At 44.8% G+C, this 116,790-nt stretch overlaps 1 protein-coding gene across 3 annotated transcripts; it reads left to right on the forward strand.

The window, feature by feature from the left end:
- Positions 1-6,322: 6,322 nt before the first annotated feature.
- On the forward strand, positions 6,323-68,121 carry Kcmf1 (potassium channel modulatory factor 1). 3 transcript variants are annotated; one of them, XM_021664044.2, is made up of 7 exons: positions 6,323-6,494; positions 45,342-45,509; positions 49,489-49,628; positions 58,989-59,090; positions 60,840-61,014; positions 61,878-62,160; positions 67,500-68,121. In XM_021664044.2, exons 1-7 carry the CDS (start codon positions 6,479-6,481, stop codon positions 67,759-67,761), a joined length of 1,146 nt encoding a protein of 381 aa, XP_021519719.1. In that variant the 5' UTR covers positions 6,323-6,478; the 3' UTR covers positions 67,762-68,121. The 3 variants fall into 3 exon arrangements, with proteins under 3 accessions (XP_021519719.1, XP_021519721.1, XP_021519720.1); XM_021664046.2 differs by lacking the exon at positions 6,323-6,494 and adding an exon at positions 7,003-7,139; XM_021664045.2 differs by lacking the exon at positions 6,323-6,494 and adding an exon at positions 7,266-7,415.
- Positions 68,122-116,790: the final 48,669 nt, after the last annotated feature.

Here is a 116,790-nt window from a genome sequence, read left to right on the forward strand (position 1 = left end):
CGTGCTCCACTGTCTCTACTCTCTCCCACAATGGTCCCCTAGCCTTGGGGAGGATGTGGTACAGAGGTCCTGCTCCACTGACACATTTTCTTCACTTCCTTGTTCGTTTGCTTTTGAGTCTCAGGTCCTTGAACTACAAAGCTGAGGATGACCTCGAAATCCTGATCCTCCCACCTCCACTTATGGTTCACACTACACCTGCTGCAGAAGATCAAACCCAGGAATGCATGTTAGGCAAGCATTTTATTACCTGAGCTACAATCTCAGTTCTGTTCTCAGATTAAGACTCATTTTGTCGTTGTTGGTTTTTTTCCAAGACAGGGTTTCTCTGTGTAGCCCTGGCTGTCCTAGACTATGTACACCAAGATGGACTCGAACTCGGGGATCTACCTGCCTCTGCCTTCTGAGTGCTAGGATCAAAGGCGTGCGCCATTACAGCTATGGCTAGACTTATCTTTAAGATTTAATTATATGTCTGTGTGTCTGTGTGTGCCTAAGTTTTGGGGTGCCCACAGAGGCCCTGGAACTGGAGTCACAGTGCTTGGGTACTGGGAACTATGCTGAGGTCTTCTGAAAGCACAGTGCTTAGCAGCAAGCACTGAGCCATTTCTCCAGTCCCTTGTAATTTCTTTTTATACTCATGTGTTTGAGTGTGGTTTTGTGCACATGCAGACAGGAGCCCATGAAAGCCAGAAGCATCAGATTCCCCCAAAGCTGGAGTTATGGTTGTGAGCCGTCCATGTAGGTGACAGGAATTAAACTTTGATCCTTTGCAGTCTTCCCTCCAGAGCCATCTCTTCAGGCCCTCTGAGATTGTTTTATGTAGGGGTTAGAATGATGGATCAGGGGGTAAATCACTTGCCATGCAAGTTTGAGGATCAGAGTTCCAAACATATTGGTGAGCTCTGGTTTGAGTGAGAGACCTTGTTCCAATGAATAAGGCAGAAGTGTCAAGTAAAGAAGATCCCTGACATTAACCCTTGGCCTCCACACACGTGTATGTGTGGAACCACACCATAAAACATGTATGCATACATATATGTACCACATACATACATGAAAAATGGAAAAAAAATATTACAAGCCTTCTTCACTGTTTACTCACTGACACACAAAGGCACCCTTTTCACAGTGCTAAGAAATACAAAAACAAACTTCCAAATGGACCTGTCTTGCCACCTCTGACTCACTGCATCCCAGAATGGAGATGCCTCTTTCCCTGTTTGCTCTACCTCTGATTATGATCCCATTTCATCTGGGCTCCAAATGATTAATCCACTCACTCAACACTATCATACCCTGGTGAGGGAAGGAGGTGCTCTTTGCCCCCTCCCCAGGAGTCTACCAAAAAGATGAAAAACATCACACACACACACACACACACACAGCTTGAACGAGCTGAGCAGACAGGAAATGCTTACTAAAGTAAAAGGAATATGGCCTCAAACTGGGGCTTGAATTACTTCATCTCCCAATAAACAGAAGGGAGAGCAGGTACAGTGGCCCAGCAGCAGGAATCAACATGGGACAAGGAGGCAAAGGGTCATGGCAGAGAGTCAGGATGCTGGAAAGCACACCCAGTCTTACAGTTAGCTACAGCCCATCCTGTAGGTCACAGGAACTTACTGTTTTTGTTTTTGTTTTTGTTTTTAAGTTTCAATTTATGTGTGTATGTGTATGCCACAGGTGTTTAGGAATTTCTGGAGTCAGGAGAGGGTGACAGATCTCCTGTTGTAGGCATTTGTGAAGGGCCAGACATGGGGCTGTGACTTAATCTTGGGTACTCCAGGCAAACAAGCACTTTTCAACAGTGAGTCATCTCCCTAGTCTCCAGTGCTGCTGCTGCTGCTTCTTCTTTTAGATTTATTTATTGTATTGTTTTCATGCACACCAGAAAATGGAATCAGATTTCATTAAAAATGGTTGTGAGCTATCATGTAGGTGCTAGGAACTGAACTCAGGTCCTCTGGAAGAGCAGCCCCTGCTCTTAACTGTTGAGCTATCTCTTAGGCCCTAACTTCTTTTTGAGACAGCTTGGCTGACTTTGTCCTGACTCCTGAGCTAGGTCAGGCATGCATCTCTAAATCCAGCTCTTGCTTTTCCTCTTTTGTTTTCCAAGACAGGGTTTCTCTGTGTAGCCTTAGCTGTCCTGGAACTCACTGTGTAGAGCAGGCTGGCTTTGAACTCAGAGATCCACCTGCCTCCCAAGTGCTAGGGTTAAAGGTGTATGCCACCACCAACTAGCTTTTTTTTTTTTTTTTCTTTTTCAAGTACTTTTCAGACAACTCCTTATGAGATGGATGGCCAGGAACTTGCTAAATAGATCTTTTCTTCTTTAATAAAACCCACACAGTGTAGTTTTATTTATGTATATGCAACCACACGTGCTTGCATATGTAGAAGATGGCATGGGATCCTTTGAAACTAAAGGTATAGGTTTGAAGGCCATCTGCTGTCGGTGCTCCTAACTGGTGAGTTATATTTCTAGTCACACTTTTGTTTGAGGCAAGATCTCATACATGGCCCTAGATGTCGTGGAACACATGTCAGGCTGGACTCAACCCCACAAAAATCATGTTGATTCTGCCTCTTGAGTGTTGGGATTACAGGCTTGAGCTGCTGTACCCACTCTATTGATTTTCTTGCTTAAGGACGGTTTTATTGCGGCATATAGTTCTGACTTCTGAGAAGCATACCCAGCAATGAAAAGATTACAATTACAATACAGAATATTTCCCTGATCTCCAAAGTTCTCAGCACACAATCTAGCTCCCCCAGCTTTGACCACATGTGATTGCTCATGTCATTCTTGTCCATCTGATTTAATTTCATACTTTTAAGAGGACTTTTTTTTTTTTTTTTTTTGAGACAGGTTCTCCCTATGTGGCTCTGGATGTTCTGGAACCCACAATGTACACCAGGCTGGCCTCAAACGGCAAGATCTGCCTGCCTCTGCATTCCAAGTACTGGGACAAAAGGTGTGTGCCACTATGCCTAGCTCAGTTCCCGCAATCTTAATATCTTAAAGTTCAGAAAAGCACAAAAGAAAAAAGCTCACAATGGGAAGTTATTATCTGCTGGACTACAGACTTTATTTGAATCTCATTAGGATGCATCTGACTGCTTGTCTTAAAGAACACAACTGGGCTATTCATGAAGCAGGTTAGCCTGGTAAAGACACTTGTCACTTACAAATGGACATGGGGAAACCAAGGACGCATAGGGAGAGGACAGTGCTTTGTCCTGACTCCTGAGCTAGGTCAGGCATGCATCTCTAAATCCAGCTCTTGCTTTTCCTCTTTTGTTTTCCAAGACAGGGTTTCTCTGTGTAGCCTTAGCTGTCCTGGAACTCACTGTGTAGAGCAGGCTGGCTTTGAACTCAGAGATCAACCTGCCTCTGCCTCCCAAGTGCTAGGGTTAAAGGTGTATGCCACCACCAACTAGCTTTTTTTTTTTTTTCTTTTTCAAGTACTTTTCAGACAACACTTCTAGGAGAAAAGTCAGCACTTGAGGTGGGAACAGAAAGATCTGGAGAGCAAGGCCAAACTGGGGTACCAGCATTTTTTTTTTTTTTAAAAAAAGCAACTTGTAAGTGGTTGAGCATGGTGATCTGTGCCCATAATCCTGGAATTTAGGAGGCTGAGGCAGGAGAATACTAAATTCAATGCCAGTTCCAGGGGAAAAAAATTCATTTGTTGAGCGATTTGGCATAAGGATTTAACATGGCATTTTCTGCATGGCAGCAAGGTGCATAAATGATGTGTTTTTGTTTTGTTTTGTTTTTTTGAGGCAGGGTCAGGCCTTGAATCTTGTGTGTCAGCATCTGACTGTAGAGGCTGAAGGAAAATAGTTCTCTCCTCCACCACATGGGTCTCAGGGAGACTTGCCGTGGAACTCAACAGCACACACCTTCACACAGAGCTACCTAACCAGCCCAAGCCCTGAATCCCTCCTGATCCCCTTGCTCCCACTTTCCAAGTGCTCAACGTACAGGCATTTACCACCACCCCTTCCTTGAGAGGGCTGAGCTTAGGTTTGTTTTGAACTTAAAAGAGCAACCACTAACTGATGGGCGTTCATAAAACCTCATAACTATAGCTAACGATCCAGCCTAATCTTACTGGAATAAGAAAAGGCTTTTGATGCTCCTTTTCTTACTTTTGTCCAACTGACAATAATGATATCACTGTCAAAGAACTGATGGTCAGACAAGCTGTATGCTTGCTCCCATGAACAAGATCAGCTAAGCCTTCAACACAATTAAACTTGTCTTTCACGGTTCCTTTCCTTAGCAATATCCATGTACACAGTACTGAATTTCATTTGAACTTTTATATACTTGGAGCATACCCCGCCTCCCAGCTCCAGTGCCCTTCCTCTTCCTAAATAGTCTCCTTTCCATTTTCATCCAGTTTTTCATACTTACTGATATTCCTTTCTGGAGGGGTTGCTTTTGTTGGCTACTCTAACTGTTCCAGCATTTCTACAGGACTGCCTAAAAACTTTGATACAAATTTATATAAAACCATTATTTGCTCAAGAAACCTGTGTGTGTGTTAACTGACAGCCTGACTTCCAAAGCTCAGGTAATTTAGGGAACTGGACTGATACCCAGGATCCCTTGCCAACAATTTTTAAAAAATGTTTAGCGAGGGTCCTTAGAGAGATCCACTGAACAGGGTGTCAGTGTTAGCCAGACTAACCACAAACCCTGCTCTACCTTTGTAACCCCTATTTTTGGTTCTGCTTCGGTGTAGGAATTCCATACATGAAACTGGAATATTTCTGGTTATCTAGGCCTCATTTAAACCTAAGTTAGGTGAGGGTGTGGTGGAAGATGCCTTTAATTCCAGCACTTTGGGAGGTGGTGAAAGCAGGAAGATCGGGAGCGCAAGGTCATTCTCAGCCACATTAGCAATTTATGGACAGGTTCTGCTACCTGAGGTCCTGCCTCAAACAAAACCCCCAGATTAAAAAACATAAGCCCCGGTTTATTTCTCACTAATTATAGCCATATTCGGTTCCTTGGACAGATAGAAGTGACCCATTTCCTCGAGTTAAACCTTTTAATTTTTTAAAATACAGACATATCTTAAATCCTATTCAATAAAGAACAGGGTCCTTTCTTTGCTAGATATTCTGCGTCCAGAACTTTGGCATTGTACCCCTTCGTCTGCATGTATTGGTATGCCCTTTTATAAAGCTGCAGAAGCCAAGGCAATCGACGCTTCATCCAGGTCCCACAGGCAGCGGAGGGTGGGCAGATCAGACAAATAGGCAAAGAAAGCACTACTCCTAACCCCTGGAAACTTAGCTGGGAGCTTTGTCCAATTTCGAGTGGACAAAGACAGAAATCAACTACCAAAAGCGAACAAGGGCAGAGGCTCAGGAAGGAAGTCACTTGTCCAAGGTTACACCGAGCGTATCAGAACCAGAACCCCAGGGCTGAACACGTCTTAACTCCAGGGCGCGATCTGTTCTACCTACGCCACGCCAGCACTGACACGTGGTCAGGGACAGCCTGAAGTGTTTGTGGAATTAGTAATGCCTGAAGAGAAAGTTGACTGTGAGAAGCCTGGGTGAGGTTGGCGGAAAGGACACACGGACACACACACACACACACACACACACACACACACAGAAAGCAGTCCACGAGCAGGAAGCCAACCAGCCCCACACTCAACCACATTTCCCCGGCAGCGCAGCCGGGCCGGCTCGCTAGGCCTCGGCCCCGGCCTCGCCGTGGGCCTGGGGCCCCCGAGCCCCTGAGTCCCGGCGGCCTCTTCCTCCTGGGCCCCCGGCTTTCAGAGAAGCACACGCACACGCGTCCCCCGGAGGTCCGCGGTGGCCCGGCGGCCGCGCGCCCGGGCGCTGGGGAGCCAGCTCGGGGGCGTTTCGCGTCCTCGTCCTTCCCACGCTCAGCGCGGCGGGCCGCGGCCGGGCTCGGGGGCTGCGGGACCGCGCCCGGGCCGCAGCCGAGCCGGTCGCCCGCCCGCCCGCCGGCCAGCCGGCCGCGGGGCCTCAGGGCGGCAGGAGGCGGGGCGGGCGTGCGGGCGGGCGGGCGGAAGGAGGCGGAAGAGGAGGAGGAGGCTGCGGCCCGAGCCGGGAGACGGGCGGGGGGCGGGCCGGGGGAGGGGACGAGCGGGATTTGCGGACGCCGCGCCGCTGCCGGGAGCCGGCGGGGGCCCGAGAGTGACCGAGTCACGGCGGGCGCTGGCGGAGCCGCGGCCGCGTCGGACCCGCCTCCTGGAGGAGCTCAGCCCCGGCCAGGCCCGGCCCCATTCCCGCCCCGCGCCGCCTCCCCGCCGCCGCCGCCACCGCCGCGGGAGCGCTCCCCTGCCCACCCCGCCCCCGCGGCCGAGCCCGGGAGTCGAGTGGGAGTCGGCCGGCCGGGCGCGGGCAGCGCCGGGAGCCCGTGGTGGGGGCGCACTGCAGCCGGGAGCCCGGGAGGGGCCGCGCCGCCAGCGTCTGAACTAGGATGTCCCGACATGAAGGTGAGAGCCGGGCCCCCGCCCCCACCGCCTGGGCCTCGGCCTACCCCGCCCGGGGTCCGGGCGCCGCCGAGGGCAGCGGGGCGCCGGCGGGGACGCGGGCCGGGCCCGAGTCGCGGGGCCGGGGCCCCGAGGCGACCGCGGCCCGATGAGCGAGCGAGCGACCGCGGGAGCGGCGGCCGCAACCGTGGCTTGCGGCCGCGGCCCTGAGCTGGGCCTGGAGCCGGAGCCGGAGGCGGGGCGGCCGGGCGGCCGGAGGCTTTGCACTGTCATGGGGCGGGAGAGGGGGAGGGGAGGCGGCGGGGCCCGTTACCGGCGGGAGCCCGGCCCTCGGGACACATACCGGACGCCGAGACCCGGCCGGCCGGCCCGGGGGAACCGCGGGGCCCCGGCGCGGCCTAGCTGCGGCGGCTCCCGGAAGAGCCCGGCGCGGTGGCCGAGCCGGGTCGCGGGCGTGCGGCAGGGTCTTGGGGTCCGGGCCCAGCGAGCGCGTCCGGTCTTCGGGAGACCGCGGGCGAGCGGCGGGCCCTCCTGAGGGCCGCGGCCGTGCGGGCGGGCGGGAAGGCGCCGCGGCCCGGGCTCGGGCAGCCCTCGCACACTGGAGCTCGCCCGGCCTCGCGGTAGGCCTCGGCGCGTCCCTGGGCTCGGGTAAGCCAAGTTCCCGGGGCGGATCCAGCCCGGCCGCGCCGAGCAAACTCCCCGCTCTGTCGGCCCGCCGGGGCGGAACTCCCTCCCGGCCGGCCCGGGCCCTCACCCGCGTGCGCTGCCCACCGAAGCCAGCTCACGGTCGGGGGGCGTTTGGACTTCCGTGGTGCCCTGTGGAAACTCGCTAAGGTTCTGTGGCTAAGAATCAGACCACTCAGGTCCCGGCTCCACGGCACAAAGGCACAAGTGTTTTAAGGCCGGTGGAAGGGCGATGAACTGGTGAGAGATAAGTTAACTTGAATTTACTACCATATGGTTTAGGAAGGGGGAGGGGGCAATGCTCTCTTTGTTTCACTACAGCAGGTTTTACACTAAAAAGTAGTCACCCGACTTAGTGAAAAGTTTATTTCAGTAGGGTTAGTGAAAAATTGTAGAAGTGACCTGAAAGTATTGTGTCCCTCAGATTTTCAAGTCCTGTGTAGGTGTTTTGGGAGTGGAGAAAGTTTGGGGTGGCCTTTTCTCAGCTTCTCAGAGGGAAGGGTATTCTTAGGGAAATACAGACCTTGGATTTGCTAGGTTGAAAAAACTCAGATCGATTAACATATAATTAGGTCAAGTTTCAGAATTTGCATTTGTAAAGACAAGAGTGAGATTGACTCAGAACATTTTGTGTTCAGAAAGTCTTTATTAGAAGAACTAATCGGAAAGAGACCTATTCTTCCTGGAGCATTTTTGATTATTAACTTTTTTCATGTGTTGGACATTTTGAAATATCTGGGTAGTTAATTTAGCCTCAATCAGAGGAACAGAGACCTATTTGGGAACTCTACCTGTTAACCCATTATGTATGCTTAATGGGAACGTGTTCATATCACTGTAATTTGAAAAATGTAATTTTAATTACGCTTATGATCTGATTGCATTTGGAGGTGTTATGGTTAATTTTAGATCCAGTCAGTAGGTGTTTTGACCACCTTCAAGACAACGTGAAAGTGAGCATGGGGTGCAGCTGCTAGCTCAGGAACCAGATTAAAGTAACAGAGCGATAGTCCAAGGAGGTGGTGTCTTCATCTGTGCCCCTCGCTTAAGGAAGCATCCAGATCCAGACTGAACATTCTTAATAAGCAGTAGCTTGGAAGACGAGTCCTTTACCCCCAAATGCTGTGTCAAGAGTAATTAAAATGACTCAGGTAGATATAATACCCTTCAATAAAACACTCGTGTAATCTAAGGCCATCTTTTCCCTCTTTGGTCCTGGAAAGGGTGCTTTTACAAAACTTGTGTTGCCCTTCAGTTACTTGGCATTTTGAAACCTGCAACACCTTTCTTGGCAACTTAATGCCAGATTTTTCCTGTATGGCTGCATTGAAGGTGTTGTACAATGTTTGACAAGTGATTTTTATATTTATATGATATATTGATTAAATTATTATTTTCTTTATTTTGAGACAGGGTCTTACTAAGTAGCCCTGGCTGGCCCAAAACTGAGAGTTCTGCCTGCCTCTGCCTCCCCAGAACTGTGATTTAAGGTGTGTGCTAACGGAGGGTTATAGTTTAAGGGTCTAGTTTTTGGCCTAAGGAAGGAATAATAGTTTTACTGTCTCGTCTGATTGTGAGATCCGTCTGTGTTTTGTAGTATATTATTTCAGGTAGTAATTATTTCCATCAGGAGGGATTTGACATACCAGCAAATATAGAGTACAGTTTTTACTTACCTTTCTATTTGAACCAGCTAATCCTGTTTATTTTAGCTTTTTGTTGTTGTTATTTGAGACAGGATCATGGTACCCATTCTTGCTTGGTCTGAACTCACTGTGCACACTAGGCTTTTACACTTGTAGCCATCCTCTTGTATCCATTCTTCCTGTATCTGCCTCCCTTCTATGCCACCCCACCTAGCCCAGCAGTTTTTTTACGGTCTAGGTTTTGAGCTCTTAATCATCTGTCCTGCATATTCTCTGCAGTTGTTTTCCTTGGGAGTGTGACCCGGAACTGGATGTAGTACTCTAGTACAGGGCAGAGCTGTGCTGCCTGCAGCCTTCTTCTCTGGGCCTTGATTTTCCAGTCTTCTCTGCACAAGTAACTTGTTACTTTGTCTTCTCCCAAACCTAGCCAGTTGCTCTGTAGTAGAGAGATGATGTAACTTTGGACCACACAGCCCCAAGATGAAGGAACACCTGTCAAGATTGAGCACTGGACTGCTCTGAGAAAAGTGGATGCAGCCAAGGACACAGAGAATGCGTCCTCTAGACCAGGGGTGGCATACTTTCTCCAAAGTAAGGGCTAGGTAGACCACATTTAGCCATCTGTAAGATCTGTTATTCTCCGTGAGTTGGAGGCAGTTTGATCTACAAAGTGAGTCCAGGACAGCCATGGCTACACAGAGAAACCCTGTCTGGACTTGGGGGTGGGGAAAACCTGTCACTAACACAGTTGTCACTTGAAAGCCAGCTAATCAAATGGTTGTGACTGTGTTCCAATTAAAACCTTATTTATGGACACTGACATTTGAATTTCATATAATTTTCGTGTGTCGTGAAATATGATTCCTTGAAACCCTGCTGCTGCCACCACCATTTAAAAAGGTAGCAGCCATTCTTAGCTAGTGGAGCCCCATCAAGCAGCGGTGGCAGACCAAGCACTGTAGTTTGCCTGCCTCTGGTATAGCTTTAGAGTTGGGAGGGGCAAGTGGTGGCTGGACTTGGTAGGAGACCGGGAAGGGCCCATACCCTTCGTATGCCTGCATTTCTTCTGGGTCGTGAGCCAGTGCAGGGACCAAACCAACTCCATCCTACCTCATGAATAGTACCACATAGACTGGGAAAAGGGCTGGGGAGTAGGCTTCTGCCTTTTCAGTGTTCCACAACGGTGAAGCTCCTGTTTGCTATATGACTTGCCTGGGGAGAATTCAAAGGCCTCTTTTCGCCTCATTTTGAAATGTGCTTGTCATGTTAGCAAACATTTCCCAGGTACTAGCACCCAGTCACTTTATGTTCTTTAAATCAGCAATATCTTGTGCTTCTTTCCCACAAGCCCAGTCATTTTCTGTTTTCTGTGTTTCTTTTTAAGGCCTTCTCGTCTGGCACTATAGCTCAGTTGTGGAGCATACCACTGTTGCTCTGCTGCAGGTTGTTTTGAGATAGGGTCTTAGATATTTCAGCTGGCCTTGAAGTTACTGTGACCAAGAGTGACCTGGAGCTCTTGATTTCTTCCATTCCCAGCTTACAGGCATGTACCATCATGCCTGATTTATGCAGTGTTGGGACTTGAACCCAGGGCTTCATACATACTGGTTAGCATTTTATCAGCTAAGCCGAGTCCCTGCCTTGCTGTTCATGGCTAACCTGCATTATAGGCTCTGGGTTTATTCTGCAGCACCAAAAGAAAATAAAAGGAGTCAGGTGTGGTATCTAGCTGTTAGGCACTCTTAGGGTAAGGCTGGAGGATCCCTTAGGCCTAGGAATTTATTGCCAGCCTGGTAGTAATACTCTGTCAAAAGAAACAACAACAAAACTTTCAGCTTCATGCCTGTATTTCCAACATCCTGTCAGGAGGTTGAGAAAAAAATCCTGTACCACTCACAAAAAAAAAAAATCTTACTTTCATTTTTTTGTTAAACAATATATTTGAAATGTATGTGATTGAGAATTTAAAAGTTAGGGAAGAGCTTTATAAATAAGAACCTGTCAGGTTACTCAGTTCATAAGCTCAGTTATTGATATTCCAGTTGATTACCTGAGTTAACACAGATCTCTTTAAGTCCTTAGCCTCTCGTTACTATGTAAAAGGCACTGCTAGGTACCCAGGAATGTGGGGAAAACAGGACAGCCTTTTGCTTTGAGTGTGGTAGGGAAGGTGTGTTTGTGGACAGTTTCTGGAGGGAGTACAGCTTGAGGTGGGCCCAAAGAAAGAGATAACAAGCTAGTAGATGCCAAAGTGCTTGCCAACTTTATTCATACAGCTTTGGTCCAACTTTAATTTACTTAGCGCACATGAGTGAATGAGGGTGAGTGTGAGTCAGGGCTAAGGTTGGAATTCCGTCCTGATACTGTTATAGGTTTCTGGGGTCAAACTCTGCTCACCAGGCAAATGCCTTTATTTGCTGAGACATCTCACCCTATTTTGCAGAGTTTCAGAGAGGGAATCTTATTTTGATTCTAGTGAGTGTTTTTTTCTTTATCTTCTTTTTCTGGGGGGACCAGGGTTGCTTACAGCCTAGGCCTTGAGCTTCTGTTTTTCTACCTCATGTTTTGGGATTACAGGTGTGTGCGTCACTGTATGTGCCCACTTTCAAGTACTTCTAAATAAAGTTTGTTCTCTGCTACTCGTTAGAAAGATATTGCATGGGTTTCTTTGTTCAGGAGGCAGAGTGGCGTGCGCTGCAGTGTATCTGTAGTGGGCCCAGGGCGACTTTCAGAAGTAGATTCTCTCCTTTCGCCTTCACAGGAGTCCTGGGCATCGAACATAGATTGACAAGTTTGGTGCAAACATTTTACTTAGCCGAGACATCTGACAGCCCTGCTACTCTAAGTTTCCTGAGACAGGGTCTCAGAGTCTGCACTGGCCTTAAGCTCACTACGTAACTGAGGAAGACTCTGACCTCTTACCCTGCTTCTTCCTAAGGCTGGAATTAGAGATCCACACCACCACGCTGTGTTTATGCAGTGGTGGGGATCAAACGTGGACCTCTTCTGTGCTAAGCCAACAGTCTACCAACAGAGCTGCAGCCCCAGCCCTTTTCTGCACTGCCCTTGGTAAGAGAGAAAGTTGTTCAAGGTTTCAAGTAGAAGTACATTCCTTATGTCTACTAATTTATTTAGTTGTTGTGCAGTGTTGAGGCTAGAACCCAGAGTCTCCCTGCATGCTAGGTAAAGGACTGACCTCCAAACTGAAAGCTCAGCCGATGTAAAGTTTTGACGCAGTTGTCCTCACTTTGCGAACTTCCTCTGTCCCAGGCAGGCTTTGAACATGTAGTCCTCTTGCTTCAGCTTCCGTTGTAGCTGGAATTACAGGTCTGTGCCACAGGCTGTCTTTACCTGGCTTTTATTCCACCAGCTTTTGAAGATTTTCACTTGCAGTGGATAGATAGGGCAGATGACAAAATTGTTTCTCAGAAACATTTTTATTTTTTTATTATTTATACAGTATTCTGCCTGCATATTTGCCAGGAGGTCAGAAGAGGGAACCAGAGCTCATTTGTGAGCCACCGTGTGGTTGCTGGGAATTGAACTCAGGACCTTTGGAAGAACAGCCAGTGCTGCTCTTAACCTCTGAGCCATCTCTCCAGTGCCTCTCAGAAACATTTAATACTGTTTATTTACGAAATAGGAAGCACAGGACTTTATTGGCCATCAATCTAGTTAGTATCAATTTATATCTTTTTTAAAGCACTGGGGATTGAACCCAGGATTGATAAACACATGCTGTAAGTGATGTGCCATGGAGCCACATCCCTGGCCCTCAACTTTTTTTTTTCTGAGACAGGGCCTCATGTAGCCCTAACTTTCCTAAAACTTGATATCTGAGGATGACCTTGAACTCTTGATCTTTCTGTCCCTGCCTCCCAAGTGTAGGCCCTAGTTTTTTAAACTCTATTGTATTTGGGTTTTCCTTAAAGCCTCTACCTCCCTTTTCTACCCCAATCCCTTACAACACTAGGTAGAAGAGAAAGGTTAGTAGGGAGAGGAGACAGAGACTTTTTTTTTACTTCTTGCGCTGGGTAGGGTCATTGGGTTCTTTTTGAGGCAATACCAATCTCAGTCAGGATATCCAGCAGTCCACGTAACCAGCAAACACAGCAAGTGGTCCTCCACCTGTCTCCTCCAAGCTACCATGCCCTCTCTCTCTGGGCTCTCGTATCTCTCGTATCTCTCGTATCTCTCTCAGAGTCCTTAGACTTCAACTAACTGCAGCTGGCAAACCCATGCCCGTGCACGAGGCAATTATCAGCTGTGTTCAAACTAAAGGACGAACCAAAATCCCATACTTAGAATTAAAATAAAAACACGTTTACATTACACAATTGAGTTTTTAAAGAAACCAGAACTTCTGTTACACCCAAGTGCTTGGTGTACATATTTGTGCCACTATACTTAGCAATTTTTTTATTGACAGAAATTCTGTATTAACTTTTACCATGTACAACATACTCAGATGTGTGTTGTAGAGCGTCAGTTACAACTTTTAAATTAATTTATTTTTATTTATTACTATTTATTCACTTTGTATCTCAGCTATAGCCCCCTCGCTCTTCTCCTTATGCCCCTCCCCTAGTCCACTGAAAGAAGAGGTCCTCCTCTCCTTCCCTCTGACCCTAGCCTACCAGGTTTCATCAGGACTGGCTGCATTGTTTTCCTTTGTAGCCTGGTAAGACTGCCCGCCACCCCAAGGGTAGGTGATCAAAGAGCCAGCCATTGAGTTCATGTCAGAGACAGCCCCTGCTCCCCTTACTAGGAAACCCACTTGGAGACTTAGCTGCCATGGGCTACATCTGTGCAGGGGTCTCCATGAATGGTCCTTGGTTGGAGTATTAAGTCTTATAAAAGACCCCTGGGCCCAGATTTTTTGGTTCTGTTTTTCTCCTTCTGGCTCTCCTGTCCTCTCTAGGTCTTTCTATCTCCCCCTTCTTTAATAAGATTCCATGCACTCTGCCCAAAGTTTAGCTATGAGTCTCAGCATCCTGCTTCAATACATGGCTGGCTAAAGTCTTTCAGAGGCCCTCCGTGGTAGGCTCCTGTCATGTTCAAATACAGCTTTTTGAAAGCTGTGCCCATTTGTATATTTTTCTCTTTATGAAAATATTCTATAGCACTAAACACACATTGAAGACACAAAGAGTGAATTGAAAAAAAATTCCAGAATTTGGGGACTGCAAAGCCAGGCTTGATAATTAACATGCAATTTTACTTCCCACTAAAAAGATCTGTGCCATAATGTCTTGACTCTGTTCAAAGATCAAGACAGTAGAAACATGCAGTTTTAATAAGTCATAGATTACATTTATTTTGACTTTCTCTTCCCTTTTTTGCTGTGTTTATGTGACTGGAACTCATTTCGTAGCCAAAGTTACCCTTGAACTTGTGGCCCTCCTACCTTTCTTCTGAGGATTGGAATTATGTAAACATAAACCTCATGCTCAGTTAATTTGACTTTCTGTATTTTAATTTCTAAATTTGTCAGATAAAGTTCAGTTTGGAATATTCCTTTTCCGTGGATTCCTATTTTGTGTTCAAGTTCAAATTGTACTAAAATGAAACTTTGTTTTTAACTTGGGACTTTAAATAGAAATAAATTTCTTTTAATCTTGGAATTTTACATTACTCAGCATCAGGGTGTATGTGCACTCAGAAGGCTGAGGCAGACAGATCAGGCAATTCACGGCCAGCCTGGGCTACATGAGACTTTGTCTCTAAAACAAACAAACAAACAAACAAATAAACCAAAAAGCAGAAGAACCATAACCAAGTGATTACCAATAATTTTGTTTAAAGAAGGGAAGCTTTGAAGGAGGAGGGGGCTGCAGTGGGGATACAAAGTACATAAATTGTAATAAATAATAAATAAATATAAAAAAGAAAGGAAGCTTTGTTTTAGTACAAATTTAGGAACTTTTCTTATGAAACAAATTCATTCATTTGGCTTGCAACATTATAGAAAGAAGCCTATGTATGCATTTATGACTCATGACTTGATTTTCAGAGTATCTACCATATAATATCTGTTGTGTGCACACAGCTACTTTTTATTTTTAAAGTTTATATATGTGGTTCTTTTCCTGTGCATGAATGTGTTTTGTATACTTAAGCCAGAAGAGTGCAGTGGATCCTCTTGAACTGGAATTATAGGTGGTTGTGCTGTCATGTGGGTGCTTGAAATCAAACCCAGATCTTCTGGAAGAGCAACCAGTTGCCCTTAACCACTGAGCCGTCCCTCTACCTTCTTTTGTTCTTGTTGTTTCTAAACAGAGTCTCATGTAGCTCAGACTGGCCTCAAACAAGCTATGTTGCGAAGGCTATCCTTGAACTCCTAGCTCTTCTACCCCCATTGCCTAAGTGCTAGGATCTCAGGTGTGTGCTACCATGCATGTCTCCAAGGTTATTTTTTAGTGAAGGTTATTGAATTATACTTAAAATGTCATTGCATTATAAGAAATGCTAGCCTGATGGTGCACGCCTATAACCAGCACTCAGGGAGGCAGAGGCAGGCAGATCTCTGAGTTTGAGGCCAGCGTGGTCTACAAAGCAAGCCCAGGACAGGCAAGGCCACACAGAGAAACCCTGTTTCAAACCCCCCCCCCAAAATAAAAATAAAAATAAAAAAAGATTCTCAGTCAAGTTCAATGGCTCATGACTTCCAACACATGGAAGACTGGATGGATGCAGGAGGACTACCATGAATGTGAAGCCTGCCCAAGCCATCATTCTGGGTGACAAACCAAGATGTTGTCTCAAACCAAACCAAAAAATAACAAACATAAAGTGAGTTTCTACATGAAAATCCTTCAGCTTTATAGAAAAGGGGTATAGTTCATGCCATTAGTGCTCAGTGTAGAACATAGAGAAACATAAAACACACACACACACACACGCTCACACACCTCAACAGACGGTAATGGGCAGACGTAATTAGGCCTGATGTCTAGAAATCAGTCACTGTTCTGTCCCTCCTATCCCAAAGTGACATACCTGACCCACTCTGACTTCAGGTTTTCCCCTCCCATTGGTAGTGGTAAATTACAAAAATCCATCTATACTTTTTTTCCCACACTCCTGTAACCACCAGCAAAGTTTGTTTAGGATTATTGGTTGGCACTGTCTCCACAGACGATTAGCTGAGACAGTTCTGCATTACTGGTGGACCCACAAAGCTCTCTCTACTTGGTTAAACTCAGAACAATTCTCCAGCAGTAACCACCAGTCAGAAGCAGTAGGAGAGCCATAGCCAGGTATCACACAGGATGCCCAACACAGCATTTCATCTCTTGCTGAGTGCACTGGATACCGAGTTGCTGCCTCCTGGTGCCTGCTTCTCAGGCACTGTACCAGGCCTGAGCATGAACTCTGAGATGTGTCTGCCTCTGCCTCCCAGAGTGCTGGGATTAAAGCCTGTACTACTTTAAAAATGGTGAGTTTAGGCTGGGAGGTGGTTCAGTTGATAAAGTACTTTCTGCATAAGATCTGAGTTGGGTTCCCCAGTACCCACTGAAAGCTTGTAATTTACCTTTTGGTTATGATTTGACTTCTTTACTGTTCCTTAAAGATTGATATAATGCCATCTCTGCCTGTGAAGCTAAAGGACCCATAGGTAGCCGCTCTGCCTTATATTCAACACACAGTGTTTACCTTTTGGCCTTCCTATCAGCTGTTTGTCAGGAATAGTATTACCTTTGAACTTCACCGCTTACCACTCCATTATCTGATTCTTGAGAGCACTGTGAGTGATAGATTTGTTAGTGTTTTATCTAAAATAACCCAACACTAGAAGTCCTCTTTTAATTTGGGATGCTGATTAACTAACAGGAAAGGGGCATTGTGGGAAATAGGAGCTGCGTCTTTCTTAGAAAAGAAGTGAATAATCTACATGGAACAGCTACAATCTCTACAGTCTAGGTAGTTCTGGAGCCATGGCCTGGCATGACACTGCTTCTGGTTTCAGGTTAACTGTACTGACTGCACTGAGTATTTCAGTTTGCTGGTTCATTTCGTTTTTCATTCTGTGAGGGACTGCCTACCCTGGTTCCATTCAAAGGTACCCAGTGCTTGCTACAACTTGTAGATACCTTGCTAGAAGTTGGTATTTTTCAGTATTCTGAAACACATGTTTGGAAATTAAATGCTTTCCTGTTGGGCTCTCTTCCAGTGTGCTGAAATTAATCTTGAAGTTTATATTTTATGACAAGGTAGTTAAACCATGTAAGTATTTTAATACTTTGTCAACATTTGCATGAGGCTTCTTCCCTTAGGTTGATCTTCATTTACATTTCATAGTCTTATTCCACCCAGCAGTTCATTTCTTTCCTTTACAGTATTAAATGGTAGTGCTATTCTGAAGTCTCAGTACACATCTACATATGTAAAAGTATGTTAAAATAGATTATTCCTCATAGGTTTGTAATTATTTGATGCTTAGTGAGAAAAGAGCTCAAGGGATTAACTGTTTAATTTTGTGTTCAAAGCACTTAGTTTTTGCATTACAGGCTTTGCACAGTCCTGTTGCTTATGTAACTAACAACTGCTGGGCTGAGTGGCTAGACCCCTACTTCTGTCATTCCTGGTCCGCCAGTATCCTCTGCCTGATTGACCAGGTTTGGCAGTGTAAGCTTTCTGAGGAGCTAAGGCCATTGAGGGGAAGCAGATGCAGGTGTGCTTCCCCTCAATCTACAGGAGTTGTTGTAGACTGTTCTTGCTCTGGTTTGCTAGGAAGCAGACAGTCTGTATTCAGGTACCTGCTTATCAACTGATTCTGATAGTTATTGGTATTACGTTTGTGTGGCCATAGTTAGGAATAGACATAGTGGCACAGGCAGATTAATTTTCCCCTCCTGGGAAAAATAATGATAAGAAATTCAAGTACGAGGGACTGGGATGTAGCTCAGTTGCTAGCTTAAGCTAGCCTCAAACTTGGCAGCAATTCTCCCACCTCAGTTTCCTAGGTGTTGGGATTTTATTTGTTTTTATTTTTCAAGACAGGGTTTCCCTTTGTAGCCCTGGCTGACCTGGAACTCTGTAGACCAGCTATCCCAGAACTCAGAAGTCTGCTTGCCTCTGCCCCTGTAAGTGCTAAGATTAAAGCTGTGCACCACCATTGCACAGCTAGTGCACAGCTAGATCCTAGTATAGTTGTGCAACACATGTGTGACCCAAATTCTCTTCGAGCTACTTTACAATGAGGTGCGATTACTTTTAATAACTTAATAACGTAAGAATATTTTAACATTCTGCAACTAACAGAATTATGCAGTATTTTGTGTTAAGGCCTGATTTCAGGGGCTGGTGAGTTAAGACAGTCCCCATGGATGTTACCAGGCAGGTGTGTCGTGCACACATATACATGCAGGCAAAACACGCATACACATAAATAAAAATAAGTCTTTAGTGACCAGGTGACCAGGCGTGCTGATGCACTCAGCAGAGGCAGGTGGATCTCTGTGAGTTCAAGGCCAGCCTGAACTCTACAAAGTGAGTCCAGTAGAGTCAAGGCTACACAGAGAAACCCTGTCTCAGGAGAAGAAAAAAAAAATCTTTAAACAAAAGACCCCAGTTTCATATCTTCCAGGCTGGTCTCAACTTTAGTGGGTAGCCAAAGATGATCTTGAGCTCCCAATCCTCCTGCCCCTACATCCAAAGTAGATGAGAGCACGCTTCACCACGCTGGGCTTGAAAAATTGTTAATGAGTTTGGTTTAATTTAATCAGTTTGGTTTGGTTTGTTGGTACTGCTGGAAATTGAACTCAGAGCTTTTTGCAAACTGGGCAGATATTCTCTACCACTGAATTGCTTCTCCTGCCCTTAAGGAGATATTTTTATATTTGTGAAGTTTTAAATCTGTTGGACATCTTATGTAGCATACTTTATTGCTACCTTTCCATCAGTAATACCTGATCTCAGCTGAGTTTCATCTTTGGATTTGTGGATTCATCTTTTCATCATATCCATAAGTGTACTTTTGTAAAACATGCCTTCCCTTTATTGGGCCATTTAGTAGCATTCTGGAATTTTTCTTTTGATTACAAATGTTTTTAACCTACATTAGCAAAATATAATCACAGTGGCTATAGAAATCTAAATTTTTTGAGGCAGAGTTTTACTGTGGCCCCCTGCTGGCCTTGTCCTCTGGTTCCTCCTACCTCTGAGCTTCAGGGCAATTAGTAGGAGTTACCCCTAGCTAATACACACACATTTTAATCCATTTGATCACCGAAGGTGGTGTGCTTGATGTTAACGTGTTGATGGTGGTGTTTTGAGGCTTCTGCTGTGAGGAATTTACAGCCTCTGAAATCATGGCTACTCCATGGCAAGTTCTAAAGCAATGAATTCAGATGAGTTGTTTGTGATGGAGGCAGAGTGTTTAGCCCTTAGATAAAGGTGACCACTCTAGGCCTGGTAATTTAATAGGGTGCTTTTATTTCATTTTGTTGTTACTATTTGTTTTTTTTTAGACAGCCTCTCTTATGTAGTCCTGGCTGCCCTATGGAACGCTATGGAAACCAGGTTAGCCCCAAACTCACAGTGATAGATGCCCATCTCTGGCCCCCATGTGCTGGCTGCAGACCTGTTACATTGTGAAGAGGTTTTTTCCTGTTTGGTTTGGTTTTTTTAAAGACTTGCTTGCTATCAATTATAAATCTTAAAATCCAGTGAGGATAGAGCTGAGTGGGATAGCTGAGGAAAGAGATGAGTGCGTGCTGTGAAGCTCAGAGAGCAGGTCTCCCTTTCACTGTGTAGATACTGGCGACTGCACTTAGCCTTCAGGCTTGGTGGCAAGTGCCACCTCACTGGTCCACATCTGGTAGAAACTCAAGACTTGATGTTTTCTGCCTTTTGTGTTACTGAAAAAGCAATTCTGCCAAGCGGTTGGCACTCCCCAGGTTCTTCCTTTTCAGTTCTGCCCCATCGCATCACTGCAGCAGCCTGCGTTTGTTACATTTGTTTCCAGTAGTCTAAGATACTACAAGTATAGTTAGGTGCTTTCTGTGGTTGCTTCTTTCCTTTGCTGTGCCACCCTTTAGTTGGGTACGCTTCTTGTCTGTTTGTTTTAAGTTGTGCACCACCACGTCGGACACAGCAAATGAGTGCCCTATCTGCATGTTCATCTCCATGCTAGAAGAGGGTATCGATCATATTATGGGTAGTTGTGAGCCACCATGTGGTTGGTGGGAATTGAACTCAGGACCTCTAGAAGAACAGGCATTGCTCTTAACCATTGAGCCATCTCTCCAGCTCATATGTGTGTGTGTGTGTGTGTGTGTGTGTTTGTTTTGAGACAGAGTTTCTCTCTAGCCCTGGCTGTGCTAGAACCTGCTCTGTAAATCAGGCTGGCCTTGAACTCAAAGATCTGCCTGTTTCTGCCTCCTTAGTGATGGAATTAACGGTGTCTACCACCATCACCTGGCTAATTGGCTACCCTTACCTAGTGGTTCTCCAGGTGTGGTTCAAGTACTGCTAGTATAAATATCACTAAGTAAGTGTGTCATCTAAAATTATACCCTCAAGAATCATACAGTTAAGGCAGGGTAGTGGTGCATGCCTTTAATCCCAGCATTTGGGAAGCAGAGGTAGCCTGAACTACATAATTCAAGGCCAGCTTGGTCTACATAGTTCCTGGACAACCAGTGTTACATGGAGTGACCCTGTCTTCCCCCTCCCTCTTCACCACATAATCATGCCCATTAAGTTTTTGTTGTTTTGTTTTGTTTTGTTTTTTAAAAACACCCTCAGTGTTCAATAAATTTACAGTTTTCTGTGGGTTGGAGTCATAACTATCCTGGGTCAGTTGCTGCACTGACACTTAAGGTGGGCTTTTGGTTGTAGAACTTGCTGAGAAGGTTAGTTCTTCAGATCTGCCTAGATCTGTCTGCTGGAGAATTTATAGGGTGGGCCCAGCAGTCTGCTGTTTTTGTAAATAAAGTTTTATTGGGAAACAGCCACATCTAGTCATTTATGTGCCATCTAAGCTATATTTGTACTGTAATAGCAGAGTCGAGTAGTTCTGACAAAACCACTGGAAATATTTACTGTCTGGTTCTTTACAGAAAAAAATTGTAGGTTTCTGCAGTAAACCATAAAAGAATAAATATGCAGTAGAGCACTTGAAGGTGGCAGGTGTTAGGAAGACCCAGAAAGCAGGTTAAGAGACAAAAGCTCCTTGTAAATAAGGTTATCAGAGAGGGCCTGCTCGAAGATGGGGCTTTTAAAAAGAAATCTGAATTATTGAAAATGTGTAAAGGAAAGGGGGTATTTAAACGAAAATAATATTTAAAGGAGAAGGGAATACAGCAAGTGTATAGGTCTGGATATTTGGAATGCTGTTGGAGAGACCCAGTGACAGTGATTGGGATAGGAAAAGGGAGGAAATGAGGTTGGCACAGTTGGCCATGTGCACACCCTTACGTCCTGTCCTGCCTTAATTGGGAGTGCTTTATAAACATATTTCTGCAGCTCTGCAGCTGGAGGGGTCTTTGGGTGAATGGATGACAGGGCCTGGGATTTGTCCAGTGATATCCTCCATGTAAGTATCTCGGAGAACTTTCTTTGCAAAGTGTTCTCTACAGGTAACACTTTAAGTTTGGTTTTACTCATTTCCCAGTGTGTCTTAAACTTAGTTTTTTTTCTTCCAGCAGGTGGAAAGGTTAATGGAAAACAAATCTCCCTTAGTTGAATGTACAACCTTCGAGCCTAGAATTGGGTTGTCTTCATTAGCTTTCAAAAGGAAAACAAACACAATCTAAAGCATATGTTTATATTATGAGCCAGGAGTCACAGAATCACATGCACCTGTCTATATTGAGCAAGAGTTATGCAGAGCACCACTTACCTACACTTTAACAAATACGTGGTTCTTTTTTTCTTGTTTCATTAAAAGGAAATATGCTATTGTGACCCTCTAGATTAATTTCACATTTAACTTAGGGGATGCCTTGCTAGTTGGATGCCTCTTCTGCCCAATCCCAAACTTTGAGTTGTAGGTTGAAGCTCTGGCAGTGGGTACTACCCTACAGAGAAAGCTTTTCCCTCTTAAACTGTCTGTACTGTACAAGATGGGACATTGGAAGCAGAAAGGCCACAGTTGTAAAATAGAATGGCTGTAATGTGACTTGGATAATGAAAAGTGTCAAATGACTACAAGTTCCACAGCTTTGGCAGGTAGACTGAGGTGTTCATCAGAGAAAGTGTTTTTCAAAGGGTGTCATTTCAATTCAAGACAGATTCTGTGGTGGCTGATTGTTTTTGTTCTTATTTTATTTTGGTATTTAGTAACAGGGCTTCTCTTTGTAACCCTGCCTGTCCTGGAACTCAGGCTGGCCTCAAACTCTGAGATCGACTTGCCACTGCCTCCCTAGTGCACCACCATTGCCCACCTTGAAATTCTGTGTTTTTATAGGAAGAGTTGGGTAGAGGTAACCAAGTAGATTTGTAGGAGGTGAAATACAGAACTACAAAAATAGGAGTTATGTTGAAGTCAATAAGACCAGCTTCTCAAACTGAATGCATCTGTGTGTCAGTAGAAGTGCAGTGTATTAGAGACATTGATTGACTTGTCTGAGGTTCCAAAGGGGAAGTGGAACAAGTACTCACTTGTTCTGACTTCCAGTCCGGGGCTTGATTTCTCTCATTTCTCTTCTGTAATGAAGGATAGTAGAGCCAGCCTCTCTGAGGATAGTTGTAGGCTGAAATGTGTAAGGTTTTGTAAGTTAGAGAACACTGCAGGAGTGAAAGATGGTGTTTTTTGTTTGTTTGTTTGTTTGTTTGTTTTAAATCATGGAAGACCAGGATAGAAATAGAAGTTGGAACATGGTAGGTAAAAGTGCAGGATTTCATTTGCCACATAAGTATAGTCTTGTCATTTAAAAGGTGTGTGTGTGTGTGTGTGTTTTAAGATTGATTCATTTTACTTTTGAGCGCTCTGTCTGCATGTATACCTGCATGCCAGAAGAGGGCAGCAGATTCTGAGTTGGTGGGAACTGAACTCAGGACCTCCGGAAGAAGGGACAGTGCTCTTAATCACTGAGCCATCTCTCCAGCTCCCAGTCTTGTCATTTTCAATACAGATTATGAGATACAGGAGGGATTATGCCTCAGAAGTTTTAAGTAAGCCAGACATGGTGACACAGATCTATAATCCCAGCACTTAGGGAAGTTGAGGCAGGAGCATTGAGAGTTCCAAGATGTCCTGGGCTATTTGAAACCCTGTCTTAAAAAAAAAAATGAAACAGGAAGGGCACAATGAAAAGTGGCAAGTTTTAGAAAGATTTGTGTGGTAGCATGAAAGGAATAGGTTGGTTCTTTGACACGGAGACTGGTTAAAGGCTTTTTACTAAAATGGGCTTGAAATAAAGGACCTGATTTATCAGTGGCAGTAGGAACAGAAAGGAATAAAGATGACAGGATGGAGTCTCGTTGTAAGAAAGCAAGGAAGAGGCAGGTATTGGGAAACTGGCAGGCTCCTCCAGCCAGTTGGGAGCATGAGGACGAGGGGGAAACATGTTCAGCTTTTGACATTTTGAATTAGAGGTGGTGGTAGTCCATCTGATAGAAATCAGAGGTTGGGAAATACACTGCTCAGAGGAGAGAAATCGGGGCTGGAGATAAGCATTCTGTAGTCCTTCTACACAGAAGCCTGGGGATTGTCACTTTCTCAGTAAGAAAGCATAGGGAACAGGGAAGCGATTTCATATTTAGCAGCAAGGGACAGGAGTCAAAGTAGGTGTTACAGAGCTCAGAGCATCAAGGGAAGTTGACTTGTGTGGTAGCACTAGTGCAAGTATTGACCGACTTGCCAATTACAGTCTTCTTGGCGATGGAATTGGGAGGCAGGAGGGGGAGAAATAACATTTACCAAGTATCTGTTAGATTCCGAGAACCTCCCGTGTACTGACTCATTTGGTCAGACATATGCTTTACCTATTCTTTATTACAATTTTATTTGTGGGTGTGTGTCTGTGCATGGTGGCACAGCTCATGTATGGAGTGCACACGTGAACTCATGCAAAACTAAATCAGTAAAGCCAGGATACCTCAACAAAGTCTGTATTAGACATTAGAAAGCTGAAGGCTTATTTGTGCTAGGTCACCCAAGTAAGAAATGCAAAATCAGAAACTATTGGCTGTTTATTTTTTTTTAAACACAGCAAACTTCTGTGTTTGGCCAGCTAGCATATTTGGCTTTGTGGGCCATAGAGGCTGACTTAGGCCTTGCCCCCTCTGTTGCTGTGTAATGAAAACAGCCACTGATGTTATAGAAACAGACGGTCGTGGCTGTGTGAGCCAGTAAAACGTAAGGGCACTGAAATTTTAATTTCATGCGATTTTTAAGCACATTAACTTGCATTTATTTAATTTAGCCTGTCCTGTGGGTTGAAGCCAGGGGTTGGAAATGCTAGGCAAGCCTGCTGTCACACCCTTAGTCATAAATATTATTTTTTAAAAGCTTCCCAGCCATTTAAAATCTAGACAGCATTGTTGGCTTATGGTTGTGAGCTTGACACAGCTTAACACTTGTGAGCGGCCATTTGGGTGCTGGGAATTTAACCTTGGTCCTCTGGAAGAACAGCCAGTGTTCTTAACCTCTGAGCCATCTCTCCAGCCCTTCCCCCCCCCTTTTTTAATGTCTTTGAGTTGTTAGGTCTCAAATTCCAACAAACTGAGAGATGCCTATTAACATATCAAAGCTCACACTGGTTGCCAGATTTTCCTAGCATCCTTCAGTCCCTATCAGGTTACAGGGTTCTCCTGGCTGGGATACCCTGTCCCTACCCTATTCTTCTCCAGCCCAGGAGGCCAGGCTGAGTTGCCCAGCTGTTCTTCCCTGTATAACCCAGCCATTTTGGCTACACTGACCTTTTTTGTCCTCTTGGCTACTGCTTAAGGTTCCTCTTCTTCTCTTCCTTTCTGTCTCTCTCACAAGGCTTGGCCAGCAGAGGTCATGTTTGCTCTGGACTCTAGATGCCTCTGGCTTTGCTCTCTGGCTTTGCCCTACAGTAAACCTTCACCATACCGTAGGAGCGGTCATGTCCCTTTTCTTTTTTTTACTCAGGAGTGTTTGGCAGGATTATATTTGTGTGTGCCACATACATTTCTAGTGCCCATGGAGCTCAGAAGAGGGTTTCAGAATCCCTGGAATTGGAGTCATGCTTAGTTCTGAGCTACCATGTGGTAGAACCAAGCCTGGGTCCTCTGAGAGTAGTAAGTGCTCTTAATTAGTGTACCAACTCTCTAGCACTCAACCCCTTTTTCTGAGACAGAGTCTTGTTTGGTAGCCTAGACTAGCCTCAAACTTGATCCTCCTGCCTCTCAAATGCAGGGATTATGGCATGAACTAGCATGCCTGACTGTGTTCTCTCTGGGAGTGTGCTAGGCTGTGCACAGCTCTGGTCTTTTAAAATAAGACAGGCAATACTGGGTAGCAGGAATCATGAGCTCATGCTCAACACAGAGGAGAAGAGAAATGAGGCCCCTAAGTTTCATGAATTAGTTTCTGAAGGCACCCGCTCAATAAAGAAGGCACCTCATGGTAGCTGTCAGATTAACAGGTCATGGAGCCGGGGAAGGCAAATAGATAGGTTTGGTGATTGTTTAGGCATAAGGGTTATGGAAGGAATTGAGACGGTGTTTCTAGGTTGATGCTTTAAGGTGCACAAAAGCATGGTTTGAAGGTGGGAGAAAAGGAGTGACAGGCTGTAACAGCTCTAGAGCGGTAGAGCTGCTTGCTCGCTCCGGGTGGCAGAGCCTGTGGAATGAGAAGACATAAGATGGATCATTAAGCTCTGGGGAATGCTCAAAACTGAAGGGGGAGGACAGCAAAAAGAAGACTGGGAGAGGGTCCTGGGTGTCTGTGGTGCATGCCTGTAATCTTAGCACTCTGGGGGGCAGAGGCAGGCAGATCTTTGTGAGTCCAGCCTGCTCTACAAAGTGAGTCAAGGACAGCCATGGCTACACTGAGAAACCCTGTCTCAAAAAACCGAGGGCAGTTGCGGGGGGGGGGGGTGTAAAGAGACCTGGAGAGAGCATGGTCCTGGGTAAGAAAGGTAGTTTTTGTTAACTTAAGCTCTTTGTGAAAAGGGAACTTGAGTGGAGGAAGTGTCCCATCCAACTGATTGATGAGGGAGGGGTTGTGCCACCCCTGGGCCGACAATTTTGGATGATGGAAGATTGGTCTGTTACTGTTGTCATTCTTTGGTTTATTGTGGCCCAAGTTTTCTAGGCCATTTCTTAGGTGGTAAGGGTCCTCTGCAGAAGGTTATGCAGAGCCTGGAGATCTAGTTATGGGAATTCATTTATTGTAGTCCTTTACTAAAATCAGAAGAAAAGTAGAGTGATGGCCATTTTGGTTCTAAAAGAAAACAATTGCTCCTGCAGCCTCCATCTGTTCCCCTCTCTGCCACCCCTCCTCTGGCTATAGTCCAGAAGAGCTGAAACACAAGTGAGTGACCAAGTAAGGCCTAGAATTCAGATCTCATGACTCAACTCCAGGCCACATTCTCCTTCCGTGCTCTGGTATGAGAGACCAGATAGGTTAGCAGTTCATAGATGCACAGAAGTCAGATTGCTACAGTGGTAGAGTGTTCTTAAGTGACACTTGAATGACTGCCTGGCTTTACATCCTAGTTTGGCCACTGTGTATCACTTAGTGAAAGGGTCTAATTCTCAGCCTTTGGGGCATGGTTGTGTGTGGTGGTCACTGTAGATAAAATATTTAGAGTAGTACCTGGCACATAGCAAGCACTTACTGTGTTAGCTCATGAGTGTCATTTTCATCCTGCATACAGAAAATAACTTTGTGAATAATTGTTTTACATTTCTGGTGGGGTTTTTTCTTAAGTTTTTTTTTTTTTTTTTGTTTATGTACATTGGTATTTTCTGTTTTGTTTTGCTGCATGTATGTCTGTGTAGTGTTGGATCCCCTGGAATTGGACTTACAGGCAGGCATCAGCTCCCATGTGGGTGCTGGGAATTGAACCAGGGTCCTCTGGAAGAGCAGTCAGTGCTCTTAACCTCTGAGCCATCCTCTCCAGCCCTAAAATTTCTGTTTGTAAGTTGACAAAATGTATGCATTTCCATGTATAATACACTTTAAAATGTATATATATATATATATATATATATATATATGTAGTGGCTCATAGAGCTAATTAATATATATAGTACTACCTTACATATTTTTTGTGATAACTTTGCTTGTTTTATATTTTATTTATTAGTAGTATCTTTCTGTACCAGAGGACAACTTTTGGGAATGGCTTCTCTCCTTCCACTGTAGGATCTGGCGGTCAAACTTAGGTCACCAGGCTTGCACAGCAAGTGCTTTCACCCTGAGCCATATCTCCAGTCCTTTCAGATAGTCTGTCTAAGTGCCAACAAGAAGACACAGTCTTGGGCATCCCTGTGGGTTAACATACCTTCTGATGTATGAATTCAGGATTGTTGTGGGTTGAAAAGTGTTTTCAGGGTGACTTGCCTGTAGAATCGAAGCAGATAGACTTTTCAGGCCAGTGAGTATGTATGTAGACCAAGGCTGGAAAATGCAGAACAACAACTTTGCCAAGGAAGAACAAGTGGTAAGATACCTCCATGGCTACACCAGTCCAGCTTACCAAATGGATAGCTTTTTTGATTGGGTTTATACATGGGTTTATCAAACCATCCTTGTAGACCTTGTCTTTCCTTCATTGTGTGTGATTTGAAGACTTCCCTCGTGGACATGATAGGTGGGTTTGGATATTGGCATCGAAGAAATCTTTACTGATTGAGTAGTTTCACAGTGTTGATTCTATAGTTGGTCAACCTGGAGTTAAGAGGGGGCTACTTTTGTCACTTCTCTCTGCTGTGGGTTTTGTTGCTGTTAGTGTTTTTGTTTTTGAGAAGGATTTACTGTGTAGCTGTGGCTAGCCTGGAACTCAATATGGGCACTCAGAGACTCTACCTCTTGATTTCCTACATTTTAAAAAGAGTTATTTATGATTTATTATATATACAGTGTTCTGCCTGTACGCCAGAAGAGGGCACAAGATCTTATTACAGATGGTTGTGAGCCACCAAGTGGTTGCTGGGAATTGAAGTCAGGACCTTTGGAAGAGCAGCCACTGCTCTTAACCCCTGAGCCATCTCTTCAGCCCTGAATTTTTTTCTTAATTGACAGAGATTAACACTTAATGTTATTCTTTGCTGTATTACACATCTTCAGCACATGAGCATTTTATCCTGTTTTGGTGGTGAGGGCTTTGCAGTTCTAGGATAGAATAGACTCTGATAGATATTGTGGGTCAAACTCCTGGCCTGTGGTTTACACTTGACCATACACACCCAGATATTTTGCTAGGACAAGCCTGTGTATATAGTAGTGGATTTGTGCATGGCGTAGGTGTCATTTCTCAGTTACCTTAAAATTGGAGACAGGATTTCTCTGTGTAGCCCTAGCTGTCCTGGAACTCTAGACCAGGCTGACTTCAAACTCAGAGATCTGCCTTGTTCTGCCTCCTCAGTGCTGGGATTAAAGATGTGGACCACCACGCTGGACCTAAGTTTGTGTTATAATTATTCTAAGTTATTAGTAGCAGCAGCAGCAGCAGCAGCAGTGGTAGTAGTATTGGTCTGTTATGCTGTTGTGTGTGTTCTCTGTACACTGTAATGCCTGCAGTGCCTACAATGACCACAAAAAGGCATTGGGTCCCCTGTGACTGGACTTGAACATGGTTATAAGTCACCTTGGTGGGTGCTGGGAATCAAACATATTCTCTGCTGTTAACTGTAGTGTCACCTCTACAGCCCTGTCTTTTAAAGCTTGAGGACAATTCTTTTTCAATTTAAGACAAAACAGTACAGGTTAGGTGAAAATCCTTGCAGCTGCCAAGAGAAGAGATGGAGAAGTCATGCCTTTTTAAAGTAGCTGTGGGATACAATAGCTTATCCTACACTGTATACACTAGCTTAATAGCTTGTTAAGAAAGCAAAAGCATTCTCAGGAGTGGAAGTAGGTTATTGATTATGTTGGACTTGAGCTCGCCCTGTGTAGTTGAGATAGTCTTGAAGTCCTGATTTCCTGCTTCAGCCTTCCTTTAGTTTTTGGTAACTCAGATATTGATTCAATTATAAAAAAATTATCTTTTAAACTAAATGCCTTCTTGTTTGCTTATTTGCTTAAAAATACATTTCTATTTTAGAATAAATTTCAATTTGTATATACTTCTCACTTAGTTTCACTTAAATGTCAACATTTTAACTTTACCTTGGCACAGTTGCCAAGATGGAGATATGAGGCTGTGGGACTCAATGGTAGAGTACCTGCTTAGAGGCCCTGGGGCTAGTCCCCAGGACAAAAACAGAAGACAAAGCCCTACAAACCACAGCTAAAGAAACCAACATTGTTGCTGACAAACTCCTGGCCACCAAGATCCAGGGTGTTAATGTTGCCTTCAGTGCTTCTTGGTTTTGAACTTGACAGCTATGAAGAACTGAGTGTGGTGTTTTGTCTAGCTGGGTGCAGCTCGCAAAGCCCCTTAATACCCCTCCTAGCTCTTCAGCTAAACTGCCGGTCAAGACAGTTTCCAGGTGCACTCCTGGAATCCCAGCACTGTAGGAGGCAGAGGCAGGCAGATCTCTTTGAGTTCTATTCCAGCCTGGTCTAGAAGAACCAAGGCTACACAGAGAAACCTTGTCTCGAAAAAGCCAGACAGAACAGGTAGAGCTACCGAGGCTCTTTGCATGTGGTGTGGTGAAATTAAAATGTTTCTCTACTCTGTAGTTTGTATGCCTGTTAATGTAGCTTGAGTTTGCTTGCAGGGGGCTTTCTTAGCAATTGTCTGTTCTCTAAGTCACTGTAGTGAGAATTCTGGAATTTTGGTTTCTTTAAAAAAAAAACAGAAATATTATAGAAATCTGTTTTTGTTTTAATCTCAGGTGTGGGATTTGGGGTGTGATTTGCCTCATGCTCTAGCAGAGGTGTGGTTTTGCCTGCTACGGATAGTTTCTGTGATTGTGTGACATTTGGAATTCTGGGAATTTTTCTGAGGGTATTTAAATAAATGCTAGCGCCCTGATGGTGAGGTGGGTGGTTGTTGGTCACTTAGGGAGATTGGTTGCTGTTTGTTAGTTGTGGGGCCAAGGGTGTTGAAGGGTTGGAAAAAGAAAAACCCACAAAGTATTAAAGACAAGCTACAACTCATTATGTTATCAAGCATGACCTCATGTTTCTGCCTGTACTTCTCAAGTGCTGGGATTATAGTCATCAAACATGCTCCTTCCTTTCCTAAAAATATTTTTAATTACTATGTAAAATAATGTTTTTTTTTTTTTTATTAGTATGCCTCCTTGCAGACATAGGCCTCACACATGCTTGGTATACTCTTGCTCATCCACAGACCTGACTGATTCTTTCATGCACATGTTTATATGGTTCATTGTATATGCAGGCTTCCCCAACTGATTAATAATACTAAAGTTTTTTAAAAAGATTATCTGTTGACCATATATACTCCCCTTTTCTCTTTTAGTGCTAAGGACTGTACAAAAGGCTTCATTCTAAAGGCCAGTATTCTGCTGCTGAGTCATACTTGTAGCTCTGTAGACTTTCCTAAATGATAACAGAATAACAACTATGTATCTCCATTAGAGTGAATTCTAGGTAGATGTTCTAGGTTACCTAAGGCATACAGGAGGATAAGCATAGGTTATATGCAAATGCTGCATTTTCTTTATGAGACTTGCACATTTGAGGATTTGTTTGTAGCAGGATTCCTGTGTTGTCCTGGAATCAGTTCCCTATTGAACTTGATGGATGATTATATTTTCTGTAGTTTCCTAAGTCACTGGGAGAGGCACATTTAAAAGAGGTCAGTGGCGGTAACTTGTGCGAGTTGGCAAGGGTGTGTGCATCGGGGGAACGAACGGTTTGCTGGGTGAGGGTAGCACAAGGCAGGTTGAGATGCACAGGGCCTTCAGGGTACGCTCCGCTTTTCCCTTCGTGCCTGGACTGTCTGTTGAGATTCTCACGAGCTTTACTTGAATTTGATCTTTTTATGAATTAAAACAAATCCCAGAGAACTGTAAGAATATTTCTCTTATTATCAAGGAGATATTTGAATGACATACCTTCTCTTCAGTAATGCCTGCTTCCCGACTGTCCTTTGCTTTCATTGATGGTTTCAGTTTGCCTGTATTGTTTGGTTGGTTGTTCTTTTGTTCTGTTTTGTTTGAGACAGGGTTTCTCTGTGTAGCCTTGGCTGTCCTGGACTTGCTTTGCAGCCCAGGCTGGCCTGGAACTCACAGAGACCCACCTGCCTCTGCCTCCCCAAAGTGCTGGGATTACAGGTATATGCCACTGCCCCTGGCTGCCTTTATTGTTTGGAAAGGCCTTGTCTACAAAGATGTAATAAAAATACTCTCATATTTGGACATTTTCATCTTATATTTAAAAAAAAAAAAAACTTCATTGTGAAAAATATGACTAGCCAGCCTTGTGAATGTAACATTTATGTTTATATGTGAGAGCTGTATCTTGCATTGGCAGGAATGTATAGAGGGTATGTGCTTTAAAAAGAAGAATATGCTGAGCCACTTTGAGTTCATGGACAGCCTCATCTGCATAGTGAATTCCAAGTTAGATTTTTGTCTCCAAAAATAATAATAAAAATAAAAGGGGAGGAGAATAAAGCAAATGCTTGATCAAACTATTTCCATTAATAGATAGAGCCTCATGAGCATTTCTGTAGCCATGAACTGCATCTCTGCTGCTCCCTGTACCTCTTTGCAGCTAAGCCACCTCTGTTTGGTAGGGAATATGGGACAGCTAACCTCACCTAACCTCCAAAGAGACAAAGGACAACTGGGAGAAGGAAGCGCAGCAGTGTGCCCTCAGCCCCCTGGGAGTTCCTTACTCTTTGAAGCCCTTGACGAGGACCTTGGAAATGTAGGGCCCACCACGGAGGAAGAAGGGGTTGGTTGGACTGGAATTTGGCTGGACTTGGTTGGATTTGTATGCCATAGTCAGGAGGTGGCCATTCACTGTGGCCCACTTCCAGCTCCAGGTCAAAGCAGGACACTTCCTTGGAGCAGACAGTCCTCTCTCTCCTAGAGGGCAGCATGGGTACTTCAGTTGACAGAGGAGACCATACGAGTCCAGATAAGAAACTAAACCTGTGCCACATTCTCTGGGCTCCATTCTGTATTCAGGCTAAAGAGAAAATAGACATTATATGTATACATATATACTGTAGATAGTCACTTTTAGGGTTCTTTATTTTGACCTAATTGTAATCTTAGGTAGCTATTAAAAAAAAAAAAAAACACAACAGAGCACAAGGATCTCCTAATAACTGAACAGTAGTGCAGTATTAAAACTGATGCATCTGGGTGTGGTGGCTCAGACCTTTAATCCCCAGGGGCAGAGTTTGAGGTCAGCTTGGTCTACAGAGTGAGTTCCAGGACAGCCAGGGCTACACAGAGACATTATCCCAAAAAACAAAAAGTAGTGATGCTACATTGATGCACTGAAAATGCAGAACATTCATGGCTGTGAGGCCCTTATGTTGCTCTTTTATAAGCACACCCACTTGTCCTCCTCTCAACCATTGCCCTGGTCACTTCTCTTTATTTGTGATTATCTTGAATTATCTTGTATGTATGTGATTATCTTGTAACATATCTTGTTGACATGATCATTAAATTAACAAATACAGACAACTCCTCCTGCCCCCCCCAGAGGAAATATGTACATTAGTTTCCTAGAAACCTTTGGTTAGAACCTGTTCATCAAGGAATGCTCTGTAACTTTGTTTTATGTCAATTCCTGTTGACATATAAGTAATTAAAATTACACATTATGAATATATAGCTCATGATGAATAGGCTGTTGTGAGATTCACCAACATGAGCCAGCATGCTCAAGCTACATGTGTTAGGAACAACTGGGAAACACTTCATCTTTGCTCATGAGAGCCACTTTAGCAGAGTCACCAATACAGAGTGCAAATGATTTTTTTAAAAGGAAATCATGCCATTTAATCCAGACTGAAAAGTGCCCAGGTTTGCATATGATGTGAAACAAGGTAGAACATCACCTTGTTTGAATTAAGCCAGAGGCCTGAGCTGGGTGCTCTCTCGTCGCAATCTTTTAAGCTGCTCCAGGCGTCTGCGTCATTGACTGTGAAAGCATTGCCAGTGATTCATGTATGTGTGCATGTGCATACACATAAAGAAAGCCAGCCTGATCGAGGATGCTCACTGTGCTGAGCTGAAGTAGTTAATAGAACGGGGTAGAGAGGAGACATGTCTGTTACTGCATCTAGACAGTTTGTTCACCTTGTGAAAACAAAGCTGCATTTCTGATTTGTGTCAAGTAAACAGTATAATAGTACCATGGCCTTGGGATCTGGGTGCTGACCAAAATCACCAGACTTCGGTTATTTGTTGTCTTCTTGCTTGTTTCCTGGTGCTGGGGACTGAGGGTAGGGCCTCACATGTTCTAGGCAAAGTGCTCTTCTGCACAGCTCCATCCTCCAGCCCTCTGAGTTAAACTGCACCTGCTCCTGTGTGGAACTGCCACTTCTTTTGTAGCTATCACCTGCTGCTTCATTGTCTTCCTGTGATTTTCATTGCTGCTCCTTTGGATGGGATCTAATAGTTTCTACCGCCTGCACCATTACTCATTTTTTTCTGTTACTCTTTGGGGTTCTGTAGTTCTGAAGAAAGCCATGCAGGAAGTCATAACTCTCAGGTGTACATGTCTACTACCCTCACAGCTAAACCATGACTTTCCTAAGTGGAGAGCTTCAGTTCATCAGGAGAGAGAGAGAGTCTGTCTGTCTGTCTTGGTATGTACTTGTGACAGTCTGGCCTCAAACTTGTGATCTTTCTCTCTCAGCCTCAGCAGGCATGTGTCCTCATTTCCAGCTAGAATTCATCTCTATGTGCAGCCTTTACTCAGTTCCCTACCTCTCTCCTGGAAGCTGGTAGAATGTCCTTTTTTATCTGTGGGGTTGAATGTTTTGTGGGTGCTTTTTTTTTTTCTTTCTCTCCCTCTCTCTTTCCTCTCCCTTCCCAACCCCTTCTCTCTCATTTATTTTTTACTCCTGGGTGTGGGTGCTGGTGGAGGCCAGAAGAGGATGTCAGATTCCCTGGAGCTGGTGGAGTTAAAGGAGATTGTGAGCTGAATGAAATGGGAGCTAGAAACTGTAAGGGTCCTCTAGAAAAGCAGCCAGTACTCTTTTACCACTGAGCCGTCTCTCCAACTCCAGGGGACACATTCCAGCTGACAGTCAGGTTCTCTCTTCTGGAAAAGTTTCTTGAATTACTCCATTGGTTATTCCCTCTGATTCCACTGTTTTCTCCTTTGGTTTTTATTTGTACAGTATTTTGCCTGTATGTGCCTGCACCCCAGAAGGGGGCACCAGAGCTCATCATAGATGGTTATGAGCCACCGTGTAGTTGCTGGGAATTGAACTGAGGACCTTTAGAAGAATAGCTAGTGCTCTTAACCTCTGATCCCTCCTTTGGGATCCCTCCTTTGGTGTTTTATTTTCTGTCTCTCTTCTCTTCCTCCCTTTCTGTCTCCGTATTTCTCCCCATGTCCTCTCCCTGTGATTAGTCCCCCTGTTTGACTATAGTCGCACACCTTATTCCTTTGTTAGTGATGCTTTGGGTTCCCTTGGTTGGAAAGTCTCTGTTTTATGTTCATTAGTGGATAAGCTGTTCTACTTTTAACGTAGGATATAATTTTGGAGAGCTGTAACCCAGGAAGCTTGCCCCCTTTCATTGCTTGCCTGGTTGGGGCACACCTCACACTTCAGTGCAGGTGTTTGTTAGGTGTCAGTTTGAAATTGAGTTGTCTCTAATGTTTCCTGTTGTCAGGACTACTAGTCAGCTTTTTTCATTCCCCTAATCCCACTGTCTAGTTTCAAATTTTGTGGCATTTTGTTCTCCTTCTCCTTGTGAAATTCTGTTTTTCCTAATTCTATTCCAAAATTTTAAGAATTTAAAAAAGGAACAAGATAAGTTCTTGAGACCATTCTAGACCTTATTGTGATTCATATTCTCAGATACTGTTGTCCAGGACTTCAGGGTCTGGGGCAGAAGTCATGATCCCACAAGTCCTTTAGTGTATCTCGTGCCACTGAGGGACTGAATTTAACTTCTAGGCATTACATTAAGTAACTGACACTGGGCCTAATGAATTAAGAATTGGAATGTCAGTTACATCTACTGGAAGGAAGATTTTGTTTTGTTTTGTTTTCATATTTCTCCTAGTAGACACTTTTGTCAGTGTGAACTCCCATCCAGAGTTGTTACCGCTCTTGGGACTTGCTTATGTAGACCAACTAGGCTGACCCTGGATCCTATCCCTGCCTCCTGAGACCAGGACTACAGGCTGTCACCACCATACCTGACTCTGGTTTGTTTTGTTTTACATGCTTCGTTCATTTTGTGGTTTTTTTCAGACAGGGTTTTGTCTCTGTGTAGCCCTGGCTGTCCTGGAACTCACAGAGATCTGCTTGCCTCTGCCTCCTGAGTTTTGGGATTAAATGCATGCACCACCGCCCAGCAGCTCCCTTCCTTCTTTGTGGGTCGTTCACTGTATGTACCTCTAGGTACCTTGGGGTTCATGTACGTGGTACTCCCCAATCCCTGGGATGATCATATCTTCAGGCAAGCCCTATTGTTTAAAAAGGCTGAGAGCTTTAGGGCTTGCCTGGTGTCCTCGTTGCTAGCTCTCAATAGGCTCACCTAGCTACCAGTGGGTTCACATTGCTGTTATTATGTAGGACAGTGCTTCTCAACCTTCCTAATGCTGTGACCCTTTACAGTTCCTCATGTGTTTGACTATAAAGTTATTTTGTTTCTACTTATAACTGTAATTTTGATACATCATGAATTGTATTGTAAATATCTGTGTTATCCAGTGGTCTTGAGAGACTCCAGTGAAAGGGTCATTCAACCCCGAAGCAGTAGAGACTCACAGGTTGAGAGTTTTGTGTCACTGTGAGAAAGGAGGATGTTAGCCTTACTCTAGGGTAATGACTTCGGAGCCCTCTGCTACTGAACGGAACTCACCTTCCCTTTCTCTTTCAACCCGCTCTGGGCCTCCCATTGACAGAGTATAGAGGAAAAACCAGCAGCCGGGGGAGTCTGCATGACCAAGCTGGCAGATCCCAGCCTGGGGTTTCTTCACTTTGGTCTCCTGGACATTCTGAGGCCCCACCCCCACCCCATTTGTGTGTGTGTGTATGGGGGAGTAGTAACAGTATCTGCTGGTGGCTTTACACCCATTCATTGTTGGAACTGTGAATACCCTCATTGTGTCAGATGGTACTAGTGATCCAGAAGAGTAAGCTTGGAGCTCAGAAACAGTCCTAACAGGAACCCCCCTGCTTTACTTCAAAGGTCCTGAGGAAAGAGGAGAGAGCCCTGATGTACCTGTGTCCACCCTACAGTGTGGAGAGATTACCACCTCCCACCCCTGGGCTGCAGTTACAGATGTGTGCCATCATCCACTTGGCTTCTGTTTAATTGGCGTAGAAAAGGAAGATGGGTGAAGCAGTTTTGTCATGCTCTGTGTATCAGTCACTTCTAGTTCTGTCTGGAGCTTTGCTCCTGCCATCGGTTCCTTGAGTTTGAGCTCAGTGAAGAAACTAGAGCAAACAGTAGGATGCTGAGGGTGGAAAGGATTGAGAGGACTTGTGTGATGAGGTGCATAGTGACTTACAATAACTGTTCTTTGTAGAGAACGTGGAAGAAAGAACCTTGGCAGTCCTATTTCAGCTTTTGCAGAGCAAGTATTGGGGGACTGCGGTGTGCAGAATCACGAAAGAGTGAGGCTGTGTCGAGTAAAATGTCTCCTAACACAGACCCAGGGAAAAATAGTCTTCTAAGGAACTTGACCAGGAATTGGTCACAAATGCATGTGCAGACTTTTTTTTTTTTTAAGCTCAAATAGCATTAAAAACACTATGATAACTATTTTCTGTGGCCTGCTTATACTTATACATCTTGTATTAAGTATATCAATGACTTCTGCTTTTCTTTCCCCAATGCTTTTATTTTTTAAACAAGCACACAGTTTACAAGTTTTGATCCATAGGCCAAAGCACTCAAATGAAGGGGATCGAGGATCCAGATTGTATTTCACCTTTAGTTGTTTGATTTGGTATTTTTCACTGTTGAATGCCTGTGGACAGCCTAATGCTGTTTGTATGAGCCAGAAGGTATTTTAAATAGCACGCACGCATGCACACACACAATACAGAAACAAACCTTCTCAGCTGGTGTGGAGGCGCACTTCAGTCACAGCACTCCCAAGGCAGAGGCAGAAGAATCTCTGAGTCTGAGGCCAGCCTGGGCTACGTGGTGAGACCCTTTCTTGAAAAAACCAACCAAGCAAACAAACAAAAGCGTGGTCCATGTTCCTCCAGGCTGTGTCTCCCCAGTGTTGATGAGAGTTTCGCTGCATGGACAGTACAGTACCTCCCGTAAAACAGCTAGTAGTTTGTACCCTGTTTTGTTTTGAGGTATGGGAGATTGGACGGATCTAGGGCCTTCTGCATGCTTTGCAGTACTCTGCCACTCAGCCACACCCCCAGATTGCACCCTCTCCTGAGCTCATTGGCTGTTCTCTCTGAGGTTATCCCTCTTGCTACTAGTGTTGGATTCATTTTTTTTAAGGTTTTATTTATTATGTATACAGTGTTCTGCCTGCATGTATACCTGCATGCCAAAAGAGGGCACTGGATCTCATTATAGGTGGTTGTGAGCCATCATGTGGTTGCTGGGCCTCTGGAAGAGCAGTGAGTGCTCTTAACCTCTGAGCCATCTTTCCAACCCTGATGTTAGATTCTTGCTGATACCAAAGTGTATGCCACCACACCCAGGCTTTTATATGCTTATATGTGTCCTTTACACTTTGTTTTTGTTGTTGGGTTTTGTGTGTGTGGATTTGTGTTTTAAGTGCAGTGCATTGGGTGTAGTGTTTCAGAATTCAGCTACATGCTAATGTCATGTGCTACAGGTTTTTGGTTCTTTTTTTAGTTTATTTTTTTTATTCATTACAATTTATTCACTTTGTATCTCAGCTGTAGCTCCCTCCCTCATCCCCTCCCAATCCCACCCTTCCTCCCTCCCTCTTCTCCCATACCCTTCCCGCAGTCCACTGATAGGGAGGTCCTCCACCCCTTCTATCCGACCCTAGCCTATCAGGTCTCATCAGGACTGGCTACATTGTCTTTCTCTGTGGCCTGATAAGCCACCCCCCCACACACACAGGGGGAGGTGATCAAAGAGCCAGCCACTAAGTTCATGTCAGGGAACCCACTTGGAGACCAAACTGCCATGGGCTACATCTTTGCAGGGGTTCTAGGTTATCTCCTTGAATGATCTTCGGTTGGAGTATCAGTCTCATAAAAGACCCATGGCCCAGATTTCTTGGTTCTTTTGCTCTCCTTGTGGAGCTGTTGTGTCCCCCCCCCCCCAGGTCTTTCGTCTCCCCTTCTTTCATAAGATGCCCTGTACTCTGCCCAAAGTTTGGCTATGAGTCTCAGCATCTGCTTCGATACCCTACTGGGTAGAGTCTTTCAGAGGCCCTATGTGGTGGGCTCCTGCCCTATTCCCTGTTTTCTTCCTCTTCGAATGTCTATCCCATTTGCCTTTCTGAATGAGGATTGAGCATCTTACCCAGGGTCCTCCTTCTTGCTTAGCTTCTTTAGGTGTACAGATTTTAGTATGTTGATCCTATATTATATGTCTAATATCCACTTATAAGTGAGTCTATACTATGTGTGTCTTTCTGCTTCTGGGATACCTCACTCAGGATGATCTTTTCTGGTTCCCACCATTTGCCTGCAGATGTCATGATTTCCAGGCATTTGCTCAACCATGTTTGTAGCAGCTTTCTTCGTAATAGCCAGAATCTGGAAACAACCCAGATGTCTTTCAGCTGAGGAATGGATACAGAAATTGTGGTACATTTATACAGTGGAATATTACACTGAACAGGTTCTTACAGAATTCTTTAGAAAAGAATCATGTTCATTGTTATTCTGCAGTGATCTGAAGGGTGAGGTCAGATGAGAAAGCTTTGGATAAAGAAGATGGCAGTGCTGCAGAGATGGTTCAGTGGTTAAGAACACTGGCTGCTCTTCCAGACGGTCCAAGTTCAAATTCCAGCACCCATGTGGCAGCTCACAACTGTCTGTAAAGCCAAGATCTAACACCCTCACATAGACACACATGCAGGCAAAACACCAGTGCACATAAAATAAAAGTAAATTTTTGAAAATGTTTAAAAAAATGGCAAAGCTGTGAAAGAATGTAATAGACATCAGCTTTCAAAGAACTAAGAAAAATCCCACCCCATCTCATCCTCTTCTCTAATATTGCCATAAAGGGTTGTTTCTCAAGGGAATGTGCTGTCATAGCGCCCCTTGGATAACCAGCTTCATAGATCCCCCATTCCTGCAGCTCCCTGTTGCATACGCATAAAGAAGTTAGTATTTTACAGAAGAGAACCCCCAAAATATTTTCTCCTTTTGCAAGACATTTTTATTATTTTATTACAGTTTTTATTTCTTTTGTAATTCCTTAATTAGAATTAGGGAAAGCTTTCTGCTCCTGACTCTGCATGTGAAATAGTATAAAATTTGTCTTGCATTCCCTCTTCCTTAAGCAAAATAATCTTCTGCTAATTGCAAAGTTACTGTAGTTCGTTTTCTGTTCATCTGAGGGCCCCTTTAAAGGACTGCATTTTTTTTCTTTTTCTTTTAAAAATTCACTGTGTGTGTGTTGGGTCTTGTACCATAGCACATATTGGAGGTCAAAGGACAACTTTCAAAAGTCAATTCTCTTCACCATGGGTTCCAGGGATCAACTTAGGTTGTCAGGCATTCGTGTCACCCCCTTCACCTGCTGAGCCATCTCCCAGGTTCAGGATTGCACTGCTTTTCAGTTGCCTAAATGCAAACACCCTCTTGGAAGAATAGTCTTTATCATTTTACTGTTATTTTAGCACTGTTGTTCTCAGTGAGGTACTTTTACTGTATGGTATAATAAATTCCTTTTCAGGAAAGTCACACTTGGAAAGCTACATAGACCTTGTAGAGATAATACTGATTATCAACCTGGCATTTTCCACTTTAAAAAGTTGTAGACAAAACACCCAGCCACCCCAGTGTACATATAGGAAGTTCCAGGCCAGCCAGGGTTACATAATGAGAATCTGTCAGAAGAAAGAGACTGCTGGAGAGACAATGGCTTAGCAGTTAAGAACTCTTGTTCCTCTTCCTGTGGACCTGAGTTTGATTCCCAGTAATTCTGTCAGGTGGCTGGCAACCACCTGTTACTTTGAAGTCTAGGGAATCAGATATGTTCTTTGGGACACTGAGTGTGTGCTCATTTAAAATAATAATAATAATAATAATAATCTTGAAAACTAAGCCAAAAAGAAAAAGGTTTTTTATTTTTGTGTTTTAATATTTGTGTGTGAGTGTGTGTACAGGTGCCCACAAAGGCCAGAAGACATGTTGGATCTCCTGGAGCTGGTTAAAGGCAGTTGTGAACCACCTGGTGTGGCTTCTGGGAAATGAACTTGGGTCTCCTGAAGAAAAAGAAGCACTCTTGTTTGTTTGTTTGTTTGCTAGCTTGCTTTTGTCCCATGACCCCCCCCCCCGCGCACACACACACACACACACACACACACACACACACACGAGGGTTTCTCTGTAGCCTTGGCTGTCCTGGACTTATTTTGCAGGCCAAACTGGCCTGGAACTCAGAAAGATCTGCCTTCCTCTGCCTGCTGCCATGCCACTCTTAACCACTGAGCCTTCTCCAGCCTTGTTTTTGTTTTAATTACTTTGTGTTTGAGGGGTGTGTGTGTGTGTGTGTGTGTGTGTGTGTGTGTGCGCGCGCGCGTGCGTGTGTGTGTTGTACCCTCATGTCTTAGGGTTTTACTGCTTTGAGGAGACACCATGACCACGGCAACTCTTATAAAGGAAAATATCTAATTGGGGCTAGCTTACAGTTTGAGAGGTTTAGTCTGTTATCTCATGGCAGGAAGCACAGCGTACAGGAAAACATGGTGATGAAGAAGGAGCTGAGCGTTCTACATCTTGATCTGCATAGCTTGAGTGTAGGAAACCTCAAAGCCCAACCTAGATGTTGTGTTCATTTTAAACTTTTCTTTGGGGTTCCTTGAAGCCTCTCCCTTCCAACCCCCCAACCCTAGGTAGAAGAGAGGTTAGTAGGGAGAGTGGTGACCCCTTTACTTTTACAGGCTATTTAGGGTTTATTGGTTCTTTTGGGAGCCACACCAGTCTCAGCAAACACAGCAAGCAGTCTCTTTTGCCTACCTCATCTAAGCCACTGTGCCGTGAAGTACCTCTCTAAACTGGTATCCTTTCTCATTCTGGTGTTTTCCACTTTCTTATTCTGGGCTCTCATATTCATATCCCTCAGAGTCCTAGACCATGCCCCTCTCCACTGCATGAGCAGGCTGTTACCATCTGGCAAAGACCGTGCCCTGCAGGAGGCAATTACCAGCAGTGGACAAACTAAAGCCCAAACTAAAATCCCACACTTAGGAGTAAAAAACATATATACATAACAGAACTGGTTTTTTTTAAAGATTTATTTATTTATTATGTATTCAGTGTTCTTCCCGCATGTGCACCTGCACACCAGAAAAGGGCACCAGATCTCATAGATGGTTGTGAACCACCTTGTGGTTGCTGGGAATTGAACTCGGGGCCTCTGGAAGAGCTGCGAGTGCTTTTAACCCCTCTGCCACCTCTCTAGCTCCCATAACTGAGTTTCCCTATGGTTCAAGCATTCAAACACACCAGTGCATGGGGGCCATATGTACCCATACCACCACATCCAGTACCCTGAGTATATCTCATGAAGTATACATTAGTCACTGTGGCAAAATGCGCGACAGAAGTGATTTAAGGGAAGTGTAGTGGTTTATGGCCTCCTCGCTACCTCATCCCAAGCACATATTTGCACGTTCTGCTCCCAGTTGGTGAACTGCTTGGACTGATTAGGAGGTGTGGCCTTGTTCGAAGAAGTATTTCCGCAGGGTAGGTTGTAAAGTTTCAAAAGCCAGGCCCACTGTCTCTTTTCCTGCCTGCCTGCCTGCAGGCCTTGAAGATGTTGATGTAAAGCTCTCTGCTATTCTCAGGCACTGTACGTGCTGCCATGCTTACCACGAACTAAGCTTCTGAAACTGTAAGCCAGCCCTTAATTAAATGCTTTTGTTTGTGAGAGTTGCCTTGGGTTCTAGTGGCAGCAATAGCACATGCCTTTAATGGTAGCACTCAGGTGGCAGAGTCAGACTAAGGACACAGTGAAATCCTGTCTCAAAAAATAAAAAGATACAAAAGAGTTGCCTTGATCATTGTGTCTTTTTCACAGTAATAGAACAGTGACTAATTGCATGTGCTAATGCAGAGGTCTGAGTTACTTTTCTAGCACTTAATAGCGTAGAGCACTTTCTTGTTAGATATAAAATTATAGCTAATGATAGTTTTATTATATTTGGTGACTAGAGAGATTAAGCCTTTTCTTCCTGTAGTAGTTGATTTTGTTGTTCATTGCAGTTGACAATGATCCACTTTTTTTTATCAGCTGTTGGTTACTTCCTTATTAATATGTAAGTTCCTAGCAAATTCTAAATACCAAACTTTTCATTTGTTACATTGTACGTAACTAGTGTGAGCCCTTTGATCCACTCTAGAATATATTCTAGAATATGAAGAAAAAGGTTGGTTTTAATGTAGCTAACTTTTTCTTGTTGTTTGAACAGTGTGTGGGAGAGAGCATTTCTTTTTCTCAGCTCAGGAACAGTCCTCACTTCGCAGCCAGGCTTGGCCTCAGCTTGCAGTCGTCTCCTCTTATCTGCCTTCCAGCCTCTGGCCCTGTATTGACTTCCTTGGGCGGGATTTTTTTTTTCTTTCCTTTTGAGATTTTTAACCTCAGTACTTAGCTTTCATCACCCTGGTGGCCTGCTCCTCCTCCCACTGCACTGTACTGACCTTGCCTCACAGTCATTCAATATAGGAACTGTAATTGGACCTTCCAGTTCTGTGAAATTACCTGCTTTGTCTATAACTCCTCTTTGTGTGGTTTATATGTACATACATGTTTGCATGTGTCTTGGTGCAAATACATATATTTGTGGAAACCAGAGGTCAACCTCAGGCATCTTTTTCAATCTTCCCCATCTTATATTTTGAGTCAGGATCACTCACAAAACCTAGAGCTCAGTGATTGACTGTCTATACTGGTTATCTAACAAATCCCAGAGATCCTCCTGGGAGTGAGTGTGCCCTGCTGTACCGAGATTTTTGCCTTGGTACTGGGGTCAGAATTCAGGTCCTCATGCATGCGCAGTAGGTATGTTACTTATCAAGTCAGCTCCCCAACCCCCAATATTTTAATGTCTTTGAATACATTACTAATTTGCTTCATAAAGGGCTTCTGTCTTTAGATTTATTCATAGGCCTTTTTTTTTCCTCCAGAAGGCCTGTTTTATTGTGGCACTAAGTATATTCATGTTGTTGTCATGACCGTTATCCATCTTCAGAATTTTCCCATCATCCCAAACTGGAACTCTACCCAGTAGTCAAGACACTATTCCCACCCTCCTTTCCACAACCCTTGATAGCTAGCATTCTTCTTTCTCTGAGTTTGACTAATGTAGAATTAGTCTAAGGTAGAATCATAAATTGCTTTTTTAAAAAAAGCAATTTTCTATTTTGGAATGAAAAATAACCATCAATATATTATTGAGTTTTTTAATTTTTGTAATTTTTTATTATTATAATTCACTTCACATCTGGCCTCGGCCTCCTCCCAATCCCTCCCTCCCTCCCTCCATCTTCTCCTCCTATACCCCTCCCCTAGTCCACCGATAGGGGAGAACCTCCTACCCTTCCCTCTGACCCTAGGCTATCAGGTCTCCTTAGGATTGGCTGCCTTGTCTTCCTCTGTGGTCTGGTAAGGCTGCAGGTGATCAGAGAGCCACCACTGAGTTTATGCCAGAGACAGTCCCTGTTCCACTTACCAGGAAACCCACTTAGAGACTGAGTCCATCAGTATATTAAACTGCCATTTCTTTTTTTTTCTTTTTTGTTTTGGTGTTTGTTTGTTTTGAGACAGGGTTTGTCTGTGTAGCCCTAGCTGTCCTGGAATTCTAGACCAGGCTGGCCTTACAGAGATCCGCCTGCCTTTGCCTCTCAAGTGCTCCGAACAAAGGCATCACGACTGGCTAGCTAAACTGCCCTTTATCTAACACACTGGCCTCGTATAAGTTCAGCCATATATGGACTTTCTATATAAACAAGTATATCACATGTAAATAAAGTGCAGTTTCTGCTATTAAGCCTGCCTGTTGACTTTTCAATTTAAATTTTGACTCCTTCATAGATCTGCTATCAGCCTATTGAGTGCTTTCCCCCACCCCCCACCTTTCTCTTTTAGGCAAGATCTTACTTTGTGACCTTGGCTGGTCTAGAACTCACCTGACCAGGCTGTAGACCGGGCTGACCTCACACTCAGAGAACTTCCTTCTTCTGATTTCCAGAGTGCCACCTTGTTTATTCTTTGTTTGGAATACTAAGACTGGTGGTACACCTTTACTCTCTGTACTCTGGAAGCAGAGGCTCACAGTGAGCTCAAGGTCAGCGAGGGCCTGCTGCATGTCAAACCCTGTCCCCACCTAAGAAGCTGGGGCAGGAGGAGCATGAGTTCAGGGCCAGCCTGGGCTACCTAATGAGACACTATCTGAAAACCAAAAATTGAATTAGAATTTGGTTTGATATCTGCTTCTGATACAAAGTTACAGTCTGGTTGTGGTATTTCTTTGTGTGTGTTAAAGTTTAAATGTACTTGGTTCTTAGAATTTTATACCTGCCAGATGTTTGGCATTCTGAGCCAAATGGCAAAAACTGGGCTGTGAACCTATAGAAAAAGCGTTTTATAATTACATTTTTTTCTGGGGTCACAAGGCACTTTTTAGTAGGGGCTTTTGTATTCCTTCCTTCCTCTCCCTCCCTCTCTCTCTCTCTCTCTCTTTTTTTTTTTTTTTTTTTTTTTTTGACAGGTTTCTCTGTGTCCTTGGATGTCCTGGACTCACTTTGTAGAGCAGGCTGGCCTTGAACTCACAGAGATCTGCCTCCCTGAGTGCTGGGATTATTTGCCACCCCCCAACTATTTTATCATATGGCCCTATCTGGCCTAAACTCCCTATACAGCGGAAGCCAGCTGTAAGTTTGCTGCAGTCCTATCTCTTGTTTCCCGAGTGCTGCCACTACAGCCAACTCAAGGTCTTCATTAGGTGGGACCTTTCTGAGGAGGGCGTTTGCCACACTGCTGGGACCGCTTTGTGTCACTGTTTAGTTGCTGGTCATTTTTGAAAGGCTATCTGGGCCAAATGAGTCCTTAAGCATTTACAGAGTTGATGTGGAAAGTATCCTTTTCTAGCTGCTAATTGAAGGTGCTTCTTGTTTTATAGGTGTCAGCTGTGATGCATGTTTAAAAGGAAATTTTCGAGGTCGCAGATATAAGTGTTTAATTTGCTACGATTACGATCTTTGTGCATCTTGTTATGAAAGCGGGGCAACGACAACAAGGCATACAACTGACCACCCGATGCAGTGCATATTAACAAGGGTAGATTTTGGTAAGTTCATGATGAATTTAATTATCATGTAAGGGGTTTCTATGGGTATGAAAAAGCAAAACATACAGAAATTTCCCCCTTAGCATGTCCAAGGGTTCAGATTCATTCAAACTAAAATCATCTTTCCTGTGTCTTTCTGTCTCGGTGATAGCTTTCTTAAGAAGCTGGAAAAATTCACAACTGGTGAGGGATGAGAGAACCTCTAGAAACAAGCAACGAAATCAGGCTGGCTGCTATTGCTAACAGCACGCTGTTGAAAGTGCATTGTTAGTTAGGAAAACTGTTTCAGGCTACAATTTTGTAACTAGCCAACCCGTTTGTGATTGTCTTTGATTATAGTCTTCCTGATGAGCATGAAGTGCTATCTCTAGTGGTTTTGATTTGCAGGTCTTTAATAGTTTAATGATCCAAGCATTTTTTTTCTTATGCTTATTAGCTATTTGTATATTTTTGAATAAAATGTTCAGATCTCTTTTTATTTAAAAAAATTACACAGAGTGCCTTTTGCTGAATTATGGCCATACTTTATATATTAATACATGTTCCTTATCAGATTTACAAAAATTTACTCCCATTCTGTTGTCTTTCACTTTCTAGGTGCTGTACTTTGAAGTTCAAAAGTTTTATTTTAAAATGCCTAGTTTAGTTTTTCTAATTGCTTTGTGTTTTGGTTTCATCCAAAGCTCATAGCCCAGGCAAAGTCACTGGGATATATGTCTTCTGAGGGTTCCAGCTTTGTCTGATTTAGATCTTTCATGCATTTAAAACTGGTGGTTGGTTTGTTGTTGTTGCTTTTGTTTTTTTTTTTGTTTGTTTGTTTGTTTGTTTGTTTGTTTTATTTTTCATTTTTGAGACAGGGTCTCACTGTGTAGCCAAATTGGCTTCAGCTCACAGAGATCTTCCTGAGTGCTGGGATTAGAATTAGTGTTTTTAGTTGGAGTTGAGGTAGAGAGTCTGCTCCATTTTATAAGGGGGTATCCAGTTGTTCCAGGTTCATTGAACTATCTTTTGTTTATTAAGTAGCTTCCTTCTTGTTTAAAGTAAGTTGACTATAAACAAGGGCTTCTTTTGGCCTCAGTCTTTTCAGTTGAGCTGTGGCTCTGTGTGATCTGTGTGACGGTCCTGTGCTGTTTCCATTTCCAGTGTTTTGTAGAAAGTTGTGAAATTTCTGAGCCTTTTGATCTTGTTTTGTTCCCATTCAGATTTGTTTTGTGCATTCTGGGTTTCTTGAATTTCTGAGTTTTAGGAACACTACTTTTTTGTTTTTTTTTTTCCTTTAAAGAAACTAACTGAATTTTGATAGTGATTGTGTTGAGCTTATAGATTTGTTTGGAGGGTATTGCTATTTTGGTATTAAATTTGATCCATGGATATAAAATATTTATTTATTTTAGGACTTTCATTTTTTTTCTGTAGTTACTAGAGAATAAAATATATTTCTTTCATTAAATATATATACTTCTAAGTATTCTTTGGCTGTTGTAAATGAAATTGATTTTATCTTTGGATTATTTGTTGTCATTGTGATTAAAAACAGTTTTTATGTGTAAATCGTGTAGCTTCCTATGTTTCTGAATTGGCTTATTACTTGTAATAATTTAAGATTAGTTCTAACCTGGTGGATTTTTGGGATTTTGTTTTATTTCTTCCTTCCTGTTGGATGTCTTTCATTTGATGCAGTTAAAGTCTCCAGGCAAATACTGAATAGAAGTAGCAAGAGTAGAGACCCTTGTCTTGTTTATCATAACAGGAGAAAAACATTTAGTCTTTTACCAGAGATGTTGTGATTGTAGGTTTTATGCTTGTTGGGTAGATGAGTTATTTTTGGTGTTTATTGTTGTTTATTTGAAGTTTTACTTTGCTAATGGGTGCTTATTTTTGAGGTAGGATCTCACTATTCAGCTTCAGCTGCCTGGATTTGCTTTGTGGCCTAGTCTTTCCTTGAACTCATGATTCTCCTTCCTCCGTCTTCCAGGTGCTGAGATTTCAGGCACATATCACCATCTATCTTTGTCCTTTTTTCCTTGCAAATTGTACGAGTGCGCATATACATATGCATGCGCGCACACATCAATTATCAATGACCCCCCTTTTTTTTTCCTAAGGCCAGGCTTCTCTGTGTAGACTTGGCTGTTCTGAAACTCACTCTATAGACCAGGCTGTCCTTGAACTCAGAGATCCACCTGCCTCTGCCTCCCGCTACTGAGTAGGAAGATTAAAGGTTATGTGCCACCACTGCTGGGCAATCAGTGACACTTTTTAAGACAGTTTAAATATCCCGTAAAAATTAATATGTTCCCACTTCCATCTCACCCCCCTCGTTTTTGTCTTGGTCAGTGTCTTGGTATCAGCCCAGAGTGGTCCTGAGCTTGTGTTCGTCCTGCTTCAGTCTCCCAAGTACTAGTTTGGATTCAGGCATTAGCTACCATGCCCAGCTCTTCATTCTCTCATCTCACAGAAGTAATCTTATATTCTTATAATCTTATATTCTTAATATTGAGCTCTTTTTTTTTCATGTTAAAGAATCAAATACATCTTTGTAGTGAAATGGGATAACCTACTAAAGATGCTACGGTTTTTCTTTTATGTTACTGTGGAGAAGAATAGATTTACTTCCTGATAGATACTAATGATGCGAATAGGTTATTTCCACAGACTACCTGGTTCATTCTTTAGAGAACTGTGATTTAAGTGGGCAGTGATTTATGCTCATACCGAATTCAGGTTGACATCCACAAGAACTTCTTGCTCCGACAGTGCCAAATTTTGAAGATAATAGTTGCCTCTAACACCTTGTATATTGACTGTGCTCATCTTTCCTTTCCTGAATTCTTGTATCCTTGTGCATGGTGCACCTTTCTGATTCTTTCGTTGGTATTATTGTAACCACAGCATATAAAGAAAGAAGAGAAAAAAAGCAGTATAATAGAATTATAGTTAGATCCAGATGTGGAATAAGCAGCTTCAGAATTAAACATATATAGGGGTCAGGATATTAATCAGATTTCCATCACTGTGATAAAACACCTGAGATAGTCAGTCGGTTTTAAAGATTTACTTTGGTTTCTGACTTCTGAGGTTTTAGCCTGTGGTTGCTTAGCTGTATTGCTTTGGGAGATGGTAGCAGCATGTTTTAGTGGGGACGTATGGCAGGCGGAACAGGGTCTCATGTGAGGTAGAAAACGAGTGGAAAGGGGCATGGGGTTCCAGGACTCTCTTTGAGGGCACATTCCCGGTGGTTTGATGTTTTCTTTAACTTGGCATTATCACTTTAATGTTCTGCCACTTCCCAGCAGTACCACAGGTTAGGGACCAAGTCTTTATCCATGGTCTTTGGGGGACACTTGAAATTATAACATGGCTTTGTTTTCCTCTTACTTGCTTTTTGGAAGGCTCTTCCTGAGTCCCATGTGGAAAGAAAGGTTTTACAAATGTTAACAGTATTAAAAACCCACTGGAAGCCATTCTTCCCACTATAATCTTTTTTTTTTAACTTTTTTTTTTAAGATTTATTTTTTTATGTATATGAATGTTCTGTTTTCACACACACCAGAAGAGGAAATCAGATTCCATTACAGATGGTCATGAGCCACCATGTGGTTGCTGGGAATTGAACTCAGGACCTCTGGAAGAGCAGTCAGTGCTCTTAACCGCTGAGCCATCCCTCCACCCCCCCCCACCCCCCCACTATAATCTTATGCAGAGGGCTCTTCTCCTTTACCTGCAACTACACTTTTTTAATCCCAGCAGAGGCAGGCAGATTTATGAGTTCTGGGCCAGCCAGCGTTACACAATGAGATCCTGTTTCAAAAAGTAATTCACTTAGAAAAAACAACCAAAACCTCAGTTAACAAGAGGGTAGGATTATTGGTATTTCAGGCCAGGCCTTTTTCTTCACGCTGTTTTACACTATGACGGTATTTGTATATGTGAGAAGGAACACGGGTATTCCTCAATGCAATTCCACTTTATTTTTCAGATTTGTACTATGGTGGGGAAGCTTTCTCTGTAGAGCAGCCACAGTCTTTTACTTGTCCCTATTGTGGAAAAATGGGCTACACGGAAACATCTCTTCAAGAACATGTTACTTCTGAACATGCAGAAACATCAACAGAAGTGGTAGGTGAAACATTTTGCTAAAATCATGTAATGTGTTGCTCCTGACATTGCTGAAGCTAGGCACTCTCATTCTGCTTTTGCTCAGTATAAGGGACTGTTTTATAGTAATAAATTTACTTTGAACAGAAAATTTTAGAGCCCTAGGGTGTTGCATTTCTTCAAGATACATGCAGGGGTGCTTCATCAAAGGCAATGGGGAAGGTTGAAAGGACCCCAGCCAGCCCTCATATGTCTTTTTAAAGGATTCTTGTTATTGCTCTGTGCGTGATTTTTCTTCTATAAGGATTTTTTTCTGGGGGAAACCGTAAGTCTTTGGTTGTATTTAAGCAGTAATCCTCTCATGCAGTGCTGGGCTTTGTGCACCACTGGCCTTCCTTGGTTCTCATCAGATCCTGTCTCTAGCTTCCTAGGGCAAAACTCAGTGGTTCCTGGATCTTCCTTCCTGATTTTTTCCCCCAATAACTAAAAGCCAAAGACCTAGAATAAATTTGGAAGTCTTTTTTTAAAAGATCTATCTATCTATCTATCTATCTATCTATCTGTCTATCTATCTATCTATTTTACCTGTGAGTGCTTTATCTGCATGTACACCTGCATGCCAGAAGAGGACATCAGATCCTAGTATAGATGGTTATGAGCCACCATGTGGTTACTGGAAATCGAACTCAGCACCTCTGGAAAAACAAACTGTGTGCTTAACCCCTGAGCCATCTCTCTAGCTCCAAAATATGAAGTCTTGAAAGCTTTCTAGATTTTTTTTTTATTTACCTCACATCTGAGTCACTATGCTTTTTACTTTAAGCAATGACAAATACACCCAAAAGACTCTGCAGAAACTAGTCCCACTCAATGTAGTGGTTTTACAGGAAAGAACAGCTCAAGGGAGAGTAGAGAGGAACAAAAAGGAAGAGAATAAGAGTAAGGGAAGAGATTTGAATATAGTGACTAAGTGAGCTAGATCTAAATTCTCAGCTCTTGACCTTGATAACAATAGATAAAGTGAAGTGTCTGGGTGCATCTGTAAATCCTTACTCTGGAAGATCTGCATACACATCAAATAACAATTCTCTAAATGGGCCCAAAATAGATAACATTCAGAGAAATGAAGTACATTCTGTTGTTTAAAAAAGGAAAATACCAACCCTTCTATTTAACCAATAAAGACCCAGGAGCCAGATACTGGGGTGAAAACCTGCTAGTTCAGAGAGGCAGAGAAAATAACCAGCTGGTCTTCCTTCTCAGCTCAGGTCCAGATGGGAAAAAAAATCCAAAAGGTTCACCAGCTCAGCCCACAGCCCAGGAACAAGGGCCAAAAAAGAACCTAAGACCAAGGGCTTGTTAGCTCAAAGCCCAAAAAGCCAGGGAACTGAGGAACTGAAGCCTAAGCTAAAGCCAGAGCTTGAGCTAATAACCCTTTCTTCACACTGTCTTAAATACCCCTCAACTCGAAGTCCCCTGTCAGCTGCTTTCTTGCTCCACCTTCTGACCTAGGTTAACTTTATTACGTCCTGTGTACAGAAAATTCTTGGGTTAAAGGTGTGTGATAGGGCTCAACACCAAAGAAACAGGGTTTTACTGTTCACAATTTTGGGGATCACAGTGGATTAAATATCCTATAACAGCACTCAAGGGCATGCAGATGCTTAAACTTGACCAATGCCCTCTGCTACAGGCTAACCTTTGTTCCCGTGGACAACTGTTAGTTTTGCTTGAAATTTCTATAAGATTTGGAGTTCAAGGTTTGATTAAGTTCATCTAGTCCTCAAACCAAATTTCACTTGAGAGTTCACTAAGGGAAACTCCGGAGCACTATTGTCACACTGTTTGTTCTGATTGGTTCTTTTCTTGTCAGATAACTTTGCTTCCTCTTGTGTCGTCCCAAGTCAGGGCAGAAAGTGTTCTGACTCAGTCTGTCTCCTAACTGCTGTGGGAAACTTGTCATTTTTCTGTTTTAATTTCTGTTGAATCTTTTTTGTTTTGTTGTGGGTTTTTTTTGTTTTTTTGTATTATTTTCTTCGAGATGGGGTTTCTCTGTGTAGCCTGGCTGTCGTGGACTCACTTTGTAGACCAGGCTGGCCTCGAACTCACAGAGATCTGCCTGCCTTTGCCTCCCCTGAGTGCTGGGATTACAAGCGTGGGCTGTGGCAGCCCTCACCACCACCACCCAGTTCTATTTAATCTTTGTATTTAACTAGATGGGCTGAGTTCCTTATGGAAGACTAGATATTTCTAAGGTTCTTTGAAGCCTGTGGGCTCTTATGTGCTTTCATTACTTCAGTGGGCACTTTAACTACATCCAGAAACAGATAATGCAGTGGAAAAGCAACTACCCTTCCATCATACACAGTGAAAACTAAATGCACCATTTACAGACTATTTTACAAGTTTACCTACATTAAGCTCCCAAGTATTCAGTACATAGCCCAAGGCAGTTCTCACCATTCTATTTTTTCATATTTATTTTAAGAACTATATTTTAAGGGTCTTTCCCTCCTTAGCCCTTAGTTTTTGCATGAGTATCAAATTACACTGTTGTAATCAAGCCCCAGACATTTCAAAATGACAAACAGCAAGCAGGCAAGGACTTTTGCTGTGAGGGTGCAGGGCTGTGAATGGGTGGTGCCAGGGCACTCGTGTGTGTCCTACAGGCTAGTGTCTATTCCAGAGGAGTAACGCTAGTGCCCCCGCATGCTTCTCTCTACATGTGTGGCTGTTACTACTCTAATGTGTTAGCTGTGAGTGTGCACATGTCACCTCTTGTCAACAGTGTTTTATTGTGGTAAACCATGTTTGTTTATTGGAGTGTTTGGGAGGGTTGTTTTTGTTTTGTTTGTTTTATCTTGGGAGAAGGGTAGGAGCTAGTTCCCTCCATCATTGTGTATGTTCAGGATACTGACTTGAACTCAGGCCATCAGGCTTTGCAGCAAGTGCCTTCCTTGACCTGCCGAGGTCCAAAACCAGGCGTTTTAAATTGAATCATGGCATTCAAGAGTAAATCCCTTCATTTGATGGGCAGTCTTAGTGTTTTCTTTTTTAACCTCCCAGTTCGTTATTATGCTTTTATTCCAGCAATAACTGCATGAGTCCTCTAGACCAGCTCTTCCTTCGCTATAGGCTTGAGGAGCCAGGCCTTCTAAATCAGCAGCGCCCATTTGGAATATCGTGGGGCAAGGGGCACTGCCATTGTAAACAGCTGTGGTAGTAAATTCTCCCTGAGAGTTGGAGTGGCTACTGAGAGACTGCTGAAGACAAAATTTTACCTCAGCTTGTAGCCTTTATGTTTTTCTGCCTTTTTTTTCTGCCTGAGATTCTATGAATCAACTATAGCCCTATGCCTTCTAAAGATTCTTTAAAAAAAAAAAAAAAAAAAGACTCATTTTTAAGATCATTCAAAAAGCTTAATTTTGAGTATACCAAGAATCTTTTAAAACCAAGTCCCTGGCTGGGGTATGGCTCCATGGTCAGAATCTTGCTTAGTATGTAAGAGACTTTAGGGTTTGCTCGCCAGCAGTGCAAGACAAGAACAGGAAACAAAACAAAACCCAACATCTGTTATAGATTGTATGGAAAAGGTAGTTATTATTTTAAAATGAAAGGATGGCATAGATTAGGGTATGTGCTTGTAAGTCATGGTAATGTTTATGTGAACGCCAGATGTGTTCACATAAACATGAGCTGTTAGGAAAGCCTGTTGAAACTTTCCTCCAAATTCAGTGTGGTATCTGCAGTGTAGAATGGAGTCAACTTGAGGTTGTAGTTTTATGATTGGGGAGATCAAATTCACCACAAAGGAATGAAAAAATAGGCAGAGTTCCTCTAAGACAACAGGGCTATCGCAGTGTCTGGGTTCTTTATTGTCCCTTAGATTTTTATTTGTATGTGTGCCTGCATGAGTTTATTTGTCCCATGAGTGCAGGTACCCTCAAAAACCAGAGTGTTGGATCTCCTGGAATTGTGTTATAGGTGTTAGGAGTCACCCTACGTGAGTACTAGGGACCAAATCTGGGTCCTATGCAAGAACAATAAGCACAACCTTAGCTGCTGACACATTGCTTCAGCCCATTATGTCTTAATTTTGTTTCAAAGCTATTATTCTTCCTATGAATACCCTTTATAAAAGCATTTCAGGGCGAGGCAGTTGTGGCGCACACCTGTGATCCCAGCCCTCAGGAGGCAGAAGCAGGCAGATCTCTGTGAGTTCGAGGCCAGCTGGTCTACAAATTGAGTTCCAGGACAGCCAAAGCTATACAGAGAAAGCTTTCTCTCTTGAGAAACAAAACAAAAAGGCATTTCAGACTTGATTAACATCATAGTTAAATCTGTAGGGACAAAGGCAATGTGTTTAAGGTGCCGGACTGAAAGTAGAGAAATAAGAGAGTCAGGGCCAAGAATAACAAGTATGAGAGCTTGAGCTATTTAAAACTGAGTTTGTTGGAAAAAAGAAAAAGAAAGGTGCTTGGGAGGCTGTGGTGGACAGGTCAAGTTCCTGGCCAGCCTGAGCTACATAGTGAGACCCTATCTCAGATACATACATACATACATACATATATACATACATACATACATACATACATACAAGCAATCAGCCTCCCCACCCCACCCCAAACAGGGTTTCTCTGTGTATGCTTGGCTGCCCTGGAACTTGCTATGTAGACTAGGCTGGCCTTGAACTCACAGAGATCTGCCTGCCTCTGCCTCCCAAGTGCCAGGATTAAAGGTGTGCACCACCACTACCACCTGGCCAACTTTTTTTTTTAATATGATTTTTATTTTATGTACATTGGTGTTCTGTCTGAATATGTGAGGGTGTCAGATGCCCTGAAACCAGCGTTACCGACAGTTCTGAGCTGCCATGTGGGTGCTGGGAATTGAACCCAGGTCCTCTGGAAGAATAGCCAGTGCTCTTAACCACTGAGCCATCTCTTCAGCCCCTCTGTCTTGTGTTTTTGATACCCTTGAGTGTCTGCTCCTCCAGCCTCTACCTCTCAAGTTCTGGGATTGCAGGTGGCTGCCAGCAGAGCTCATTTACAAAGGATATAGATAGAAGAAAGACAGCTTAAATAATTCTTAGGGCTATTAACATCACCCTTATTAATACAAGACAAAATATTCACAGCTTCTGAATGTCTTTTCAGAGTGTGTGTGTGTGTGTGTGTGTGTGTGTGTGTGTGTGTGTGTGTGTAAGCGCGCGTGCTAAAGTAGTAATGGGGAGCTGCCACACTGTATTGGATGGAGGGCATAGGACAGCTTTGTAGAGTTAGTTCTCTCCTTCACATGTGTTCTGGGGATCCAGCTCCAGTCGCCGTCTTGTACAGCAAACACTTTTACCTGCAAGCTGTCTCACCAGCCCCAGATAGATAATACTTTTAAGTAGATTTTCCTGTAGCAGTACTGGCTAGCCAACAGCTTACCTATGAGTTCCAGCTAGCAAGAAACCTAGTTTCAAAAGGAAAAAAAAAGGATGGCTAGAGTCTCTAAAGGTAGCCATCAGCATTCTTGTTTTTAAATGAAAGCTTCATTCATTCTCTGCCTCTGGAGTGCTGGGACCCACGATGTTTGTGTGCAGGCTGAGCGGAATACATTACATGTTGGAACTTAAACTTCTCTATTGTTTGTAAGCTGTGTAGAATACCCAGAGCAGAAACAGTCTGGTACAGTTGTATTTGGTGGAAGAGAGAAACCAAAGGAAATGTGAACCTGCTTGAGAAGAATGTTGCTGGCTAGCTTTAGCGGGTCTTCATGTTGTTCCTCAGAGATCCGTCTTAGTGTTTGTTTGTTTGTTTGAGACTTAAGTTTCTTGCTAGTTGGCCAGTAAGCCCTAGAAATCCAGGTGTCTCCACATCCCCAGCACTAGAATTTTTTTCTTAGCATGGGTTCGTGGGAATAACCCAGGTGCTTGTGATTAGAAGGCAAACACTTCGCTGATCTGAGCTATCTTCCTAGGTCCCTTTCTTAAGGTGTTTCCAGCGGCAGATAACCTGTGCTGGTGGGGAGGGTGTCTCCTATGTTCATAACATCTGCATGTGCAAATGATGCTTCCGAAGTATGTTGGTTACAGCAGGTGTTGAAATGTGTCACGAAACCCCCTGGAAACAGCAGTCTTTGTGGAGCCTTGCCTCATTTAGTAAAGGCTCTTAAGAGGGCTGCAGATAAGAAGCAGGACTGAAGACACTGGTGACAAAATGAACCAGACGAGAATGACCCAAACAGTAGCAGAGGCAGAAAAAAATGGCAAGGATGTTTGAGGTGAACATATTTTGGGCATATAAGTAACAGTAGCTTTGGCTTTTCGTTTAACAGGGAGATAGACATTTTAAATACCACATTTTATTTCAGCTGTATTTGTCATCAGCCATAAGACCTGGGATTCTTGTTCAGAAATACAGGTCTAGTTCTTCCCAGTCTTTCTCCAAGGCCTAAGAAAAAGGCATTTTCACAAGTACTCCAAGTGATTTATATTCTTGGCCAAATTTAGGAAACACCAACTTAAGCCAATTCAGTAAGCCTTACTGTTGACAAATTGTTATAATTTTAAACTAATGTGTTATGGAATTCTCATGTAAGAACAATAGAAATTACTGTGCTGTGTAGTGGGGGTATGAGAAATACTCCTGTTGACATTTTGGAACAAATGACTTATCCTTTCTCCTCACTGTGAAAGAATTAAGTTCCCTAATGGAGAAGGTCCATTCAACACTAACAGTTGTGCTCCCGACAGTCTGGCACTCTCCTCCATTCCCACGTCACCCCATTCCACCTCCTTTTTGTTTCTTATACCCTGTTTTGCTTGCATTTTTTTTTCCTCTTTTACCCCTCAGAAAGTGCAGCCCTGCATGACACTGAGGCCTCAGGCATGCTCAGTTTGTTAAGGGTGAAATGTGCAGTGTAAAGGGTCACCAGGCCTCTGTTCCTATTGGCCTTGAAGCTTTGTTTTCTTCTCCAGGTTCTCACTTGTGTTAACTTCCAGTGGCCCAAAAATGATAGCATTTTCTACTTGGTTCTAAATCTGGTCTCTTGATTTTTCTGTGCCAGCTTCCAAACCTTTCTAGTAATGGCTTCATCCTCAGTAACTCTTTACCCCTAATCTTTATGAAGTTAGGTAGGATGTTTTCAGTTACTTCTTGTTCTTCCAGAGATTTCACGTGTCAGAGCCATCTCTAAATCCAGTTTCAGGAGCAGATGGCCTGTTCTGGCCACTGCAAGTACCCGTATGAGCAGGGTGCACATGTACATAGATGAGTAAAAAATACAACCATAAGAAAAAAATCAAGACAGAACATACTATAGTGTATACTTCAAAAAGTTTATCTCAGAGTCAGGCACAGCAGCATACACTTGCAGGAGGTAAAGACAAGGGAGTCCCTGCAAGGTCAAGGCCAGCTGGGGCTACATAAAAAACATAGTTTCTACTCTAACTAGGCAAGGCAGAAGCACCTAGATAGTTGAGTAAGCAGATCACTGCCAGTTGTATCAGAACATAGGAATGGCACCAAGTGGCCTGGATTTCTAGTGAAGAGTTCACAGTTTGTAAACTTGAGCAGACACGACTGCTTTTCTCCACGAGGGAGACAAAAACTGCCTGACCTTGTAAGAAGGGCTTGAGAGTGTGCTGGCTTCTCTCACTTCCCCTTGGGCACATTCCATCTACCCTGGCCCTTCTAGCTCCTTTTGCAGGCTGTCTGCTTTCTTGTTTTTTCTTGTGAGTGCCTTTAGATTTTCTTAGCTATTTTTCAGGCTCAAGCCTTAAGTAATCCGGACAGCCAGCTGGGCGTTAGAGACTGGTTATTAAATCACAGTGTCTGGGGCCTTCTGCTCTCTAGTCACAGGTGGGAAGTTTGCTGGCATCCCAGAAGTCAGTTTTGTCAGTCTTCTGCTTTGGCTTCTGTATGTCATCCTTCTAGTCTCCTTTCTCATGCTCCCATAAACAAGCTCCCACAGTCCCTGATGGCCCGAGACTTAGATTTGGCATGTGCACTGGTGAGGTGACTGACACACGGTAGAGAAGCACACGCCTCAACTTTTAGCTACATTCCTTGGTCTGCTGCCTTTGTCAGCCCTTCATTCTTGCTAAGACTTGGAAACATGTCCTACTGCAAGAATGGAAACTGCTGTTAGACCATCACCTGGAGGAGTAACAGCCTTTCCTCTTAATCGTTTCTTATTCTTTCTCGCTTTCATTCTTCCTATTCCCTAGTCCATAATTGTGATAAAGCTATTTCAAGATGGCCTTTCCAGCAATTGGTTCTCAACAGCTGATCCTGCCCACCTCTCTAACTTCTAACCCCAAAGCATAACCACTCCCCTCTCTTTCCCTCTCTGGCTCTTCTTTGGGTACTGGCCAAAATCCTGAGTACCCTTTTCCTAGCACTCTGACTCACTCATCTCTGGACATTCCACACTCCCCGTTCAGCTGCTCACTGATCTTTTGCTGAACACACCTGCTTTCTTGGACACTCTTTCTCTTCTCCATTGTCCCCTCCTGGCAGCTGCCAAGGTTACATGCTTTCCTGCCCTGTGGCTCTCTCTCAAACCAGGAAAATGGTCCTCAGACTTTGGAGAGGGGAGTTCCTTCCCAACTATCATCTCCTCTACCTGTGTGCACATTGTTTTATTCTTACTTGTTGCTTTGGTCTCCTGCCTTAGGTAGATAAGGAAGTTAATTACTCCTTAAACTTGATCTGGTCACAGACCCACACCACACGGCCCATACCCTCTGGGAAATACGGTTCTAGAATGGGCTTTCTTTCTTTCTCTCTCCCCCACCCCTTTTACCTCGAAGTTGTTTCAGAAATTGACCGTGCATATTTGTGCATTATCAGTAGCCATTACCCCATTGTCCGATATATTTTATACACATTCTATAGCTATGTCATGGCCGCCTTTATTTATTCTTTCGTTCACTCACTTACTCTCTCACTCACTCCCTCACTTTGAAGCATGATCACTTGCTGGTCTGGAACCTGCCAGGTAGACTAACTTAAGCTGTTCATGGAACCCCAAGTGTCCTATCTCCAGCCCACAGCCACATTTTAGTTAAGCATTTGCTGTCCTATTTGGAGAAATATGCCTTAGCTTATTAAAATATTGCCTTTCTACGCTAAATTTAGGTGGAAAAAAAGTTTATTTTTAAAGTTTTGAACAGAAACTGTTTGGCTAGACCACGTGGATGTGAATCAACCCCACAGAAAAAGATCGACTCTGCCAGAAGTCAGATTTGAACTGTTTAGAACCGCTGTGTGTGACCATGAGGGATGGCACTGCAGTTAGACGTCAGCAGTGCCGACTCTTCTGGGTTAAAATGGGATTGTGGGTAGTTTCTCTCAGCAACTGTGTACTGACCTCACTTTATTTTCATTGCAGATTTGTCCAATATGTGCAGCGTTACCTGGAGGCGATCCTAATCATGTCACAGATGACTTTGCAGCTCATCTGACACTTGAACACAGAGCCCCTAGAGATTTAATATCCTTCTAGGAGGGTGTGTTGGTGGCATTGGTGGTCAGTTTGTTTGAGAATAGTATATTCCCAGAGAGAAAGAAACTACCCTATAAGTTATTTTTATTGTTTGACTTTTCATAAAATGTCTTAATTGTTTGTAGAGTCATTGTGCCACCTGCAGGTTAGAAATTGCCTTTCTAAATCTGAAAGTTAAGTCGGTTCAAAGTTAACTCTGCCAGGTTCCTTCATATTTTGTAATACAAGCTTAGAGCTATTGGGGAACAAACTGGTGGCTTTTTCCCCCCTTTTTCTAGTGTGTAGCTCTAGTCTTTCGCTCACAGTTGCTGTTTTCCTAACTAGAGATATAGCTTCTTAGAGTAAGGGAAGATAGAGATTAATAGAAAGATGAAGAAAATGGACTAAGCCTGAGATATTAGAGGCTGGCAGTAAGTGGATAGTGGAGCTCTTGAGACCCTCCCTACCCATGGGCAGGGCACACCGAAAGCAGTACAAAGGAAACTTCTTTTTAAGACAAGTCTTTGTTGGGACCAATGTCCAGAGTATGTCTTTGGATTGGATATCTTCCTAAAGGTGCCATTTTCACCCAGCTACTTCTTAAAAGCACCTGTAGAGTTCAAACTGTCATCCTGAGCACAGCTGTGAGACTACACATTGAAGTGACCTGTGCAGGGCTGCTCATTCACCTATCCTCAGATGACTCCAGAACTACCGGCTGAAAACAAAAGCCAGCGAGGGAATTCCATCAGAAAGTTGCTGCTTGCCTCTGTGGAACATACAGGGCTGTCCTAGTGATTCTTTTTCTTTTTGTCTTTATGATTTTTGACTCTGGCTATTTGCTGTCCAATGCCTTATTTAGTTTGATTTACATTCAACCCTGGAAGAGCAAGGCTTCAAGAAATCTGCTAATCTGTGTCAAGTGATTCAGCAATTCAAGTATTTTTCCAGTTGTTTAGCAACAAGTGGAAATAAAGCTTGAAGACAGAATTTAAAGCTGACATAGAAAAAAGCCACATCTACAGAATTTAGCAAAATTGTTCAGCCTGCTCATTTTCATTGTAGAGGATAATGAGTGTCTTAAGAGCTGTTTCTTGATACATGAAGTTCCATATTAAGATCCCCTTAGGCTGGAGAGGTGGCTAGGAGGTTAAGAGCATTGCTGTTCTTCCAAAGGTCCTGAGTTCAGTTGTCAGCAATCACGTGGTGGCTCATAACCATGTGTATTAAAATCTGGTGCCCTCTTCTGGTGTGCAGGCACACACGCAGGCAGAACACTGTAATGAGTGAATATCAACTTAACATATGTGACAAGGCAGCTCTTTTGACCTCACTCAGACAGTGTTTCAGGTCTGGAAGAAAGTTTGTGACCTTTAGCATGTTCAGAATCTATACATTGCTTTTATCTGTTTGATTGCATTTGTCTGGTTTTGGTTTTCTATTTGTTTGTTTTTGCTTTTTAATCTGGTCTCACTGTTGCCCAGGCTGACCTCAGACTCTGATGTCTTTCTGCTTTAGTCTCTTAAAAGTTAGGGTTATAGGCATGCACTATCTTTCCTACCTTATACCTGCTGTTTTATATTGGGTATCTTTTTTTAGGGTTAATGCTTCTCCTAGAGTGGGAACATCTGTATTCTAAGCTAATGGTGCTGTTTTAAGCTGTTCATACTTTAGAAATTCCTGACTAGCAAGAGCTCAGTGTTTTGTGTTGTTGTTCTTTTTGTCAAGTGCTCACCCTTTCCTTAACCTTTGAGTCATGATGAATCGAGCGGTGTTCGACATGTACGTAGAATGTTTCACCCTGGTCGGGGGTTAGGAGGCCCTCGTGCTCGTAGATCAAACATGCACTTTACTAGCAGCTCTACTGGTGGACTCTCCTCTTCTCAGAGTTCATACTCTCCAAGCAGTAGGGAAGCCATGGATCCTATAGCTGGTAAGTGTGTTTCCACTTGTTAATGGCAAGGGCAGGGAATGGGGAGCCCCTTTAAAAATGGCTTAGTGGTGGTGGTTTTACTTTTGCATCTAGTCCTGTGTTTGCATTCCTCCAAATATTTAGAATTCTGGCATTTGTAAGTGGACAGTGTGAAGTAGTTCATGTGTTTCTGCATTCTCAAAGACATTTGGGGAAAGATAGCACAGAAGAAGGGCTTTAGGAAAGATCTCAGAGTGGAAGAAGGCCTTCACAATCTCATGCTTTCGTCTGAAGGACTAAACTCAGTTCTTCTTGGGAGGAACGTAGGAATGTGTCCATCTCCATCCTAATTTGAGAACCGTATTATAGAACATACTGAAGGACTATGTTATTACACCTTGAACGACTCCACTAAAATAAGGTTTTACCATGCCAGAGTCAAGCGCTACAAGTGGCGAGGACCAGCCTTACAGAATACTGCCAAGCACTCTGAAATGACAGTATCCAGAGATAACTAGGGAGAAGGCAGAATGCAAGGGCCACATTCAGGAATGCTCCAGATTCTGGGGTTTCACCCTGGTAATTCCTCTGAGAAATGATCGGAGACTAACGAATGTTGATGTCATGGTGCCAGGCCCTGTCCAAGAGCTGGGAGAAAAGAGCAGACTTGACCCTGCTAAATAATGTTTAGAGCCATCTAAGTTCTACCTAAAGCAGGCATAATTGTATATAGGTTTACAAAGGTTTTGGGTCCTTGGCTGAACTTGAAGTATATAGCATGAACTTGCACTACTTTATAGTGCTTTTGATTTTCTCCACTGAAAAAATGGTATGTAGCACTTGGTTTTCCTGTGTTGGTTGATCATATGCATTTCCATTGGCAGAGCTGTTATCTCAGTTATCAGGAGTGAGACGTTCTGCAGGAGGACAGCTTAACTCTTCAGGCCCTTCTGCTTCTCAGTTGCAACAATTGCAGATGCAGCTGCAGCTTGAGCGACAGCATGCACAGGCAGCACGGCAACAGCTGGAGACTGCTCGCAACGCAAGTCGGCGCACTAACACAAGTAGCGTCACCACTACAATCACACAGTCCACGGCCACAGCCAACACAGCCAACACGGAAAACAGTCAGCAGGCTCTCCAGAACTCCCAGTTCCTTTTAACAAGGTATTTCATTAGCTGTGATAGGTCGCTTGGAGAAATGATGTTTTGTTGGTATTGTCCAGTCTCATATGCTTTTTCCCTTTCTTGTATGTAAATACATCCCCATAAGAACTCTACCTTTGATCAGACCTTTACAACTCATAGCCCTCCAATTAAAATCACATATTCACTATTTCCTCAGGAGCATGAAAGATTGCTGCTTCAGCTAAATATGTTGATGTTTTGTTTGCAAGGCATAGGTCATCTTTGAAGATATTTTCATTTGCCATACTATACATAATAAACACTGTATCATTTCATTTATATTTGTACATTCTTTATCATATTTCTAGTGTTGCTCTGGCTTTCCATTAAAGTCTGCTGAGCATATTAGAAAGAGCAAAGTGGTTAATGAAGATGGCTCAGTGGGGAAGGTGCTCGCTGCGCCAACCTGAGTTCAGATTCCCACACCCATGTCAAATACGTATGTTTCTGCTCTTCTAGCCCTAAGAGGTAGAGACAGGAGGGTTCTAGGAGGCTCACTGACCACCAGTCTAGCCAGTTGGTGAGCTTCAGGCTTCATGAGAACTGTGTCTTAAAAAATAAGGTAGCAGTAATAGAAACACTCAGGGCCCACCTCTCCTCCACAAACACGAGCAGGCGCACACAGACATACACATGTGCGTGTGTACCACATGTACAGACACATTCACGAACAAAAGCTTTCATAATATGTGATTTTCCAAAGTTAGATTTAACTTCTTAGAATTAGTGCCCAAAAGTAGTTTTACAAAGTAGCTTCCTGCAGTCTCGGTAATACTCAGTACGCACAGTAAACTATTCATTCTACGGGCTGAAGTCCTCGTGTGCTTCTAAAGCTACTGTTGAGGGTTAGGGATGAATTTCTGCTGGAGTGCTTGCCTAACACGTACAGGAGTGCATCTGTACCGCCGGCATTCAGAAAGGTCAAGGGTACCCTCCCACATGGTGTGTTCGCGCCCAGCCCGGAACACACGAGACCCTACCAAAAGGGCTAAAGAGGTAGCTCAGAAGAGCCTTACTGCTCTTTCTGAGGAGAGCGAGGTTCAGTTCCGGGCCCCACATGATGGCTTGCAGTAACTGTAGTTGAGAGGTTCTGACCCTCTTCTGGCCTCTTCAGGCGCCATGTGGTGCACATACATATATGCAGGCCAAGCACTCATACACATAAATGAAAACCTTCACGATGACATGAGAATTAGTATATGAAATAGTTAACATGGGCTTGGGAATGTGACTCAGTTGGAATAGTGCTTGCCTAGCATGTACAGAGCCCTGGGGTAAGTCTTCAGCATTTTATAAACCGGCCACAGTGCTGCTTCCTTGTAATCCCAACACTGAGGAGTTAGAGGCAGGAGGATCAGGAGGTGAATCATCCTCACCTACCTAATGAGTTCAAGGGCCGACCTTGGCTGTGTGAAAACCCAGTCTATATATAAACTAATGTGTGTGTGAGTTCTTTGGGGCCTTACAGTAAACTACAGCTTCTACTTGTCTCTTCTCACACGGGCACTCCTCAGTGCAGTAGTACACACAGGTAGGAGTGGAAAGTCCTCAACGAGGACCTGGCTCAGAGCCCCAACTTTGCCACTTACTTCACTTAGCCCGAAAACAAGTCATTTCCTACCCTCAGTATCCCACCGTGACTCCTACCAGTTATGAGGATTCGCAAAATCACTGATGGTTGTCATTTATTACGGACTTGAGGCATCTTTTCCCGAGGGATTTATCTTTGGAGTGGCCTTGATAAGGCCAGCAAGTGCATCTTTCCACCAGGCAGAGTGGCTCAGGGTAGGCTGCAGAAGGTTCTGCCTGCTCCCATTGTTCTTCCTACAGAGAATGAGCAACAGCAGTGCCTCTTGGAGTCTGGGCACCTGCCTGAAACACTCCCGCCAGTGTGTATCTTCCCTGAGAGTTGGTTGCTCTGTGGGTGGAATGTCTTGCCAGGAAAAGGACATCTCCCAACTGGGTGTGGAGGTACATTCAGGGGACTGAAGCCGGAGGATAATGAGTTCATGGCCAGCCTATGCCATGTACTGCAAGATTCTGCATCAAAAAAAATCCAAAAACAAAAAAAAAAAAAAATCAAAAAAGAGCCAGGCATGGTGGCGCGCACCTTTAATCCCAGCACTTGGAAAGCAGAAGCAGATGAATTTTTGTGAGTTTGAGGCCAGCCTGGTCTACAAAGCAAGTTGTAAGATAGACAAGGTTGTTACACAGAGAAGCCCCATCTTCAAAAACCAAAAAACTAAAATATAAAAGGGGGCTTACAAGTAAGTACCCGTAACTCCAGTTCTGTGGTGTCCTATGTCCTCTTCTGGCCAACATGAACACCAGCCCGCGTGAGCATGTAACTAATACATGTAATTTTTAAAAGGCAAGAAGACATGGCCCTGTTTGTGCCTTTGTGTGTTAGTGTGTGCATGCGTAGTGCACATCTTTTTAAATCCCAAACCACTCAGTAAGGTTAATCTGAGGGTTCTTCCCTGTGATTTAAAACAAAAGATTTTTACAAAAAATGGCCAGCGCATAACATGGGCAGTCTTAGTGCTGACAGCAGACACAAGCTGCCACTTCTGGAGGACAGCTGCCTCCTGAAGCTTTGTGGTGCCTGATGCCCTGCAGTTTGCAGACCATCCTCTCCTACCTTTCCCTTCTGACACCAAGTCTCACCATGTAGTCTAGGCTGGCCTTGAACACACACCTTCCTGCCTCAGCTTTCAGTAACCAGACATGGTAGAATATGCCTCTGATCTCTGCATTCTTACAGTGCAGGTGGGAAGATCAAACATTCAAAGTCCTCCTTGGTTACATAGTAGTTAGAGGCCAGCATTGAGCTTAGTTGTGTTGGGGCTCCCTGAAACGTCAAATATGTTAACATACATTATGAACTTTGAACAAGGAAAGCAGCTGCAGCATCAGCAGGGACATTTCCTGTTCTGTGGGATTAGCCTGTGTGTAGTGTTCATCTTATCCCGGAACTGACTGTAAGGAAATAGTTTTCTCCAGGGAGGTAGTTGACATGGTAAGAAGTGGTCAGGTGTCTTAGTCGGTCCTGTCTTTTGATAATGGCCAACTCTAGTTTGAAGACCTTAAGCTTAGCAGTTCTTTTTGAGCCTCAGACAAAACTGACCCATCAAACATTGAGCCCTAGTGCCAGATTTTATCTGCCCCTCAAGAATTGAGGCATTTTCTAAGTTACTTCCCTTAAAGTTAGAATAGTATTGCATTGTAGTATTTTCTTCAGCAGGGAGGCCACCATTTGTATGTCTCTAGTTCATCCAACACTGTGATTAGCCTCTGTCCACCCTGTATCTCTGTTACAGATTTCACTTCTAAATCCCTCCCCCCAAATTGACCAAAGGCCTTTTCCAAAGCTGAGCACGTCTGTAATTGTATTGGGAATTTGTATTGGGAATTACTCAGGCTCCAACCAGTTAGTATTCTCCCGTGACAGACATTCTCCTCCCCGCCCCCCTTTTCTTTTCTTTTCTTTTCTTTTCTTTTCTTTTCTTTTCTTTTCTTTTCTTTTCTTTTCTTTTCTTTTTTGTTGTTGTTGTTGTTTTTGTTTTGTTTTGTTTTGAGACAGGGTTTCTCTGTGTAGCTTTGGCTGTCCTGGACTCACTTTGTAGAACAGGCTGGCCTTGAACTCACAGAGGCCCACCTGCCTCTGCCTCCTGAGTGCTGGGATTACAGGATTGTGCCACTGTGCCTGGTTTCCTGTGACATTCTTAGAGTGCTCTTCACTGTGGCTGGTATGGGCCATTTCAGTGTGGCTTTAGTGGCAGGTGAGTAACTAACTGGCCCTCATGCTCTGGCCCTTTGAGTTCTGCAGTTTAGCTCCTCCTTCATTTGAGCCACAAACCTCATCACTCCTTGGGGCTTTTTAACTGAGAAGTGAGCAAGTTAGCTGATCTCTGCTTGAGTGCCTGCCACATGTGCCTCCCATCCCCTCTGTTCTGCTAATTTTCCTGAACCAGTGCTGTAGCTGTTTGCTTTCCTTGTCATTAAAAGTGGTGAAAAAGATCAGTGCTGACGCTAAGCAGAATTTCCCATAGTTTTTGGTTTGGTTCTTTAATGAAAGAACTTGAACCATTTTAACAAGTTGGTAATAAGTAGAATAATAATAGGTAATAAGTAAAAAATTTTTTACTTTTTTTTTTCTTCCTTCCAAGTGCTAGGATTAAAGTAAAGGCATGCACCGCCACAAACTAGCTACATTTTCAACATTTAGCATCTGTCCATGTTTTGTGGGGATGAACATTGGTTTCCCAGCCTTCCAGTGACCATCATGTCTGTCTTTCCATACTCTGGGAACTTGGTAGGAAAATAACATGGTGGGCTGATGAGATAGCATAGGAAACCCGGCAGTCTTGAGTTCAACCCCAGAGCCCACATGAGAGTGGAAGGAGAGAATCAACCTGACTTCATACATTCGCAGTGACACACACACACATTTTAAAAAAGAGATAGCCAGGCATGGTGATGTAAGCCTTTCATCCCAGCACCTAACAGACAGAAATAGGTGGATCTCTTCCGAGTTCAAGGCCAAATTTCCTGATCTACATAGCAAGTTGCAGGCCCACCCCTTAAGAGCCTGACCAAAAGTAGGGTATGGTGGGGCACACCTGTAATCCACAGCATTCAGGAGGCAGAGGCAGGAGGATCTCTATGAATTCTAGGCCAGCCTGGCCTACAAAGTGAGTCCAGGACAGCCAAGGCTACACAGAGAAACCCTTTCTCAAAAAAAGGAGCCTGACACACATACCCCCAGAAGAAAAGAATGGGGAAGAAAAAAGGAAAATGGCATGGCTTGTGCTTTTGTGAGTTTATGTGCGTGCCTGTGTTTCAGGAAGAGCAAGGTGAAAAGGATAGCAGTCCGCATTGGTTTAGAACTCAGTTTTTGATCTGTGTGTTCTCCTCACTGTGGAGTGGTTCGGTGAGCAGGGCCACTGCAGTGCTCTTGTTACACCCACAGGTAAAATTCTTGTTAGGGAGTTTTCTCTTCCCCAAGCATACGATCTGTTAGCAGTGTCCTTGTTTGTTCTGTATTTTATTTTTTCAGAGAGAAAACCAGGGTTTTCTTCAGAGCTAGTCTGGGCTGTCTACATGGTTTTTGTTTCTGTGCTTGCTTGCTTGTTTGTTTTCTCTGATTGAATCTATTGAACACAGGTTTGCACCACAGTGTGGGGATTTATCGGCTCATAACTGAGGTGACCCGGTACCACCAACCAAAGCTCATGCAGATTGTAGAACTTGGCCTCAACGTTTGTTAGTCGTTGACTTTTTACTAATAAGAGCTTTCCTTTTTTTTACTTATACAGGTTGAATGATCCCAAAATGTCTGAAGCAGAGCGCCAGTCCATGGAAAGTGAGCGCGCAGACCGCAGCCTGTTTGTCCAGGAGCTTCTTCTGTCCACGTTAGTGCGTGAAGAGAGCTCGTCCTCAGATGAGGATGAACGGGGGGAGATGGCAGATTTTGGTGCTATGGGCTGTGTAGATATTATGCCTTTAGATGTTGCTTTAGAAAACCTAAACTTAAAAGAGAGTAATAAAGGAAATGAGCCTCCACCACCTCCTCTTTGATGACCTCCCCACTCGCAGACAATGTCCTCTGTGCTGTATTTGCCAATGAAAGTGGACAACAGCTATCCTGGGTTTGTGTGGTGATTGTAATTTCAGGTCTGTCACTCTTGTTACATTGTGTACATTCAAAAGGAAGAGAGAAATATATATGATAATCATTTCCACTTAACTAATTTTTACTTCTAGCAGGTAAATGTAGGTAGCAGTGCAGGGTGATCTCTGCTTCCTGTACCTTGACATGCAAAAGGCTCTCCTAATACTCCACATTCAAACTGAAGAGGAAAATTGAAATCTCTAATGAAGCTGCTGTGTGTATTTATGAATATTAATGAATAAAAACTGCTTGGATGGTTTACCTAACTACTGCATGAGGTTTTTTGCAGCGTGCATGAGTTTCAGTGGCCTTGTTATTTAAAAAATTAAATACAAGGAGTAAAACTTAAAAAATAAGTAAAATTTAAAAAATAAAGATAAAATACAAAGCCCAAAGCTTTCCCAACGTTATTCAATGGTTACTGGGCAGAGTAGCTTTTGAATAATGTCTGCCTGACTCACCCTTATACATGTGCCTCCTATGCACAAAACCAGCTCTGCAGTGGAACCTGGGGGTCCTAGCCGGGTATGGCGCTCTGCTGCCTAACTGTCCTGTTGCCCTGTTACCCAGAATCCAGCCTGGCTGATTTCATCAGCAGAGGACACACCAGTAAAGGCAGATCTGCTGCAGGGTGTCCGTGTGCCCGTTAAAAAAATCCTGTTTGTGTTTGTTGGAAGTTTTTACATTTTGTGGTTGTTTAAAGTTTTTTTGACTGTTAAACATGTTCATTCAGGTGTAGATGAATTTCATTTATTCACTGTTGAGCAAAGTTAACCTGAGTTATGTTGTCTTGTTTTTAAAGATCTCACATTCTCAGTCATATTTTGCGTTTCTGTATTTGTGGTTTGCTGAGACAGATCAGTATCAGGGGAGCCTTGAGGGTTTGCACTCACCTTCCCAGATTTTGTCAACCAAATTCTTAGTGCTAATTTTAGCACCTTTTATTTATTTATTTTTTTCCTGGCATAAAAAGTAAAGTCTTTTAATTGAATCATGCCACCTATATGCCTATATTATTAATCCTGTGTGTTATTAAAAAACAATGTAGAGCCTCCTTGGGTTGTTAGGGGTGGAGGATGGACACTTTATATTTGTTTCAGATTTTTCACACTAGCTCCAGGAAGGGACAGTGGATCGGGGGATGGGGGAGTTTTTGGAATGTAAATTTAGGACTTTTGAGATGTGCAGCTTCTGATAAATTTCTATGAGACTTAAACCTAATCATGTCGGGCTCCAGTCTTCCCTGAGAGCCCTTCTCTCTGTTCTCCTCTCTCTCCTGCCATCTCGTCCTTCCCTCTGTTTCTTCATGACAAGCATACAGAATTGAACACCCCTGGTGTTCTCAAGAACTGTGAAGTCCATGTTCATCCAAATGTACCAAAAAAGAAGTCACCCTACATGTTTAAAAAACTGTCGCTTCTCCTCGGAAACTTGAGACTCCACCAGCTTCCAGATTCAGTAGCTGTCTTCTTTAGTTTCTGATGGAAATGTTCTGAAGGAATGCCTTTCGCTGGGCTTCTGTTCACACTAGAGGTCAAGTCCAGTGGGGTTTTCTTTTTTACTTGGTTGTTGAGAAGGTTCAGAAGTCCATTCTCCAGCTGTGGTCACTTCAGACACATCTGCACATAGCGCACACATTTCAATAAAGCGTTTTCAAGACTGTTGGCCACTTGAATTTCTTTGGTGTTAAATTAACCTAATCATTATTCAGAAAATTTTTTACATCTCTAATGCAGTATTTTTTGCTTTTTGTGCTAAACATGGAGATACTGGGTTTTTGTGAATGTATAACTTTGGATGTGAGAAAGAGTAACTGCCAATTATGTACTTTTCCCTTTTCTGCACAAATTCTGGGAAAATGTAAGGTCCTCCATTTTCAACGTGGTTTTAGGGAACAGCTATAAGTCTTTTCAGGGCAGTTACATTCAGAAGATGGAGTTAAACTTCAGAACGCCTAGCGGTTCATAAGATTCCATCTCATGTAGAATACTGTATATTAATTATTTTTATCAGATATTTTACAAATACCTCACCTCATCCTGTATGTAACAAATAATAATGTATTATTTTAGGGTAGAAAGACAGATTATCAATATAAAATATATTTAAGCCCTTCGAATTCTTGTGTCCTTTTTCTTTAGTTTCTGAATCAGCATCATATTATTGGATGTACTTTAGTGAATGAGTTACATATTGACTGGAGAAAAGGACAATATCCTGAGTTTCTAGTGTTCATGAGATAAGGGTGATCTTTCTACAGCTCTTGCTTTTATTTCCTGTTTGAAAATAATTCTGTTCAGGGTATTCCAGAAGGAGCTTCATTTTATGATTTGTAGAACCCAAAAATACATGGACTTGAGAGTGTGCCTGTGGTGTCCTGTGCCTCTGCATCTTCCCAGGATGCAGCGTGCAGCGCACCAGGACTCCTGCTTCACCCCCAGACTCCGGTGAGCTTATGCAGGGGCCAACCCCAGGATGACGGCCTGAAGGAAATAGTGGCTGTCCTCATAGTTTTAGTTCTTCCCTTTCCTAAAGTCCTTCACTTTTAAGGAGTAAAGGACTAGAAATAGCTGTGCTGTTTCATGGCCACACTCAAAATTTTTTGTTCTTACTACAGTGAAATCTAGTATATTTAGGTGGCATTGCTGTTTTGTTTTGTTTTCATTTTTAGTTCACGGAATTAGAACTTGGACTTCCTGAACAAAATAGCCTGCTGCTGGTAGTGTTTGTTTTGGATTAGTTGGGCTGGGGGTTTTTAGGGGGGAGGATACAGTTTGTTTTGTTTGGAGATAAGGTTAAATGGTACCCAGGCTATCATCCAAATCACTAAGTAGTGAGGACATTGAACTCCTAATCCTGTCTGCACCCTGAGTGCTAGGATTACAGTTTTATGCATAGCCACAAAGTAGTGGGTTGTTTTGTTTTTGTTTGTTTTTAAAGAGGGCTTTTCAGTGTAGTCCTGGCTGTCCTGGTACTAGCTGTAAAGACAAGACTGGCTTTAATCTGCCTTCTGAGTGCTGGGATTAAAATTGTGTGCCATCCCACCCGGCTAAAGTAGTAGATTGTTTTGTAAGAAAAACTGCCCCTGTGGCCTCCAAATAGTTTGGGATAGCTTGCGCCTCTCAGCCCTTCATTTTCCCCTCTTGATATTTCTTAATAGTATAGTATTTTCAGTAGTAACCAGTAGGCTTTTAAATGTCATCAAACCTCTTGTGTCTTCTCATCTGTGGGCCATGTCAGACAAAGTGAGAGTTAAGTTCTCTGGATGGGTCCTGTCTTTAGTTCCCAGGAGAAAGCTGGGCCTGTGGCAGCAGAGTCCACTCCCTGTGCTTTATTGCTGCTGAGAAAGATGAAGGCAGCAAGCCTTCATCCTGCTTAAGGCAATAAAGAAGTAGGCGGTAGATAAGGACTGGGGTGATATAGACTAGGGTAAAGTAGGAGGAAGAGTGGTATAGTTAAAGATTGGGACCTTGGAAGGGGGTTCCTGGAACTTGAAGGGGCTCACGGTAAAGATGTCACCTGTGCGTGCAGTTTAATGCTGGTGACAGCTTGTTCATGTCCTTGACAGTGGGTATGGGCAGGAGGTACAGTTCTGTGTATTGCCTGCAGTGGCCTAAATGACAGGTTCACAGCTGGGAAAGGGCTATACTCCATATATGTTTAGGCGTTACATTGCTATTATAACGTGCATATTTGTAACATACCTAAAAGAAATATTGTTACTGTGTGCTGGCCTTTACAGTAAATTTTAATTGTTAAGAAATTTTTTACCCAAGTGGTGGGAGACTCCAGGGTAAAGGGCCCTTTTCCTTCACATTTCTCCTTCATTTCTTCTTTGATGCTTTCCAGGAATCCTTGGACTCTAGAAGAGGGTATTGGATCCCCCAAAATGGAGTGAAGGATGGTTTTGAGCCACCACATGGGTGCTGGGAATTGAACCCTGGTCCTCTGCTATATAGCAAGTGCTCTCAATCACTGAGCCATCTCTCTGGCCTCTGTAGGTACGAGGCTTTAATTTACAACTGGAACTTTGAGACATCTTCTAAGGGAGCACCCACCCACATTTTAGTAGCCTGTGTAGCCAAGTCTAACTTTGAACTCCTGCCTCATCCTTCCAAAGTGCTGGGATTATAGGTGTGCACCATTACACAGTTTTGTTTTGTTTTGTTTGCTTAATGAATATATTTCTGCATATATGGCTGAACCATGTGTATTCCTAGTGTCTAGAACTGGAATTATAGATGCTAGTAAGCTTCCATGTGGATGCAAGGAACCAAACCTGTGTCTGCTGGAAATACAGCTAGTCTACACCTATCTTCCAATGATGCCTCTCAGACAACTGGAGAATTCGGAGATCTCCATGCCAAATCACTGAAATGACTGACCGAGAACTGCTTTAATTTTTTTAAAGCTTATTTATTGATTGTATATAGTGTTTTGCCTGCATGTACACCTGCACGCCAGAAGACGGCACCAGATCTCATTATAGACGGTTGTGAGCCACTATGTGGGTTGCTGGGAATTGGAGAGGAGCCAATGCTCTAAACCTCTGAGCCCCTGAGAACTACTATAAATCTGCCAGATTCAAATGTGTTTGGAACCCGGCCTCAGGTATGAGAAACTGGAACCATGTGACGGTAAAATGAAGCTGCTAAAAACAATGAGTCCATCCATTTTGAGACAGTCTCATTTGTCTGAGGTTGGCCTTGAACTTGCTTTGTAGCCCAAGGATGACCTGGAATTCCTTATCCTCCTTCATCTCCTAGGTACTTGGATAACAGGGGTGTACCACATTGCCAGGTTTATGTGGTGCCGGGGGTGAAACCCAGGGGTGCTTCATGCATGTAAGGCAAGTACTCTGCCAGCTGAGCTGCATCTCCAGCCCTATCCATCCCATTCTGTTACCGTCTTCTGACATGCCTGGGGTTTGGGGGAGGTTTTCTTGAAGCAGGTTCAGCACTCTTCCAGAGGTCTGATGTCTTCCTGAAGTGGAGGCAGACCTCCGCTTTCCATGCCTTTGCTCAGAAGTGAGTGAGAACGTGTGGATCCTTACCTGTCACATAAGCATCTGGCCTATGCTAGAAGCACCTGTCTTTGCCTATGAGAGCCCTCAGGATGGCAGTATGCTAACGTCCACAAAGGCCTCCATTTCAGTTTTTATTTTGAATTTTTTTTTCTTGTAGCAAGATCTTAGAGTGTAGCCTAGGCTGGCCTCTGCAGTCCTGCCTCTGTCTCCTGAGTGCTGGGATTACAGGCTGTATTGGCACACCCGTGTTCAAAGCCTATATAAAGATACACGTGAGTATAAGCATTATGAATGTATTCAATTAGCCTAGCGAATACGCTCTAACTGGACAGTAAATTGTCAGAGAGCAGTGTGGCAGGCACGTAGGACCACTCACTTCTGTCACAATGGAAACTGGAGGAGACAGACAGGGTCGGTGGAACATGCCTGTAATTTACTTATTTTGTGTGCATGTGTGTGTACATGCAAACAGATAGCACAGCACATGTGGACGTCGGAGGACATCTCAGAGTCAGTCTTTTCCTTCTATCGTGTGGATCCCAAGTATTGAACTCAGGTCATTTGATTTGGCAAGCACCTTTACCCACTCTGCCATCTCACCAGCCCGGGGTTGTAACTTTTAAAGAGCAGTTTATACATACTTTGATCATAATATCTGAAAGGTCACAGGTCTGATGTTCGTGGAGACTGTCCTTTTGGGTGAGAGAGTTACCGGGCTAATTTGAAGCCGTAGCAGACTGCAGCATCGTGGGGGCTCATGTGGCAGCATGGGGTTCCCTTACAGGTTCCAGAAGAGGAGGAATCCAGAGTATGAGCTTACAGTTGAGCTGCCTCTGATCCCTAAAGGACAGCGAAAGGGGAGACTCTTGCATTTTGAGGAAGTATGTGACCTTGAATATGTGGGGAAGTGGAAAAGAAGGCCCAAGTAATTCATATGTCACCATCATATAAGGTGTCACAAGTAACACCTGGTAACGTACTGTCTGTGAGTCTGTGAGAAGCAGCTATGAAGGAAAAAGACAGCTGCAGAAGGCAGGACCTGAGTAGTCCAGCATTCTAGTAAGTCCCAGCACAGTTCACTTGACTGGCCCAAATCCCACCTCAGAGACTCACTAGAGTATGTCCAGCAGCAGCCTTGGGGCCAGACTTTGTTTTCATATGGCTGTTTTAAGCTGCCTTTGGCAAGTGGAACCTCAGGTGGGCTGGGTTGAATGATGACTCCACTACCAAAAATTCTACAAGAGTTTAGCAAGTAACTGCTTTCCACAGCATAGCACACTGCTCTAAGGGGGTGGCTGCCAGCATTATTACAGCTATTTTGGGCAAGATTCAAGGCACCATTTGTTAAGTACTTCTAAAGTACTCTAGCGTTTAGATGCATAGATATCCTGTGACCAGGAGTAACAGGTATGCTCAGGATGGAATTCGGCTGGAGGAGTTATGTTAACAAAAAGGGATAAAAGGCAGTTTAGTCTGGAGCCAAAGGAAAGTGGCTGCAACCCCCTGGAACGCAGTCAAGTCCCCAAATTGCATCTACCTCCCACGGGCGGGGGTCCAAGCGTGCAGTCCTGTGTCTGGTGTCTGCAGGTGCTCTGGTGGCCCTGAGCTTTGTGTATGTGTGGCAGGCAAGCACTCTACCAGCTCAGCCCCAGCCCCCTGTGCGTGTTCCGAAAAGCTGTGTTTACAGATGGCACCCTGAGTTTAGGGACCGCCTCTGGCATATGTGGGGCAACTCCAGATGTCTCGTGAGCAGAATCTGACCATGGTCTGGTGGACTGGCTGGTTCCCCGCGGAAAGGCAAGCTCAGCAGCCTGTGCCCTGAGATGCTGTCTCCGTCCTGTGGGGACCTGCTGAGAGGCCAGTTCTCCTTTGCCTCCCTGGTCCTACAGAGCCCAGCTTTTTCCCCTTTCTGGGCTCTGTGACAACACTAGGCAACAGTTGGGAGTTGGCACAATATCATTTTGGTGTCTGGAACCCGACCCCTCTCCCCCCTCCCCCAACACACACACACAAGCTTAATGTCACCTTGCAGGCCTGGGAACACCAAGAGCTGACACCATGCTGATTTTGCTTTTATTATCTGTGCAGACCAGCCTGTCTCAGTGGGTTCCTGGTCTTACACTCCCATCTGGGAAGCTGTCAGCAGCCATCCCACTGGTGTCCCCATGCCTCTGATAGCCACCACACTGTTGACTTGGGGAAACTTGACACAGATAAAAGCTGAGATAAAAAGAAGTAAACACCCCCAGATCCCAGGATCCCAGGAAGAGCGACTTGAGTCAAAGGTAAGTCTCCGGGGACTCTAGAATAACAGGCAGTTCTAGGAAACAGTATCCATTGTTTCCATCTGGTGTTCTCTTTGACCTCTTCAAAATGTCTGCCTTGACTTTACTACCATAGATTTAGGGTCAAAGGCCACAGAAGCCTCCCCCAGGGCAGATGGACAGCATCCTTGGGCAAACCTCTAGAAGGGCAGGTAAGCAGCCACTGGGGAACTAGGAACATTCGTTGGTTCAGGGCCAGCACTAGCTGTCTTCACAGGGCTGGGGAACCCATCATTAGAGAATTCTCTTCAAAATTGCCAGCACGGGGATACAGATTAGCTTTAAGGAGGATGCATGCCTGCGTGGCGCACGGAGCCCTGGACTCCTAGCACCACATAAAATGAGAGGGGTGCTCCGTGATTGTAGTCCCAGCACAGAGGCAGGAGAAGGTAATCCTCAGCTACATCGAGTTTGGAGCTAGCCTAGGCTATACTGTTATGGGTGTGAGTTGTGGTACCTCACCTAGTCCTTCTACCACCTTGCCCTTCCAACTTTCTCTTTTCCTCTAATGATAGACATGTTGGCTCATTTCTGGGAAAAAGAAGGAGCAATTCCAGAGACTTCTGAATGTGCTTAGGGCCAGGGTTGACTTCAGCAACAGCCAGGCTCCCATCCTTGTTCTGTGAGGCTGGGGGTCAGCCATAAAGAAGCCACTTCATGCCGACGCCGACCAGCAGGCTAGTCTAAGGCTGCTGGGCCACGACTGGGAAGCAGCAGGCCCCACGAACAAGTCCCAGCCCAAGCTGTCCTCCAGGGCCTCGGAAGCTCGGTAACTCACTCCTGCAAATCCCCGCTGCGCATCACTGCGGAGGAAGAGCATCCGTGAAGGCACCTGGCAGCCTCACATCTGGATCACTTCAACCACTGTCCGAGGAGGGAAGCCTCAAGAAGCCTGCTCCATGACCTGGACTGTAAAGTACCTCCAGCCTCACGAGCAACAGCTCCTTGCTTAGTGCACACCTTTCCTTTCCTCCTGAAGAACCGCAAAACGAGAGGGCAGAAAAACAAGGAGCCAGGCCTTCCATCCTCTCAGCAACTGTGTGTATCAACCTGTTCATGAACATGTGTGTGCACATGTGTGCATGTGTGCATACTCACGCACGTATGTGGGCATGTTCACATGCAAATGCATGTGGGGGCCAGAGCTCCACATAGTTTGTCTTGCTTTCTCGCTCTTTATTTTTATTTGTTTAGCAGAGTCTTTCATTGAGGCTGGACCTCACTCGTTTGTCTAGATTAGCTGTTTTTTAACTCTCTGTTTTGGGTTTGTTACTTATTATGTATTAATATTCTGCCTGGTCGTGTGCCTGCACACCAGAAGAGGGCACCAGATCTCATTATAAATAGTTGTGAGCCACCATGTGGTTGCTGGGAATTGAACTCAGGGCCTCTAGAAGAACAAACAGTGCTCTTAACCTCAGAGCCATCTCTCTAGCCCTCCCACACACCCTTTTTTTTTTTTTTTTGAGTCAGGGTCTTTTTACACAGTCTTGAGTGCAGAGCAGGCAGGACAGCAGGACCTTGTGGACCCACCAGTGGAGGATGACTAAAGACACAGAGATTTATTATTACTTATAAAAACTTAGGCACTATAGCTGGGCAGATTGTCAGCTGAAAAACCCTGGCTTACTTCCTGCCCTGTGGCCCGTTACTCTCTTTCAGTCCCAGCACCTGTTCCTTCCCGTGACTATCAGACCCCACCCCACCCAGAGACCCTCTCCCAGCCTGGAAGTCCTGCCTTTCTTTTCCTGCCTAGATACTGACCAGCAGCTCTTTATTAAGCCAATCAAAAGGTGAGAGGGGAAGCCTGCTTACAAACTACAAGGCAGGTGATGAGCCTTTAAAACAACCACAGAAAGTCCAGACAGCTCTCCGCTCTCTGCTGGTGTAGCAACAACTGGATAGACAGAGACACCGTTCACAGTGTACTCAAAGTTACCCCAGTTTGAGGCTGGCCTCAAGTTCATGGGGATCCAGCTGCATCTCCCTCCTGAGTGCTGGTGTTAAAAGCATAAACCACTGTACCTGGTCCCATGCCTGGTTTTTACGTGACTGATGGGAATTGAACACAGGTCCTCATGCTTGTATGACAAACATTTTACCAAATAAGCCATCTCCTCAGGCCCTCTCAGTAACTTCAGCCCTTCCATTCAAAGTGGGTCTGAGGGGCTGGAGAGATGGCTCAGTAGCTAAGAGAACTGGCTGCTCTTGCAGAGGACCCAAGTTCAACTCCCAGCACCCACCTGGTGGCTCAATCCTCTGTAACTCCATTCCTGGATATCAGAGGCATTCTTCCAGTCATTGTGGGCCCTAGGCACATTCATGGTGCACAGACATCAGTATAGGCAAAACATCCAAACACATAAAATAACTTTTTAAAAAAAGAGTGAAGAGGATCTGAGCCAGGCAAAGGGAACCAAGCAATTCTAGCCACTCTCTACAAGAAAGTGATCTTGAACTCCAGTCCTGTTTGCAGTTTGCTCACTGCCCTAGTAACCACAGAGGCTACCTCACTTTAAAAGAGAAGGAATTTTATTCCATACTTCGGATTAACCTGGTATCACATCATTTTCAGAAGAATTCAGCTGAGGTCCCAGAAAGATAAAAAGTCTGTCCCAGGTCCCAGGTTGTTGTCTGAGGTAGGGCTGTTTCCCGTCAGGATGAGGTAGAGATCAGACAGGGATGAGGTTCAAAATGTGGCCACGTGGGGGCAGTGGATCAACGTGAGATAGACAAGCAACCTCTTGCCCTGCCCTCAGGCCTTGGAAGCAAAGCCACAGCAGGTGGGTCCGCTTAACAGGTTTCCCTGGATATGGGGACAAGTGGGTTTCTGCAGCACCCTGCTGGGGTTCGAGGCCACCACTGTTGTTTACTGGCTCTTGTCTAGAGAAGGTACCCTTCCTGCTTCCAGTGGGATCTTGCTTTCTTGTCATCAACGGTTGCTGCATGATGGCTGAATAGTGAGTTACAGCTCCCAGGGTCCATCAGAAGAGAGTTTGAATACAGGGCATTCATTATAATTGATTAAAAAAAAACAAACAAACAGCAAACAACAGCTCTACTCCAATGGAATTATTCAGAGAGATCAAGGAGAGATGGTGATGCACTGAGGACGGTACCCATGTGAAGTCACAGCAAGTTATAAGACATACAGCCTACCAGTGAGAGAAGTTAGAACTCCAGGAGAAAGGACGGGTGCTGCAGCAAGCAGTGACTGAACTTGGCAACGATCCCTTCCAGCCTCTCCCTCAAATGAACCTGTAACTACCTACATGAACACTACATTAGACACTGAGACTATGATGGTTGCAAATGCTGCTGCTGATTAAAGACAGAAGGCAGGGGGCTGAGGGTTCAGCAGTTAAGAGAGCGCCCTGCTACTCCAGGGAACACAGCACCTACATCAGTGACCCACAACCACCTGGCGGTCTGTTACCTTTTCCTGACTTCAAGCACTATGCTAATATACACAAATACAAATAACTTTTAAAGGGTCAGGTATAGCGGCACAGGTTGTTAATTCTGGCACTCGGAAGGCAGAGACTGGCAGATCTTTGAGGCTGAGGCCAACCCATTCTACACAGTGGCTTTCAAGACAGTCTGAGCTATGTAGAGAGAACCTGTCTCCAAAAATGTCAAAATAGATAAATAATAAGGCTGGAAAGAGAGCTCGGTGGTTAAAAGCACCATCTTGTCTTGCGAAAGATCCAGATTCAATTCCCCAGCACATACATCACAGCTTGTAGCTGTCTGTAACTCCATCCTAGGGATGTGGCACCTTCCTCTGGCCTCTGCAGACACCAGTCATACATGTGGCATCCAGAGAAACACCCATACCCACTAAATAAAGCTAAAATGTAAAATATAAATAATAAAAATGTAATGCGAAGTTGGGGGTGGTCCTGGGGATGGCGCTCACTTGGTAAAATGTCTCATCCAGCATGCAGGAAGCCCTTGGGGAAGCTTCTGGAAGGACAGCAAGAGCAGCCCCTGAGGAAGCGAAGACACTGGTCCAGAACCATCACAGACTGCCTTCACAGGGCTAAAACCAGTGTTCTACCTGGTAGAGGAGAATCGCCTTCAAAATGACCACATGTGGGCTCTCTGCCTGGGTACACAGGCATTTGCACTGGACACTGAATGAAAAATGAAATAAAAGGAAAAGGACATGACTGCTCCTAGGTAAGGTGAAGGAGAAGGTTTACTGTAGATGGAAGGGAGAGTGCAGGCAGAGGCTGAGACATCTGGGAGAGGCCGAGGTGAACATGACCGCTGAGCTGGCTGTGTAAGGAGGGGGAAGGGAAGGAAGGACGGAGAGAGAGGGAGACCTGGTATAGCAGCCAGGAAGGCAGGGATGCAAAAAAGGGGAGGATAACCAAAATGGTCGATATATAAGGAAGGGCAGTGTAGCCCCTGGGCCGGGAGCTGGGTACAGGGTGAAGTATGCCAGCCATGTTCTGTAACAGGTAGGGACCTAGGGGTGCCGGAGAACCCGACAGCCAGGGCCGCTTTGATAGCACCTCAGCCATTTGTTCTGGGTTTGAGACCTAACAATCGGAAGAGAGAGATTTAGTATAATAATATTAAAAACCCAAACTCTCCTAGGCAGGAACTTAGCTCAATGTGAACATGCTTGTCTAATAGATGAGATGCCCTGGGTTCAAACACCAGTGCCACAAGCAGCAGGCAAACAAATGCTTCTCCTCAGCCCCTGGTGCCTTTATTGTGACATATATAATATATGCATATATATTATGTTTTATATTATATTTATATTATATATACAAGCTTTTGCTTTGTTTTATTTTATCTTTTAATGATATATAAATGTGGGTACACATATGTACAGTGCCTGTGGGATGCCAGAAGATGGCATCAGTTTCCTGGGACTGGAGTTACAGGAGGCTGTGAGCCACCAGACTCGGATGCTGAGAACCTCACTGGAGCCCTCTACAAGAGCAGTATTCAATCTTAACCACTGGGCTGTCTGTTGAGCCCCTGAATTTGCTTTTTAGTGGTAGTTCAAGCTGTGCCTTACTCCTTCCGGGAGAGGAAAATAGGACTGACCCACAGAGAGCACCCTAACAAAGCAACACTGGGTGAGGATGAAACCCAAGATCCTAGCAGTGGGGTTTGGCTGGGTGATAGTTCAGTGGTTAGAACACTTGCTACACAAACATGAGGACCTGAGTTCTAATCCTTAGGACCCGTGTACAAAGCTCCACATTGCTGTGTGCAGCCCTAGTCCTGAGAGGGCAGAGATGGGAGACTCTTGAGGCTTGCTGGCAGCCAGCCTGGCTCCAGATTCAGTGGGAGACGTTGTCTCAGCAGAATAAGGCGAAGAGAGGTAGAGCAGGTGCCCTCCTCAAACTTGTGCATGCAGATCCACTTCTATCACACACACACACAGATCTCAATGAAAAGGGAATAGGGAGGCTTGGAATTCTGCATCAGGAAGAGACCCACCTTCTGCCTCCTGTGACTTTATAATCTTTCTGGTTAATTTCTTGATCAAGGACAAGCCTTTCAAGACAAACCCTGTCAACCAATTAAAACTCTCTTCAGGCTGAGCATGGTGACACACGACCTCAATTCCAGCACTCAGGAGACAGAGGCAGGCAGATCTCTGAGGTCAAGGCCAGCCTGGTGTATGCATAGTGGGTTCCAGGACAGCCAGGGCTATGTCAAAAGAACCTGCCTAAAACAAAACAAAACAAAACAACAACAAAAATATTTTCAGGAAGTGGGAACAGTGGAGCATGCCTGTAGTCCCAGCACTAGGGAGAAATGGGAGGATTGTGAGCTCCAGGCCAACCTGGGCTACTGAGTGAGAGCCTGTCTCAAAAACCCAAAAAAGGGGAAGAAAAAAAAAAAAAAAAAAAAGCTGGGCCGCGGTGGCACACGCCTCCCAGCATGGACGGCAGAGACAGGTAGGTTTCTGAGGCCAGCCTGGCCTACATAGACTGTTCCAGGCCAGCCTGGGCTACATAGTGAGACCCCACATTGGGAAAAGGGGCGGGGAGGGAAATCCTCTCAGCATTTATCTGTACCACTTACTACGCTGGGCACTGCTCAGCACCCTGAATTCGCATACCATGCCATGGGGGTCTTCTTGACACACCTCTAAGGAAGGCATTGTGATGCCGTTTTACAGATGAGGAGAGTAGAGTTCAGAGAGGGTAGCCATGGCCTAAGGACAAGTGTCAAACAGATGCTGCTTCTAGAACCTCCCGTGGGCAGACTCTGGTGCTGAGGCTCAGCGCACCTCAGATGATGTGAGGTGGAGGGCATCACACGACGCCTAAGGCCAAAAAGAAAGTATTGCTGGCCAGCAACTGCATGGCGAACTTACCCAAAGCCTGCAGCCCTGAGACTCTGTCTTTTACGTACAAAAATTGTATCCCTGTTGTTACACTTCAGGCAGAAGGAAGCAGAACTACGGAAGCCGAAAAGCAAAGTTAGCACATATAGGTTTTTTTATTTGGAGACTTTCCTGGAACTGTGGACGAGGTCATTGCTCTGGTTTGGGCAGGTGTTGAGGCCTACATGCTTTAAGGTCAGCACGGTGCCTCCAATACAACGTCGCGCCGTGATCTGGGGACCTGTTGCCTGGGAAGTCAGTCACAGGACGCCTCTTCCCTGTTAGGATCCTCCATTGCCACTCCACGCCCGTTATTCTGGTTCTGCCCACAGCCCCCGGTCACCCACATTGCAGTCTCTGCAGCCCTCGCCCAGCGGAGACCTTCCCTAGTGACTAGTGAGTGTTCAAGGTTTGCCCCTGTCCCAACAAAAGGAGAGCAGAGCTGAGAGAGGAGAGCAACCAGGTCCTGGGGAGGAGCCACAGGTTTCACGGGCCAAAAGGGGCCTCGGAACCTGCCAGGCTGTCGGCAGCTAAGGCTGGGTTTAGATCCCTGGGAGGGGCGGGGTACAGCTCTGCCGAGGACTGAGGTTAGCTCCCCGCACCCCATCGGGGCCTCACAAAGCCTGTAACTCCGGCGTCAGGGGATCCAGTGCCCTGTTCTAGCCTCTCTGCACACCTCTACTCCCGCGCAGCAAAGTCCTTGTTCCTGATCATCTGGCCAACAAATAGCAGCCTCTTCCCTTGCCAACAGAAAAAGCTGGTTCCACCCCACCCCCCTCGTTTGTGGAGTAACCGAAGAGACATAACCAGAGTCGAACCAAAGTGACAGCTAGGGCAGTGGCGGCTCTCTCCAGGAGCCGTGTCAGAAAAAGCAATGTTTACATCTGGTTTTTAATACCACACAGTGTAAGAAACTTTTTGCAGATTTAATTTGCAAATCAAAATGATTTCAGGCGGGTCCGGTGTGCTGCAAGAGCCTGTGAGCCTGTGGAGAGAGGGGATGAGCTGGGGGTGGTCGGGGCTCTTTGGTGTCTGTAGCAGAAGGCAGTGAAGAGCGCATGCCAGGGGCGCCGAGGAGCCCTGCGTGCCCTAGGGCAGGAGGCTCTGGAACTTATGAATATTCCAGACTGACTTCCAGGCCTGCGGGAGGAGAGCCTGACCCTCCTCTACCCGAGGCACAGCTGGGGCCGCAAGCTGGTGGGATGCAGAGGACATCCAGCCTGGGAGGCTGCAATCCGCCCTCAGCTCATGCCTGGGCCTGGGCTGGCAGGGGAGGGCAGCGGCCGAGACCCTCATACCCCAGCCCGCTTCTCTTAATGAGCCCCACTGGGAGCTCCGGCTGTCAATCATCCCTCCTGGCAGAGTCAGTGAGTCTGCAGCCTTCGTCTGAGGCCTGACAGACCTTGGGGTGAGAGTCCTGGACTCTTAGAGACCCTCAACAGTCTGGTTGTTTTCTCTCTGGCGATTCCAGGAAGCCAACGCCTGCCTGCCTCCTCAGCTTCCCGCTCTGAGGAAACACAGATGGAGGCTAAGAACAGAGGAGGTGTGGAGATCAGAAAAAGCAGAGGACCCGGGAGCAGCTTGTTGAGAAGTTGTAGTCAGACTGGCAGAGCTGGGAACCCGCAGCAGAGCAGGGTCTCAGGGGCCACCCCAAAATGACCTGTTCCCTCAGCCATTGGCCTGCATCCGGTGTGTTCCTTTTCTCGCTGCTGCCACAAAATCCCTACAAAGCCAGCTAAGAAAGAAGGGGCTTGCTTTGGCTCTTAGTTCGAGGGTCTTGGAAGGGACACGGGAAAGCATGAGCAGCTCTAGCTGTGGTGGGAGTAGCTGTGATGCTGGGGAGGCAGGAAGAGGGAGAGAGAAGAAAAGAGAGGAAGGGAGGGAGGGAGGGAGGGAGGGAGGGAGGGAGGGAGGGAGGGAGGGAGGGAGGGAGGGAGGGAGGGAGGGAGGAGAGAGAGGCGATGCTCCCCTTGCCTTCTCCTCTTTGCTGCCTTCTTCCTCAGGACCAGAACCCAGGGGATAGAATCATCATGCTCAGACTCGGTTTTCCCTCCTCTCTTAAACTTTTCTAGAAAAACCTTCACAGACGGGCCCAGAATGTCTCACCTAGGTAATTCCAAATCCAGACAAGATGACAATAAAGATTAGTTATCATGCCAAAGAACCATCTATTATAAGGCACCAAGCCATGGAGCCCAAGTCTGAAGTCCTCGGTATGGGTTCCTGGCATCCAGAACCCATCTCTGTAGGTCCTACAATCTCCATCACCTACAGCTCAGTAAGAGAGAAGTGAGTGAGATTCTAACTCTCAAAGGTAGGAGGTACTGAGGGCCCACCTAAGCAAACACAGCCCTATCTGTGGCCACATACATATATATATATATATATATATATATATATATATATATATATATATATCATGCTGGGCTCAGCCTCACAGAGAACCCCCTGCCTCTGCCTCCTGAGTGCTGGGGGAGTGTAAGACAGACGCATCACTCTGGTGTGTGGTGATGCAGAGTGCTGTGACAGAGGGGGCGTAGTGGGACAGCACTGCTCACCACAGGGCAGTCAGAAGCAGAACATGGCAGAATGGGGCCAGGACAAGACGTAGTACCCAAAGGATACAACTTCAGTGACCCACAATCTCCGTCAGGGCCGCATCTACCAGGGTCTCCCAGGAGAGAGCCGCCAGCCAAACCTCCAGCACACCAGCCTGCAGGACCATTCGTACTCAGACATGACAGCAGTTACTGCCTCTTGTTGGTTATCACTTCCCAGCATTTCTTTTTAAGCAATGTGCTTTCATGCTGTGCATGGTAGCAAATGTTCTAATCTCAGCCGTTGAGGGGCAGAGGCAGGCATATCTCTATGAGTCTGAGGCCAGCATAATCTACATAGTGAGATCTAGGCAAGCCAGAGTTACATAGTGACCCTGTCTCAGAAAGCAAACAACAAACCCACAAAACTACACAAATATAAAGAACCAATATGCTCCTCTTGGCTTATGCAGCCTGCTCTCTTACAAAACCCTATACCACTAGGATGGCCCCATCCACAATGGACTGGTTCCTCCCCATCAATCATTAATTAAGAAAATACCCAGCTTGGTGGTGATAGCCTTTAATTCCAGCACACAGAAGGCAGAGACAGGCAGATCTCTGAGCCTGAGGCCAGTCTGGTCTACAGAGATTCAGGACAACTAGGGCTACACGGAGAAGCCCTGTCTTGAAAATCCCAGAAGGAAGAAAGAAAGAAAGAAAGAAAGAAAGAAAGAAAGAAAGAAAGAAAGAAAGAAAGAAAGAAAATCCCAGAAGGAAGGAAGGGAGGGAGAGAGGGAGGGAGAAAAGGAAGGAAGGAAGGAAGGAAGGAAGGAAGGAAGGAAGGAAGGAAGGAAGGAAGGAAGGAAAGAAATGCCCTATAGGTTTGCCTTATGAAGGCATTTTCTCAGTAAAGTTCCCTCCCCTCTGACCCTTTCTCCAATGGCTCTAGCTTGTGTTGTTGAATAAAATTAACCAGCACGAACGTTTTATTGGTTAGCTTTCTGTCTCTGTGACAAAGTACCTGAGATAAGAATTGCTTTTGGTGTGGTTGCAGAGGTGTACATTTATAGCCAGGTTACTATTGCTTTTGGCTCTATATCAATGTAAAATATTGTAGCAGGAGAACAGGAAAGCAAAACTGCTTGCCTGGCAGCTGCCAGAAAGCAAAGACAGTAGGGGACTGGGCTCCCAATATCTCCTTCAATGACTTAATTTCCTCAACTAAAGAACAACTGATCCTCCGCAGTGTAGGTGTCACCAGCATTTTATTTGCTGGTGTTTTGTTGGTTGGTTGGTTGGTTGGTTGGTTGGTTGGTTGGTTGGTTGTTGTTATAGGTGATGTATTCCACATTTTCACATATGTGTATAGGTGGTTTGGGGTCAGATGATCTTGTTCATTTCTGGGTAAATGTAAGTGTTCTGGGCATGTTTAAGGCAGGCTGGGTAGTTCAGGCATATTTGGTTTTTGTTTGTTTGTTTTTGCTTTTGATTTATTTTTGGTTTGGTTTGGTTTGGATTTTCAAGACAGGGTTTTTCTGTGTAACAGCTCTGGCTGTCCTGAACTTGCTTTATAGGTCAGGCTGGCCTCAGACTCACAGAGATCCACGTGCCTCTGCCTCCCAAATGCTGGGATTAAAGGCATGCACCACCACACCTGGCCAGTTCAGGCATATTAAATACAAGTCAACCTACAAGGGGTTATTGAGGTAGAACCTCATCAAAAGCCAAGGGCCCTCAGTACTTAGCATCCAATTAGACAGTGTCTAGTCCTGAGACATTTTTCTTGTTGTGTAGCCAATGTTTGCTACTTTGTGAGTTCTTCTTTCTCCAGCTCTTCCCCTTTTCTTCTTCCCTCTCAACTCCCTCACACTAGATACGAGGAAAAAAGTATAGAGAGGAAAGGAAAGAGATCCCTGAATAAAGCCAGGGGTCAGAAAGGGGGTGACGTTATTGTTAGACTATTTCCTGCTGATCCGGGGCATCGGGCTCCTTGGGGAAAGTTGATCTTCTATGTCAAGATATCTAATTTCTTCTTGTCGTTTCTTTACATGACTACTACTTAGCAAACCAAGACCAACAGTGATCAATAGCTACCAACAAGCCACCCCTCTATTGGGGCCCTAGCATTTATATATCCTCTGAAAAGTTCCCAGAATTCCAAATATCACACAACACAGAAACTATCTTCAGCTGGCAAAATCATGCCCACTCCAGAGCACAAGGCAAACCACAGTCAGCTACTGGGGACAGTCTCAAGCAACCCTAGTCCTCACACCTGGGGTAAAAAGGGAAACACATTATTATACCTGTTGCTTCTTTCTTTTCTTTTTGTTTTTTCAAGACAGGCTTTCTCTGTGTAGCTTTGGCTGTCCTGGACTTGCTTTGTAGACCAGGCTGGCCTTGAACTATCAAATGCTGGGATTAAAGTTGTGTGCCACCACACCCAGCTTGTGTTTTTTTTTGTTGTTGTCGTTGTTGTTTGTTTGTTTATTAAAAAACCAAAATTCCCAAATTATCACTACATTGTTGTTTTTGTTGTTGTTGTTGTTGTTATTGTTTTGTTGTTATTTTTCAAGACTGGGTCCCACTATGTGGATCTGATTACCCTGTAACTTACTACATAGACCAGGCTAGCCTTGAACTCACAGAAATCTACCTGCCTCTCTGCCTCGAGAGTGCTGGGATTAAAGGAATTACAGGGGGCTGATTCCTGAGATTTTCATTACAGTGTCAACTACTAGGGTTCCTGTTGAGTGGACACACTGCACTGCCCACCCCATGGTAGACTCTCTGCACCTTCTATATTTCAGGCACTAAGAAAATCCTCTGGGGGGCAAAAAGAAAGGGAGAGCCAGCTGTAGTGGCACACAGGTTATCGTCAGATACAGGAGGCTATGGGAGTGTGAAACCACCCTGTTTTCAGGGAAACTCTGTCTCAACAACAACAAAGGATTGGCTGGAGAGATGCTTCGGTGGCTAAGAGTGCAGAGAACCGGAGCTCAGCTCCCAGAACCCAGGTAACTCAAGCTGCAGGGGCTCTGACACCCTCTTCTGGTCTCAGAGGCCTCAGTGTTTACACATACACACAACCACCCCCCACACATATACCCATAATTCTGGGGAAGAAAAGGATTCATTTATTAATTTATTTGTGTGAATGTCTTGTCTGCATGATGTATAACACATGTGTGCCTGATGCCCACGGAGGTCAGAAGAGGCATCAGATCACCTAGAACTAGATGATTGTGAGGCACCATGTGGCTGCTGGCAACTGGACCTGAGGCCTCTGCAAGAGCAGTACACACTCTAACTGCTGAGCCATCTCTCCAGCTCCCACGTAATTAAAAAGAAAAAATACAGAAAGGAGACAGAAAGGAGAAACAGGAAGGAGAAGAGAAAGTAGGGAGCAAAGAAATACGTAATTCATAGAAATCTGGAGTAGTATTGATTTCTAAGAAATGATAGTGACTAATTAGTTGGGTTTTTAAAAAACTCACGTAAGGGCTAGAGAGATGGTTTGGCAATTAAGAGCACTTAGTGCTCTTCCAGAGGACCAGGGTTCAATTCCTAGCACCCACAGACTGTAACTCCAGTTGCAGGAAATCCAAAACTCTCTTCCGGTCTGCCCATGGACTGCGCTTAGTGGTGATGTGCAGCCGTATGTTGAGGGGAAACACCCATACATATTACAAACAAATAAACAACTAAGTGCTAAGTGAGTGCATGGAATGCTAAGATACTAACTTTAGAGGGCTGGAGAGATGGCTCAAAGGTTAAGAGCACTGGCTGCTCTTCCAGAGGTCCTGAGTTCAATTCCCAACAACCACATGGTGGCTCATGACCATCTATAATGAGATCTGGTGCCCTCTTCTGGCAAGCAGGTGTACATGCAGGCAGAAGACTGTATACATGATAAATAAAGACAAAAAAAAAGATACTAACTTTGGACTTCTTAAAGCACATCTGGTAAACTACCAAAGGGAGAAAACAAAAAGTTTATGTATGTATCTTTCACACTGGAGACGATGAAAAAGAAGAAAATGAGCTGGAAAAGAAACTTTTACTGGTTCAGTCATAGTCTTGGAGGCTCACTGCCTCCTTCTGCTAACCTAGGCCTAGTCTGGACGCTTCAATCCTCCATACAGTCTTAACCTAGGCCTACAATGTTTTCAGCCTCTGAGATTTACTGCTTAATAAACTCACCCTTGTTCTTTATAAGCTCTGGGCTGGCTGGTTCAATTTAGCTGTTCTGGCTCAAACTCCTCTCCCAGCTGATTTACTTAATCTGGCTTCTCTCTCAGCCCCTACATTGCTGCTTGGCCTCAGATGAATGCAAGAAATCTGCTCTAATCTCCTGGCTCCTTCTCATACTCTGGCTCCTTCGGTTTTCACCTGTGTTCTCTCTCTCTCTCTCTCTCTCTCTCTCTCTCTCTCTCTCTCTGCAACCTGTCTCTCTATTACTGTCCTGGTAAAACTGCCCCCCTCTGTTGGCATTGCCCCTTAAATAGCTTCCCTTTCCTCTCTCTTCTCATGAGAGTGGGGTGTATCCTATTCTGTCAAGTCTTTCTCTGATTCATCACTTTTTCTGCCATTTAATTGGATATCACTTTCAAACATAGGTGCTTTCTTTTACAAACTAACTTTACCTTCATTGCTTGGAATTAAAGGTGTATACCACCATGCCTGGACCTAAGCTTTTCTTTACCTGAAACTTGCTCAATATACCAGGCTGTCCTTGAACTCAGATCTGCTTGCCTCTGTCTCCTGGATTAATAGTGTGTTTGTATTCCAGCCAGATCACACAGACCTAGATCTTTGGATGAGATCTCTTGCCAGAGCAGCCGTGTTTTCTGAATTAACATTTCTCTACAACTTTCCCCTTTCTGTTTAAGCTAAAAATTGTACACAGTTTGACTTTACAAAATAAACAGCTACCAGTCCCACAAACTTATCAGTCCAAACGTCCTTACAAAGATCCCCTCAGCCACTGATGCAGTGATCCTCCATAACTGCAGCCTGATCGTCTGTCCTTCAGCAAATGTCCATTTCAGCATCCAGGCCTTCCAGCCTGCCAGTCTGATGAACTCTCTGTCCCTCTTCAGCTGGTTTTGTTAAACTGTCTCCATGCAGCGAAATACAATTTCTGTGTTGTCTGCATTGCTGTCTTTCTGCGTCTCTTCCTTGAGTCCTACCTTTCATTTAAAGCTTCTCTTTTTTTTTTTTTTTTTTTCAAGACAGGGTTTCTCTGTGTAGCCTTGGCTGTCCTGGTCTCGATTTATACAGCAGGCTGAGGAAGACTTGACAGAATAGGAAACACCCCACTCTCACAGTGATCTGCCTGCCTCTGCCTCCCCGAGCGCTGGGATTACAAGCACACACCGGAGTACCTGGCTGACAGTGCTATCATGCCTGTTTACAGTCCAGAGTCTTTTAGCTAATCTTATTCTCCCTCTGTTTATCAAGGTACAATTAATCTTTATGAATCTATGCTTAAACTAGACATTTAAGCACTCTCATTCCAAGCCCAGCTCCATGCAAAAGAGCCAGGCTTTTTACCCATCCATGATCAGCGGCTGTCTATCTTGATCCTCAGTTTCATTAGATACTATAGGCTCATAATTGAGCATTTTCTGTTCTCGTAGTTCCTCTGTCTCTTGTCCCTCAAGCCTTTGTATTAGCACTGCTATTTTTTCAAGCTTTTTTTGAGAGAAAAATATAAAGATTGCAATGACCCTCCAGTGGTCATAATTGCAATGAGTGCTGCAATGGCTTTTTCAGGAAACATCTCTATCCCCTCAACTCCTACCCTTGTCCTCAAGGGATCGGAAATGGAGTTTCCCGTTTTTACTGGAGAAGTCCGTCTATATAATTAAAAGTGCCTTTGGAGTGGCTTGCTGCGATTCAGTGTCTCAGAGGCTCCTACATCGTTCCTTGCTCTAGGCTCGAGGCTCCTGCTGGATTAAAGGCTTGTTTGAATTCCAACCCGATCACATAGACCTAGAAGATCTGTGGATGTGATTTCTTGCCAGAACAGCCATGTTCTGAATTAAAATTTTTCTACAATGACCCCAAAAAATGAAAGTCACTTTTAAAAGACTTCATTATTTTTAAATGTTTATTTGTTTATTTTTGTGTGTGTATGGGTGTTTGCCTACATGTAGGTTTGTCTGCCACCTATGTGCTTGACTCCGGAAGTCAGAGGCTGGCACAGACTCCTCTGAACTGGGAGCTATAGATGGTTGTGAGCTGAGGTAACCATGTGGGTGCTGGAATTTGAGCTAGCTCCCTCTGGAAGATCAAGAGTGCACTTATCCACTAACCATCTCTCCATTTTTTTTTCCTTTGTTTATCAAGACAGTGTTTCTCTGTATAGCCTGGCTGCTTGGACTCGATTTGTAGACCAGGCTGGCCTCGAACTCACAGAGATCAGCCTGTCTCTGCCTCCCTGAGTGCTGGGATCACAGGTGTGTTGTGCCAACGTGTCTGGCTCCAAACCATTGTTTTAAAAGGACAAAAACTAAAAGAGCATTTATTTCACTGTGCTTTTCTTTTCTTCTCTCTCTCTCTTTTTATTACGTAGGAGGAGATTAGAGAACAACTTGCCAGAGTCAGTTTTCTCTATTCACCATGTGGGTCCTGGGGATTGAACTCAAGTTCCTGATTTACACTGGGAAACTTTTCATACGTGTGTGAGTCGTTCATACCTCCTGCTCATGCCTTTTGCTCATATTTCCTTAGCACTTAAGTTTCTTGCCTCTTATTTATCTGTGCAGTTCTTTTTACAAAACCTTCATTCAGGGGCTGGAGAGTTGTCTCAGCAGTTAACAGCACTAGCTAAGTAGGACGTGGTGACACACGACTTTAATCCCGGTGCTCCGGAGGCAGAGGTAGGGAGATCTCCGTGAGTTCAAGGTCAGCCTTGTTTACATAGTGAGTTCCAGGGCAGCCAGGGCTACAAAGTGAGATCTCGTCTCAAAACAAACAAAAAGCCAGTGGTGGCTACCAGGAATAATGAAGTTGTGTTCCCTCTCCCCTTCCTCCTTTTCGCCCCTTCTCTGTTCTCTGGAGGCAAACATGCTCATTGTTTTCATCTCTTCAGTTACCATTTATTTTTATATTTTAAAATATTCAGTCTGCTATCTCTTGGTACTCAGTCTTATTTATTATTCATTCACTATTCACCAACTTCTCATGGATGAAATGAGCATTCCATCTCCTCGGCCCACTCTGCCTCTCACTCCCATACCCTGAACTCAGCGCAGTATCTGCCAGGCCAGAGCCAGCGCTTCCTGCAGGGCACCCGCACGCGTGGTCCACAGCTAAGCGGCCTTATTTTGTCTCACTGTGTGACTGTGCCGTCCAAATTGTCCTCACACTTTCTTTTTGAACATTTGTTTGTTTTGTCTGTGTCTGTGTGGGTGTGTGCATGCATGTCTGGAGTCAGGAGTTGCTTCTTGTTCCACCATGTTGTTTCTGGGGATCCAACTCCAACTTGTCAGCAGAGGTCCTTACCCTTTGAGTCATCAAACTTCTGGCTCCGTCTCCTGAAACCACACCTAGTCACTCAGCCTACAATTCCTTGTTTTGTTTTGTTTTTTTGTTTTGTCTTTTGTTTGTTTGTTTGTTTTTAATTTTGTTTTGTTTTGAGACAGGCTCTCTCTCTATGGCCCTGGGTATCTTGGAACTCACTATGTAGACCAGGCTTGCCTGAATTCACAAATATCTACCGGCTTCTGCCTCCCAAGTGCTGGGATCAAGGGCACATGCCACCACGCCCAGCCTACATTTATTTTTTAACAGAACTTTTTGTATTTCCCTCATTCTTCACTATTTGTTTAGTTTTTACAGTCTCCATTCAGACCTCCCCAAATATTTCAGTCGCTCTATATAATGCCTCTCAGCATAGAATTTAGCTTTTTTTTTTTTTTTTTTTTTTTTTTCTAAAAACATTCTACGGGGAATTAACTGTCCCTTTCCTGCACCCATCTGAAGCAGCCAGTTTCTTTTTGGTTTTCTTCCTCCTCTCCCTCCCTCCCCCGCTTGCTTTTTTGACAACATCTCACATAGAGAAAGCTGGCCTCACACTCTTCATCTTCCTGCCTTCATTTCCTAAGGGCTGGGATTACAGGCATGTCCCGCTATGCCTGACTTAGTTGTTTTTGAGAGAGATAACTATGCTTCTGTTTGTCGGTTGGTTGGCTCACGATTTTTGCTTGTTTATTTATTTGTTTATTATGTATTCAATCTTCTGTACTGCATGTACACCTGCAGGCCAGAAGAGGGCGCCAGATCTCATTATAGATGATTGTGAGCCACCGTATGGTTTCTGGGAATCAAACTCAGGACCTCTGAGCAGCCAGTGCTCTTAACCTCTGCACCATCTCTCCAGCCCTGTTTGTTTGTTTATAAATTTTCCTTCTAAGGTCAGTGTATACTTGGTTGGGAGTTTGGCCCAGGTTTGGGCGAGCTTTTGGGTTGAAAAGCATCCTGGGGTTGGGAGAGACAGTCCTGTCAATAAAGTACTTAGTAGGCAAGCATGAGGACCAGAGCTCAGACCTCCAGCTCCAACACCAGAAAGCCTGTCACCCCAGTGAGAAGTTGTTACTACCAGACAGACCGGCTAAATTGATGAGAAAAAGGGGAGGGACCTGGACAGGGAGGGCAAAAGCAGGCAGATCTCAATAAGTTCAACACCAGCCTGGTCACATGATGAGACCCTGTCTCAAAAACAAAAAAGTAGAGAGTGATTGAGGAGAACACCTGGTTTCAATGCCTGGTCTCACATGCATCTACATAAGCTTACACATATATACACATAGAGACACACACACACATCATAAAATTTGAATGCATCATACGTGAGGCTCTGAATTCCATGGCTACCACCTCAGAAGAGAAGGTGCCATCACCACCTAGAATCTGGCACATCTCTGCCACTGTCAGTTTTCCATGCCGTCCTTCAACACGAACAGCTGGGATGTAACTGGGAGGGCGGGGCACAGATCCCTGCCTAGTTCCCAGCACCACACTGAAAACATGTGCGGTAAATGCCTGGAATCTCTTGGAAGGTAGGGACAGGCAGGCCAGGAGTTCAAGGCCATTGCTGGTTACAAACAGAGCCAGGCTGGCTTTAAATAAATTATATATATATCAAGGTAGGTGTGATGGTGCATATCTGGGATTGTAGTAATTGAGAGGCTAAGATGAGAGTATTGCTGTGAGTCCAAGGCTAGCCTGGGCTAGAAAGTGAGGTCCCCCCACACCAACAAAAAAAAAAAAAAAAAAAAAAGAAAGGAAAGGAAAGAAACCCAATAATAAACCCAAATCAAAATTAAGAACATACCGTCTAATTTTGAAACTGTGAATTACAATGTCATTGAGTTTTCTTCTGCTCAGTCACCTTGACCTTGGCATTTCTCCTTCCAAGATTAAAGTTAGACTTTAAATCTCGCACTCCACTGTTACATAGCATCAGGTCTATACAGCAGTGATATGTGAAATCAGACTCTAGTGACCATTTGTAAAACGTGTCCACACCCGCAGGAGCTGATACCCACACAGTGCTCAGTGAGGCTTCTGAGCACTAAAAATTGAGTCCGTTATAGTTGTAGCTCATGTCAGACTCAAAATCCTCTTTGGGCTTCCAGGCCTGTTTCCTTCCTGACTTTAGTCCTTCCTTTTTCCCTTTTTTATTTTATTTTACTTTATTTTATTTTTCTGTTTATTTCTTTATTTTGGCCAGGGTCTAACTATGTACCCCAGGCCAAACTTAAACTTTTGGTGACTTCTTACCTCTGCCTTCCAAGAGCTAGAGTTCAAGGCATGTCTTTCCTGCTTTGGAAACAAAGCTGAGATAATGTCCCTCATTCCCCCTGTGTCCTGTGCCTCATCGATGCCATGGCTGGGAAGTCTTGGGAAGCTAGCCAGACCTCTCCCTGCCTGAGAAAGGACTCCATGGCAGGGTGTGTTCTCACCTGAGGTCTGGACGGAAGGTCTACAGTGTGCTTGTGTGATGTTCTGAGTGGTGCTTAGCACCAGGGGTCAACATCCTGCCGATGTCATACAAAAACCTCAGTGGTTCTTGACTGCCTGCTCATTAGATTACCTGCTGATACTAGAGTCTACCTCTGGAGGTTCTGGGCTGGTAGGCCCAAGGGACCCACACAGCTTGTCTTAAATGCTTCTTTCTTCTTTCTTTTTTTCTTCTTTCCTCCCTTCCTCCCCCCACCCCCTTCTCTTTCTTAACAGGGTCTTATATATGTATCCCTGGCTGGCTTCAAACTCATTATGTAGCAGAGCGTGATCTTGGATTCTTGATCCTCCTGCCTCTGCCTCCTTTGTGCTGAGGATGCAGGTATGAACCTCATTCCACTCTGTTCTGGGCTGGCAAAGGAATGCAGAGCTGCGTGCACACTAGAAAAGCATCTGCTTACAGAGCTACGTTCCCTGTCTCTTAAACTGTTTCCTGGATGATTCTCACGTGCAGCCTAGACCAAACCACACGCTGGGTGATCTGGAAGCCCCGTCAAGGCTAGGAATAGTATGTAGCCTGCTGGGCATTGCAAGGCCACAGGCACAGATGGTGGCACCGGCTGGGCTGGGTCACTGCAGCAGTTCTGGGCTCCCCATCTCCAGTGGGACCCTCTCCAGGGCCAGCTCAGGGACCCAACTAGCAGGGACAAGAGCGATTCACACTATAGGGTCACAGCTGCGCACCTGGCAGAGGGCCACAGCACTGATCCATGCAGCCCGCCGAGACACTTAGTGGTGGCTACATGGTGGGCGCATGGATGGGCAGCTGTCTAGGGGGACAGCTTTTTGCGGAAGCATTTGCAAACCTAAGGGGAATGGAGGCTTCCACCCGAGAAGAGCTGCATCTTCATGTGTTTTTGTTGAGGGTATGTTAAGTTTTAATCTCCTTTAAAAAAAATAATCCATGATCATTATAAAAGCATTCAATAGTACAGAGAAAGATTTTTTAAAGAGACCAGAGAAAAGCACCCGCTATTCAGCGCGCTGCACTAGTCCTTGTTGACACTGGAATACTGTCAGGCGTGGCTGATGCAGTACATTCTGAGAAGGACATGGTTAGCAGATCTCATCACTGCGCAAACACCGTAGAGCGTGTTTGCACAAAGGTGGTTATAACATCAGTCACAAGGCTGTAGTCTTATGAGATCACTGTCATACTGCAGTCCGTGGTGAATTGAAATGTCATTCCGTGGTCAGTAACCATTTCCAAATGTGCGTGTCCTGATCCCGGAAGCTGGCAGCTGGCAGCTTGTTTCTGGGCAGGTGAAAGCTGAGTCCACTGTTTATCACTTCTTGGTATACCCACAGAATACAGGGAGGTAAAGTTGCTGACAGGAACCCTGCCCATGGTCACATGTCAAAATTCCATCCTAATTCTGTCTGTCTCTGATGCTGGACACCTAGCCACACGAGAGGGTATAACCTCCGTGCTCGGAATTGACCCCAGAGGGTCCTAGGTTCTCTCTCCCTTTCTTTCTCTCTCTCTATTTGTTTACTATTTTATGTGTATGAGTGTTTTGCTTGCTTGTATGTATGTATACCATGTCATGTGTGTACCATGTGTGCACCTGGTACCCAAGGAATTCAAAAGAGAGCATCAGATCCCCTGGGGCTGAAGCTACAAAGGGTTGTGAACCACCAGGTGGGTGCTGGGAATTGAACCTGGGTTCTCTGCAAGAGCAGTAAGTGCTGCTAACCACCGAGCCAGCTCTCCTGCCCCATGAAACATCTCTTGACCCTTTGCAAAGCACAATGTGGAATCACCAGGGCAAAACCAGGAAAGAAATATCTCTTTTACATGAGACATTTTGGAAACAGTTATCATCTCACTGTTTTTATTACATCTCTCCATTTGCCTGCGTTTGTTAATCATTTATGTACCATGTGTGCATACCGCAGCAAGCCTGGGAAGCCGGAAGACAGCCTTTGGGAGACCTTTTCTCCTCCCATCACGTGGCTCTCAGAGACCAAGCTCAGGTCATCAGGCTTGACCTTGGCCTTCATCTGATGAGCCATCTCGGGGACCATCGTATGACATTTCAGGGTAAAACGGGTGGCAGAAGCCTATGGTTTCAGCACTCAGGGAAGGTGGGAGAATTTGTGAGTTGGAGATCAGCCTGGTACATACAGTGTGACGTTGTCTTAATCATTCAGTCAGTGAATCAATGTCAATATGATGCTCAAGTGCCTGGATTCAGTAATTTTATTTTATTTTTTGAGTTAGGGTCTTAAGTATCTTGGGCTGGTCTCAAACCTCAAATTCACCACTTATCTGAGGATGACCTTGAACTTTCTGAATGCTGGGCTTCTGGGCAGGCCCCACCACATCCAGTTTACATGGTGCCAGGGACGGGACTAGGGTAATTGTGTGTGTTCAGCAACCACTCTACCAACAGAGCCGCATGGGAAGCCCTCAAAGACCCCGTTTTAAGAAACCTGTCCTGAGGAGATAGAAATGTAATAGGTTTATTCATATAAATTAACTGTGACACTATTCGGAGGCATGAAAACCACCGTGGAAAATAATTTGAATGGATAGCATGTGACTTCAGAAACCTGGCCGGATAAATATCATGTGTATGTTTAATGGCACACAAAGATATTTACTACATGCATAGCAAATAAAAGACAGATATGAGCTCATTTGGCAAAGTTTGCAAAATAAATCCATATAAAGAAACAAGCCTAGCCCTAGGCTCAATGGTCAGCAGCCCAAACAACACAGCAGGGGATGAAGTTGAGTCTCTCTGGACTGTACTGGGTATTCGAGAGGGACTAGACGTGCTACAGAGACAAATGAGCTCTGTGAGTTCTAGAAGAGCCTGTGTGAAGGCCAGAAGAGACCTGCCCAAGCATTCGGGCTCTGAGTCAGGGTGAAAAACTGGCTTTAGATACATGCTGCCTCAGATTCATGGTGCCAGGTCCAGACTGCACTTCTCCCACGGGTGGCTGTGAGGTGGGGCTCCCAAGGAGCCCCAAAAGCTGTGTCTGCTTAGCGGCAGTTCGTGGCAGTCCTGAGCTATGCTGGGGAGGAAGGGAACGGGGGGGGTAGAAAACCAAGACCAAGGCCTACAAATACCAGCAGGAGCAGACTAGGGAATTATGGTGACGATAATTCCTATTTGTAGTGGCAAAACAGTTCAAATGTTTTACAGTTTAATTCATTTTTGTTGTTTTGGATATTGTTTATCCCGAACGCATATTAGTTTTAAATTTTATTTATTTATATTTTTATTTTTCGTTTTTGAAACAGGTTTCTCTGTGTAGCCTTGGCTGTCCTGGACTTCCTTTGTAGACCAGGCTGGCCTCAAACTCAGAGATGCACCTGCCTCTACCTCTTGAGTGTTGGGATTAAAGGCATGACTACCACCACCAGACTACTCTTTAAAACTGTTAAGATAAAAGTCAGTTTGGGGCATGGTGGTATACCCTGGCAATATCAGCACTCAGGAGGCAGAAGCAGGAAGATCAGGAGTTTAAGATCATCTTGAGCTATTAATTTGTAGCAAGCTGGAGGCTATGTGAAACCCTGTATCAAAAAGGCAAAAAGACACAGCTGGGAATGCAGCCGCATTGGTCAGGATCTGTCCAGTACATGAAGCTCTGGGTCCCAGCCCCAGCACTGCAGGAAACCCTGTGATCTCAGAGAGGTGGGGGCAGAGGGTCAGAAGTTCAAGGTCATCCTTGGTTACACAGAGAGTATGAGGCTAGCCTGCGCTACATGAGACCCTGTCTAAAACATTTAAAAAGTGAAAAGAGTTTTAAAAAAAAATGAATCCAGCTTGGGACTCTCGCTTAGTCAGAGAGCATGTCTACTATGTGCAGGTGGGTCCTGGGTTGGGTCCTCGGAACCACATGCAGAGCAAAGCAAAATCAGAAGATCTCACGCGTGTGAGAGCAGGAAGAATTATGCCTGCCTACCTCTGTGGAGTCACTCCCTGGTGCGCTGTTACTCGTACAGCCAGAAGAGTAAGCCAGTTTCCAAACGGCATCAGGGTGGTTTGAGAACTTTGGTTGTCCCAAGAAGCGCAGCTCTGAATCACCCCGAAAAAAGTCACTTCAGCACAGGTTTTATTGTTCGCTAATTGCTTGGTTTGGGTGCTCTCAGACAAGGTCTCACTCTCTAGCCCAGGCTGGCCTGGAATATGTGGCAATTCTCCTGCCTCAAATTCCCAAGTGCTGAGAGTACTGGTACGAGCCACCACCCCTGGTTTCTTCTTAGGCTTCAGGGGAGAAGAGGGCATGAATTTAGTATCACATCTCATCTAACGTACGGATTGCTGTGCTGGGGTCAAACGCAGGGCTTTCTGACTGCTGTATAGCTCCAGCGTTTGCTCCTTTTTTCTTTCTTTTTAAAAAACGTTTTCTTTCTTTTTAAAGATTTATTTATATATTATGTTCTGCTTGCATGCCAGAAGAAGGCACCAGATCTCACTATAGATGGTTGTGAGCCACCATGTGGTTGCTGGGAATTGAACTCAGGACTTTTGGAAGAACAGCCCATGCTCTTAACCTCTGAGCCATCTCTCCAGCCCTAAAAAAATGTTTTCATTATATTTCTTTACTAATGTGTGTGTGTGTGTGTGTGTAGGTCAGAGGATAAATTGCTGGCTTTAGCTCCCTCCTTCTAGCGTGTAGTTTCCAGGAACTGAGCTCAGATTGTCAAGCTTTGCAGCAAGCACCTTTACCCACTAACCCGTCTCACTGCCCCCTTCATTTTTAAGTTTCAATGACTTATTTATTTGTGTGTGTCTGCGCGTGCATAGGTATGTGTGCCACGGCATGATGGGGAAGCCAGAGAACAGCATGTGGAAGTCAGGGCTCTCCTTTCACCAGGCAGATCCTGGGATTGAACTCAGGCTGTCAGGCTTGGCAGCAAGCACCTTTATCTGCTGAGCCATCCTCCCCTCCCCCAAGTGATCCCAGCTCCAAAGAGGCAGAGGCAAGACCATTGCTGCAAGCTCTCAAGGCCAGCCTGGTCTACACAGCCAGTCCCAGGCAAGCCAAGACAGAACAGGTAATCCTGTGTGAATTGTTATTTTCTTGAATGAAAAGCTAGAGGCTTGCTTACCTAAATTACCGTACCCTTGTGGCTAGAGGAACTGAGGGGAGGTGTGCTGCTAAGGCCGCTCCACAGGGATTGCCCTGGGAATCAGCGCTGCCGACAGACAGACATCTAGTGACTGGGTCAGCCACCCCACTGTCACCTGAGACGCCATGGGCTGCAAGCATAGCGTTCATGCAGGAGTTCTCTGGGACCAAAAAGCGCTCCCGTGATTTCTGTGGAAGGACTGGAGCAGGAAGGCTCCCTCTCAAGCTGAGGTCCTGGCGGTAAATCTCCACAGCTTACTTCAAATCAGGCTTGGCTCTGTGCTTTTGGAGCCCCAGCACTGAGAGGCGGAAGGCGGCAAATCTGGAGAGCTCCTTGAACCAGCAAGCTTCTGGTTCAGTGAGGACTGTCAGGCTAACAGCTCGGAGAGTGATGGGAAAACAGCAGACTTCCTGCTCTGTCCTCCTCATGCATACTCACACACTCGTGCACACGAATACTACACACGCACACACACACACACACACACACACACACACACACACACACACACAGTTCCTGTGGGATATAAGCATTGGGAAACGGGAAGTTGTTTATGCTTTCATTGTATCTCTGTGAAGATAAGCTACAAACAAAATACATTTACATTTTCATAAGTTTATTCTTTTTTTTTTTAACCCAAAGTGGCATTGTTTGCACCGTGAATTTTCCTCCTAATCAGCAATATATCCTCAATGACTTCTTGCCTTTTACATGTATGTAGCACACCAGTTCCTAACCCGCTTTTGGGTGGTTTGTAATCCTTTGTTGTCGTGTGTGGCCATGACCTGCCTCGATGGTGCTCCATTTTGTTAGCTCTGCGAGTGACTTCTGGGGACAGATTCCTAGAAGCAGTATTGCTGAATCTCAGCATAAAGGCTGACGGCCATGGCCCGTTTCCTTCCAAAGCCATGATGTCATTTTGTACTCCATGCATAAAGTGTACAAGAGCCTGAGCCCTCACAGCTCCTGGTGTCAACAGTGAGGAACTTTGCCAATCTGATAGTAGGACAAAATGTTATCTCCGCGTAATTTTAATTTATACATCTTTTATTATGTCAAAAGCCGAGCGCCTTTGCCATTTATCACCCTTTATCTACGTTCAGATCTTCAACCTGTATAAGCACGAGGCCCTGGGGCTGGGGAGATGGCTCAGTGGGTGAAACGCTTGGGCAAGAGCATGAGGACTTGAGTCGGGATGCCCGGGGAAGGCAGGCTGCTCCCGGGAGCTTGCCAGCTGTAGCTTGCTGCAGTCGTCTGCTGTCTTGGAAATGAAAGCTCAGTGTGCACTTGCCCAGCATAAGCCTAGCATGCATGAAGTCCTGAGATTGCATACAAATATGTGTGGGCATGCGTGCATAATTAAGGGGCTGGAGAGGTGGTTTGCCAGTTAAGGGCACTTGTTGCTCTTATAGAGGACTGGGTTTGAGCCCCAGCACCCAAATGGTGCCTCCCAAAACTGTCTGTAACTTCGATTTCAGGGGATTCAATACTTCTTTCTGCCTCTGAGGGCACTTCCTCCAGGTACAGGCTACATAGACACATAAACATAAAATAAATACACACAGTACACATGAGCAAAATACACATAAAATAAATACACACAACACACATGAGCAAAATACACATAAAATGAATAGTTACTCTTTTTATAGTGAAAAATATATATTTAGAATCAGCCTGCTGGACTCAGTTGAGATGATCTCAGATGATCCAGAGCACCATAATCAGGAGCCAGCTGAACACATGCCTTCTCTCTGTCAGACCTATCAGGGTATCCACTTTGGTCACACCAGGGTCATAGTTTCTTCACAGTCTGTTTGATCTGGTGCTTGTTGGCCTTGACATCCACAGCAAACATAAGTGTGCTGTTATCTCCTGTCTTCTTCATAGCTGACTCAGTGGTCAGGGGGATTTGATGATGGCATAGTGGCCAAGCTTGTTTCTCCTGGGCACGCTCTTTTGAGGGTATTTGTGCTCCCTCTAAAGCCACAGGGTCTTGGGCCTTCGAAGGCGGGAGATGTGTGGATCTTCATTCTGTTGCTGTGGATGCCATTCAGCACCACCTTCTAGTTTTCAAGGCCTTTGCTTTGGCTTCAGCTTTGGGAGGGGCAGGAGCTCCTTTGCTTTTAGCACCATTTTGGTAAAAAGGATAAATCTTTTTAAAAAAGAAAGAAACAATTTCTCAGGTTTCTTAGGTGCCTCCCAACTGACTGTAACTTCAGTTGCAGGGGATTCAATACTGCTTTCTGGCCTCTGAGGGCACTGAGGGTACTGAGTTGGTACAGTGCTTGCCTAGCATGCGTGAAGCCGTAGGCTTAGGTTGCAGCATCTCAAAGATAAGTAAATACCAAAAATCCAGGCGAGGTAGCAGGTGAAGGCAAGGTCATGAGTCCAATGTCATTCTCAGCTACTTATGGAGATCAAGGCCAGCCTGGGTTATAAGAGAGTGGGGGAGAAGAAGAGGGACAGAGGGACAAAGAGACAGAGATCCTGGCATCTTATCTTTTGGCTCACAAAAGAGCATCGTCCAAAATCAGAGCACCTGGCATCAAGTGAGCATGTGCTCAGAGCTGCTCATAAACTGTGTCCCGGCAGGCCCACCTAAGGCTGTGTGGGCCGGATAGCAGGTTATTACAGAGTGTGGTAGTGGGCCTGGCGCGGGGGTGCAGAAGGATCAGGAGCAGAATGCCAACCGGGGCTGCGTAGCCACACCCTGTCTCCAAAGAAAACAAACAGCCAGAAAAGGAGGGGCGAAAAGGTGGATGAGAAGAAATTTCTGGGCTGGAGAGATGGCTCAGAGGTTAAGAACACCAGCTGTTCCTTCAAAGGTCCTGAGTTCAATTCCCAGCAACCACACGGTGGCTCACAACCATCTATAGTAAGATCTGGTGTGCAGGCAGAATGTTGTATAAATAATAAATAAATAAATAAATAAATAGAGAGATAGATAGATAGATAGATAGATAGATAGATAGATAGATAGATAGATAAATACTAGAAATTTCCCAATGGTTGGAGCCATGGACAGTTCATTATTCATTTATTTATTTTGTTTTTTTTGAGACAGGGTTTCTCTGTGTAGCCTTGGCTGACCTGGACTTGCTCCATAGACCAGGCTGGCCTGCTACCACTGCCTCCCCAAGGGCTGGATTACAGGAGTGCACCACCATGCCTGGCTCTTATTATTTTCGTTTTATAGAAAAAGAAGAGGTGAAAAGTGAAAATACACACAGAAATAAATTAAGCAGTGAATGGCTTAACTGACCAAAGACAAACAGGAAGGACCAAAGCTCAGAGACACTGACATCTGCAAAGCTTTTCTGTACACAGAGAGTCGGAGTAATTTTTTCAGCTCACAAGTCACAGGCTCCCTCTTGCAACTCCGGAAGCCGTCACAGTTGGTGCTGAAACAATAAGCATGGCTCGTGTTCTAGTTAACCTCTATCACTGTGACGAACACCGTGACCAAGAGCAGCCTGGTGAGGAGAGCTTCCAGCTTCCAGCAGAAGGGGAACTTGGTGGGAACTCGGGGCAGGAACCTGGAGGCAGGAACTGAAGCAGAGCCGTGGAGGAACTCTGCTCACAGGCTTCTCAGCCTGCCTTCTCCACCCCAGGACCACCTGCCCAGGAGTGGCACCACCACAGGCCTAGAAGCCAAACTGACAGAGACATTTTCTTAGTAGAGGCACCCCTTCCCTACGTGACCCTAGCTTGTGTCAAGTGGACAAAGAACTGACTAGCGCAGCTTGTTTTCACAAAATATTATCCACGAAACAGACACTGAGCAGATTTGGCCTGTGAACTTTAGCTTATCAGCCTCTGGGATAAATGAAGGAGAGGAAACGGGCGAAAGAGCAGACATCCTTGAATTGAACTTGATTGACCACGTGAGCCTATCTATCCCTTCAGGGAGTAGAGGATTTGGGATTTGGCCCATTAGTGCTCCCTCTACAGGCTTGGGGCCCGCATTTGAAGCCCCAGAATCCATGGAAAAGCCGGACAGGCAGCCTCTAAGCGAGCGTCCCAACACTCTGCTACTAAGATGGAGGTGGAACATGAGCTCAGAAGCTCTCGGGCCAGCTAGCCTGGAAGAGAAGCATAGAGAAACCTTTTCTCAAGCAAGGTGGAGATGAGGTGAACACCTAAGGTGTCCTCTGACTTCTACATATGCACCTGCATTCACACGCATGAATGTGCAATAATACACACAAACATCACACACACACACACACACACACACACACACGTACAAAAAGTGACTGGATTACCAAATACATGTGTGATTCAGCCACCTAATGCCAGGCAGCCTCTGTTGTCACCCACTCCAGGGCTGGCACAGTCACCCCAGAAGACTCACCGTGGCAGGGTTGTGGGCTCTAAACGCTAAGAATGAGCTGTTGGGCTAATAGGATGCTTCAGTGGGAAGGGTCAAGCCTGACGACCTCTGTCCAATCCCCAGGACCCACAGGGTAGAAGGAGAGACCCAGTTCCTACAAGCTGTCTTCTGACCTCCACAAAAATGCCTTGGCACATGAGCAACCACACACATACATACTCACACACTCATGACACAATCATTTTTGCCAGGTGGTGGTGGTACATGCCTTTAATCCAGCACTTGGGTGACAGACACAGGCAGATCTCTGAGTTTGAAGCCAGCCTGGGCTACAAAGCAAGTTCCAAGACAGCCAGGGCTATGCAGAGAAACTTTGTCTCTCTAAAAAACAACAACAATAAAAAAGCAATAATTTTTAAAAGTAAGCTCTTACCCACCAAGGCTGGTATAACTAGTGCTAATGGCCAAATTGCCAGCAACAGAGACTAAAATACTGAGTAGGACCTGGTTGCTTGGTCCCAAGATGATTCTGGGCCCCATGCACTGGAGTGGAAGAAGTGAGTCTTCATCCTCACCGGAATTAGCCTACTTTCTAAATTTGTTGGGAAACAAATTTAGATTTGTTGGGAAACCCTGCTGCTACGGTTGCAGTCTGCGATGACCTGAAATCCCTGAGCTCAGCATTAAATGGAGGACTCCTTGTCAGTGGGCTTCCTCTTTTCTGCCTTACATCTGGAGAGTTTCCCTAGGCACAGATGCCTCTAAGCACACATGGAATATGACCTTTGACATAGATCCCTGAAAAAATAAAAGAAAAAAATAAAACCAAAAGAAAAAACAAACAACCCCCCCAAAAAACAACAACAACAACAACAACAAAAACATTTCCCCCCTGCTGCCCATAGGGTAATTAAGTAGGGTGTTCCCCTATGATAGTACCCTGCTGCCAAATGCAAATAAAACATTCCTGGCACTTCAAGCCCCAGCCAATGGTGTGGTTCTAACTGGGAACCCTCCACCCACTCCTCAAGAACCATGCAGCCTTTGTTCATCCCAAATAAACTTGGACGGTCTCACTGAAGCTGGTTTTGGAGTTTTATTTCTGTCACACTCATGGGCCATCCAAACCCCCAGTCCAGTGTTTCTGGCCCTTTGTTCCCAGGGACCAGTGGCCAAGGATCCCTGGTGGGGAGGGGCTCTCATAGTCTTATATCTTCTTTGTTGGCCAATGCCACGGACCTTTAGAGTGATCTACCAATATACCAATGTGAAACACTTTCTCTAACCAAGAAACCCAACTTACTACAAGAGAGCGTGACAATGGCTGAATGACAACTGGGCTAGTATTGAACTCATGGAAATCCTCCTGCTTCTTCCTTCTCAGTGCTAGAATTAAAGACCTATGCCACTACATTTCCGACTAAACAGGAGGTCCGTGGCCAGCCTGGGTTCCATGCCACCCTGTCTCAAAAGAAGTTGCAGAGTAAAATATACTATGCAGAGTCAACTTTGTGTGGAATGAAAGGGATCAGGAAGGACAGGAGAATGAGGCAAGTAAAGGTGCCGAGAAATGGAATTGGTAAATTAATGCCAATTCACCCAACCCTAAAATTATGCCAGAATTTGGTTATCATTTTGGCTCTCCAGAAATGCTAACTCCTTTTCTAAATTGTGTTTTGTTTTGCTTTGCTTTGCTTTGAGATAGGGTTTCTCTGTATAGCTTTGGCTATCCTGGAATTCACTATGTGGACAAGGCTAGTTTTGAACTCACAGAGATCCACCTGCCTCTGCCTCCTAAGTTCTGGGATTGAAGGTGTGTGCCATTGCCACCTGGCTAAACCAGCTCATTTTTATCAACCTGCCTGTGCATGTGTGTCTGCAGGATGGGTCCCCTGTCAAAATCCTGGAGTAATTTTCAATTTGATGGGAGGAAAACCCTGAGGAGCCATCTGCTCAATGAGACAGGAAAAATAAATCATGTCTAATTTTGCAAAGAACAATGACATAAATGAGTTGTAAAGTTAGAGAGCCCACTAGGGAAGAAAAGCTCATTTGCTGGAAGGAAATAGTAAGAGACGTCTCACTCTCTCTTTAAACTTTGTATTTCGTGTTTCGGTGTTTCACTTGCACCTATGCTTGTGTGGAGTGCCAGGTCTCCACGCGATTCCCCGGTGTGAGCCTCCATGTGGAGGCTAGGAACTAAACCAGGGTCCTCCACTGGAGGATCAGTCAGTGTCCTTGACCACTGAACCACCTCTCCAGGTCCCAATAACATTTTTTAAAGGACATTTTTTTTTTTTAAGATTTATTTATTCCATATACAGTGTTCTGCCTGCATGTATACCTGCATGCCAGAAGAAGGCGCCAGATCTCATCAACTGTTGTGAGCCACCACGTGGTTGCTGGGAACTGAACTCAGGACCTCTGGAAGAGCAGCCAGGGCTCTTAACCTCTGAGCCATCTCTCCAGCCCCAATAACATGTTGACGAATTGTCATTTCCCAGTTGGATCAGGTACCCTTCACAGCAGCCTTGTTTGTGTAATGAGAGCCGCACAGGACATTTGTGCCTCAGTCTGCTCTTAAAGATGAAGAAAACAATTCCAGATCCTAAGCTGAAATTTTCAGTTATGGTGTAGTTCACACAAGCTCAAATCCTCGTGACTCTCAGCTCACCTCACACAAACATGGAAGGTAATATGTTGCTCAACTTGATTTCTAAAATGTAAAGAAACAATACTTCATACTCAGTCATTGGGATAATTCAGCACAGCGTTTATCGATGGGAAAAAAAAAAAAAACCTTTAACCCATAGACTAAGTAGGCTGTGTGCTCCTGCTCCGATCTTCACACAACCCTAAAATTATTTAATTTGCAATTTGGAGAAAGATGAGCGGAAACAGCTGGAAATCGTCACTGTGCGCACGGAAGGTGTAGGGACAGGCGTGTGGCACACGAAGGGCTCCTGCACTGCTCGCTGCCTCAGCGTGGCGTCGTGTCACGTGTGGGAAGGCTTTGTGATATCTAGGAGAAATGCTTCCTCGGGACGTTAGCCCTCAAAATGAAACTGGGGGCTGGGGATGGCCCGGTTGGGAACGGGCTTGCCACTTAGACCTGAACACCTAACTTTAGATCCCTAGTAAGAGGCTCATAACTGCTTCTAACTCAGCTTCAGGAGACCCAGCGTCTTCTCTGGCTCCCGAGGGCACATGCATTCATGCACACACACACTTAAAAAATGAAAATAACTGTTTTTTTGGTTGTTTTTTTTTAAGTCAGCTCTGTAATCCCAGTGTGGGAATGCTAGAGACAGGCAGGTCCCTTAGGCCCACTGCTTGGCCAGCCTAGCCTGCCGGATGAAATTCCCTGTGTGGGAGTCAGAGGAAAACATTTAGGAATCAGTTCTCTCGTTCCTCCGTGGGATCTGAAAATCGAAGTCTGCGGGCTCGAACAGCAAGCGTTTTAACCATCTAGCCAGCACACTGGCCCCGAGTGTGCTGCTTTTAGCGTTGCTTGTATTCCTACATACTTCATGAAATTTAAACACCGGCAAGGCCAGCTCAAACAAAACAAAGCCAAAGCCATAACAACAACAGAAACGCTCAAATTTAGAGATGACAGAAACTTGGAAGTTGTATACACATACAAAAATGCAAACACACATACATACATATATACATACATACACACACAACTTCAGGAGTTATATATAAGCTCCTTGTGTGTGTGTGTGTGTGCGCATGTGAGCATATTATATGAACTTACATACACAGGTATATATGCACACTCACACATATAAAACCTTACAGGTTATAAGAAGTAGATATATTCACATACATATATGTAAAACCGTCTAGATATAAAACCTTGGGTATGTATAAACTCACACACATTTATACACACAGACATACTTCTGAGTTTCTTCTTTGATTACAACTTCCAAGCTCAGACCGAGGTAACTGCCCTGGCTCCCTGATCATCCCTGGCACGATGGAGCACAGCTGTCCTCTCAGCGCTCAGGACACTGAGGCAGACTGAGGGACTATGGGAGGAGGAGGGCGGGAAGAGACCTGGGTAGGTGAGTTTAGGAGCAACTGAGCAAGAGTGCTGCTGCTACTGTGATCCAAGGGCCACGGCCTGTCCCACGCTGTCAGCTGTATGTGGCAGTGTCGTCCACGTGGTGCTGGCTTTAGAAGCATCAAGGACGTAAGAGTGAAGGGCTCGTGGATTCTTCCTCCACGGTTAGAGAGCCCTGGAGGCCAGGCAGCCTGTGGCAGGGGAGTCCTTGCCTGAAGGCTCTGGAAAACACAGCCTAGAGAGCCCAGTGTGGGGAGCTGGGAAGGTGGGTTTCTCTGCAGACCCCAAGATGTCAGAGAGGCCAGAGCCAGAGCAACAAGTCATCTACCAAGGAGAACTTCAGTCCCGGGTGGTCTGACACCCTCTTCTGGACTCGGCACCTGCACTCACACCTGTCTATCTTCACTCACAGATGCACACACACATAATTATAAAAAGAAGTAAATCTTGTAGCACGTTGCCTGTCACCTGTCCACAGAAATCCTGTCTAGAGACAGCATGTAGAGTGCTACAAGGTTGCCACGGCATATCATTTGGGAAACAGTGGCAAGAAATAAACCTGTACACATTCAGCTCTGAGTCAAAGATTATCTGTGCATGCTTGGGTGGACCTGGGGGTCTGTTTTCCAGGGGAGCAAAAGCCGGCGCTTATCTCCTCCGGAGTGTAACTTTCAGAGTTATGGGTCATGCTTTTGGCCAGCTTTCATAGATCAGGTCATCGAGGTTTTTCCAAGATGGTTGTGGCAGGGCAAGGTCCCAGCAACAATGTTACCCAGTTTCTTTGTCCAACATTAGTAATGACACCTGGCATTGCAACGTACAACTTAATTACTGTAGCCATTTTGGTGAGACTATATTAGTAACCCATTACAAAGTGTGTGTGTGTGTGTGTGTGTGTGTGTGTGTAAACAGTGTCTCCAAATAGTAGCTAAATTTGCTCTGCAGCTGAGGCTTTGAGTTTTTTTATTGTCCTTCCTCATCCCATGCCTGGCTCTCATTGCGATCTTAACTTGTATGCCCCTAATAGCTGATTTTGTTGACTACTTAGTCAACTTCTTGTCCACCTGTCTACTGTATTATTGAGACTATTTCTTCAATTTTTTTGTATACTTTTCTCTTGGGTTGGCTTTTTAAATCTATGGATTTGTACAGTTTAGAATACATAGCTGTGTAGTGTTGGCACATGCCTTTATTTTAATTTTACTTATTTTATATTTATTTATTTTAGTTTTTTTTAATAATAGTGTTTGTGGTGGCTCGAATAAGAATGGCCCTTGTCAGTGGGGTGGAGGTGGCCCGGACCTTTAATCCCAGTGCTTGGGAGGCAGAGACAGGAGAATCTCTTTGGATTCAAGGCCAGCCTGGTCTACAGAGAGTTCTAAGACGGCCAAGGCTACACAGGGAAACCCTGTCTCAAAAAAAGAAAAAAAATCAAACGAGCAAACAACTGAAAAAGAATGACCCCGTAGACTCGTGGGTAATGTGCTTTGATCATAGTCACCCTGCATTGCTTTCTCTTGTTCCCTTTCTCTCTCCTCTAGTCCCAACTCTATTTCAAAATGGTCTCCTTTCTGCCTTCATGTCTTTTTATTAATCACTTTCTCCCCGCAAGATACAATTTCTCTGTGTAGCCATGGCTATCCTGGAACTCACTCAATCTGTAGACAGCTGGCCTAGAACCCACAGAGATCCATCTGCCACTGCCTCTAAAGTTCCGGGATTAAAAGTGTACAGCACCACTACTAGGTTGGGTTTTCTTTTCTTTTTCTTTTTTTTCAAGGTTTTTTAAAAAATGTAATTTACTTAGTTTTGCTTTATGTGCATTGGTTGGTGCGAGTGTCTCAGATCCCATGGAACTGGAGTTACAGACAGTTGTGAGCTGCCATATGGGTACTGGGAGTTGAATCTGGGTCTTTTGGAAGGGTAGACAATGCTCTTAACCACTGAGCCAGCCCCCTGTTTATTTTCTAATAAAGTCAGAAATGGAGTGTATAGGGATAGGAGGGGAAGTCAGAAGGCACTGGGAAGAGGGAGGAGTAGAGGGAGGAGAAATTATAATCAGGATATTTTATTAGAGGAGAAGAATCTATTATCAATACAAGGGGGGAAGTAAAAGATAAAATAATAACGATGAGACTGAGAGAGAGGTTGGGGGTGTTGTGGCCTAAAATGCTGAACACAGATCTTCTAGCTGCTGGCCTGGGCCTTGGGGAGGCTCAGATTTGGAGGAGAGTTGATAGACCTCAGAAAGAGACAACTGAGGTGAGAGACAGCGACAGGGGAAGGTGGAGCTGCCAACCGAAGGTCCGTTCCTGGGCAGAGGGACTTCAGCAGATTCACATTGTCCTGAGAAGCTAGTTTGACCTGATTTATTTCCACACTGGGCTAGGGGAGGAGTTACGAGGGGTGGTAACTCTGATGGTTACTGGGACACAGAGGCCGTGATACTTGGGTCCAATAGACACTAGAAAGTGCAAGTGGTTTTTCAGCCAGATAGAACTTAGTTCAAACCTCACCCTTTCCCAAGTGGTTATTACTGGAGCTTTAGGGTCAGAGAAAAACTGTTATCACAGTTGTGAGGGTCAGAGCCTGGGCCCTAGGAGCCCCAACAGGCTCATGTATGTACTTGTCTTAAGGAGACAATAGTGAAAAGCAAATAAATAAGATTTAGTCAATGTGGCCATATTGGGAAGTAGAACAATGAGGTCAAGTGATCCTCCAAATCCATCTTTCGGGTCCTGTTGTATGTGATGTTCAATATTTACCATTGATATATCTTCTGGTAAAGCTGCTGTTAATCCTAAACAGCTGTATGCCCAAATCACCACACAGACACTGGATTTATTTAATTAACCTAGAACACAATGCTGGGCAATGGTTAGGCCATCCTAAACCTCCAAGCCCACATAGTTTCTACCATTTAGATTTCCCACATTATACTTGCTTTTAGTGATATATTAGGTCCAGTCCATCTCTCCACGTCGTTCCAAGACCTTTCTTCCTGCCTCTGCTCTCTCAGTCCTCTCCTGCCCTTCTCTCCTCCTCCTCCACCTCCCACCTTCCTGTCCTCTGGTTCCTCCCTCTCTTCCTGCTTCCTTTCTCTTGCTCAACATTGTGGCTAGTTGCTTTATTTTGGCATGTTTATACAAAGTTGAGACAGGTGATGCTTAGAATAAGTCTGGATTGAAACCAGAGAGTGGGGAAGAGAAATCAGCATTTGGATGAACAAGGGCAAAGTGTATACATTCCAACATTCCAAAAGAACATTATACCAACAGGGTCCTGACATGAAGTTTAGGTTTAAACAGAAGCAAGAAGACCTGCAGTCCAGCCATGGTGTGGACTCGTCCTTCTTGCAGTCCTGCCACAGTGGGGACCCATCCATGCCTCAGCTCTAGAACTCCAGGAAATTCCTTCTGGGAAGACAGGGAGACAAGCTCTTCTTCTGGCTGTCCCAGGCCTTGTCCTCCCCATGAGATTCCCTATTATTATTATTATTATTATTATTATTATTATTATTTTGAGACAGAGTTTCTCTGTGTAGCCTTGGCTGTCCTGGACTCGCTTTGTAGACCAGGCTGGCCTCAAGCTCAACAGAGATCCTCCTGCCTCTGCCTGCCTGAGTGCTGGGATTAAAGGCATGTGCCACCACGCTTAGCTTCCTATATTATTTTTAAATGTGGGTTTTGTTATGAATGTACATGAAGGCAACTGATCAGGGCACAAATGCTACGGAAAAGACAGTGTGTGATTCACAGTACCTGAAAGGAAGGGGCATGTAACACATTCCAGAGACACATGGGAAAGTACCAGAGTCAGCCTGAAGGAAAGAGGAGTGAAGAGAAAGCAGAGTGAAACTTTTACTGCGGATTTGGGGGCAGGAATGGCAGAAGCAAGGTGAACCGGTCAAGCAGGTGGCCTGTCTGCAGCGTGCTCTAACCTAAGCAGCTGTGGGAGCCAGTCCGAGCTCTGAGCAGGTTAGGGACAGGGAGCATTGCCTTAGGAGATAAGAGCTCTGTAAAGGAGTTCCTGAATGGCTTTGGGATTGGCTGTTTTGTATATGAAAGACCCCTCAGAATGCAGTCATTTGCAGTCCTTCAGAAACAGCACCTGGCCATCTCCACAAAGATAGGAAAAAAGGAAAGAAAGAAAGGAAGAAAGGAAAGAAGGAAGGATGGAAGGAAGGGAGGAAGAAAGGAAAGAAGAAAGGAAGCAAGCGGTTATGGTGGTACACACTTTAGTCCCAGCACTTGGGGAGGCAGAGGCAGGTGAGTTCGAGGCCAGCCTAGTCTATAAAGCAAGTCCAGCACAGCCAAGGCTACACAGAAAAACCCTGTCTTGAAAAACAGTAGAAAGAAAGAAGGAAGGAAGGAAGGAAGGAAGGAAGGAAGGAAGGAAGGAAGGAAGGAAGGAAGGAAAGAAGGAAGGAAGGAAGGAAAGAGAAAGAAGGAAAGAAAGGAAGGAAGAAGGAAAGAAAAAGGGGCCAATGTGCACAATTAAAAAATAAACATTGAATTGATTTGTGAATCCTGTTTGTCAATGTATGTGTGTACACATACCACCACCACCACCAACAACAACAACGACAATAACAATAACAAAACAACTGTCAAGTTTTTAATGGACTGGGATATTTTTATTGACATATTGAATGTGTGTATCATTTTAGGGAATGAACATTTTGATAACGTTATGTCTTTTGGTTGATGAAAATAAAACACCCTCTTTTTTTTTCAGTCAAGATATTCATTAAAATCATTTGTCTGTCTGGTTTGTTATTTTGTTTTTTTGTTTTTGAGACAGAGTTCTTGGAATTTACTTTGTAGACCAGGCTAGCCTAGAACTCGGAGATCTGCCTGCCTCTGCCTCCAGAGGCCCAGCTTACATTTTTTTTAACACTATTCTATATGTGTGAGTGTTTTGCCTGAGCAACAGGTGGGTGGCTGATTCCCACAGCACAGCAGGCCTCAGAGCCCTGGAACTGCAATGGTTGTGAACCACCACGTAGCTGCTGGACACACAAATCTAGATCCCATACAAGAGCAGCCGCTGCGTGTGGGGGCTAGCTCTCCAGCCCAGAGTTACACACCGTGTGTTCCAGGAATCATATACATATTACATATACATTACATATCTATCTATCTATCTATCTATCTATCTATCTATCTATCTATCTCTATCATCTATTTGTGTGTGCTTGTGGGGACTGAACTCAGATCTCCAGGCTCGCCTTTAATTGCTGAGCCCTCTCATTGGCCCTAATTGAATTTCTGAATGATAAGTAAGTTCTTATTCCTGAAATAGAAGCAATTTAAAATTTATTATTCTTTTTTATAAAGACCTGAATTCAAAACATTTTAGGTAGTTGCATTTCTGATGAAGAGAAACGTGGTTGTCTTTTTCTCTTTTTTAAGTGTATTTTTATTTTATATGCATTGGTGCTTTGTCTGTGTCCATGCCTGTGTGAGGGTGTTGGGTCCTCTGGAACTGGGGTTCCAGACGGTTGTGAGCCACAGTGTGGGTGCCAGAAGTTGAACCTGGGTCCTCCAGAGGAAGAGTCAGTGCTCTTAACTGCCAGGCCATCTCTCCAGCCCCTCTTTTCCTTCTGTGCTGCCTAGTTTTTTTTTTCTTTTTTCTTTTTATTATTATTAACTTGACACAAACTAGCGTCATCTGAAAGAAAGGAGTCTCCATTGGGAAAATATCTCCATAAGAGTGTGTTCAAATAGCTGAGAATGGTGGTGCACTCCTTTGACCCCAGCACTTGGAAGGCAGAGACAGGAGCGGCTCTGTGAGCTGGAGGCCATCCTGGCCTACAAAGAAAGCAGGTGAACAGCCAGGGTTGTCCTACTGAGAAACCTTGTCTCAATAAAACAAAACAAACAGGTAAGGCTGTAGACAAGCCTGTAGAGCATTTCCTTTGTCAGCGATTGGTGGGGGAGGGCCTGTTCACTGTGTGTGGCCCTGGGTTCTAGAAGGTGAGCAGGCACTGGCGAGCAAGCCACTTGAGGCTTCCTCTTGTCCTCTGCATCAGCTCCTGCCTTCGGGAGCCTGCCCTGCTTCCCTTCCCGGGCTGCTTTTGATGACGATCATTCAGGCACGTGAAGTGTACCCGGGAGTGCAGTTCAGGTGACAGAGGCTTGCCCGGCATTGACAGGAGCCCTCCGTTTGATCCCGAGCTAGGCAAGGTAGCGCCTGGGTAGGGTATGGAATCCCCTGGCACCCAGTTAGAGGAGGCTGTGAGGCTCCTGGGGGTGCCAGGAATCACACTGGGGTTCTCTGTAAAACTTCTAAGCATTGAGCCATCTCTTAAGTCCCTATTCACCTTTAAGACAAGGTTTCACACTATATAGGCCAGGATGGCCTTCAACTCACTATGTAGCCCAAGCTAGCCTCTAGCTTTGGACTTATGACCCTCCTGTCTCTTTGTCTCCAGTGCTGGGATGACACACATGTGCCATCATGCCTAGCAGCCAGGCATTTTAAAATTTATTTTTATTTTATGTGCATGAGTGTTTTACCCACATGAAAAGTGAAACAAGGGCTATAGGTGTTAGCACGTGGGATGCTGGGAATCGAACCCGGGTCCTCTGAAAGAACAACCAGTGCCCCTTAACTTCTTTCCAGCGTCCACGTATTGTTTAACTTATTGCTTTCCCTATGCTATAAGACTCTTCGAACACCGACAAACACACTTATTTCCACAGTGTCAGGATCTCTGCTGAATGAAGTACCACAGTTTCCTGTGAAAGAGAATCAAGATTGTTTCCAGCTTTCCACCGTGGAGAACGCTCTCTTCCAGGCTATTTCTTTAGGATGGAATCCTAGAAGTACAAGGAGGAGTCAAAGCATTTGCACTTTTAAAGATTTTCCAAGGTATTGCCAAACTCCCTTTCAGAAATCTTACACAACGGCATGCCTGGAGCCCTGTGTGCTTCTCTGCGCAGGGGCCAAGGCTGGGTGTTACCCCGCCTTTCTGCTTGCGCCAATCTGATAGGTGAGAAAACGCTCTTCTGTATTGCTTCAGTTTGCACTTCTTCCAAGTTGACAGGTGTGGTAGGCTGGCAACAGCTCACTCCCCAAAGCGACAGACAGGACCGTGGCCTAACCCTGCAGCCCACGAGGGAGGTCAAGCAGTCTTTCATGATCTGACCCAGCCATGGGTTGCAGCCTGGCAGAAAGACGAGGCTGAGCTCGTGGGATGGTCTCTGAAGGCCATTACAGGACTCCAGTGTGACCACAGATAACAGAAGTTTGCAAGGTGTGATCCAAAGCCAGAGCTCCAACAGCCCCAGAAGCTAGCAGAAGGTTCGCTGGAACCCTGGGAGGAACCTGGTTCCAACCTTCTTTTCTTTATTCCCCCTCTCCCCTTCACCCCCTGCCCTTCTCTTCAGCAGTACTGGGGACCGAACCCAGGACCTCATCGCTAGGCAGGCTCTCTACCATTGAGGTAACATCTTATTTCCCAGCTACCAACATCTTGGTAGTGATTTATTATAGTAGCCATAGAGAACCAATATGAGCTTTTCATCATTTATACACCACAAGAAAAAAATCTTTTCATTAAAAAAAGAAGTCTACAAAATCACATGCATACATGAGGAGGCTGTGGAAGATCCCATGCCACTTCTGGAGGTATTCTGACCAAGCAGTGGAGGTGGCCCAGGTAGGCTATGGGTGAGCAGCAGCCACCAGCCTCGGGCACTGAGCTTACTCTTAGCTCAGTGCTCCGTGGCCTAGCCCCAAGCCATCACTGCAACTGTCATGTCTCTGTCACCTAATTTTTGGTTTGTTTGTTTGTTTGCTTGTTCTGAGACAGGGTTTCTCTGTGTAGCCCTGGCTGTCCTGGAACTCACTCTGTAGACCAGGCTGGCCTGGAACTCCTGCCTCTGACTCCTGAGTGCTGGGATTACAGGAGTAATTGCCCAAACCCTAAAAAAGAAAAAAAAAATTAATGAAAGAATGAAAGCTATATGTACTAAGCTTTGTTTTAAGGGTGCTTCTTCAAACCCATTCCTGACCAGCACAAGCAGGAGCTCAGTCTGCCCAGCCATTGCTGTGGGTGCTATTGAAAGAGATGCAGATGAATTGCAGCACTCTCCATCCCCTTCTTCACTTCTTAAAGCTGCGCCTTTGTCCCAACCTAAGGGAACTCTGGAAAATGCCTCTGTGACTAAATTGTTGTTGTTCTGTTTTTAAGGACAGGGTTCTTTATGCAGCCCAGGATGTCTCTCTATGTAGAGAGACGTGTAGACATCTGGCTGGCCTCAAACTCACAGGTTCTGGGATTAAAGGCACAGGCTACCATACCCAGCTTTAAGTTGTGTTTAAGACATTTTAAAATAGTGGTATACTGATTTCTAGACTGATTTTAAAATTTATATTGTCACCAATAGTTCCCCCCGATAGACAATTCCAAGCGGAGTTCCTAGCAGACTGAAGATGTGTGAGTCTCTCTAGTCCCCTGGGGATTGAACACAGGCCCTCACGAATGCTAAATACACGCTCTCTCCCTGAGCTGTGTGAGTATGTGCGGCATGGCCCACAGGCAGAGGCCAGACAACTGGAAGGGAGTCTGTTCTCTAATTCTACCATGTGGGGACCGGACATGGAACTTGATGACAAGCACCTTTACCTACTGAGCTATCTTGTCAGCCCGGAAATGCTTTCTTTCTTTTTTTTTATTTTTTTATTTTATTTTTTATTTTTTTTTTATCAGTTACATTTTATTAACTCTGTATCCGGAAATGCTTTCTTGACGCCGTTCGTTACCTATGAAGCTGGTTAGGTCATTTGCTTATTGTGCTCGTTGGCTATCCAGGCAGCTTCATAGTCAGCTCTGGAAGCTCTGGGTGAGAATTTCTCCTTGAAACGAATGCAATCAAAATCCCTTCTGATTGTAAGTGTTGGATTTCACACTCTTCTCCAGCTCTAGAGAAAGGGTTTCAGTAGTACCTTACCGAGGACCAAAAGCCGTTTGGGGGCCAGGAATGCGTCGGGACACCACAGGAAAAGGGACGGAAGGCCACTCAGCTTGTTTTGAAGTGTCACCAAATTCTTTCTGCATCCGGCTGGGTGGAAGGGCCGGTGGGAGCCTGCGCTCAGGAACCACGCAGTGCGCGCGGCTGTGCTCGGCGGATCTGCTAGTC

Source organism: Meriones unguiculatus, chromosome 5 (genome assembly GCF_030254825.1).
Source record: "Meriones unguiculatus strain TT.TT164.6M chromosome 5, Bangor_MerUng_6.1, whole genome shotgun sequence".
Classification (NCBI taxonomy): Eukaryota; Metazoa; Chordata; class Mammalia; order Rodentia; family Muridae; genus Meriones; species Meriones unguiculatus.

Coding starts and splice junctions, on each gene's coding strand:
- Kcmf1 (XM_021664044.2), top strand. Junction 45,510..49,488: donor ATTAACAAGGGTAGATTTTG/GTAAGTTCATGA, acceptor TTTATTTTTCAG/ATTTGTACTATGGTGGGGAA. Junction 62,161..67,499: donor TCCCAGTTCCTTTTAACAAG/GTATTTCATTAG, acceptor TTACTTATACAG/GTTGAATGATCCCAAAATGT.